The following is a 144,179-nucleotide window of genomic DNA, read 5'->3' on the forward strand; positions in this document are numbered from 1 at the left end:
CATGCTGTTTGAGGTTTTAGAGGCCTTTTACTTTTTTTTTCAGCATTCTTTGAAGAATAAAAATTTCAAAAGAACTAGAATATATATTTTTGTAACAAATGTACAGCAAAAGTGTCACTTTTGATCAATTTAATATACCTTTTCTGGAGAAAAGTATTAATTTCTTTAAAAACAAATCTTACTGACCTTAAACTTTTGATCGGTACTGTATACATATTATAACCAAAAGTATTCAGTGTTGCAGTTTGCACTTTAGATGAAAAACAGTACTTTAGCTAAAACTCATTTAACTTTCAATTAGCCTCTACCTATCAATTACTCGCACATTTTCTACATTTATAACCCAAAGTCAAAGGATGATTATTCTGTTTGGAAAAATTCAACAAACATATGCAAATTAAGACATTACATAAAGCATTTCAAAGAAGTAAAAAAAAAAAAAAAAAAAAAAAAAAAGATCATAAGAAAACTGTACAATGTGTTTGGATGACCCAAATGGTTCAATTATCATGAAGGTATATCACAGCACTCAGACAATGGCAAAATTGCATAAGTTATTTGGATATACCATAGGGTTAGGATTTACCATGAAATATGATTCTTTGACAAAAATCACACACTGTTTGATTGAGGGGGAGACGCTGACACATCTTACCCCTACTCTCCCCTACTGTAGCATTGGATGCATGTAACCTGGAAAAAAAGATAAAAAACAACAACAACAACAACAAAAAAAAACAACAGAAGCACAGAATGACATTTGACATGAGGCAAACTGCCCGTTATAGTCTACAAATATACAACATCTCCATTTCCAGTGACCGATGTCAGCAAGGACAAACAGAGTTGCAAGATTGACAGATTTTGCACCTTACAAATATCAAGGGCAGCAGCACCTCCTCTGAACTCTGTTCTGTGAGATACATAGACTCTCTTTCCCACCCCAAAGACAAAGTTTGATGAATGAGGTGCTCTGAAATTCTGTGCGGCCGATCTGTTTCAGAGGACAGTGGAAGCTCTGATCCAAAACCATGTCCTTTCAGGCGCAACGAATGCACTGCTTGTTTCTCCATTCAGTAATTCAACACTTTAAGTAATTCGTGACATTTACAACTTTAGAACATTTACAACATAAAATACCATAAAACATTGGTTCTTCACTACTACTTTTTTGCTTCTAGATGTGAGTGGTGACCAAACACTAAAAACGTTTGTTGTACAAAAAGTTAACACAAATGTCCTTGAAATTAATCATTGAGAACTATTTGAAAATGAATGGCATATAGGCTCAAAATAGCATGTACTGATTTTGCCGAGTTAGACGAGTTAGCATATTTTGTTGAACCTGGAACAACATTCCTGTCTGAATATTTTATCCTAACCCTACCCCTAAACCTAACCCTGCCCATAAGTTATCCTTAAAATCAGAGGGAAATGACACTGATGAAGAAGCACCTACTGTAACCCTGTTTGTAAGTCTAAACGTAATATAAACTGTAAACTCATCCCTCAAATCTGATTGGCTGATTGGAATGTTGTTCCAGGATCAACAAAGATGTTGATCCAGGAACATGTTGCACTTGGTGAAATCAGGTTCTGCCTGAAAATATGCAAAATTACAACATGAAGGGCTGAAAAGGTATATTCAACAATTTTTGTTTCTACATGTCGCTTAGCTTGAATTTCGATAATTGCATGCTTTTGGCAGAAAATAATTCACTATTTATATTGCATTTAATTCAACCTGCGACCCATTTTCAGTCACATCCCACCAAAACTCAACAAATGCAATGAAACAGTATAAAGACAGTAGTCTCAGTTGACCTAGCTGTGACTTTCTGTTGCTGCTTTTCAGTGATGTAGTCTTGTTATGAGACCTTGAAATAATGGCGTACCATTAAAGCGGCATTATATGACAACAACCTCAAGGAAATCGTAAAGCAATGCAAGTGTTCTATTCGACTCTCTTATTTGTAATTACTGACACAATGACAGATGGTGATGCTCCTAAGGCCTTGTGGTATTAGCATGCTGGCCTCGGGGTAGCCCATCACATTATCACGTTTCCAGAGCTATGCAATTGGGTCTTCACTGCAGCACTTGTCAACTGAAGAATTAACCACAGTGTCCAAATGGCAAAATACTCATTTATACGTACAACGTGAAATGAGCCAGCTAGAGGCGGAAGAAAATAGCTTCAAATCTCAACTTCTAGACACATGCATCATGTACTGGGTCACACTCGCATAATAATTCCCCAGTACACGAGTGATTTTTGAATTGTACACAGTGACACATTCATATAACAATAAATATAGATTTGGAACATTTAAAAACTAGTACCGGTCTATTACCAGTAGATTTCATATAAAACTTGCAAATATATTTGAAACAAAATTATAAATTATAGTTATAAACCGTTGCATATATATTAAACAGTAACATATTAAAGGGTTAGTTCACCCAAAAATGAAAAGCTTTACGAATATTTTGTTTCGAATCAGTGGTTCAGAGCATGTATCAAACTGCCAGAGTCACGTGAACCATTGAAATTTCGAAACACTTATGACAAAATGAAGACTTGTTTACCGAAATCACGTGACTTTGGCAGTTTGAGATCGTTTGATACACTCTCCGAACCACTGATTCGAAACAAAAGATTCGTAAAGCTTCGAAGCTTCATGAAGCAGTGTTTTGAAATCTCCCTCCACCATATATTGTTGAATAAAGTCGTTATTTTGTTTTTTTGGTGCACAAAAAGTATTCTCGTCGCTTCATAACATTAAGGTTGAGCCACTGCAGTCACATGAACTGTTTTAAATATGTCTTTAGTAGCTTTCTGGGCATTTGAAAGTGTAAATTAACTTGCTCTCAATGCAGGCCTCACTGAGCCATCGGATTTTATCAAAAATATCTTAATTTGTGTTCTGAAGATGAACGAAGGTCTTACGGGTGTGGAACGACATGAGCGTGAGTAATTAATGACAGAATTTTCATTTTTGGGTGAACTAACCCTTTAAAAACCATGCATTTAGTACCCTTTGCAATTTCCATATGCATGTTGATATCCAGAAATGTGATACTACCACATTGAACAGTACTAGAAACTAGGATATATAATATCACGCATATTATAGAGAGTAAATGTCTCTTAAATATATATATATATATATATATATTTTGTTACTACAGGCCAAATATCTGAACTCCATTAAAACAGTAAATTTTCCTAAGAATAAAATCTGCATTCAGAGAATGTGTCTTGAATATATGTGTATTATTTTCACCTCGATAGCAAATAGTTTACTTGTTTTAAGCAAAAATCTAATCTAAAATTATATTTTTCCTTTTCTGGAAACAAAAATACTGATTTTTTTTATTATTTTTTTTGCAGTGTAAAAACATTGATATCAGCAGATTGCTTAAATAACTTATGAAACGTATTAAAAATAAAACAGCAAAGTACACGCTTTCCATTTTTTCATTTTTTTTTTTTTTTTTTTATAATGTTGTGAAGACCACAGATGGGTTATAATTGTGATCGTGGTTAAGTGGGACATGCAACATATTTTTGAGCACAACGTGCTGCACATGACAAAAGAGTGCACCTGCATGGGGCTGTACAGTACTGAGTCATGACATCTATTTAGACAGCCAACAAGAAACGTTTCCATACACAGCTATGGTCCATTCAACCTCTGAACATGTGCAGCAGGGTCTGTCACTATAGTAAGTGTAGGGTAAAATAGCTGCCTGTAAATAAAACATGACAATTAAAACATATCATCGTCATAATACACTAAATCTGACATGGCAACTTTAGCTCTGTTTTACCCTAAGATAACAACTTCTCTTAATGAAAACAATCAACACCAGGTTACAAGTGTTAAATGAACACTCACTAATAATATGTTGGTCTGCACAAGGAAGCAAAATTCCACATGGACTATATCACACCAATTACTTTTTAACAGCGCAGTTTTTGCTCAACACTAAATTTAAGGCAATGCCTCATTAGGGGCCATTTTATCTCCCCACTGTCGTCCCTTTTTAACTTTAATGAAGACTGTCTGATTAGAGTGGAAACTATATATAAATGTGTTCGGACAATTAAGCCACACTTAAAAATGTCTGAATGTCATTACATTGACAAAATATCAAACCAAGTGGCATAAAAATGTGCTTTATGTGTAATGATGCTGTCTGGTCTACTGTGTCTCAGGTTATATATTGAGTGTTTATCCCTGAGGATGTTCTGTGCTTTATTCCTGCAGTGTTGTGTCCATGGATGGGAGGTCAGATCCTGTGTTCCTCTCTGCAGTCTTTATAACCTTTTGGAGAGCCTTCCTCTCTGTCTGGGTGGTGCTCCCAAACCAGACAATGAAGCCATTTGTGAGGATGCTCTCTATGAGTCCCGCGTAGGCCTGGGCGAGGTGATGGCGACTGAGTACGGCATTCCTTAACAGCCTGATGAAATAAAGCCACTGTTGGGCCTTCTTCACTGTGGCAACAACCAGTTCAGGTTTGATGACACATGTAGGCCTAGAAACTTGTGACTATCAGCCCTCTCCACCTCAGTACTCTTGATGATGAGAGGCTGCAGAGGGTAGGATTTCCTCCTGAAGTCCATGATTATTTCCTTGGTCTTGTCTATATTGAGGATGAGGTCATTGTCCTCTTCATAGGCAAGAATATTGTTGACCAGCTCCCTGTAACCAGACTCATCCCCACCTTTAATGAGGCATAGAAGAGTTGTGTCATCTGCGTACTTAATGATGGCAGTGTTGGCCTGGGTAGAGACACAGTCATAGGTATACAGGGTGTAGAGTTTGGGGATGAGACAACAGCCCTGTGGTGTTGTGCTAACTGAGAGCTCAGCAGAGACCCTGCCCATCATCCTCACCTTCTGTGGTCTATCAGTGAGAAAATCCAAAATCCAATTACAGGTGGGATTTGGGACCCCGAGGTCAGTCAGATTCCCAATTAGCTTTCCTGGTTGGATGGTATGGAAGGCAGAACTATAATCCAGGAAGAGCATCCTTACATATGTCCAGATGTTGGAGTGTATACTGCATCGTCCACTGATCTGTTGGGGTGGTAGGCAAACTGTAGGAGATCAGCAGTGTCTGGAACCACAGAGTTAATGTATGTGAGTACCAGTTTCTCTAGGAACTTCATGGCAACTGATGTTAGTGCCTAAAGTCATTCAGGGGTAGATGTGACTAGTTTCTTAAGCCCGGAACACACAAAGCCGACGGTCGGCCGACGGGCAGTTTTTGTTCGTCAGCCGACTAAGTTTTCTCAGTGTGTTCCGCACCGTCGGCTGAAGTTGGTCCTCGTCGGCTTTTTTTCGGCCGATTCGACATGTTAAATCGGCGTCGGAGCTTGTCGGTCAGTAGGGCCATCTGATCATTCTTATTGGCTGTTCAGCTACTATCACCTGCTGGTACGGAAAGACATTTCTTCTTACGCAGGCGCAGAACGGACGTGCTACTTGGCCGTCAGGTGTCAAGCATCGGTTTGGTGTGTCAGGGAACCTTTGGATCCAGACGCTGCCGACGTGAGCCAACCCCGCAGTCTGCTTTCGTCGCCACTAGTTCATCGGTGTCGGCTTGGTGTGTTCCGGGCTTTAGGGACCGGAATAATAATAGAGGACTTAAATAAATATGTTACTTCTTTTTGTGTAAGAGACAAGTTAAATATGTCTGTGTACACCCCTGCCAGTTGTTCAGCACAGACCTTCAGGTCTTTTGATGATACACCATCATGTCCCACTGCCTTGGGGGGTTTGCCTGTTTCAGAACCTTCAGAACCTGTGCGTGTGTCACCTGGAGTGTATTGTCCTCAGGGTTGAAGAAGAATTTTGAGGGAGTGTCTGTATTCAATCTGTCAAATCTAGTGTAGAAACTGTTGAGGCTGTCTGGTAAGGTGGTGTCTTGGGTCTCAGTCAAGTTTATGTTGCTTCTGTAGTTAATGACAGACTGGATTCCCTGCCACGTGTATTGTCTTTCAAGTTTTTGGGAATATGCCCTTTTTAAGTGAAGTCAGTGAGTGACGTGTAGCCAAGTATGGTGTCCCATACTCGGAATTTGTGCTCTGCATTTTACCCATCCAAATGCACACACACAGCAGTGAGTATTGAACACACACACACACACAAACACACAGAGCAAAAAAACGGGTAGCCATTTTTGCTGCAGTGCCCGGGGAGTGATTGGGGGTTCGGTACCTTGCTCAAGGGCACCTCAGTTGTGGGTAATGATAGTGGAAGTATTCATTCACTCCCCCCACCTACGTTTCCTGCCGGTACTGAGACTCGAACCTGCGACCTTCGTTACAAGTTACAAGTCCGACTCTCTAACCATTAGGCCACAACTGCCCCTAGAAGACACTTTCTGCATTGGCCAGGAATCAGGTCTCGCGCGTGGCATGCAAGAATTCTACCCCTGAACCACCACTGCTCAATCTGATGATCTTTTTGCAGATCTGATAGACTTTCATAACTTATATTGGGCCCGCTTGTATTCCTCTCTGTCCCCTGACTTGAAAGCTTCCCGTCTTTTCTTCATCTTCCCACTTAAACCAGGGCTTTTGATTTGGAAATCACAAATAGTTCTGGCAGGGACACAGATGGAAGTAGTTCAATTGATATAAACACAGACAGTTTCTGTGTAATCATGAATATTATCTGTAGCCTCCTTGAAGATGTTCATATCTGTAGCCTCTAAGTAGCCCTGCAGCTTTGTGCATCAGTCCATGTGTCAAAGGCTCTGATTGTGCCTGTATTATCCTTCAGCTGTTTGATGTAAGTAGGCTTTAGCAGGATTGCTAGGTGGTCAGATTTTCCGAAATGGGGTATGGGTTTTGCTGTATATATGCATTTCTGATGTCACTATAACAATGGTCCAGTGTATTGTTTCCTCTGGTGGGAAAAGTCAGAAACTGGTAGAGATTTGGGATGTTTTTTCCGAGATTACAGTGATTAAAATCTCCCAGGATATTGAGAGCAGCATTAGTATATGTTCTCACACAACACTCGGAATAATGCACTGCAGTTCTCTGGATAAATAAAACACTGCATTTTAAAGTTAAATATTCCACCTCCTCAGAACAAAACTGAGAAATAACCTTAGTGTCTGCGCACCAGGACTATTTGACGAAAATGGCTGTTCCTCCCACAAAAATAGGAAGCAGCACAACTGTTTTAAAAAATTGATAATAATAAGAAATGTTTTTTTTTTTTGAGCAGCAAATCAGCATATTAGAATTATTTCTGAAGGATCATACGACACTGAAGATTGGAGTAAAGATTCAGCTTTGCCATCACAGGAATAAATTTGAGTAAATTCAAATAGAACACAGTTTTTGTAATTGTGAAACTTTATGGTTGTCAGATGTTACTGGATCGTGTTCATAGTTGATGTGATAAATTACACCATGTGGATACTTTGCTAGGACACCTGTGTGACTTCATACATTCACAAAAATCATTACCCGTTGGTTAAAATTCACTGCAAATAAACCACTCAGAAAAGATGTAATGACATCAAGTTTGGCTTAAGTGTCCATATACTTTTTTGGGGTCACTGTACATCAAGTAAAATTGTTTTAATTTGCTTTTATGTACTGCCCAGTGTATGGAGGACAGGTGTGCATGCAGATGCTCGTGCTAATGCAGATCGCACCAAAAAAAGGGTCTTTAATGACTCCACGGCTGTGTGCGTTTGTTTTAAGATGTGTCTGTCGGATCTGAGAGGGCTCCCGTGAGAATGAAACAGTTCTGTGGTCTTTGTGCAAAAAGGGAATGCGACAGCTGTACTGTTCCCATGGTCCACAGCACATCTTTATATTCTCACACATATGCTGTGCGATATACACTCACGGAATGTCGATGCCATTTCCTATCCCGCGTCCTATTTATATCAGTCTCTATGGCCATCTGCACAGGGCACCATTATTCCTGGTCACTCTGCATTTGGGATGCTCGTTACTGTGGCGCTGGTTGGGGAGGGATGTTGCTAGGCAGTGGACCCCAGAGACTGCATTGTCCAGATGCTGCTGGCTTTCCCAGGCTGCCTCCTCTCCAACCAGAAGGAACATAACGCTCTCATTTCTGAAGTGTGTTACTGCATCTGGGGTGCTCGAAACAGCAGGGAACAGCTCACACGCATGTACATGAGCACACACACACACACGCTCACACACGAACCTGACAAAACTTTACTGTGGAGCACAACCAGTGCTGCATTCCAGCACTGTGGAAACTAGGATGGTCTGATTTTGTACAACTTGCAAATTTTCCAAAAGTTTGTTTGAAACTTTGGAAATATATGAGCCAATATTATTTGGGCCTTTTTTTTTTTTCCAGTGTTGTTGAGTTGTCATTCAGACTAAAACCGGTTATATTTTGTCACATATACACTTTGTTCAAAGCAAACTCAGTCTTTTTTCTCTATTCAGTGTATTATACTTCTAAATAGTAATAATAATAATTGTTAAAAAAAAAATTACATAATTTTGAAATTGAAATTATATTACTATCATAAATAGGGGTCCTATTATGTTATTACTTACACACACACACACACACACATATATATATATATATATATATATATATATATATATATATATATACACACTTTGCAGATCTTTTTCATGCTCAAACAGCAACATTACACACTAAAGAAAGTTGAAAAAAAATTATTGTGTAATGTCACTGTTTGAGCATGAAAAAGATCTACAAAGCACAAAGTCTCTCTTTAATGTAAACTCTAAATGTTTGTTTCAATGGAAGTGCCTTACATTGTTTATTGTTCCCTGTCTTATGTACATTAAGCAAGAAAAAAAAAAAAAAAAAAAAAAGATGGACTCACAATGAAACCTGAAAAAAAAAAAAGCACAAAGTCACTCCAAAGGGAGTTATTCTCTATATCAGTGCACACTGTTTTTGAACTCCTTTTTGATGGACATGTCACAATATTCCTCATTTAAATAATTCCCGCCCAAGGCATACACAAAAAAGGGGGCAGGGCCTGGTTTAGTTGCATTATGAAACTTGTAAGGGGCGTGACACTTCCAAAACATTCTCAAAGCAGTTGACCAATCACAACAAAACTGGTCCAGCCGACCAATCAAAGCACATTGCACATTTCAGAAGGAGGGGCTTCATAGAGACAGGAGCTAAACAGAGCGTTACTGACAGACTAGGAAGAGAGGTGCTGCAACAATGTCAAATATGTGAAAAATAATATTTTTTTGAACATTCAAGCATGAAAAGCTATTCTAGTAGACCCCAACAACAAATACAAGAACATAATATAGATATAAAATGACCTTTTTAAAGCATTAGACTAGAAAAATAAGAAGTGCAAAAGTTTGGTGCATTTATCCAGTCACAAAGAAGAAATAATTATTGCTCAATGATTTTTAAATGAAATATAATCAAAAACTCTGTTAGCTATTGAGTTTGGCTCAGATGTTTCTTCTAAAATTATTTAGGAGAAATAACAATAGACAAATTAATTGGTAATTATACAGTAGCTGTAAAGAAGATAATTTGGTCTTGAAAGCATTTGAAGAGAAATTCATATTGAGAACTCTGACTTTTTATTGCAGACGTTGGTATCTTGGTAAATTAGAGAACAATCTGAGACATTATTGAGAACACTTGTGTAACTCGAGAGGAGACGCACATGAGATTGGGGTCTTTTTCTCAGGAGAAAACCTGAGGAGCAGGAGGACCAGGGTTGTTACTTAAACTAAATCCATAATAATATAAAAAAAAAAAAAAAAAAACAGCTTTGTTACTTGAAATAAACGTAAACTGAAATAAAATATATAAAAAACTTAAACTTGTTTTATTTCAGCTGGTTGTTTTAGTTTAACTTGATGTACTAAAAAACTAAAACTGAAATAAAAATGAATAAAAACTATATCTACATTTTCAAAAAACTACAATAAATAATAAAACAAAATTGCTAAAACTTGATTTTTTTTTTTTTTAAATAACAAAACTATAATATTATCTCACTTATACTAAAATAGCACTGCAAGGGATTAACCAGTCACAACATGATGAACTGAAAAGTGTTTTTGACTCAGCTGTGACAAGACATTCTGTCAGTAGCACTGGGTGGCTCCGCCCACCAGGAAATGTAATTTGTCCAAAATCATGCTCCTCATAACTCTATATTAAACATCAGGTATGTTCTGATTTGCTGATTGTGTAACATCCTGAAGCAATCACTGGAAACTTTTGCATCGTGCCTGGTTATTCTCCATTTGCTCTGCATTTCATCTCATTGATGTGTAGGAGAAACAATTATGATATTAAATAAATGTTCTTATGGGACTGGCTTCAGTAAACATCAAAATAACCTTAAAACAGTTCCTTGTCAGCATTACTTTCGCTCTGTTCCAGAGATTAACGTTCAGCACGGCGGCCAGTAGTTACCTCCCGTCGAGTGTGCCAGAAACTGTCACCCCTGCTCTGTTAAGTCCAGAAATGTCTCAGGAAAGGAGAGAAGACAGCTGTCTACCTCACTTTCTGTCTCTCTGCTTCTTCTCTTTCTCCAAACACCTCTTATAAATATTCAGACCTTTCGGTTTGCGTGTGGCCTGCAGCATGCCACCCACTGTTACACCCACAGGTGAGCATACCCATACTGACAATCCTACACCTCTCTCTCAGATCTTCCTGTCCTTCTTCCATCTGTTTCCTGCTTTTCTGATGAAATTATTTGTAAGGTTTTGGGAAAAATCACCTCTGTCCTGCAATGAATGATACTGACTAAGGAAGAAAAAGTCATTTTGACTTTTCAAGGTCAATTTTTGTTTAACACTTATGTAGCATTCAGTATTGAGAAGTATCAATACAATAGTAAAACTGCCATAAAATCATATTAAACTCAAAATGTGTTTCTTGTTTCTAGACTCAGAATGATGGAGCAGGTCACATATGTAGCATTCAGCAGTGAACTATTACTTTTCAATCTAATTAAAAACTATTTCACTCAATATTTGTTTGTGCTGTGTATTTAGCTTAGCAACATGCTAATGGCAAACTGTATTGGAAACAATTGTGAGTCTAGTCACCTGTGTGGGGTGCTATTGTTGTTATGCTATTACCACTAGGTAGCAGACAGCACTGCAGCTCACTAGGTTTTGGAACAGAGCTGTAGTGAGGCGGAATGGAGGATGACAGGGGCTAACAGGGGTCCGACTTTGTGGTTGACTAGCTGGTTCTCTAGGCTATAAATCATGTCACACAATTGTTCATCTGGACGCTCCTGCTCAGCGAAAGCGCTCACCGACCAGCCACCAGCGACTGGAAGTAATTCTCTTTAATTCCCTTCATTTACATATCCCGCCCTCTCTACTCATCCTCTCGCACTTTGCATTCCCTTTCTGTCTGTTCTTCCCTTAATTTGTTTTTGTGTCTCTTTCACAGTTTAATGAGATGTGGACAGGATGAGACTGTGCATATTTTTCTGTTGTAGTCTAATGGGTTGTTTGCACTACTTCAGCTTATAAAAACTGTTAGATCTAAATCTCAACATTCACTGTCAATGCTACTTTGAAAAGAAAGTATTCAACACCTTCAGTTCTGTCATATTTTGTTTTCATTTCAACTCATCTTCAGCGTTTTCCCTCTAAACATCTTAAATTATTTGTGATCCATTGCTTTAGTTCTAACACATACTGTAGGGAAGAAAAATTATAAAGCAAATCTCTCTCAATTGCTAAACCGCAATGATATTAGACCACTGAGGTCTTCTACTTCTCAGATGTTTCTCCTAAGAAAAAGACCTCGGTAATCTCACCAGAGTTTCAGAAGAGACCTCAATTATGTCTCAAATTGAGCTTAGACTTGCCGATACCAAAGTCTGCAGTCAAAAGATTTCAATAAGAACTCAAAAATTTCCAGTCAAATCCTTCCAAAACCAAATGATCATCACTATACCATCCACATTCTTTTTTATAGATCTTAATTTTTACTACCATTTAAAAGTTTAGGGTTGGTAAAATAGCTGTTGTCTATTTTAATATATTAAATATATTTAACCCCAATCTTTTGTTGCTGACTATTGTTTGGAGAAACGTAATTTCTCCTGAAAGAAACCGTCTTAAAATGTAAAGGTCAAAACTCAAGATAACTGAAACTTGATTAAAGAGATCACACAAAACTGAAGATTCTATCATCATTTACTCACCCTAATGTTGTTCCAAACCTGTATGAGTTTCATTCTTCTTTTAAACACAAAAGATGATATTTTGAGGAATGTTGGTAATCAAACAGTTGCCAGTAGCCATTGACATCCATAGTATTTTTTTTCCTACTATGGAAGTCAATGGCTACCGTCAACTGTTTGATTACCATCATTCTTCTTTTGTGTTCAATAGAAGGAAGAAAATAATACAGGTTTAGAACAACTGTCCCTTTAAGTCTCATGAGCTATGAAAGAGAATGTAATAGTTTAAGAAGCAACCATTGAAAAACATATATTGGTCTAAGTCTGACATATTCAACATATTACTTCTGCCTTCACTATCACTTGAAACATGACCTTGTAAAAGGACTCTACTCTTTCAAACAAATGAAGAGATACAAAGTCAGTGTGTCTAGAAGTATAGATTTCTACAGTCTGTTCGCATGGAAAGTTCCCGCCAGTAAAGAATTATGTAATCTGAACCAAGGAGCCCAATGGCAGAGTTTTCTGAGCGTTGACTAAGATCACAGACAAAACTTCATTTGAAGAAAGCGATAAACATTTCCCGCCGCAGGCTGCGTTAGGTAGACGCACACTTGTGCAAAGTGACATATTACTACAAATTTTGACACTAAATCTCTTTCCTTTGGTTTTCTAACCAGGGGGAAGATTTTAATGAGGATAATTTTAATCTAAAATCACACATTGCCCTAAAATATTACAGCCCTCATATCTCCACAGAGACTCCCCTCCTGAAAACAGCCCGTAAACTGATGCATTTTATTTCGAAGTTCAGTCACTCATGAGATCCTAAACATATGGTGTAAACAAAACCGCTGAATGATGCCGCTTTACCATCTCACTTACCTCTGAAAGGCATTCTGATCTTTCTTAACCTACAAATCACAGCCATGCAATCGCCCCGAGGCTCAGCATATAAACATTAACATAGAACGCTCACATCTGTGTTCACGACCCGAGGGATGCATAGACTGGCACGGTTTGATTGTGAGGTCTCGGACAGGCAGCGCGGCGTCCCCTCTGCAGGCTGAGAGAGTGGGAGGACTACGGGCAGAGGAGTGACAGCAAACCGTAATGAAGCCCAACTCCAGTTCTCTCATTAGAGGCTGGAATACAGGCGTCCCTCGAGAACAACCATTATTACAGACCCCCACTAACCTCAGACACAAAGTAAAGAAGTTAAAAGAGTAGATGAGTCGTGGATGGAGAAAAAGAAAGAGGCAGGGAGGAAGATAAAGGATTTGTGTGTGAGAGAGAAGATGAGAATGAGAAAATAGCAATGCGCTGAAGGACAGAATGTGTCTGAAATATTGGTATAGTAATTAATGGCATTACTTTAATCACTATTAAATGAGCAATTTACCCCAAAATAGAAAACATAACTTTTTAGCTCACCTTCATGTCGTTCCAAGCCAGTATTACTTACTTTCTTCAGTAGGAAACAAAAAGAGGCACTTGGAATAATGCACACAGAATGGACTACATTTTATAGTGCTTTGTCCCATTTTTTAGTTGCAGCTGTCAAACAAAATAAAAAATAAATGATTAAATGATGACAGTTTTCATTCAGTTTAACATTTTAAAGTTTAGTCTTGTGTAAAGTGATGAAATCCTTCTAAACAAGCATCATTATTGTTAATGATACTACAAACACACACACACAATTTCCTGAATCAAACAAACTATTTTAGTCTCATATTGGGCCAAATCTCTCTCTCTCTCTCTCTCTCTCTCTCTCTCTCTCTATATATATATATATATACACACACACACACCAATCAGGCATAACATTAAGACCACCTTCCTAATGTTGCGTTGGTCCCCCTTTTGCTGCCAAAACAGCCCTGACCCGTCAAGGCATAGACTCCACTAGACCCCTGAAGGTGTGCTGTGGTATCTGGCACCAAGATGTTAGCAGCAGATCCTTTAAGTCCTGTAAGTTGCGAGGTGGGGCCTCCATGGATCGGACTTTGGACGTTTGTTCAGCACATCCCACAGATGCTCGACTGGATTGAGACCTGGGGAATTTGGAGGCCAAGTCAACACCTCAAACTCATTGTTGTGCTCCTCAAACCATTCCTGAACCATTTTTGCTTTGTAGCAGGGCGCATTATCCTGCTGAAAGAGGCCACAGCCACCAGGGAATACCATTTCCATGAAAGGGTGTATATGGTCTGCAACAATAAATGCTTAGGTATGTGGTACGTGTCAAGGTAACATCCACATGGATGGCAGGACCCAAGGTTTCCCAGCAGAACATTGCCCAAAGCATCACACCACCTCAGCTGACTTGCCTTCTTCCCATTGTGCATCCTGGTGCCATGTGTTCCCCAGGTAAGCGACACACACGCACCCGGCCATTCACGTGATGTAAAAGAAAACGTGATTCAACAGACCAGGCCATCTTCTTCCATTGCTCCGTGGTCCAGTTCTGATGCTCACGTGCCCACTGTTGGTGCTTTCGCCGGTGGACAGGGGTCAGCATGGGCACCCTGACTAGTCTGCGGCTATGCAGCCCCATACGCAACAAACTGCGACGCACTGTGTATTCTGACACCTTTCTATCAGAACCAGCATTAACTTCTTGAGCAATTTGAGCTACAGTAGCTCATCTGTTGGATCAGACCACATGGGCCAGCCTTCGCTCCCCACGTGCATCAATGAGCCTTGGCTGCCCATGACCCTGTCGCTGGTTCACCACTGTTCCTTCCTTGGACCACTTTTGATAGATACTGACCACTGCAGACCAGGAACACCCCACAAGAGCTGCAGTTTTAGAGATGCTCTGACCCAGTCATCTGACCCATCACAATTTGGCCCTTGTCAAACTCGCTCAAATCCTTACACTTGCCCATTTTTTTCTTCTCCTAACACATCAACTTTGAGGACAAAATGCTAACTTGCTGCCTATTATATCCCACCCGCTAACAGGTGCCATGATGAAGAGATAATCAGTGTTATTCACTTCACCTGTCAGTGCTCATAATGTTAAGCCTGATCGGTGTAAATCTCCATATATAACATGTTAGATAAATGAAGGCATTGTTAATGCCAGCGTAATGCCTGCAAGTATACATCAGAGGGTTTAATTAAAAAAAAAATTTAATTAAACCTTTTGCATCTCAGCATATATAGATTCTTTCTAGCTCAACGCCCAATTTTGTTTCCAAGGGGGCCTTCAGGATAAACGCCACTGTTGTGCAATTTGCTCAGCGATAGCAGTGACATTGTAGCACAGGGCTTAATTAAACACAGACCATTTTTGTCTCCTGGAGATGAGAACAGCATAACTGAAAGAATGCAGCTGAAGAATGACAACTAGAAAGACATGCATCACCTTTATCATGCTAAAGGTCTCATATTTCTCAGTTTCCGCCACCAAAGAATGTATGTTTTCCCTCCTCCTAATGGGATGACATCCGGTCCGAGCAGCTCGAGAATCCGATCAATGAGAAGAGCAGCACGCAGAGAGATTTGATCAGATCTCAATATCCCGGCTCCACAACGACTCTCTGAATCCAATTTGATTTTCTCGAGAGAAACAGAAGAGGCTCTTAGGATCAAATCCACCGTCTTATTGATTGTGTTGCTAACCTACGCCACTTACCAAAGAACATGCACAATGTCCTCATCCAGGGACGCTAACCAATGAATAAACAGTCCAAGAAAAAACACAGTCATTAACAGAAGGCCCGGGGGGAAGCTCCAGCTACATCCGACATCTTAACTGTGTGATCGATATGTGTCTTTGTACAGCTGTGTGCACTAGAGGTAATTGGCGTCCTGGTGTAGCCAGATTCGAGCTGACAGTATCTGATTCCTGTGGGACCACTCACTTTGAGTGGTGGCTTGTTGCGGAGTGCTAGAGATACTCTGTGATGGACATGTTCTTATACCAAAGTGGATTTTCATGCCACCTGATAGTAATATGGATGCACACTGCATAGAAAACACAGCTGAATGTTAAAATTACAGGCCTGTTGTATTTAATAAAACGGGAATTAAATTAGATAACATGGGAACTGTAGGAATGCCATGCTCTAGCAAAGCCACGGTCCTCATCTGGATGGAAAAACTGCATTTTACCTTTTTATACCATGCAGAAGTTTCTATTATGGTGATAGGGTGGTTGCCAGGGCGTTGCTATGCAGTTGCTAGGTGCTGCTTTGATCCTACCCTTAAGTCTCTACAACTGGTCTCTAGATATGATTCGAGTCTCTGTCCGTGTACTGTAAGTTTATGTGTTTGAAAACACAAGACCCTGCAAAAGATGAGAGAGCAACGGCCTGTCTAGCATGTTTACATAGAAAAACAATGGAAAAGCTGTGACAGAACGTTGCATTTAAAAACACAAGATGCTGCAAAAGATGAGAGAGCAACAGTCTATCTAGCATGTTTACATAGAAATACAATGGAAAAGCAGTGTAATGGAATGCAAAAACTCATGCAATGCAGCATTTTTAGTCGTTTTCACGGATCTGAAAAACCATATCTGAAATTGTTTCCTGAAGCCTTTCAAATATGGTTTTCATATCTAAAATACTGAAATGTCTGTATCTGTAAATGTCAATTGACAGTTCAAGGCAGAATGCTCAAAACAGAGTTTGAAGAAATGTCTGAAATCTAGCCTTGAAACTATATACACAACAGTCAAAAATTGTATCAGCTTATGAGAGCATTTGTGAATTATAATTTTAATACTTAAATAGTCATGTAATATGGATATTCCACTACTGTTCCATAACATTACTGAAAGAAAAAAAAAAAAAAACATGTCAAAAAGCATTACAATTTGGAAGGTACAAGTATTCAGAACATGGGTAATAGGTACCTAATGTTGTAAAGGGTATATTTGTAGTCCAGTCACAGCAAACAAATTATGGCAGTCCTCTTTTTATTTTTTATTTCCTGAATCATTTATCTTATAGATGTCTGCACAAGCATGAATGGTTTTCCTAGAGAATCAGAGAGCCACCTTAGTGCTTTCATAATAGATATATGCCAATAAAAATACATGCTTTTCTACAAGCGTTTTCAGGTGTCTGGGATATAAGTGAATTTTTGATTTCATAACATTTGGCTAAAACCACACCACCTATTTGAGCAGTCTGTTCTCCTCTGTCCTACTTACTGTAAGAAACATTTGTGCAAAGATAGAAGCAACACTTTCAGTACAAAGAGTTATGAAAAACTGTTCTATTAATCGCAATACCTTGACCCAAACTCCAACCCTAACTATAAACTAGAACATTCTCTTACTTAGTTGGCAACCATTAGAGTTTAAAAAGAACAAAAAAGAGCAAAATTAAAATAAAGAACATTCATGCCGTTAATCAGCCACATAATTAAAGTAATACTGAAATATCATTCAAGTCACAGAATTATTGTAGATGTCACAGAGACTTCAATAAATGCATCACTCCAAATCTGAATACAATAAAAATCTAAATGTTAACTGCAATATTCTCTATAGTGGCTGTACAGGAGAGATATATACATTCCTCTGTCATGCAGTCTTGCTTCTAGGCAACAAACACATTTAGGCAATTTCTCATTGCATACAAATAATTTATGTGAATGGCAATATGTGATGTAAATGTTTAAAAATGAAGTTTAATATCTAACAAATGCACATCTTATGATGAGTGAGCAAAAGAAAAGAAAAAAAAGGAGAAAAATTGCTTTTCTGAGGGCAGTTCTGAGAGTCAGAGATGTGCATCCTCCACATGGTCAGGAAAAACAACATTTTATTGATTTATTCAAAGCCGTCACTCCATTATTAACCCTTCATTGTTATCATGTGCTTGCAAAGTCAAGAAAATGAGGCAATGATGTGCAATTGTGTATTAGTCTATTTATAAGTCAAATAGGTACATATAACCTACATTTTATAAGAACATATTGAACTGGATGAGTCAAGTAAGGGTTAATCCACGGCTAGCTCTGCATTAAATGATCTTAAACTGCCCGACGCAAAGCAGATGATGGTTGCCTCTGCAGAGTGCATTCAAATAGTTTAATGCACAGCTAGCTATGGATTATCCCGCTTATACCATGGTGATTTACCAGCATTAACAACTTAAAGCTGTCATTGATGCTTGCAGCGCTAAATTTGACTGGAATGGTTAAAATTACGGTTATTTTCATCAGCTACCACTCATTAGATCTAGCATTCTGGCCACTTTAAATCAGACAAAGAGATAAGTATTGCAGTAAGGTTACATTTGTTTGAATTATAACATTTATTTGAATGAATTAGCCTATTGAGAGAGAGAGAGAGAGAGAGAGAGAGGTGTGAATTACCTACATCTCTGCAGCATCGCTCTACTAGCAATGAAGCTGTGAGTTTAATTACTTAAAAAACAGTGACGATACAATTAACCTCATTGCTGAGTAATATAATGTAGCGATTCAGTAGTGAAGTTAATTTATTAATAAAAGTTCCAGGGCAGCACTGACAACAAGTTTCTGTGCTCCTTTTTCTGTGTGTGTGTATACAGTAATTAAAGTACCTTTAACTCTGCTAAAATCCACCTTTGCCTATAAAATAATCAGGTACAAAATAACCACATTTCAGCCAATTAGCATCTACGTCCCCACAGCCCCTCTTAGCTACATCTTTTGCAGTCAGTGAGTGATTGCATGTTTAACCTAGCTAAATGCATGGGAATACAAGCATCATAAGTAATTAGATTGCACAAGATATTTTGGCAGTTCCTGTCAGGTTCCTGTTGCTTAAGGGGGGACTTGTGTCAGAAGTCAAGCACAGTGTTAAGGCTACACAGCTGCTGTTGGCCCACAACTAGAACCTTAATAATAGCACTGAGGAATATGTGTACCTAATTCTGATGATGTCGTTACCTCCTCGTACCCTTTCCTTGCCATGTAGAGTAAAATTCTGGAGAATGTCCCAAGCGTGATTTTTTTTTTTTTTTTTTTTTTTTAATGGAAAGCAACTTGTACTGACATATCTTAAATTATATCACTTCCATTGTTTTGTCTCAAGATGCACACCAGGAATGTTTTTTTCTAGGGCACGTTTATAAAAGCTACTTAAATGTTCTAATTGAACTAAGGCCTAATCCTAGCTTAGTCTAAGCCCTGTCTGTGAAACCGGGCCATAAAGTTTGCTGGTCTTAGCTAGTCATTTTTCCAGTCTGTTTTCTGGTTTAGACCAGCAAACCAGATTAGGCTGGTTTAGGCAGTTTTTTTTTTTTTTTTTCCCCAACAGAAGGCAGCAATATTTTTGTGACAGGAAGAAGAATTTTCTGAACTGCAACTCAAAAGAAAAAGGTCATGAATTCTCCAAAAGTTAATTGATAAATATAATAAATTATATGTGACCCGTGCTGGCAAAATGAGTCGGAATGTGCACTGGCTAATTTCGAGCTACAGGCAAAACAAGTGAAAAAATTTCAATTTTGGTAGAAATTGAGGTTTTCACAAAAATAAGTTCATTAAGCCCTCGTCTAACAATCCTAATGCTCCAAATAGCAATTAAACATCCAAAAGAATCTTTATTTGTATGTTTTCTGAGAGGAGTACCTTTCCTTTGCCCATGAAAAATGCCATTTTTCTCTGCTTGCTTCTGGGCGACTGGCACTTCCTCTCAGCACAAGTTTGGTATAGTTTTAAAGTGCAACATTCCAACTTTGTGAATATTCATAGCGAATTCTCAATGGTAGTCTGAACCAATTAAATTAATTTTCAAACTCACGCTGATGTAAACAAAAGGATCTCGCGCTGACTGACAGATCCGAAGTGTGAGCACAAAGACGCCTCAGACAGCGAGCGATCCTGATATACAAATATACACAGAATTACAGTATTTCAAAAAATCCGTCTTTGCGAGTATTCACACAAACATTATCTGTTATGTCTTAATTGAACATTTGGGGGAAAACATCTGATGTGTAACATATATTAGATCCGTGTGGTACAGTAGGTCTTAATAAATAGGCTGTCTGTTTCATTAATGTTAATCAAACAATTGTGGAATCACGGGGAAAAAAAGTCGAATATTTAAATTTTTTTTTATAGATATGGCTTTTGACTTGGTTTTGCCAAATGTGGTGATATTACCAGGGATTTTAAGGTATGGTTGCTAGGTGATTTTGTTTTGGAACCTTTAGAAAACTTTAACTCAATTTTTCTCAAACTTGACTTTACTGACTCCAGCGACTTGAAACTGATGTAGCTCAGCTCAATTTTTTGTCGGATTCCAACAAATCATACATCATTTTGAAGGCTTTTTAATAGAGAATGTAAAGAAAAAGATGTATAGAGAATAACAATTACTCATTTTTGAAAAATTGCTCATTGCGACTTATTTTGCCAGCACGGGTCACATATAAAAAACATATTAATTTTCAACTAGTTTTAATCCTGCTTTCATGCATTCAAATTGCAGTTCTGCATTCTGTTTGTACCTCATTTCAAGTTAGACTATTCAATTGGATGCATTCTCACTTCAATTCCAACTGGCACACAGCCCTATACAGCAAAGCAGAGCCTGAATATGTATTAACTGTCCAATTCTGATTGTTCCCTGAATGTTACTCAGAATGTGCCCTGGTCTCAGGCTTCTAAAATAACATCTAGTCTGACTGCATCAGGGAAAGGGAATAAAATTTCTCTAGTGCTTCAGGAAAACCAAGACTGTATCTTCTGCTCCACTCCAGGGCCAAAGCACTGTTTAATTATGCACTTCAATATCAACCGTTTGATGTTATTCTCTCTGTGCAGTCAACAAACTCCAATCTGGGTTTTGAAAAGTGATCATTAAGGAATAAGCTGTCTGCAGAAGGGACTTATAAAAAGAAAAGATTACTAAGAGGCGGGTGCCTTTGTGACTGTTATACTGTAATTAACAGTTTTAAATGTGAAGAGAGAGGCCTTTGCTCATAATTAAAGTCAGACATGATACACTAAACGCATCCTGAAGTCCCTCCGGGAGGAAGATAAGGGCTATTTCACTAACGAGCTATTGTAGTCTGATGAGCCAGTGAGGAGAGGGCAATGCAAGTGACTCTGCCAGCACAGAAGGTGGTATTTATTGCCCGGACATGAGATAAAGACCAATAAAATCTCTACGGAAATATTATTATGCTTTATGTAAAATTGGCCCCAAAAAAGGCTTATCAAGAGGGGTCAGACTGTTCTTACACACTCAGGTCATAATGTTGTTGAATAACACTTGCTAGCTTTAATTCAATACTCTACATTATGACACATGGAGACAGGCAGTGCATATTGGTATTAAAGCTGAAGGGTTAAAACACTATATTGCTACACCTCATGACATTTTGAGAGTGAATGAAGGGTATAACTTAAACAATCAGAGATTACAAACATGCTTGTTTTTGCAAGAAATAAGCATCTGCGACTGATTTGGAACACTACATTAACTACATACCACATATATCATAGTCCAATTTTAATTATATGAAACTATTTTATGCAGTTTTTTTATGCATTTCTCTTGCTTCTTATGCAGAGTTGGAGTAACGTATTACAAGAAACAAGTACGTAATCGGATTACTTTTTCAAGTAACTTGGCGAAAAAAGTTACTTTTTCAAATAAATAACGCAAATTATGTTGTTTTCCCATTATTGACTGACACCTCTCCCGTCCCCATGTTGAGAGAAATCTGGAGTAAGTGCAGATGTGTTGTGTACACTGTGTGTAAACATGATGGTTATTGAATGAAATGAAAACACTGAATAAAAAAAGTGAAATGCAATCTCAGAATATTACACAAACCTGCAGTAATTAAATGTTAACACAAATATACTTCATGTATTTAATCTCACTTTATTAACCCATGTCTTTGCTGCTGACCTTCGATTATACATCTGAACTATACTATTAATAACCAAAAATGACTTTAGATCAGGGGTGCCCAACCCTGTTCCTGGAGATACCTTCCTGCAGAGTTCAGCTCCAGCCCTGCTCAACACACCTGTCTGTATTCATCAAGTGCTCCTGAAGATGAGGGTTGGAGCTAAACTTTGCAGGTCGGTAGATTCAGGTTTCCCAAAGACTCCCCTGTCTGTCTTTGGTGAGACAAAAAAAAAAAAGTCCCACCCCCAATACTAATCATTGGTTGAGTCAGTGTTGCTCAAACATTGTTTTGATAGCACCTCAAAGTGTTTTCAGGGAAATCAACCAACAAATGGCTTAATTATAGTTGTCTCTGCATATTAAACTGGAGAAAATATTTTAGCATTGAAAAAATTACCCACATCAGCTTTCATCAAAATGTACATAATTTAAGGACACTTCAGAGCTGTAGTACTCTTCCCTTAAGTGAAGTCAAGTCAACGATTAAGCGGAAGGAAATATTAGATGCGTTTGACCACAGCAGGGGTGCAGTAATCTCATATTTATAGTGCACGTTAACTCATTTGTAACTGTCTTTATAAACCAGTAGATATCTTTGGTTGAATAATTTTGTGGCTTCTAAAACTAATTAAAACTGCACTAAATATGAAACTAATTAACTGTTGAGTGTTCAAAATCTGCAGAGTAAAAACATCAGCAGCCAAAACTCATTAGAATATCTCAGTTTCTATGCTTGGTATCAGAATTCCCCGTTCTCGGTTTTCCGAGATGCAGAAAGGAGGAATCAAGAACATGCTTTCATCCTCAGTTATCTCAGAGCAAGAATCATTCCTACTGGATATCTCTGTTTAAACCTTTAATTAAAGTAATCATATCATTGGCAAAAGGTCATTACCTTGATCTTTTGAAAGAAAAGAGTTTTACTACATACAATATTCAGAAGTCCAGTCCGAAAAGACAATTTATTGAAAAAGATGCAAAATGTTTATGAATACATTACATATCACCACCCACATTTAGTTACACATAAACTATTTGTTGACAACTTGGCGCAGCAACAGAAAAAGAGTCAGAGAGAGGGTTATTTGCTGCGTAAAACTTAAAAATCATAACTGTTTTAGCAAATAATAAAAAAAAAAAGAGTGGCAATTTGCATATGGAAATTATATGCAGATAAGATTGTGCATAATAAAAAATGGCTTCTTTCATGAGGAGAAGGGTGCATATGCACACACTTTTATGCTGGATATTGGATTTAGCATACAGTACGTACAGTTTTATAAACCTTTTGAGTAAAAACAAAATCTGACGTTCACATACTTTTAGGGTGAAATTCACGCAAAGTGCATGATGGCCCCAGATCATCTCATTATTACCTCTAGCACCAGATGCTTATCATTCTCAAGATGATAGACACTCATTTATTGTTTTCCATCTCTGTGCAATCCTACAGAGAGTGTGACAGCCACTGATGGAGAGGACCAATAATATCACAGCCAAGTTTTCACAATCCAATCAAAACTCCATAGATAAAATCAAGCCATTATTTCTCACTGAAAATTCTGTTGCAGTCAGAAATACATCACATTAAAGGTGAATGCCATATAACTGTGGATGCTTGCTATGTTGCAAAAATAATGAAAAAGTGCAAATTAACTTGTGGTGTAATTAAAAAGCCCCTATTATGCTATTTTAAAGGTTCGTAATTTTGTTTTGGAGGTCTCCTACAATAGGTTTACATGCATCCAAGGTCAAAAAACACTTTAAATTTCTTGTAATATACATCGCACGTCACCTTATTTTTCTCAAAATGCCTGAAAATGGTTCATTCGAAGATTCGGTCTCTCTAAACCCCACCTTTTTGTGAGCCTACTTTGCTCTGATTGTTTAGATCAGAGTCTACTGCTTACATTGCACGTCGGAAAAAAACTCCTATTACCATATCTGAATTTCAGCTCTTCCTCAGTGCTTGATAAACAGTAGGCCTGCCTCCTAATAGTCGACTAACCATTAGTCAATGAGAAGAGGCTTAATTTACCTAAAATTTTATTAGTTGCAGGAAAAAAAAATCCACAGGAAGTGGTGACGGACAGATCGTTAAGATTTGGTCTATGTGGTATTTACAGTACAACGGGCAGGGCATCCAAATGCTCACCTATCATTCACTGACCTCAAATATGGCTAATCATCTGAAACATGTAAGTAGTAGCAACTTTACATGGCTGCTCGCTTCAACATTAACCTAGAAAAATATGGGGTATTCAAGTGTTTGTGTGCAGTGTGAAAGCTGAATAGTAGCGCGTTTACTGCATGACAGCTAACATGGAGGCGCCGGTGCGATCACTTGCACTTAAATACTCCGTCACTTTTGGTCACACGGATAAGAGTAATACATCTTTTGAATCTGTGAAGAGTCTAAATTTATTTGTGTGCACTCACAATAACAACAAAACGTGCTTTTGTAAAATAATGAAAGCAAATTGGGTACGCCTTCTGCCGTCTCTCTGTGTACTTGAGTGTGCCGAAAAAAAAAAAGAAAGAACCGAAACATGTTAACTTGCCTCACAGACATGAAAAATATATCTATAAAAAGCAAAATGTCTACTTTTAAATGAACCAATTCAAATGGGAAAACAAATATCCTATTCTCAGTTTATGTAATCCATATGAAACGTACATATAGGCTCGTCCACTACTGCGGAGATGACGAGTCAGCGTTGTTGACTTCATCACTGCAGCTGAAAATACAGAAAACACTATTTTATCAATTAATTATTAAAATTGCGCTGTGGCAAGATTTATGCCTGCGCTTAAACGCTAATTAGGATATGTAGGCACCAAAAGCTCTTTATTATGATTTATATGGTTTATTATTAAATGTGCAATTAGTCGACTAGTCGCTTAAAAAAGCTAGTCGCCCTAATAAACAGTGATATAAACAGGTAACAATGGCGACGGTTTTACCTGTATGAATTCCAGTGCAAGTCCTCATCCTTTTGAAGTGGCACAGAAAACAGCTTCTTCTCAACATGTTGACATCATGAACCAAGCTCTTCCAGTCTCAGCTACAACTACAGTGTTTGAGGGCAGGTCAAAGTAGATGTTGTTTGCGGGCATCCAATGAAGACCATTCGGTTAAGTCTGACGTCATGCGGCAGCGCTTCCGGGTCCAAACGCTCTATCTCATACCACAAGAAAACAACAAACGGTGCTAATATACACACATGATGTGGTGTAATACTACCAAAAAATTATAACCTTTATCTCCATACCAAAATCCCAGATGGCCAGACAGTGATTCATCTTATAAATCGTTAAAATATTAGTGTCTGTGACGCTGTGAGCACGGAGACTGTTGTGTAGACTGTAAGTATTTTAAAAGTTTAACTTTTTAAAATGTTAAATGTTTATGATGAATAAATAGCACTCATAAACGGGCGTCGAGATGGGATTCTCAAGTGAAACGAACCGGGGCTTGGACCCAGAAATGGCGTTCCTTACGTCATGACTTAACAAGCGGATAGGCTTGCATTATGCAAATTTCTTACAAACCTACGTAGGTTTGTGCAAGAAGACAGACTGGAATTAACGACTCGTTTTGGCAGTTCTTTGATGCTACTTTGAAACAATGAGATTTACGATTTTTGCTTGACTTACATTAAAAGAGGGACAAATTCCTAGAGAAACTTTGAACACTTAGCAACCACTCAGAACAACCTAGCAACCATACAGCAATGTGATAACTACTCCGAAGTCATAGTGAAAACACTCTAGTATGTGTACTTTCTTTTCTTTCTTTACTCACTTTTGTGCTTTGTGAGTCTGTATTGATACTGGGTCAAACACTAAAAATAATTTTATTGTTGCCATCAGAGTCTCTCCAAACAGGAAAATAGAAATATATATTTCTGAAGCCAGCAAGGCAGATGTGCCGAGAGAAACTGTGCCCACTTACCCAACTGTAACAACCTCTGAGAGAAGAATCCTGGAATCACATCATGAACAGAATTCATCTCCAGATCCAGATCCAGGGCAGTGCCATCCGGACTCGACTTTCCTGTCACGAGGATTTGTTCTGTTCTTAGAATGTGTCTGGAAGAGAAATGACAGTATAAACAAGGTTATAGCGAGCTCCAGTTCAACAGCCTGGATTTCACAATCTACTTTCCCCTTTGTTGCATCTGCTTATAATGAATTCCCATAAATGTACAGCTCTCTGTATCTGGATATCTGCATATAATACCCTCCATAGCCCCATCTTGAGTTCTGCCAGGGATACTGTCAGTACTGTTGCAGGAGATAACTCAGAGACACAAAACAACTATTTTGCACAGGCATGACAAGATAAGCAGCCGTGATTAATAGGTATGAGATGCCAGCAACCACAAACGCCTGGCATTCAGAATGGAGTTTGCTTAAAAAGAGAGAACGGCAGGCTTTCTGAGAGAGGATGAGAAACAAATGAGACCTTTGTTGATCTGAACCCAGAGGAGACTTTTAATGACTTCATTTGAATTTCTTATCAAGACAGTCATCTTAAGTTAAACTAATGAAAAGTTGCAACACTGGACGTGACGTGCGTCCTTGCTTTGCCTCTGATAAAAATTCCTGTAAGACACTTTAGCTCGAATGATAGAAATTATGATTAAAAATGTCAATCTATCAATGTCCTTCATTACATTTATGCATTTGGTTGATGTTTTTTTGTGCAAAGCGACTTGCATTGCATTCAAGATATACATTTTATCACTCTGCTTTCCATAGGAATTGAACCTACAACCTTGGCATTGTTGGCTCATGCTTAACTGTTTGCATTATTGAAGTGTTCTAATATTGAAAACCTTGGTTTTGTGTAAATGCTAACGAAATCACTGCTGTTCAAAAGTTTGGAGGGTTGGGGGTTTCCAAACAAAAAAACAAAAAAGTCTATGTCTATCAGTGTTTATGAACAAACTGACTTGTTTTAGTATTCAACACCTTTGTTTTATCCTGGTCATACTGTAAGTGGAGATGACACTTGCTCTTCCTCCCTCCCCTCGATCACGTCTCTGTGTGTAACTCAGCAGCCTGTCTTTTGCGGAGGGCAGGCCGGTGCTAATTAACATCTGTGTCTGAGAACAGAGTCTAGTGCTCTTGATCATTAAAGGGCAGCGGAGAGCTTCAGGTCACAGCCTAACACAACCACAACGAGAGAAATTCCTCAGAGAAGCAGATAAACACTATCCACTCAAATAACCCTTGGGCTATTGCTAAAGTAAAGCCTGCTTTAGATGAGAGTGGCTTATTCCAATGTCCAACATGATAAATGCAAGCAGCTGACCTTGAAAAATGTGGCACAATGAAGAAAAATTACAAATAATTTGATTGGTTTGTGTTAAAAAGCCAGCATTTAAAAAAAAAATAATAAAAAAAAATAAAATAAAAAATCTGATTTTCTCTTAAAGGGATAGTTCTCCCAAAAATGAAAATTCTGCATTGGAGTCTCTACTAATGAGCTGATAAGGCGAGTGTACTGTTTGTGTCCCTCCAAGAACTGGGTTGGGAAACACTGGTTTACACTACCGTTCAAAAGTTTGGGGTCAGTCCAAATTTTCAGAAGATACACAATCGCTTTATATGATGATCAGATTGAATTTAGGCTTTTATCCACATATATCCACATATAAACATTGATCAGTGAATATAAACAAGCTTGCAAATGATGACAGAATTTTCATTTTTCAATGAACTAACCCTTTAACAATAGCTAATTAAACAATTAAGTAAACATATCGAAGACTAACAGATTCAATTCAGCCAAAAGCACTTTAAATGGGTCAGAACAGGCTGCAATAAGGACCAGACTTTTTGGTGCATATCAAAAGTTCAGTTACTTGATACTACAAGGTTCCTAAAAGGATGGCGTGAGCGAAGAGCTCATTGCCTTATGTTCTCTTTTGGCCTCTCTTACTAACCAAGGCTGGAATCAATTAGCCGTTAACACATCGACTACTTAACATTAATTGAATGGGTCTGAGATGGGCTGAGCGCTTCTTGATTAGTTTTTAAATGCTTGGATGATATTAGACCACGTTCCAGGGAATCATGCCGACTTAAACACGCAGTCATTACTTTGCCGTCTTTTCCCCAAATAAATACGATAAAATGATTAATTGGGGAACTTTTCTCACTGTGGTTGGTGTTGTGCAGGTAGAACACTTACACAAGGCAGACTGATTTTTCGTTGCCCGAGTGGAACCAAAGGGCAGTATTTCTAGCCAAATTCTTAAGACTTAAACGTGGTCGATCCATCAGTGTGAGCCAGCCTGCGTTTAACCTTGTTACAGTCCATGACCTCAGACAGCCTATAATTGAACACAAGCTAAAAAAGTTTGTCATCACAAATAAAATTTGACACAGAGCACCGCAGGTTGCGAAAACCACACTGTAACACCCAAAGCCTGAGATATGTACCTTTGGTGCCTCAAATGAGGTCAGCATGACCCAGGAACAAGACAAAATCATTTAGTAGATCCCTCTCAGAGGAGTACAGGTGGCACAGCACAGCAAACCAGACCTACTATATTTCAACGATATACACTCTTGGTCAAAAGTTTGGAATAATAAAGATAATTTTTTTAAGAAGTCTCTGCTCACCAAGGCTGCATTTCTTTGATCAAAAACACACTAAAACAGTAACATGATGAAATATTATTACAATTTAAAAGAACTGTTTTCTATTTTAATATATTTTAAAATGCAGTTTGGCAAAGCTGAATTTTGTTGCTCAGAAAACATTTCTTATTACCAGTGTTTAAATCATAAAATTTTACATTATTACAGTTTTTACTACATTTTAATCAAATAAATGCAGCAGTGAATATAGCGAGGTCTAAATGTCTTAAACCTGGAAATAGGATAATGATTGAAGCAAATAAGTTATGGCATAAAATGGAGAAGAAATGTTTTCCCCAAAAAACCTCTTTGGAACAGTCTCAAATAGTGCTGGATAAGGTTTTGCACAAACTTCATGCCAGCTCGACATGTCACCTATTTCATCAATGCCACATATAAACACACAAAATCAATAAACACATATTGTCAACAGTATGCTGAATGTGTGTGTATATACGGCAGGGCAGCCACAAAATAATTCAAATAAACTAGATGGGTCTAATCCTACTATTACCAGATCGGCAATGACCTTGTTCACAGATGGAGGCCTGTGTATTCTCTGTCTGTGCTTGTTCTCTTTCCAGGAAACAATCTGTTGTGACGTTGCCAACAGCCAGTGATAAAGTGGGCTATCAGGCCCAGTGGGCTTCTAGGCTCGTTTGGAAATATCTTTCTCTGTGTGCATTTCCCTTTCCGGGAGAGGAAGCAGATGCTTGGACACATAATGGTCATGCTACAACAAGCGTGTCTCTATAATGATGCAGGCCAGAAGAATGAGGATAGTGTCCTGTCTGTCTCTACAGCAAAATAGATATTTTTTAAATTCATGTATATCATACAATATATTACACATACCATTATTTACTCATTGTTGTGTCATTTCAAACCCCCAGTACTACATTTGGTGATTTCTTATCTTGTCAATTTTGAAGTGTCCGAAAACACACGATTTAAAAAACAAATACAAAAAAGCTACAAACAAATACAAAAACAAGCATGAAGGTCAACCCCGAAACCTAACCATCAGTGTGGCGTAAGTAGATTGTATGAAAGTGTATAAATGAGATCATAGAAATTTCTACTAATTTGCCAAAACATAAAATAGTTATGAATTGATGCCACAAACCATTGGCTCCTGTAAGTCACGTGACAGATTGCAACATGGCGAGTTTAAATATACAACTCTGCAAATGAGAATTGAGATCTACAACACAGGAGAAGATTATCAGTTATTGTATAATTTTAGAAGAATATAGTGCATGACTATACACTACCGACTTGGGATTTTCGTAATGTTTTTGAAAGAAATCTCTTTTGCTCAGTAAGGCTGCATTTATTTGATAAAAATACAGTAAAAACAATTTTATTGTGAAATCAAATAACTGTTTTCTATTTGAATATATACATTATATTAAAAACTAAATTTATCCCTGTGATGGCAAAGCTGAATTTTTAGCAGCCATTCTCCAGTAACATGATTCTTCAGAAATCATTTGAAAAGAAAAAGAACTCTTTTGCAACATTCTAAATGCCTTAACTGTCTTAGAAGCTTGTTTCCACTGTGGAATTGGATGATATAAACTTGCAACTCTGACTTTTTTTCACCTCAGGATTGCGAGTTTTTATCTTGCAATTCTGACTTTATAACATGCCGCAATTGTAAGTTATTCTTTTCTTTTTTCTTCTATTTTTTTTTTTTTTTTTTGTAGTCTTTCCCCCCCTCAGAATAGGACTAGCAATTGCAGTTTAAATCTCACAATTCTAAAAAAAAAAAAAGTCAGAATTGCGAGATATAAACTTACAATTGTGAGGAAAAAGTCAGAATTGCAAGATATAAACTCGCAATTGTGAGAAAAAAGTCAGAATGGCAAGATATTAACTTGCAATTGCGAGAAAAAGGTCAGAATTGTGAGATATTAACTTGCAATTGTGAGAGAAAAAAAATCAGAATGCAAGATATTAACTCGCAATTGCGAGAAAAAAGTCAGTATTGCGAGAAAAAAGTCAGAATTATGATATAAACTCACAATTGCGAGAGAAAAAAGTCAGAATTGCAAGATATTAACTCGCAGTTGCAAGAAAAAAAAAGTCACAATTATCTTTTACTCTTTTTTTTATTCCGTGGCAGAAACAAGCTTCCATACTTATCAATTTAATGCATCCCTGATGAATAAAAGTATAATTTTTTTATGAATTAAATAATGACAAAATGTTCATTTTTTTTCTCTGAACTATTTCTTTTAGTACAAATTGTATCCATAGAAATAAGGTTTGTAGGCGCACATCAGTATTGTGGACAGTTTCTAAATGGAAAACGGGACAAATAATGATTATTCAGAACAGAAACCATAATAGGTAGACTTCAATGATGGCATGATGCATACATATTAACTAACCCTCATGATCCTTTTTGTTAAAAACCCTCACAGCTGAATTGGTTAATTTGTTCACTATGGACAAAAAAATTCTAAAGGTTTATATAGTGTAATATTTTCGGTTCATTTCTCCTGCCTCCTGTAACCCATCTGATGTTAGTAATTGAGCAATTGACGAGGAGTTAGTGGACAGTTGCCATGGCAGGAGGAACCAAAAACAAAAAATAAACATGACCAACACAAAGCAAATAAGGCTTTCCCCTGCTCGTTTATCTATCCACAGGTCAATACAATAACGACACTAGGAAACATCACGGTCGACAATCACATCACTCACTCCAAACCTCAGAGAGAAATAGGACATTGAGAGATGCAATTACCCAGCACTCTGTCTCAATAGGACATCGCCACTTCACTGGACCACACTCCAAATAGAATAAACATTTGATTTGTTTGTTGAACATGACTCTAGTGGTCCTCGCTGTTAAATGGAGCAATCTGAACGACCTTTGAGACACTGCGGCCAATTTTCCCAGCCTTTGCCTTTAAATTGGACAACACATCGGTTTTCTCCTGATTGGTTGGGATTCAGAGAGAAGGAACCCTGGGTTTATTGGGCTGCATGCTGTGAATACACAGAACATATCAGACACAACATGTCACAAAAATAGATCGCCTATGCTGCCATTATTTACTCACCATCTTGTCATTCCAAACCTGTATGACGTTATATATTTCCTGTGGAAGTCAAAAGAATTTGTGAAGAATATTTGAGACAATGCTTTTCCAATGGCAACTCATAGTGACCACCATGTCTATCAAGCTCGATATGTCACATTAAAGGTGCAGTGTGTAAATTTTAGCGGCATCTAGCGGTGAGGTTGTGAATTGCAATATAGAGAAGCTACGGTGGCCAATACAGGACAAAGATGTCATCATCTGAGACAGAGAGAGTAGCCAGTCAAGCAAACGCGCTCTGTAGAGCAGTTTGTCCATTTAGGGCTACTGTAGAAACATGCTGGCGCAAAATGGTGACTTAACATGTAACCCGCGGTGTACGTCGATAGAAATGGCTCATTCTAAGGTAATAAAAACATAACGGTTCATTATGTAAGGTCTTTATACACCACTGATAACATAGTTATGTATATTATATTGCATTTCTGTCAATAGATCCTCCTAAAATTTACACATTGCAACTTTAAGCTTGATATGAAACCATTAAGAACATCCTAGCTACTGCCTAGCAATGCCCTGCTAAACACCCAGAACACTCCAGCAACAGCCCAAAAACCCTAGCAACTGCCTAGCAATGCTCTAACAATCACCCAGATCACCCTAGCAATGCCTTAGCAAATGCTGAGAACACCCTATAGCAGAGGACAGAAATTCCTTGCAGCCACATAGCAACACTCTAGCAACCACCCAGAATACAACGGCAACCAGAATTTTGAAGAATATTTAGTATGCTTTTCCAGTCCGGTTACCAGCCTGAACTTCAAACCATTTAAAATTTTCAGCCAACATAAAGTTGTCTTTTATACTTTTCAATCTAATTCTTATATATAAATATTTTGAAGCCATTCAATAGATTTATGTGAGTACTATTGAGTTGTCTCACCTGCATATCTGTTCTAGCTTATACTTTCCTAAGCAATTCCCCAACTTTGTATTGTGGCACTTCTCATTGTATATCTAAGATAGTTGTAGCATTTTGGATAAAAGTGTTTGAAAAATTAATACATATAAGGAGGAGACTGAAATATAAGTAATTATACACTGAACATTTTCTCCTCCATTGAGGCTCTCAAATGTAATTTTCCATTCCAAACATCTGAATTGGCATGTGAGAACCAATGGAATTTGGTGTCAGTAACATCACCGGCGATGTCAGTGGTGGCAAACCGAATTGGTTCACACGAGCCATGTGACATATCAAGTTTAATATATCAGATTTTCAATAAAGAATGACTTAAATTTCCTTCTTTTCCTCACACAAAGCTATAGGACTTCCAAGACTTGGAACGTAGCACCTGAGACACGTCTTTTTTGTTGTTCATTTCAGAGCTTGATAGAATTTGTCGTTGTATAAAAAGTGCTTTGTAAAGATTCCTAAATGTTAACATATAAACAGCATACATTCTAATGACAACAGGTGAGTAAATGATGACAGAATCTTCATTTTTGGGCGAACTATTCCTTTAAGTGTCTAGCATCCGAAAGAGTTCTGCACTAGTTAGCTCGACCCAGCCTCAAACTCTTCTGTATTCAGTGCTGGAGATATGGCTCACTGTACGAGACTTACTCGCTTGAGTAGCAGGCCATTTTTTTTTTTTTTTTTTTGGTGCCAATTAAAATGAAACAGTAGAGCTGGACAGTCCTCCACACTTGTGTTCCATCTCCCCTTCCACCTTTTTATTGTATGCCAGCACTCTCATTCATTGAGCAGATGAATAAATGGGGAAGGAAGAGTGACTTTCTGGTTTCTAATGTGCGAACGCCTCATTTGTGTAATTGTGTCATGCTTGCATTAGCATGGAGCTTCAGGTGCCTAATTGCTGTGCTTTAATACTGCAGCGAGCGCTCGTTTCCTCACAGTGCTGACCGCTAGTCCTACTGACTTACCTCCGGAATGAAGGAGAAACAGAAGGGCATTGAAAAAAGAAAGTTTCAAAGCCCAGGAGTACAAAGAGAGAGATATGACAAGTAGAGTCTTCAATTTGTCAACTTGGAGCTCTTGAGCATTAAGCATCTTTTTTTTTTTTGAGTGATACTTTACCCCCAAGACTGCAGCAAGACAACAATGCGACTCTCTATAAAGTACGTATCACTCTTATCAGTGCACAGCTGAGAGGATGTGGGCGATAAAGTCAAGGGAGGTTACGGTGGAGTGCAGACCAGCGCACTGAGGATTCATCAAAAGGCTTCGGCAGAAATGAGCTGCTGCCCGACTCTCTGAGAGCAAAATAAAGAAGCAGTCAAGTGTTTCCTCGAAAATTGAGTGCTGAGAGAGCAAGCATATATCAGTTTATCATAAGGCTAATGAAGCTAATACATACTCCATTATTCAGACATGACCAACGGGCTTTTGTAAAACAAACTGAGAAGACATGAACAAAGAGGATTAGAATAATTTACACGACCCAAATAACCTTCCTCAAAAACGCATGTCTACTCTCACTATTTGTCTGACACCTGTTGTCTAGTAAATGACTTTAAAATTTTCAGCAGATGTCTGGCAGAAAACATCACCACTCACTTTCTAATCCACGTTGATATTATCACTTTCATAAAGTAATCAGGGGCTGATAAATGCACAAAATCAAATAAATAATCAATTTTGCATCAACATAGCATCAAGTCAAAATCACCAAATAAAAACTTCATCAGCACTTCTTTATGAGTAACGTTAGGTTTTCATTCAGACTTATTCAATTAAATTTTTAGATACCCAGTTATACAAGTAATATGAAGAATGCAAATTATTTCATGAAAAATAAAATATTTGCCATATGCAATTCATATGTGTACATTTATTCTTTTGTTACATCGTATTGATATTCATACTGCCATAGTTTAATAGGTACATTAATTTATCACTGAGATAAATTCAACACACACGTGCGCACTATTAGGCTTTTATTTGAGCACTTAACATGAAACAGTATGGTGGCTGCTTCGTCCGACGAAGCTTCTTTCACAGGGTTTTGCCTGCTTTATTTTTTACTACACACCAGATGGCGCGGTTTTCGACATTCTCGACGCTTTGAATCTTTTCCTGAAACAATAAGGGAAAAGCCTCAGTGCTTCATGAGGCTTCATTTTCCCATCACTAAGGCCCTGTCCCAAATGGCACCCTAAACCCTCACGGTCTTCCTCTGAGTCCACACTTTCACGACGTAATGCCGCTTTGACTGCCGGGTAAAGTCCTCTGCGTAGCTCACAGTCTTGCGGGCTCAGCAGAAGTGCGCATCGAGGGTGCATAGCAGCCGCAAAGGGGGCGTTCACGAGCACCCTTCTTTAAGCTTAAATGACGAATGGGACACCCTACGGTCTTGTGGACTTAACGGACAACGCGCATGCAGCGGCCATTGTAAGTCCATAAGACCGAAAGTGCACATGAAATGTGCCATTTGGGACAGCGCCTAACTCTGAGCTCACGGATACAGCAGACTTGTCACCTGACACTTCACTGTCACGTGATATCATGCACTGCCATGTTAGAAGAATGGAGTGTAGGCAAGTTTGATTCAGCAACTTGATTTTCAGCTCAAGACATCCAAAATTGCAAGCATGTGTAGACTATTATACACACATGAATAACTGATGTTGTCATTAAAAAATTATGTATTTTATTGCTGATTTTGTCGTTAAAAGGGACCTGTTATGCAAAATTCACTTTTTCATGGTGTTTGGACATAAATGTGTGTTGGCAGTGTGTGTACACAACCACCCTATAGTGATAAAAATCCACCCACTCCTTTTTTTTAATCCCCATAAATCATAAGCAGTGTCTCCCAATGACCTGTTTTCAGCCATGGCGCTAATGTGACGTCACATTAGCCACAGGCCCCGCCCACGACCGCTGACTGACAGTCCTGCATTACCATAGTTTCCGCCCTCAGCGAGCTGTAAGCTGTCCGCCATTTTCTCCGCGCTCTAGCAGCTGTAGCGACAACAATGTCTGGTAAGTAATTGAGATGTTTTGTTGTTGGATGTAAGAGTGAACATAACAGTCTTCATTTACCTACATCTGAACGCAGTGGATTAGTTTTATTTTTGGAGGGAATGCGCCACAGATCTAATAGACACATACGATTTCTGTAAAGTTGCCTGCTATTTACGTTCACAGACATAACTGATTGTGTTTATGTGAACTGTGTGTGTTTTTGACAGAGAACCTTGTGAGTATTTGACAGTTTAAACAAAACAAAAAATGTGAAAGAGAAGTTAATCACGAGACTTGACGTATGACAGGCAGTGTGTGTGCGCTTCAGATATAAGTGCGCCCAGAAAAAGATCCATTAAGTTAGATGTTTAAACTAATATAGCTTTAAAACGCGTGGAAATAATAAACTTGATGAAAATAAACTTAATGATGAAAGAAGAACTATGCTATCCGTGAGAGTGATCGCGATATTGATGATAATCAAAACCAAACAGATGTCTTGTTAATATTTGGCAGATAATCCGATTGAGGCAGGAACTGTGATCGTGGAAAGGGGGCGGGACACAGCAGCTCATTTGCATTTAAAGGCACATGCACGAAAACAGCCTGTTCTTGACTGTAGTCAGAAATTGGTATTTACATTATGGATTTATAAATGATCTGTGAGGTATTTTAAGCTGAAACTTCACAGACACATTCTGGGGACACCTGAGACTTAAATTACATCTTGTAAAAATGGGCATAATAGGTCCCCTTTAATGAGTAAATGAGTACATCGGGTTAAGGGAGTAAAATAATAGGATCTTCATGGGACTCTTTTAGAAGAGAACATTTATAAAGGCACAATCAGATGAAATGTGAGATATGTCATTGTTATCTTATATTGCGCTGACTGATTGTTGTTTTTGGATTGCAGCCTTTCAAATTGTGGATTTGTAATATGATTTAGTAGTGTTTATATTATACACATAAAAAGGATTGGACTTAGTTTTTGCGACAATTAAAAGATAATTACAACTTTTTAGCACACAATTCTGATTTTTTTCCTCACAATTTTGAGTTTATATAGCCTAACGCAATTCTGATTTTATAACTCGCAGTTGCTAATCACAATTATATCACACTATTCTGAGAAAAAAAGTCAGAATTACGAGGAAAAAAAGTCAGAATTGCGAGAAAAAAAATTGTGAGATAAAAAGTTGCAATTACCTTTTTTATTTTTATTCAGTGGCAGAAACAAGCTTCCATAGATAACACTGAAATTGTTTAGAAATGAAACATTCTTCCTCATAACATTTGAGAGCATAGTGTCTCAGTGAAGATTTCTGTTTTCATGCAAAAACTTGCTTTTAATAAGGACATCATCACTGAAAGGAATTATAGTTTCCAGATCACTACACGAGTTATGCATTTATACAATAACTGCTACAACGTAGTTCATTCAGAGAAAGGGTTTGTCAGCCCGAGTCAAATAAGTACCTTGTGAGTCTTTTGATAATTCATAAGGGAATTTCACTCATAATAGTCTTTGATTCACTACAAATAAATGACTCATAGCTTTCTTGTGAATCAGACTAGATTAATTGGGTGCACTGATTCGCCAAAATGAACAAGTAATGTGACTTGTATAGGTGTTTATATATATATATATATATATATATATTATACTGTATATGTAGTACCTCTCAAAGTATTAAATTTTTTTTTGTTTTGTCAAGCGGCAAAAACTGCTTTCAACATTGATAATAATATTAGGAAATGTTTCTTGTGCAACAAATCAGCATATTAGAATAATTTTTGAAGGATCATGTGACACTGAAGACTGGAGTAATGGTGCTGAAAATTCAGCTTTGCATCACAGGAATAAATTACATAAAATAGAAAATAATTTTTAAAATAGTAATAATATGTCACAATATTACTGTCTTTTTGTATTTTTTTTTTTGTTTTGTTTTGTTTTTTGATGAAATAAATGCAGCCTTGGTGAGCATAAGAGACTTCTTTCAAAAACATAAAAAAATTTAATGTTTCCAAACTTTTAAACAGGTTCCCTCCGTTGCTCTGTTGGTCATTGGTCAGGCTGAAAGAGAGTGTGTTGTGTTGTTTCTTTTTCTCATTAGTAGGCCGAGTTGGGATTGTGACAGCACTGAGTCTAGCTGCAGGATGGAAGATTCACTCAGACAAAGACAAAAGGGTTTGCCAGTGTTTGATCTTATTGATTTATTTCACAAGGATCTCAGAGGTTCTGTATAATACAACACTGGCTGAATGTAAACACACACACACACACATACACTGGAATGCAGTGTGCAAAGAAACAAACAGAGCACACAGCAATGCATTGCTAAAGGAACATTTCATGTTATTTTCAAATGAATGTCTATGGACAGCATCTGTGGCATGTTGATTACAGACTCATTTCAGCCATGCTGTCTATGGTCATTTATTTAAAGGCTTTACAGGTGCATTCCTGATCTGTATTTGTATCTGTATCTGTTGCAATGCCCAAATTATCTATATCTGGATATGGACATGGCTTTAACCAGAAGTCACATTTTTAGACTATATTCCATTTATAGTTTCCGTAAAGCATAAAGAAGTTTCATTTATAAAATGCTGCCATGCATTTCACATCATGCACATTTTCATATATAAAGTCCACACTAGTCATATTGGCTTCACAGACAAACCATTGCATTGAAATAGATTAACTCATCAAAATGTTTATGTTCTCCCAGAATAAGAGTCAAGAAAGCAATAATCTTTCTTGGTCTATATTTCTTAGTTTTCATTTATAATGTGCTTAATTTGTCGTGCCAGTAATTGCACATTTGCATTGCCAAAGCATATGCAATAGTGCAAAACATGCTCATAAAGTGAGGAAAATATCCAAAGACAATATAGAAAGTAATTGAAAAACTGACTTTCTCTCTCAGTCACACACACACACACATACACAGTCCTCCGATCACAAATGATTTCATAATTGGCCTGAGAACTTCAAAATGCAAGCAAAAGACCAAAAGAGAGCTTAGAAAGATTTAACCATAACTAGAGCAAATTAAGACATCGATTGCCATAAAAAAAAAAAAGTCTGGCCATAGGAGTAACTTCTACATTCCAATTAAAATAAACTGCACAAGGAAGTAAAAGGTGATAGGTTCAGTAGCGAATAATATTCCTTTTAAAAGCAGTGAAATTCCTTCTGAATTCATTCAGATTTATCTTAGAAATGTGACTTGAGCAGATACTGATCTCTGTTTTTCTTGTTTTTCTTCGCCTGTTATGATGATAACAGAAGCACGCATGACGTCTCTGGGCCTCTTAGCCCTCAGGTGAAGTGACATGCTGGTAAACACCTGCGTCCTGGTGGGGCTGATGTGATCAGCGTGCGTGTGACGCTCGGCTCGTTGGCCTGCAGATAATGGGAATACGCAAAGGTGTAAATGAGCTCTGTGCTCGGCTGACAGGGTCTTTATGGATGGTCGCCTGCTATCGCACGCCTAAGAGGCAGATCCATTTCTGACGGCCATTAGAGTGTCGCCCCGGCACAGGCCCACTGACGCTTTGCGGAGATCCAATTTAACACGCCGCGCCCGTTCACGTCCCAATAACATCAGCTCTCATCCTGTGGGTGGCCGTCATAAGCAGAAATCATTGTGCTTATCAGGATGAGACAGGTCTAGAATATGTGAGGTGGATTTCTGTAGCTTTTGTTCAGTGATGGAGGCCCAGAAGGGATGAATTTTATTCATATTATGAATTTTATTCATATTATGCTACTGCTGATGATGGTGGTGCAATTTGGACAATTCAGAAGTTAAATTCAACGTGAAATCAAAATTGACTCTTATGGTACCCACTTTTCAAAATCCAGTCAAGTTCTACAGTACATTTTTTCTTATTGAATATCCTGTAAAAATGTCATATTACGATTTGTATAATGTTTTTTTTGTTTTGTTTTTTGTTTTTTTGCAAATGAATCCGTCATCATTCAGAGAGCTTCTTTCAGCTGGTAATAGGCCACCATCAGATTTTCAATCAGATCAGTGTCAGTAATATGATAAAGACGGCTCTGAGCTGTCATCTCCGCTGAGGGAGAGATGTCATTTAACTCTGGCAATCAAGTGTATGCCGGAAGGCCTGTGGATTTAGCGTGGACAGGAGAGCTTATGAGAGCAAACATTTTACATGTGGTGATTGGTGCAAGGCCGCATGGGAAAATATGGTCTTAGATTTCATCAGAAATGCAGATATTGCCTGTTTATCCATGTACAAATAGACTCTCTGCCTTTATTGTGAATCACTCTTGGTGCATTTTAATATTTTAGTGAATAAACATTTAAAATAACATGAAACATGATCACATTTGTTAAAGTAGCATAATCTGCTTTGTATCCACATGTACATTGAGAGTCTCTGATACATATCTGTGGTACCGACTTTAATTGAGCAAAGATCAGCATTCTTTGAACAATCATTTTTGGGTCCCGTCCACCCAGTCTATGAAAGCATCCTTTGCTATATTCTAAAATATCTCATATGTATATAATGAAATCTCTTTGGCTGCTTCCCATTAGAGGTCACCACAGCAGAATGATCCGCACAGCCATTTGGCATATATACAGTGCAGCATAGACTTTAGGTTACTTATGTTTTTTGTTTGTTTGTTTGTTTTTTTGCATAATGTTTGCATAAAAATTATTGAATCTAGTAACCAAAATACTTCTCAAAATAGTACTTAAAGAGGTACTTCACCACTGGCAAAAAGGGATTTCAATAAAACTTTGCTGCCTACAGTAGAAAGGCGAAAACATTTTTTGAAATCGGTGCTACCTGAATAAAGAAAAAAGGGAAAAAGGCTGCTGTCTTCCCTTTTGGCAAATAGGTAGGAAAACAACACCCATAATGCACTGGGTATATTGTCAGCCAAGGCTACTCCCACCAGTCTGCTATGGATACGCTTACCAGAGTCAAATACTGCCTTGCTTTAGTAGAAAATACTTCTTGGCAAACTTTTAGTCATAATGGTGTTAACTTGTATGGAAGCTTGTTTCTGCCACGGAATAAAATTTTTAAAGATAATTGTGACTTTTTATCTCACAATTCTGACTTTTTTTCCTCACAATTGCAAGTTTACTTCTTGCAAATCTGAATTGCAAGATATAAACTCGCAATTGCAAGTTATAAAGTCTGAATTGTGTGATATGAACTCGCAATTCAGACTTTTTTTTTCGCAATTATGAGTTTATATCACACAATTCTGTCATTTTTTTCCTCGCAATTCTGACTTTTTTCTTGCAATTGCGAGTTTATATCTTGTAATTCTGACTAATTTCGGATTCCAGTGAAGGATCCAGCGCATTTTTGGCAGCAACTAAAGGCTGCAAAAAATAGCAAATATGGAGAGAACGTCACGACAGAAAATATGAAAAACCTCCATGTTTGTGTTTTAGGCCAAAACAAACAAACAAAAAAACAAGAAACTGCCTTTTTCATGAAAGCCCTGGAGCTGTCAAAAGACTTTTGCTAACAAATAAACATGAATTTCTCGAGTAAACATTGTTTATTTACATATACTACCGACATTGTAACTGTACAAAGGTTGAAAATCGGCGAAGTTACACTTTAACAGTGAAATTAAATGTATTTTATGTTTTGTCTCCAGCTAGAGACAAATATATAGTTTGGCATTCATAATTTTGTTTCTAGCCTGGTACCATATGTAAAAAAAAAAATTATGCAAACATTATGCAAAAAAAACAACAACAACAATGTGTATGTATGTATGTATGTATGTATTATATAAATATAATATACTGTTGCTTCTGATGAAAAGTTTATTCTTTGACATGCAGTCAGTTTTGGCAGTGCTCATTGTGACATCAGAGCTTGTAACCGTGGTGACAGAGGAAGTGAGGGCCGACATGCTGTTCGGAGCATGCTCTGTGTTGAGCAGTGAATGTGGAAGAAGCACATGCATATTTTATAGATGTCAGCACTATTTAGGATCAGATTAAGAAGCGAAAGGCAGAGTGGTGGATGAGAACGGTAGGGAATGTTGAGCAGGAGACACTGGAAATGTTTTTATGTAACTAAAATGTTTTTAGTTACATTTTCTGAAGAAAATGTGAGTGGTGTTTGCCTGTTTAAAACTCGCCGTCATGATGCTAAGGTTTTTTGAGTGGTTGTTGGAGTGATGCTGTGCAGTTTCTAGGTTGTTTTGGATGGTCGCTATGTGGTTATTAACCAAAGTCAAAATAGCCCAAAGACTTTAATTTCCTAAGTATTAATTTAAAAAAAAAAAAATTAAAATAATAATAATAATAATAAAATAAAAGTCTAGATAGATGTGGGTGGAAAATTGATCAAATCCCCTCTAAAACCAGCCAAAAGACTAGGCTGGGAGACCAGCTAAGACCAACAAACTAGTTTATGCTGGTCTAGGATGTTAGCAGGGGTAGCGCAAACAACAGCTAACAACAATCATGGTATGTTAGAAGGTCTGAACGTATAAAAAGTGAAACAATGTCCTTTGTTTGTCCTTCATTGTCTTGTGATGGATCACTTCGCCTCTGTGGGTTTCTCTTCTCAGTCTTCAGTTCTGTGATAGTCAATCAAATGTGTGTAGGTAAATTTAATTTTCCCACATACCTCCTTCACTCGAATGAAATTTCTATCTGTGCCTTGATTCTGCGTTGTGCACTTCGGCACTGGATCTGTTGGGGGGTCCCTGCAATCTCTTTCTTTTATGGTCCTCCTTCTCCATCTTCTCTCTGTGTAGTGCTCCTATTGGTTTTCCTCGTTCTCTCTATCTCTGGAACTCTCTTGTCTTTTCCCAAACGGGATTATTTACTTCAGATTCCAGCTGAATTTCTCCATTCGCCGCAGGACTGCCTGGAGCCACATAACAATCAAAGCATGATCATCCTCTCCTCACAACCCCCAGAGAGATCCAGAGAGAATATGGAGAGATGGATGTAAGGTCATGGCTTTGCTGTACTTTAGCTGCAGGGGAATAAAGGTCACAAACGGACAATATTCAGGGTGTATAAAGACAATAGTATATAAAGACGTAATATATAAAGTATAACAAACAACCCCCAAGAACGTTTAAATATTGAGGTATTTTGTAGGCAGTAAATGAGCCTGCACAGCGACAGGAAATAAACAATAATGAATAAATAAAAAATAAACACTTTTGTCTTTCTGAATGGGTGCATGATGATGTTGTACTGAAGCGTCTAATGTAGTGTATTGCATTGCAATGCCCCATTCATTTTGATGTGTTCATGACCTGTTAAATCTTTGAAGGTCTAGGAGGCCGTTTACCAGCACCATTTTCAAATAAAAACTAAAAACCTTTTATGCTGTTTTGACCATTCATTTACATGACAATGGCATTTTGGGGGCATGAAAACACAAATTTGTGAAAATGGTGCGTTTTCATTCGCATGTGTATTACATGTTCGGTCTATTGGCGCATAGTGTTTCTATACGAAGTGACATTGCCAACTACTGGTCTGGCATGCATAATACAGCGTTTTTAGTCGTTTTCACAGATCCGTGTGAACGCGGAACGTTTTGACAATGTTAATTAAAATCTTCTCTGTTTTTAGTACATCATTGTTGTGTAAACATACCCTAAATTCAGCAAAATTTGGCTTGAACTTCTCTCTGTTTTTTTCCCCATGTAGCATGTCAGTCATGGTCCTGCACCAGCTAAACACCCCCTGGCTCCGCCTGCTACAGAAGCCACACCCCCAAACTCTCACTATCCGCTTGTTAAGTTGTGACGTAAGGAACGCCGTTTCTGGGTCCAAGCCTCAACTCGTTTCACTTGCAAATGCCATCGGCGGCCGTTTATGAGCGCTATTTATTCATATTAAACATCAAACATTTTAAAATGTTAAACATTTTAAATACTTACAGTCTACACAACAGTTCACAGCGTTACAGACATTAATATTTTAATGATCTATAAAAGATGAATCACTGTCTGGCCATCTGGAATTTTGGTATGGAGATAAAGGTTATGATTATAATTATTTTGTAGTATTACACCACATTGTGTGTATATTAGCACCGTTTGTTGTTTTTCTTGTGGTATGAGATAGAGCATTTGGACCCGGAAGCGCTGCCGCGTGACGTCAGACTTAACAACCGTATAGGTTGAGCTGGAAAGAGATTAAAGGAACACTCCACTTTTTTTGAAAATAGGCTCATTTTCCAACTCCCCTAGAGTTAAACAGTTGAGTTTTACCGTTTTCGAATCCATTCAGCTGATCTCCGGGAACTATACTCTCATTCCGGCGTAATAATCAAGGAACTTTGCTGCCGTACCATGGGTGCAGCAGGCGCAATGATATTGCGCAGCGCCTGTGACCCCCTGCTTCTTTTGTGTTCCATAGAAAAACATAACAGCATACGGTTGATGAGGGTCAGTAAATAATGATAGAATTTTTAATTTGGTAATACTTTGCAATAATACTAATACCAGAATTAATACTTAATTCAACATGAGCTAATGATTATTTATAGCTTGAACTAATTAAGAGCTATCCTTAACTAAGACTGGAGTCGTATGGATTCACGCATGAATAACGGCATGTCAGTGCATGTTTGATAGTCAATGCATTAATTAACATTTATGGCTAAACCTAATCAAACAGCCTCTTTAAAAAGAAATAAGAAGTACTCTGACTTTGAAACAACTTTAAATAATATTATTATAGTTTGAACTTTTGACTGCAGCTTTGTTATTATAAACGTTACTGGATGGTGGATGGCACAGGATTAGTTGATCCTCTTCATCAAACGTACAAAATATTAAATACACTAATAACTGATCTTAAAGGGTTCGTTCACCCAAAAAATTACTTACCCTCATGCCGTTCCACACTCGTAAGACCTTCGTTCATCTTCAAAACACAAATTAAGATATTTTTGATGAAATCTGAGAGCTCTCTGACCCCTCCATAGACATTACCACTATCAAGGGCCAGAAAGGTACTAAACACATCGTTAAAATAGTCCATGTGAATACAGTGGTTCAACCTTAATTTTATGAAGCAACAAGAATGCTTTTTGTGCGCAAAAACAAAACAAAAATAACGACTTTATTCATCAATTTCTTCTCTTCCCTGCCATTTTCCTGTGCTGTTTACATTGTAGACACAGTGCAGCACTTCCAGGTTCTACATAATAACGCCGACTCTGCATTGGCCGATGCTGTACATGTGAGCAGCACGACATGATGCTGACTCAGAAGCTGGCCAATAATAAGTCGGCATTCTGACATAGAACCTGGAACCACTGCATTTTGTCTACAATGTAAACAGCGTTTATATTTAAACTATATTATCATAATCTGCCATCTGCAGCATCATGACAAATAATTGGAATGGCACATGATTATTTTGACATTGATTACATAGATTCATCCGTCTAATCAAACGTGACTACTAACTACCACCAATTTGATCTCAACCATTTTCTGATTTTTTTTTTCCATTTATGTTTAGTCCTAACTACTTTTCTTCCTGGAACTACAGTATGTAGGGGTTGTTTCTGGTGGGACACTCATTAGCGGCACACTAGATGCTCGCTCGGCACATTAGTTCTGTTGCTACGGTAATGCTGGCATTTTAATCTAATTATTGTTGGCTGCTTTGGTAAACTGAATTGATAATTAAAGTCATGTTTGCATGTGTTTTCAGGAAGTTCTGCACATGTTTTGTTGTTTAATTGTATATGCTTCGATTGTCATTAGCTTATGGACGCGCCATGGTTTACTTGTGAACGTGCCTTATGTGTGTCTTTATGGGCATGTTTGGGCTTTCTTTTGAGTCCATATACAGTATGTTTAATGATGTAAATAAATGATAAAAGAACTACAAATAACCTTTATCTTTGTTTTTGACTCCAGTTGTAGTTAAGGATAGCTCTTAATTGGTTCATGATTAGTTCATGCCGTAAATAATCATTAGTTTGAATTGTTGAATTAAGTATTAATTCAGGTATTAGTACATGATTAATCATGTACCCTTATTGTAAAGTGTTACCTTTAATTTTTAGGTAAATTATACCTGATCTCTCAAAGATGAGTATCCTACTCCATGGACTTTTGCTCAGAATCTGCAGTCTTTAAAATGAAATGCGATTCAACACCTAATTGAGATTCACCTTACATTTGCTGTCACCTCATTTCAATTAGCATGTGGGGTGGTGTACTGAGTACACAAATAAATGTTTTATTCATCATTAACAAGTCAGTGTTATGTAAGTGGAATTAGGTTTCCATGAATGATTAATAAGCTGGAACATTTAGTCCATTTAAATACAGCTAATCAGCTAAGGATAGTATGAGCTGTTAAAGTGTTACAAGTAAGTTAACACTCTTTAACAGAAAATTGCTTCCCCTAAAAAGATTTAAAAGAGTCACTTATACTTGCCTGAGATTTTTGGCCAAAATAATGCAGGCACACTGCCGTTCAAAAGGTTGGGGTTGGTAAGATTTTTTTAATGTTTTATAAAGAAGTCTCTTATGATCACCAAGGTTGCATTTAGTTGATCAAAAACACATAAAGGCAGTAATACTGTGAAATATTATTACAATTTAAAATAACTGTTTTCAATTTTAATATATTTTAAAATGTAATTTATTCCTGTAATGGCAAACCTGAATTTTTAGCAACATTACTCTAGTCTTCAGTGTCACATGATCCTTCAGAAATCATTCTAATATGCAGATTTGCTGCTCAAGAAACATTTCTTATTATTATCATTGTTGAAAACAGTTGTGCTGTTTCATATACTTCAAAAAAGTGTGTGCAATGTATAACCATTCACACTTACCATGGCTGTTGAACCTGTTTTTTAGCGTGCTAGTTTAAAGGGTTAGTTCACCGAAAAATGAAAATTATCCCATGATTTACTCACCCTCAAGCCATCCTAGGTGTATATGACTTCTTTCAGACGAACACAATCGGAGTTATATGTAAAAATATCCAAGCTTTAGTAGTGTAGTGAATGGTGCTCACCATTTTCCCAAAAAGTGCATCCATCCATGATAAAAGATGTCCACATGGCTCCAGGGGGTTAATAAAGGCCTTCTGAAGTGAAGCGATGGGTTTTTGTAAGAAAAATATCCATATTTAAATCTTTTTAAACTAAAATAACTAGCTTCCAGCAGAAGGCCTACGCAAATCGACGAACTCCAAAAGAGTAATCTTTATCTGAAAGAAGTCATATACACCTAGGATGGCTTGAGGGTGAGTAAATCATGGGATAATTTTCATTTTTGGGTGAACTATCCCTTTAACGTTTTAAAATATTGTTATAGAAAAGACATTGTACCTAGTGATGTGTCGTCCACCAGAAAGTTGACAAACTTCTGTAACTTTACTCTCAACTAAAACACACTATAGTCACAGTCTTTGTTCGCTTGGGGTCAAAAGTTCTGCTTCTTTCATTATAAATTACCCTTAAGATGGTTTATAATTTCTTTGTAAAGTATAAAACATTTAATAATGGTAAAGGTTCTGCCCTAAAAAATTTTTTTTTGCTTAGCAATAGCAAAAATTAATGGTAACATTGACCCTTGATACCAGTGACCAATTATTTTCATTATGCTAATGCTTTTCACAATATAGCATTAGCTATATTTAAACCTTACAATTAGTGGGAGTCATGGCCTAGCAGTTGACATCCTAAACGTTGGGTTTATTATTACCCATATAAGTTTAATTTAGGAAACAAGCTGTATGCGCTGGCAGGAATGAATAGAATCTTCAGTGCAAAAAGGTCTTTATGGATATGTTGACCTTGAGAAAGGTTTTAGCATCAGATGCGAATAACTCAGTTAACCTCAGTGCTGATGTACTGAAGGCCAGGGATCTTTCACCTGTCAAAGCTGATGTGTCACAAAGCGCTGCGATTCACATGTGTGAATCACTCTGAAAGGGCAGACGAATCCTCACAGACACTCAGAGACAATGTTTCACAGAGAGAGATGGAGAGCGAGAGAGATTTCCTTGTGGATCTGGACAGAAAGAAAGAAAGAGAGGTTATATGAGAAACAGATTAGAGAGTGGGGGGAAAAAAGAGAAATGAATTAAAGATGACAGTGAATCATCTATGAGGATTTGAGGGTAGAGTCGTGTATGAGTAGAGTTGAGAGGAAAAGGCCTCTGTCAGTAAGTCTAATGTCCCTGAACAGCACAGTAATGTGTGAGTGCTCTCTCTCTCTCTCTCTCTCTCTCTCTCTCTCTCTCTCTCTAACACACACACACATTGGTTTCTCTATCTCACTATCTCTCATTCTGTTTCTTTCTGCCTGTGTGTCCTCTTGTTCTCAGTCTTGTGTAACAAGACTTCTGACTGTCTGTAGCTTATTCTGAACGACATGAAAAATTACCAACCAGTTTGTTTTCTTTTTCTTGATGTTTAAGGGTGGGTTGATCTAAGATATATATGACCACAAAAGGCCAATGCAGGAAAAACTTGGTGAAACTTGGCTGGAAAACACAAAAGAAATGGGCAGAAATAGTTTGGAGGTCAGTAAGATTTACAGTATTTCCGGTAAAATAAATGAAGCCTTGGTGAGCATAAGAGACTTTTTTTTAAAACTGACCCCAAACTTTTGAACAGAAGTGTACTTAACATCTGTTTTTTGCATCATAAACCTCAGTACTCAAAAGGGTGATAGAGTTACCATTAAAATGTATGCTTTCTTTTAATTGTATGTGTTATTTAAAGGGTTAGTTTACCCAAAAATGAAAATTCTGTCATTAATTACTCACCCTTTATGTCGTTCCACACCCGTAAGACCTTCGTTAATCTTCGGAACACAAATTAAGACATTTTGGATAAAATCCAATGGCTCAGTGAGGCCTGCATTGCCAGCAAGATAATTAACACTTTCAATGCCCAGAAAGCTACTGAAGACATATTTAAAACAGTTCATGTGACTACAGTGGTTCAACCTTAATGTTATGAAGCGACGAGAATACTTTTTGTGGGCCAAAAAAACAAAATAACGACTTTATTCAAGAATATCTAATGATGGGCGATTTCAAAACACTGCTTCATGAAGCTTTGAAGCTTTACAAATCTTTTGTTTCGAATCAGTGGTTCAGAGCGTGTATCAAACTGCCAAAGTCATGCCCCCCAGTGGTGAACCATTGAAATTTCGAAACACTTATAACGTAACGAAGCCTTGTTTACTGAAATCACGTGACTTTGGCAGTTTGATACACGCGCCGAACCACTGATTCGAAACAAAAGATTTGCAAAGCTGCGAAGCTTCATGAAGCAGTGTTTTGAAATCGCCCATCACTAGATATTCTTGAATAAAGTCGTTATTTTGTTTTTTTGGCGCACAAAAAGTATTCTTGTCACTTCATAACATTAAGGTTGAACCACTGTAGTCAAATGAACTGTTTTAAATATGTCTTTAGTAGCTTTCTGGGCATCTGAAAGTGTTAATTATCTTGCTGTCAATGCAGGCCTCACTGATCCATCGGATTTTATCAAAAAAATCTTAATTTGTGTTCCGAAGATGAACGAAGGTCTTACGGGTGTGGAGCGACATAAAGGGTGAGTAATTAATGACAGAATTTTGATTTTTGGGTGAACTAACCCTTTAATTAACTGGCTACAGTATAAATAACATGTCAACAGTTTGAATTGACTTGACAGTTTCAATATGAATTGACTTGCTTGTACAGATCCTCTTTTATCTGCTGTAATAGTAGTTAACCTCAAAAACAATTATTCTGGTTTGTGATTTCACTTAACAATTGTATTAATAATGATTAAGATATTCTGATTAGACAGATTAAAATGATTAACTCTTGAGTTTAAAACTGATACATGAGCTTTTCAACCGAAAAAGAACTGGCTAATTCATTCACTACTCTGGTTGCATTCGTTGCTTATTTTGTTGGATATTTAATTAAAAATAACAAAAATAAAATGTCTTTACTTATGAGTTATTAGGAAAATATCTGTAAATGTCCAGAAAAATTCCAGAATTTCTAGAAACTTTCCAGAAATTCTTTTTGGAAAATTTTGGAAAGTTTCTGGGAATTTACCAGAAAATTTCTGCCCCTTTGCATCCCTATTAGTTATGAATACAATTCTAATTTTGAATTTCCTTCAACCACATTTTATAACATGTGAGATCAGGCTTATGTAGCTGGAAGGTTTTGTGTTCACATACTTGCATTTTTGGTCTAAAATACTTGAGAAATCAGGCCAGGCAGACCTGTTTTGGATTGTATGTCAGTTTTGTGTGTATTCTTTGGCAGATAATGGAGTTTAAAAGTCTTTGCTGATCAGCTCTTCTCTCATAAAGTCTACAGCATTGAAGGCCAAGCGTTGTTGCTTTTTACAGTAATTTTTTACAGTCCAGCACAATGCCAGAACCGTGGCACTCCTTTCCTTTCAAAAACCTCAAACACGTTTCCACACCCTTTACTTTTTAAAGGGAGACTTTTATATGCTCAGTAAACTGAGTGGGATACTGATTGAAAAGCCTCTGTTACAGTGTAGTTATCTGTCCGTGCATGCTGATAAACTCTAATAGCACAAAGGCATGGTTGTGTGTGTGAGAGAGAGCTGAGCTTTGTGCTCCAGACAGAAACACAGGACAGTAAAGCATCCGTTAGGAGACAGAGGGATTCATGAGGCTGCAGTGGCCTATTTTCAGGATTTACAGCAATGAGCCCTTCAGCACTGCATGGGTAGATGAAGGTAACACGGGGACTCTGTTCCAAAATGTAGTAAAATGCCTTGCTGCTTGCTACGACAGCATCCTACGCTGAAAACAAATCTGGTGTAGGGTTTACTTTGAATCACTTTTCACTCAGAAATTGCTAGTACAGTTCACAAATAATTATAAAGAAACGGCAACTAACATACATGATTAAAGGGGTGGTATAATGCCACTTTTACAAGATGTAAAATAAGTCTCTGATGTCCCCAGAGTGTGTATGTGAAGTTTTAGCTCAAAATACCCCACAGATAATTTTTTATAGCATGTTAAATTTGTCACTTTTTGAGGGTGAGCAAAAACACTCCAGTTTTGTGTGTGTCCCTTTAAATGCAAATGAGCTGCTGCTCTCAAAAGGGGGTGGAGTTTCAGGAGCTCATGTTAGCACTTAGCAGCACCTCACATTACCTCACGCAGACTCACTGAAAATGTCAGGAACTGTTCAGCCTTTTATGTTCAAAACAGTCAGACAATGATGGAGAAACTCAAGAAGAAGTGACAACATTTTGAATGCAACAGGACGTTTCTGAATGGTTAGTTGATGAATTTATGTAGCTGATGTGGAGTTAACTATCTTAAAGTCATTGATTAGCATATTCTGTCATGATAATCTATAAATCGCTTGTGTGGGAACTGTTCTAAGATGCCTACAGAGCCAGAGAATATATGCTGCATGAAGATAGAACAGGTATAGTTTAGTTTAATTACGGTTATAACTTGTCATTTTGTCATCTTGCTTTAATGACATGCTATTGCATTTGTGTTACGTACTGTAATGCAGTAATATGGCCTCACCCACTTTGTTGCATGTTCTTGGGGGGAGGGTTTATGTAAATTCTAGGGTTAGTGATGTCACCAACCCTGGAAGAAGCTCGTTGTAGTCCCTACCAGCCGTTTGTTGTAGTCCTTAAACAGAGAATTATTTAAAAGAAAATATCTCCGTTTGCACTGAACCTTCAGCACTGTAACTTTGCAGATACTGTTTATGCTCAAGCAGCAACATTACACACCAACTAAAGTGAAATTGCAATGAACCACCCCTTTAAAGTAGAAAGACTGAAATAGTATTTTCTTGTAAAACACACTCCAATAATTGTATTCACAACTTCTTCTCAACCTTATTGATAATTTTAGCCATTGAATAGATTTTTGTGACCAATCAGGGCTGCGTTTCTCAAAATCATTGTAAGTCTAAGTAGATCATGGCACCAATGGTCCTGCAATTTACATGCAATGCTGGTTTGCCTACCCTGAAAACACTCTTTCATACAGTAGCACAACTTTAGTTGATGAACTGTTTCTTATTTTGAAGCTGCAGAGCTACTTATATGGACGATAAGTAATTTACATATCATATTTATTCATATGAATTTAACTTCTGACCATTACATCAAAGGCAGATTGTGATGTTCAGATATCTGACCTAATATAATTCATGTTTTATGTTAAAACATGTATACACAGTTAACATTATATAGCAGCATTATGTCATTTTGCTATTCTAAAACAGCAACAAAGTGAATCTGAATACCACTGTCTTTTTTATTTTATTTTTTTATTTTATTTTATTTTATTTCATTTTATTTTAGTCTGTGTTAAACCTGATGAGGAGAGGGGTAGTGTGTGTGTGTGTGTGTGCGCGTGTGTGCGTGCGTGCGCGTCTGCGTGTGTTTGCGTGTGTGTGCGTGTGTGTGTGTGTGTGTGTGTGTGTGCGCCCGTTTGACATTTAATTTCATCAAAATCAAATGACACTTTCTCACGCAACCTAGATAAGAATAATTGAACAAATTAGCAACTGTGTTTTTCAGCTAATAACACGTTTTCTAAGGAATCTAATCTCATCAAGATTATTATAAAGTACTCATTGCGCTGCATGATGCACCTTAATTGTGAATTTAGACATTTTTGCCAGCTTTCTGGTATTTGTTCTGACATTTGAGTCCAGGCTTCACAGAACAGCCACTGTAGGAGCAGCGTCAGGATCTTCACCTTAATTATGCGGTGTGACATCCCATCGGTCGCTTCCAGTGTAAACATGGTGTTTGTAGGCTGTGGTGGCCTATATTCAGGATTTACAGCTTGGGCTCTGCACGACTGGGCAGACTTCTTCTTTCCCACAATCCTTTCCCACCGACAGCACCCTCTTGTCTCCTTCCTCTCGGTTATCTTTTATTACTAAAGCACTTCACTGGTATGTCATTATACTTCCTTTAGTTCATTTCCTTCTACACCTTTTCCTTGCTCCACCTTTTCTCTCTCTCTCTCTTCCACCACCCCCCATCTCTCTAATTCCCATTTCAATCCCAGCATCCCTCTCCGCTCTACCACCTCCTCACCCGAGGGTCCCGTAAAGCAGACTGTGACACACTCTGATGATCTGGATAACAAATAACCTTGGCGAACCGGCTGGATGGGGAACACGGCTTACCAGCAGCCACGGACAGGTGTGACAATGGCCCAGCATGCAACAGGAGGAGCAGGGAGATATATTTAGTGTCTGATCTCTCCGGTGGCCAGAGTTTGGTGGTATTAGTGGCATAAAGTGTGGATTGGTCAGACCCCAGGATATGTGTCTCTGTCAGTCCTGACACTCTGTAAAAATGGAGAGTTATCTTTCATCGGGGCTTGGCTGATTTGGGGCCAGTCAGCAAGTTCATATTTTCATGGTGTTTGGACTGCAAATTATAACAGTTTTTATGCTCTATTACTTAAGCTCCATTACCCTAACAACATAAAAAAAGGAAAAAAAAAAAAAAAAACTTATCTCTCCATTTGTAAAAAAAAAAAAAAAAAAAAAAAAAATCTGGGAATGGAAGCCTATGGGGCAAGTGCATATGAGAAATTAAAAGTAGACATTTAAAGTTTTTTTTTTAATATTTTTTTTTTTCTTAAGATTGTTTCAGTTTTCAGTGTTATTTGAGTATTTTTCTATAGTATTTTATAATATTTTAAATGTGTTTTTATTTTTATATTTTTGGTTTTCACTTTATTTTGTAATTTTATGTGCTTTTGTCATTTTATATATATTTCTATTTAGTTTTGTATTTATTATAGTTTTAGTTTTATTGATTTTTTTTTTCTTCAGTTAGTTGCCAAGGGAACATTCATTTCTAATTTTTGTATAATTTTAAGTTTTTCATTAAATATTTATATTTATTATGATTTCACTATGGTCGTTGAATATGATTTCACTTTTTTAACTTTAGTTAGTGTGTAATGTTGCTGTTAGAGCATAAACAACATCTGCAAAGTTACGATGCTGAAAGTTCAATGTAAACTGAGATATTTTCTTTTACAGAAATCGCTTTTTAAGGACTACAACAAAAGGCTGGTAGGGACTACAACGGGCTTCTTCCCAGGTTATTGACATTACAAACCCCAAAATTTACTTAAACCCTGTCCCAGAGAACATGCAACAAAGAGGGTGAGGCCATGTTGGGCTGCTTTAGAGAAGAGGAAGAGTTGTTGTAGTAGAATGTTGTCACCATGCCGTCATTTTACGCCAGATTGCTTCACAAACAAGGGTCAATTCAACACTGGATTTGCACAAAAGATTAACATGACGGCACATGCTAGTCGATGAGTTGAATCAACTCCACAGCAACTACATAAATTTATCCATTAACCGTTCAGAAATGTCCAGTTGCATTTAAAAGTTGTAACTTCTTCCTGAGTCTCTCCATCAGTGTCTGACTCCGGTTTGAACAATGTAAGGCTGAACACCATTACGGACAATCGTCATTTTGGCTGCGTGAGATTCTCCAGCTTTGTTGTTGTTGAGCAACTGAAGCGTGAGCTGTTAAAGCTCCGCCCTTTTCTGGAAAGCAGGCAGGGTGCAGCAGCTCATTTGCATTTAAAGGGACACACACAAACAGCATGTTTTTGCTCACATCCAAATAGGGGCAAATTAATAAAATAAATGATTTGTGGGGTATTTTGAGCTGAAACTTCACAGACACATTCTGGGGACACCTGCAGAGACATATTACATCTTGTAAAAGGGGCATTATAGATCCCCTTTAAATGTTGTGTATTTAATACTATATTCAATACTCTATTAATATAAATTCAAAATACATATCATGCACAACTATTGGGTATTCGATTCAGTATTTGGTTAATTATCTGAGAATGTTTTTTTTTTTTTTCTCTTTTTTTTATCCATCTTTCACAGAGCTCATTGAAATGCATTGTGGGGTTGCACTTTCTGTGAGGAATGAATGCTATGCTGCCTTAGAATTTGACTAAAAGAAGATATTGCCTTGGTGTCACCTGTGACATTGGCATTTATGTAAGGTAATCGCTAGGTTTTGGAACAGAGCTACAGTCTATCATCTAATTCATGACCAGACAGACAAGATACTCATCTTTTTATTGCCTTCCTCTAGTCATCCATGCACCTGCTGATCAACTCATTCTATCATACAGAACCTCCTACAGCTCTGTCAGCTCTAGTTAAGGGCAAGAGGAAGTGCTTTAGACTGACAGGAAACCAGAGGCCACAAGAGGATCTAATTGCAAAGTGGGACAGAGTCAATAAGGAGAACAAATTAAAAATGGCGGCTTAATAGAAACAGGCTTCAACTGATTGCACAGAGGCGACAGAGACCAGACAGAAAGTTAGTGAGACATATAGAGATACAAGATGCAATAAATCTTTTTTATTTATTTTGGAAAAAGCTAAATAGTAGCAGGGTGTGTTCAGGGTGTGTTCAGACTTGTAGTTTGGTTGTCTTGGTTCGAACCAAAAAAGAAAATTATTCACACTATCATTTTTAACACCGAACCTAAGTATACGAAAACGAAAAAACAGCTTTTATGATGTATATTTTGCGACAGAACATCCAAAACAATGCTGGACTAAATGCGCTTGTTGTATGTGCGTACGTACAGTACAGCTTATAAAGTGTGTAAAGGTGTCAAAGTTACAAGATGAATTTGCAATTGTTTGTTGAGTTCAATAAATCTTAAATAAACTCTATCAGGTACAAGGATTGTAACACTTACATGCACATCTTTTTTGTATAAAAAGCACTCTGAGTGACCACACAAAACACTTGAGCTAAATATGAAACAAATTGAGAAAAATCCATAAATCCATATGCAACACGTATCCCTGTAAAATTGTGGAGTGTATGTCTTTTCATGTTTTGCCGTCTTCTGATTGGCCAACATCCACTTGAGATGACTGCTTGAGAGGAACAACAATAGTACCATTGCCGACAAGCTGGAATAGATTCATTTTACTAGGAATCATGGGATTGTTTTTACCCGTGGTTATTTTTTTTTATCAGAGTATTTTAAAAGATTCTGATAATGCAGTCTGTAAAAAGTTTGATATGGCCAATTCACAGTAATCACAGTAAAGGTTTTGATATTATTACATAAGATGTAATGAGTCACTTGTATTTGAGTGTGTTCTCTGAATTTAGCTTCATTATTATAGATTTTTATTGATTTTTTTTTTGTTTATATACATGTACGTTTTTTTAATCTAAAGTATGAAATTCCAGGGTGATGTCATAGTGTGTAAAAGGCATGCATAAATTATGAATAGTTGCATAGACTCTAAAACATAAATGATTAACATATTGACAATCTGAAACGAAAGCTCTTTTAAGCTCTTTTAGACGTACAGATCCTTATGAAGAAAATGTATGCATGTTAGAACCACACTTAACATGGCATGCAAATACTTATGAATACTAATGAACAAACTATTTTTGTAAGAAAGATATGGAAACTCTGGTGTGGAACATTTTTTTCTCTTGTGTTTTGATGTATTTCAGTGGTCCGAGCACTATGAGAGTGCTGTTCTCCCATGAGAACAAGTTGAGCTGAGAGCAGATGAATTACCAGAACTGCGAGTTGTTGAGATCGGACTGTTCTCATCTCTGAAGTGTCCATGATAAACTAGTAGCATTGTGAAACCATTGTGCCTTACCGTTTGCAATTCCTATTATATGAGTCCTTTCAGAATTGCCACTTTTCAAAGGGTTAGAGCCTGAATCAAGGTACAGTAATGGCCACTTCAGACTGGGCAGCACATCAGGGAACTCTTTCAGAACACCGTACAGTTACACGGGCCCATTAGTCTTGTGGCATGGCTTCAACACACCTTGCACCGAAATCGTCATACTCCACTTTTACCCATGCGTGAAAAGCACTGCCAGGCAGGAAGAAAGCATGAACATATGTGCTTAGAGCAGAAAGAAGTTCTATTGATTGCTTTGATATATTGCAGAAGGAAAACAATGACTCTTGGCTTCATGAAATTTTACTTTCTTGTTTTGCTCTCAGTGAATTTAAATTAGTTCAAGAACTGATGCACCATGATGACAGGTTCAGTCTCGTGTCATTCTGCATCACAACCGGTTTGACCTTTTCACTTTTTAAACGCTGAATGGCATTGTATTTTCAGAATGCCATACAGGTATCTGTTACATATATGAAATTGAGATTTGTACATTTTCTGAATGTGCTGTAAGTGGTGCATGTTCTTGCACTGTTAAAAGGGACCTATTATGCAAAATGCACTTTTACTTGGTGTTTGAACATAAATGTGTGTCGGCAGTGTGTGTACACAATCACCCTATAATGATAAAAATCCACCCACTTCTTTTTTTAAATCTCCATAAAACCTCAACAGTCTCATAGAACAAGCCATTTTCTGAGCAATCACATTGAGCAGGCCCCGCCCATGACTGCTGACTGACTCTGCCATATTAGCATAGTTTCCGCCCTCAGCGAATTGTACACTGTCCGCCATTATCTCTACGCCGGAGCAGCTGTAGCGACAAGAATTTGGTAAGCAATTGAGGTGTTTTGTGGTTGGATGTAAGAAAGTCTTCATTTACTCCTGACATCTGAGCCGCTGAAGACGCAGTGGATTAGTTTTATTTTTGAACGCAATGCACCACAGATATAATATAAACATGTGATTTCTGTCCCTGCTGTTTACATTCACAGACATAACCGACTGTGTTTATGTGAACTTTGTGTGTTTTTGACATAACCTTGTGTGTATTTGGCAGTGTAAACGCAATAAAACGTAAAAGAGAAGTTAGTTTAGTACTCACATGTGCCGTCTGACAGCCAGCTATCTGTGTGTGCGCTTCAGATGTGTGGGTTCAGAAAATGTTAAATTAGAAGTTTTAACTGATATAACTTTAAAACGCATGAAGATAATAAACTTTCACGATGAAGAAGAACTGCAATGCGTGATCACGATATAGATGATAATCAAAACCAAGCAGATGTCTTGTTAGTACCTGATACATGCAGGATCTGTGAATGAAGGAAGAACTATTCTGGATAGGGGGCAGGGACCACCATCTCATTTGCATTTAAAGATGCATGCACAAAAAAGCATGTTTTTGCTAGCACTCAAAAATGGGTATTTACAACTTTGTAAATGTTCACAGACATATTCTGGGGACACCTGAGATGTAATAGGTCCCCTTTAAGCCATGATGTTGTGGGTAGTTGCTCACTGGCCCTGGCTAAAAGAGCCCATAAGTTTCAATAGGGGCTTTCACACCAGAGGAACCTTTTCATAGTTCTTAGGACTATTGGCTGTGAGTGTACATTGATTGGTCAAACGCATGTCAAACAGCGGCACCCGGCATTTTTAAAAAGCCGTATAAACATATTTACTTCACGAGCATGGAAAACAGTGATAACGATATTTACTGCAGGTTGTGTTATTTTCTCCGCCTCAATGATATGTAATACTGAAAGTTGTCATAGTAGATTTGACAACTTTTTGCTCTTTCAGTCACGTAAATAATGTGTTTACATTCCATATCTGTTATCATGAAATCCACGACACACAACAAACACAGCTCCGATCACGGCATCCTCCATTCACTGGTTTTTAGCGTTTGTAAATGACGTGTTTAAAGACGCCGCTGTCGACCACTTCAGAGTTCCTATTGCCGGTGCCAACGCAACCAAGAACATGGCCCGGGGGAGAAATTAGTTCTCGAGGAACTATCCTAGCGGCTAGTTCCTAGAACTACCCAGTGCGAAAGCCCTTAATGATATTCTGCCGCCAGTTGCGTAAAACCCCTTAAGTTAAGAAAAACAAGAAACATATACACCCGGTTTCACAGACAAATCTTAAAGGGTTAGTTCACTCAAAAAAAAAAATGTCGTTCCACACCCGTAAGACCTTCGTTCATCTTCGGAACACAAATTAAGATATTTTTGATAAAATCCGATGGCTAGTGAGGCCTGCATTGACAGCAAGATAATTTAGACTTTCAAATGCCCAGAAAGCTACTATTCAAACATATTTAAAACAGTTCATGTGTCTTCAATGGTTCAACCTTAATGTTATGAAGCGACGAGAATACTTTTTTGTGCGACAAAAAACAAAAAAACAAAATAACGACTTTATTTAACAATATCTAGTGAAGGGTGATTTCAAAACACTGCTTCATGAAGCTTCAAAGCTTTACGAAACACTTATGACGTAACGGAGCCTCGTTTACTGAAATCACGTGACTTTTGAGATCATTTGATACACACTCCGAACCACTGATTCGGAATGAAAGATTCGTAAAGCTTTGAAGTTATATCATCCACCAGATAACTTGTCTGATCACTTAGAAAAGCATTAACACACCTCTCCTCCACTAGGCCCATGATTTGAGGTATCATACACACTCTTAAATATAAAGGTTCCAAAAGGGAATTTTTGCAGTGATGCCATTAAAGAACCATTTTTTGGTTCCCCATTGAATCTTTCATTGAACAGTTCTTAAAAGAATCATTTTTTCTTAGTGTGGAGTACTTTTTAATAAACTGAAGTACCTTTTTCCACTATAAAGAACCTTCTGTGCAATTGGAAGGTTCTGTGGATGATTAAGGTTCTTCATACAAGTAGATGCTAGTAAAGAACCTTTATTTTTAAGAGTGCATGTCTGTAACATAAACAGTGTGTGATGAGCTGGTCAAGTATGTTGGTGTGTGTTCAAACTGTATGAGCAATTATAATATTGATACTTAGTAAGCACCGCTAAATAATTTCCCTTTTTTTGTAATTGCTATTTAGCACAACAAAAAATAGAAATAATTAATAACAAGAAAAAAATCACTTACCTAACCAATAATCATCTCTTTCCACTCATGCTCTAAGCAATCTTTCTTACATTATTGAGAGGTCGGGGGCTAAATTGCCATAACTCTGAGAGCGCTTACTTCTCAACCTCTTCACTGTGTTTATCAGACACCACCAATTAACAATATCTCAAACCGCAAACACACTTCTAAATGTAATGCAATAAATCAGTATGGCAGCACGTCGGCCATGAAAGCCATTTTTCAGTGAGGGAGAGAGAGATGACAAACATTGGATTTGACATTATGAAATGGATTACATTTTAGACCAATTAAAATTAAATGGGCTGCAATGAGTGTTGACCCTGACCAAATTGGCCACTACTGATCTCATCAGCACTATATCTCCTATCGGCCAGACGGGGAGTCTGATTCCAGCGGTCGTCATGGTGAGAAAACGAGAGGGAAAGAGAGGACTGATCAGCATGACGACAGGCCTCTGGATTAGTATATGTGCATCTGTGTCACTTCGTTCATATCACAAATAATGTGGTAGGATACAGATTTAAATGCCTCATATTTTACATTGTGATGCATTTTATTTTATTTTTTATTCCCTGAACTGACATTGTCAGTCAATGGTTGCATCAAAAAAGACTCGTAGGATGTACTTTTAAACTATTTTCACTTAGAAATTACAAAGAAACAACTTATTGAATTAAGCCTGGGACACACCAAGCCGACGATCGGCCATCAGGCAACGTCGGACCGTTTTTAAACGTCGACTAAGTTTTCCTGGTGTGTTTTGCACCGTTGGCTCTAGTCGGACACTGCCGGGTTTTTTGGGGGGGGTTTCGATTCAACATGTAGAATCAACGTTGGGCCGTTGGGCAAGAGAGAGAACTTTGATTGGCTGTTCAGTTTAGTGAACGAGTCAAAGCGTGAAAATAATAGCAAAACTGTGAGCAAACAAGTCAAGTCAAATCAAGTCAGTGTTGTGCCGAATTCCTACCCCCCGCCAAATTATTACCCCCCTAGTATTGGTAGGTTTAGGATTAGGTGTGGGGGAGGGGTTAGGATTAGGGGTTGGGTTAGAATTATGCAATCAGATAGCGACTTCAAAGAGGGGGGTAATAATTTGGCAGGGAGTCGAAATTCGGCACAACACTGGTCTCCCTTTCTGAATTACGAATATATATATGAAAAAATAGACTCCTTACGTAGGCGCATAATGTGCGAGCTGGCTGACAGTCGGCTGTAGTTCTCTCGTTGTGTTCATGTGCAGTTTTTTGCCCCGACGCAGGCGATGGTCAGTCTGCTTTTATCAGTGCTAGTTCTTTGTCATTGGTTTGGTGTGTCCCTATCCTTAAACATAAAATCTTGATGTAGAAAGACTGGAATAGCATTTTTTTGTAAAACCTATTCAAATGATCTTTGTTCTATTTACAACTTTTTTACAGTGTAGTTTACATGACAATATATACAATATACAAGACAATACTTCCTGTGGGAAGGGATAGGATTGGGAAAGACCTAAGATGAATTAGATCTCAGGTCACCCCACACATACTATAAGTGCCACCGCACAACATGTCGGAACATGTGCACTACCTGCCAGGCAACTTGCAATCCTTGACCTATTTTCAGTTAAAAAAGTAAAGGTCCCTCCAATTATATTTGTGTTTTCAGCACATTTTTTTTTTTTTTTAGCATTAAATCGTTATAGCAAATATTAGCACCACTAGTCCTAACTGAATGACCTGTTTTTGCAGCTCACAGTAGTTTTAGATCAGTGTTTCTCAGCTATATAGGGTCACCAAAGCTCTCTTAAAGGATTAGTTCACTTTCATATAAAATTTTCCTGATAATTTACTTACCCCCATGTCATCCAAGATGTTCATGTCTTTCTTTCTTGAGTCGAAAAGAAATGAAGGTTTTTGATGAAAACATTCCAGGATTATTCTCCTTATAATGGACTTCAATGACCTTCAAACGGTTGAAGGTCAAAATTATAGTTTCAATGCAGCTTTAAAGGGCTTTAAACAATACCAGACGAGGAATAAGCAGTGCTTTCCACACATAGACTTTACCTGGCCGGGCCGCCCAGGTATATTAAAAGCCGCCCAAGTATATTTGGTGACACATTTTTGCTTTTGTTGTTTTTATCCACTTTTACTTTTTTATCCACCCGAGATAAAGAAACCATCCGCATTCGATTTAAAGGCCGTTCACGTCACATCAAAAAATGCATGGAAAACGCCAGCCGCGGAAAGAACGCAGTGCCAGTTACATTTTCTCCGTAAGTAGAATAGGGAAGGCGTAGGACATACAGCGTAAGCTTTTTGAAGAATACGAAAGTACGGTTTTGGCGGAAGCACTTGGAAGGCGATCATTTGTTTATATAAAGCATATACATTTACATTTTTTTTCGAAAAAATGACCGATCGTTTCGCTAGATAAGACCCTTATTCCTCGTCTGGTATCGTTTAAAGCCATTTGAAGCTGCACTGAAACTGTAATTTTGACCTTCAGCCATTTGGAGGCCATTGAAGTCCATTATAAGGAGAATAATCCTGGAATGTTTTCATCAAAAACCTTAATTTCTTTTCGACTGAAGAAAAAAAGACATGAACATCTTGGATGACATGGGGGTGAGTAAATTATCAGGAAAATTTTATATGAAAGTGAACTAATCCTTTAAGGATCTGTGTATCATACGCTGCTACTTTCTGTTGATTCAGCGTCTCATTAAAAGCACTTAATGTTTTAAAGACAGTTCAACTTTGAGATCCCTGCATTCTGTTTTTAAAAGTCTGTTTTTAAATTTGGTTTTATATGTACAATTTGCATACTTGAAGTATTTTCAAGAGCATGTTTAAAATTTTTCCTGTCTTTGTCTCTGAATGCGTGACAGAGTTGTACAGGAAGACCGAATACAGCATACGGGTGCATTTCCACACTTTGTCCATATCGGTCCCTCATTCTCTAAATTGTTTCCATCCTGAGAGGCACTTCAAAACCGCCTCGCTTACCCGCAACAATTAAACATCGCAGCGTGGCAGACGATGTTTTGATTGCTCATTAAGATGGAGAGGCAGAAGCCATTGCTGCAGATGCTCTTGTTATCATGTAGGATAATTAATGTGGAATGAACAGAGAGTAATGGAAAGAAAATCAAAGGTGGAGAAGACGGGAATGGTGATAACTGCACAGAGGCGAGCTGTCACCCCCCTTCGTTAAAGAGAAGAGACTCTGTTTAATGTCTCCATCAAGGCAAGATGACCTTAGAGTCAGAAGTATCAAGGGAACTGCTGTAATTGACATGGCAACCTATCAGAACAGCTTGTGAACTACCGTGCCGACCCCCATTCTCCTATGATATATTAGTAGAGTCTTTTTGCATAATCCTCTTTTTTCTTTTTATTCATGGGAAAAAAAATCTAAAAAAAGAAAAAAGAAGAAGTTGAATTCATTGTGCCATAAAGTCGTTTTTTAAGTAATGTTTGTCTTGATATAATATAATATAATATAATATAATATAATATAATATAATAACTATGAATATTATTTGAGTTTAAGATACAATTAATTGTACAATCAACATATTTTATATTAGTTTTATTTTTCTTGCATATAAAATTAAGGCACAATGAATTCAACTTCTGATATACACCGTTAATGCTGGTTCTGATAGAAAGGTGTCAGAATACACAGTGCATCGCAGTTTGTTGCGTATGGGGCTGCATAGCCGCAGACCAGTCAGGGTGCCCATGCTGACCCCTGTCCACTGCCAAAAGCACCAACAGTGGGCACGTGAGCATTAGAACTGGACCACGGAGCAATGGAAGAAGGTGGCCTGGTCTGATGAATCACGTTTTCTTTTACATCAATGGATGTTAGCAGGATCTGCTGCTAACATCTTGGTGCCAGATACCACAGCATACCTTCAGGGGTCTAGCGGAGATGGGTCGATGGGTTGATGGGTCAGGGCTGTTTTGGCAGAAAAAGTTGGACCAACACAATATTAGGAAGGTGGTCATAATGTTATGACTGATCAGTGTACATACACTATATTGCCAAAAGTTCTGGGACGCCTGCCTTTACGTGCACATGAACTTTAATGACATCCCATTCTTAATCCGTAGGGTTTAATATGGAGTTGGCCCACCCTTTGCAGCTATAACAGCTCCAACTCTTCTGGGAAGGCTTTCCACAAGGTTTAGGAGTGTGTTTATGGACCTTGCTTTGTGCACTGGTGCGCAGTCATGTTGGAACAGGAAGGGGCCATCCCCAAACTGTTCCTACAAAGTTGGGAGCATGAAATTGTCCAAAATGTCTTGGTATGCTGAAGCATTAAGAGTTCCTTTCACTGCAACTAAGGGGCCAAGCCCAAACCCTGAAAAACAACCCCAGACCATAATCCCCCCTTCACCAAACTTTACACTTGGCACAATGCAGTCAGGCAAGTACCGTTCTCCTGGCAACCACCAAACCCAGACAGAGAAGTGAGATTCGTCACTCCAGAGAACACGTCTCCACTGCTCTAGAGTCCAGTGGCGGCATGCTTTACACCATTGCATCTGATGCTTTGCGTTGCACTTGGTGATGTAAGGCTTGGATGCAGTTGCTCGGCCATGGAAACCCATTCCATGAAGCTCTCTACACACTGTTTTTGAGCTAATCTGAAGGCCACACGAAGTTTTGAGGTCTGTAGCTATTGACTCTGCAGAAAGTTGGCGACTTCTGCGCACTGTGCGCCTCAGCATGCGCTGACCCCGCTCTGTGATTTTATGTGGCCTACCACTTCGTGGCTGAGTTGCTGTTGTTCCCAATTGCTTCCACTTTGTTATGATACCACTAACAGGTGATCGTGGAATATTTAGTAGTGAGGAAATTTCACGAATGGACTTATTGCACAGGTGGCAACCTATCACGGTACCACGCTTGAATTCACTGAGCTCCTGAGAGCGAACCATTCTTTTACAAATGTTTGTAGAAGCAGTCTGCATGCCTAGGTGCTTGATTTTATACACCTGTGCCCATGGAAGTGATTGGAACACCTGAATTCAATGATTCGGAGGGGTGTTCCAATACTTTTGGCAATATAGTGTATATAATTGGATGGCCAAGGAGTGTGATCAGGGCAACATGGAGACACTCCTGACTATATATAATATATATATATATATATATATATACACATACAGTGGGTACGGAAAGTATTCAGACCCCCTTAAATTTTTCACTCTTTGTTATATTGCAGCCATTTGCTAAAATCATTTAAGTTCATTTTTTTTCCTCATTAATGTACACACAGCACCCCATATTGACAGAAAAACACAGAATTGTTGACATTTTTGCAGATTTATTAAAAAAGAAAAACTGAAATATCACATGGTCCTAAGTATTCAGACCCTTTGCTGTGACACTCATATATTTAACTCAGGTGCTGTCCATTTCTTCTGATCATCCTTGAGATGGTTCTACACCTTCATTTGAGTCCAGCTGTGTTTGATTATACTGATTGGACTTGATTAGGAAAGCCACACACCTGTCTATATAAGACCTTACAGCTCACAGTGCATGTCAGAGCAAATGAGAATCATGAGGTCAAAGGAACTGCCTGAAGAGCTCAGAGACAGAATTGTGGCAAGGCACAGATCTGGCCAAGGTTACAAAAAAATTTCTGCTGCACTTAAGGTTCCTAAAAGCACAGTGGCCTCCATAATCCTTAAATGGAAGACGTTTGGGACGACCAGAACCCTTCCTAGAGCTGGCCGTCCGGCCAAACTGAGCTATCGGGGGAGAAGAGCCTTGGTGAGAGAGGTAAAGAAGAACCCAAAGATCACTGTGGCTGAGCTCCAGAGATGCAGTCGGGAGATGGGAGAAAGTTGTAGAAAGTCAACCATCACTGCGGCCCTCCACCAGTCAGGGCTTTATGGCAGAGTGGCCCGACGGAAGCCTCTCCTCAGTGCAAGACACATGAAAGCCTGCATGGAGTTTGCTAAAGATGGTGAGAAATAAGAGTCTCTGGTCTGATGAGACCAAGATAGAACTTTTTGGCCTTAATTCTAAGCGGTATGTGTAGAGAAAACCAGGCACTGCTCATCACCTGTCCAATACAGTCCCGACAGTGAAGCATGGTGGTGGCAGCATCATGCTGTGGGGGTGTTTTTCAGCTGCAGGGACAGGACGACTGGTTGCAATCGAGGGAAAGATGAATGCGGCCAAGTACAGGGATATCCTGGACGAAAACCTTCTCCAGAGAGCTCAGGACCTCAGACTGGGCCGAAGGTTTACCTTCCAACAAGACAATGACCCTAAGCACACAGCTAAAATAACGAAGGAGTGGCTTCACAACAACTCCGTGACTGTTCTTGAATGGCCCAGCCAGAGCCCTGACTTAAACCCAATTGAGCATCTCTGGAGAGACCTAAAAATGGCTGTCCACCAACGTTTACCATCCAACCTGACAGAACTGGAGAGGATCTGCAAGGAGGAATGGCAGAGGATCCCCAAATCCAGGTGTGAAAAACTTGTTGCATCTTTCCCAAAAAGACTCATGGCTGTATTAGATCAAAAGGGTGCTTCTACTAAATACTGAGCAAAGGGTCTGAATACTTAGGACCATGTGATATTTCAGTTTTTCTTTTTTAATAAACCTGCAAAAATGTCAACAATTCTGTGTTTTTCTGTCAATATGGGGTGCTGTGTGTACATTAATGAGGAAAAAAAATGAACTTAAATGATTTTAGCAAATGGCTGCAATATAACAAAGAGTGAAAAATTTAAGGGGGTCTGAATACTTTCCGTACCCACTGTATATATATATATATATATATATATATATATATATATATAAAATATATATATATATACATGTATATATTATATATATATATATATATATATAATATATATATATATATATATATATATATATACATGTATATATTATATATATATATATATATATATATATATATATATATATACATACATGTATATATTATATATATATATATATATATATATATATATATATATATATATATATATATTGATGTTTTTGGATGCTGCATTAGAAGGATTCTAGGTTATGGAACAGAGCTAATATCGCAGGACACAATGACCTGAACTGCATCTCAACTGCATTAAATATGAATGGCTGCAGTGCAGAGTAGAAACATGTCTGGGAGACTTTTGTGTGTGTGTGTGTGTGTGTGTGTGTGTGTGTGTGTGTGTGTGTGTGTGTGTGTGTATGTGTGTGAGACAGAGAGAGAGAGGGTAAGTATTTGTTTGTGTGGGAGTGTGTCGGGCCTGGAGGCCAGTGTCTGCCCTTTAGAGGTGTTACTGTGCTAAACATGTACTGAACTCTGTTTTATCTCTAGTTTTTGCGCTTCATTGAGTTCTGTCTTCTCCTTTCTCTCTTTTTCTTTGCCTTATGCTCACTGTGTGAGGTACCCAAGAGGTGCAGACAAATTAATGAAGCACTCATGCAGTTAATGTAACATAGATCTTAATCACTGCAGTCTAACTCGTTTTCATGCAGTACTCAGCTCTATGGCATAGTTTCAGTTAAAGGTGCTAAAAGCATTTATGTTTTGGAATACCATGTATAAAATATTCATACCTGAAAGAAATCATTGAAAAAAGTTTCCCTGATGATTGTTTGATGTAATGAAAATACGTCCACAAATTTCCACTGGACAAAACATCATGGACCATTTTTATTTTTATTTTTTTTGTATGTGTTTGTGTGTGTGCGTGTGTGTGTGTGTGTGTGTGCGCGCACTGGAATTTTTTTTTAGATGCTCTCATTGCTTCTGAATTGTATCTGGTGGCATCTGATCTATCTAAGGTCTGTGGCTGCAGATTTGGGCATGATCATCAGCTAAAATCTGGATTTTCATTCAGAGTTCATTTTTTCAGAGGAACGATTGAATAAGCCCCTGAAAGTCAGATTTTACTTGTGAAATCCCCTGCTGTGATGTTCTAGAAGAGAAAAATTCTTCATAAACTTTCATATATAAATCCTCTTTATATAACCTGAGAACACCTTTCTACACTAATCCCAATTATTACACAGTTCTCTCGAATACTTGATTCTGATTGGTCAATTGCTGAAACATTAAATTATATAACTGTTAGTTTTAAATTATACGTCTCATATAACACTTTCTTCTCTCAGAAAGATATTTGTAACAAAATTAGCATCAAAAATTGAATCTCAAGGCTTAGACCTGACTTGTACAGTTTGTCAAGATTTATTACTTATGTATTAAATTTAAAAGAAGTATGTTAGTAAGTTAGGGTTTTCTGGTTGATGGGTTGTTAGGTTGGTTGGCTAGTTAGATTGTTAGTTAGTTATTTTGATCATTCATTGTTGCAAAATACATCACTTCAGACCTGCATCAAAGTCCTGAATATCATGTAGGGGTTTATTTTGCTATAATGACTGTCTGACTGTATATTATCCTTTACTTAACTTTCTCCAGCTGTTGTGGGGAGTATTCAGATTAATTCATATTTGTTAGTGTCTGTTTAAAAGTCACTTTGCATGAGGACTTGCTGTACTACTTGCTGTAATCACTGTTAATTCTAGTTTAGAAATGGATTTTTTTAATCATAATTAATGACATAAAACGACAGAGTTAGGCTGAAGGTAGCAAAATATGGTGGTTGTTTCTTAATGAAAGCTTTGGCTCATTTCCACGCTGGCTGGAGATGTCCTCAATTCCTCTTAGCATTTTATTAAGGGCCAAGGTGCCCTCATAAACTATTCTGATTGGACCATTTTAAATGGACATGCAGTTTAACCTTTTATTTTGAGGGAGGTGTCCGGAATGACCTCTTTAAGAAATTATACTGTAGACCGACCAGCTCTATAACTCTACGTGAACAGAAGCCAGACACAATAGGATCATGATCAACATGATCTTCTTCGTATCATGTTATATTTGCTGTGGGTTTTTTTTTTTTGTTGCTGTTAATGAGGTTTGAGAGCAGAACGTTAATGCGTGCGGTTATTTAAAGGCAGGGTAGGACATTTTTTTATAAACACTTTTTGTTATACTGGTCAAAACTCTCTTCACATCCTGATAGCAATTAATAATGGTCTAAATATTAAAATATGTACATATATCTTCTGTGGGAAGTCTCAGGAAAATGTTCATCCAATCATTGCATTCGGTCCGAAAAACAAACAGCAGCCACTTTTTACAGTTCCTCTTGAACCAAAACAACGAGCTTATGCTGCGTTCACACCATGTCATGTTACGAGATGGCAACCCGCGACGTTCTGCCCGGACCTGTTCACATCCTCAGACATGGATTTATGCATTTTATGTTTAACATTATCAGCGGTGAAATGAATCTGCAGCAGTCAGGTGGTACAATTAAAAGGTCTGTAAGTTGTTTGCATTCATTATTATTGTACTGTTATGTGCTCTGAGACATGAGGTAATTTAATGCCGTCTCTGTCTCATGACGCTTTGCAGACTGCTGTGTGCGTTCATGTGCTTTGGAGACAATCTGAAGGGAGGGTGGGATCTTATGCTTTCAAAGCTAGCTTGCTATTGCTAGCCTCTCCAAAATTGCTTACCCTAGCTTTAAAGGTGCAATGTGTAAATTTATGTTTTCAGTGGTGTATAAAGACCTTACATAATGAACTGTTATGTTTTTATTACCTTAGAATGAGCCATTTCTACCTACATACACCGTAGGTCCCCTTACATGTTTAGTCGCCATTTTGCGCCGGCATGTTTCTACAGTAGCCCTAAATGGGCAAACTGTTCTACAGAGTGCGTTTGCTTGACTGGCTACTCTCTGCTGTCTCAGACGGCGACATCTTTGTCCTGTGTTGGCCACCGTAGGTTCTCTATAGTTCAATTCGCAACCTCACCGCTAGATGGCGCTAAAATTTACACATTGCACCTTTAAGGATGAACAAAATTCCTGTCTCTTCTTTATTAAGAAGTCTCATCCCGCATATTGCAGTACATTTGTAATACAGAGAGAAAGGAGATTAAACGTTTTATGGGTTCCACACAATAAATGCTTTCAGAAATCATTCTAATATGCAGATTAAGTGCTCAAGAAACTTTTTTATTGTTATTTTCAGTGTTGAAAACAGTTGTGCTGCTTAATATTTTTGCAGAAACTGAAGGTCTTTACTGTCACTTTTGATCAATTTAATGCATCCATGAATTAAACATGCTACATAGTGAAGGCATGTGACAACAGTGTAGCATACTACTATTTATTTCATTGTTGCATAATGCAATCATTTTCACTTACTTCTTTTAATAGTTGGAAGTATGCAGTAAAACAGTACGGAAGTATTCCATTCTGAACATGACTATACTTACAAAACAGTGGTCAGAAATACATGAAGTGAAGCACAATGGTGTGTCAGACATGACAACGGTTCCTGTGTTTACTTCTAAATTTTTCCAAGTGTGCTAACGTGGCATTTTATGCTGATGTCAGCATGTACTGTGTCAGCTCAGCCTGTCTGGACTGCTTTTTTCTTGAGCGTCTCTTCACAGTTGACTGTGATTGCCTCTGAAGCAGCTCCTTGCCAGAGCATAAGCCAGGCTCTCTGAACAAGTCCTCTTCACCGTCATTCTGTCCAGAACTCACTGCAGTCTCCCATGAAGGTGCTGGTAATTTAGAAAGACGATTTGTGCTGCAGTTGAAATAAGCGAGAACAGGAAGTGCACGCAAATAGCAGCTGCAGGAATGAATTTATAGCTGCAGGTTTATGGTAGATAAAGAGTTGAATGGAATGAAATCTGCTATGGTATATTGGCATATTTGGTATATATATATATATATATATTATAAGCCAGTTACACTGCCAAGCTGCAAAAAGGACAAAAAGCACCATAAAAGTGTCATAGAATTACTGCATACCACTCATTCATTATTCCAAGTCTTCTGAAGTCATATGATGGCTTAATTCAAAGTAATCTCATTCACTCAAACTTGATCCAGGTATACTGTATTCAGTTAAAAATGAAGCTTTAAATTAAGTTTGATCTCATTGATGCAAAACATCACTGGCTATCTCCTATCGCCTGACTGATTGCAATTAAGTTCCTCATACAAAGCTATCAAAGACTTTAAAACTTGTGCATGTTTTGTTGGGGCTGTTTATACTATGGAAGTCAATGGGGCCCATCAACTGTTTGGTTACCCATATTCTTCAAAATATCTTCTTTTGTGTTCAGCAGAAGAAAAAAATTCATACACATTTGGAACAACTTGAGGGTAAGTAAATGAAGACAGAAATTTAATTTTTGGTGAACTATCCCTCATTTGAAAAATGCCACCTATTTTGCAAAACTCGAAAAACGTACCTTATACATACAATTCATAGTTTCCAGCTGAAATGAACACTATTGGCGGTAAAACACCAAAAATGTTTATTCTTTTCACACAAATTGAAATGACGAGATTGTTGATGTAATAAACAGTTATTTTTGCACGGTCCCTTGCACATTACTATGTTATGATCTTAAAACACTTTGACCATAGTGCATGATTTGTAAACTAATACATTGATTTTATTGTTTGCATCACATGACCAGCTCATGTATGGCTTTTCTGACATAGTAAATATGCTCAGTAGCTCACCTGGTACAGCTTTCAGTGCGCGATAAAAGATCTCATAGACCTGTTGAAGCAAGCTAAAATGGCTTCAGCAAATGTGTTTTTATCTCATGTTTGCTTTTAACACTATCTGTTCATTAGGTAGGGTTTAGTGTACATTATGTTCAAATGTTATAGAGCATTAACATTTTAGCACCACTCACCATGTCATCTCTGAACTGCCGCAATATGTGCAACAAACAACATAATAAAACGTTGCCAGATTCACTTCCATCTGTTTCAGATAAAACTGAACGCATACAAAGTTTTCCGTTTTTAGTTGAAGACGGTGTCATGTAAACGGCCCCTTAATGCTTCTCACTGGACATTTCACTTTGAAAGTTTTGTTAAATGTAATATTATTTTGCAGAAATGTTTCCATATGCACATTTTCCCAATGAGCCTGGGTTGTACTTTTTGGTCCTTTGGTCACCATCCATTTTCCTTGTATGGAAGAGAGAAGTTACAGTATATTCTGCTTAACATCTCATTTCACAGAAAAAAAGTGTAATTCGGAAGGCGAGTGAATGGTGAGAGAATGTTAATTTTTGGGTGAATTATTCCTTTACAATAGACTTAAATTATCTTTGAACACCGGTCTGCTAGTTTAACCACGTCTACTTGGAAAGAAATGTATTGTGGAAAAGAAGAGAGGATAAGAATTTAAAAAAAGAAACTCAACAAACCCTTTGAGCTATTTGGCCGCTCTCAACAGAAGTTCACATCCTGCTGGTCGTTCTCTATGGCTCTCTAGGTGAGTGGAGTCAAACAGATGGAAGTGGAAGCAGAATTGTATGACAGCTGTGCTGTGGCGTTCTGTTACCGGTGGGCTGAAGGCTCCATATTTAGGTGCTAAAGGTGAGCGAGTCGCAGACCTGCTGCTAAAACCCTTCCACCGCATTCACAGCTTCTAACTCCTAATTTATATTTTCCTATTCACACACGCTTCAGCACTCAAAACTGACCTTTAGCCAATCAGGAAGCCCCAGGCAGCCTGGCTTTCAACACTTGTTTGTGTGTGTGAGAGGAAAAGACAGGTAGACAGTATCTGCTTGTGTGTGTGCTTAATGTCTGCTGTACACATATGCTCTGAACTTAAACATGCTGGTTGGCTGCAGGGTTTAGACAGTTTTGAAGGTCCAGAAAGGTCCAGAGATGTCTTCGGGAACTGTGAGTATACAACTGAGCCTTAAAAGGGTTAGATCATGCATTTATTTAATAGTAAAATTTTCTCTGAGCTTCACTTATAATGCTAGTAAATATGTTTTCAGAAAACAGTAACAAATTAGCTTTAACAAGCAGTTTTCACTGCTTAAATCTTAAATGAGACCCTTTTTTGCTGCTGTGCCTTTGCGAATTTTGCTCATGTTACTACTGCTAATAATATCAGTTTTTATTTGAGTGTTAATTAATATACCTAAAAAACAAAAATGAATTGAATCATTTGGTCTCTGTTGTTCATTTTAAGGTTTAATATTATAGTAATGTAGTAATGTAAAGTTCCCTGTATATTTTACAGCATTAAGGTGCAGTCATATTAGTGAAATTTTGTGGGCAAAATGTCCTTTGTCCATTTCCCGCAAAAATTTCACGAAGCAAAGGTAAATATAACCGCAACTTTAGTTGAGAGAGATCTGAAAATTTGACATATCTACCTGATTATTATCAAAATGAATCAGTATAAGCATGTTCTAAGATGAGAAGCAGGAGGAAAGTGTTTCTCACAGATCAAGCCAACAGATCCACAGCTGTACAATTCACTAACAGTCAATAAGCATGACAGCACCACTGGGCATGAATCTCATGAATCGAGTATTGCCAATCAGGTCAGAAGCCATTTCCCATTACAAATGCCCTATAAATATTCACCAGGTCATCTATAAATTAGCTGGTGAATATTAATGCTCTGTAAAGGATCAATTAGCATATTGTATCACATCATCTGCTATGAGATTTTCAGCCTGTTTGCATCTCATTTCATAAATTTCTCACACTGTTTCTTTGCCTCTGTGCAAAAATCTCACTCTCCTGATCCCTTGCTAATGTCTTTAACTGTTCCAATCCAATCTGATGAATTATTAATGTCATCGCTCATTAATTAATGGCCCTTTACTCTGGACTAAGCGAGAGAGTCGCCTCACAAATTATGCAATGGAGACTGTCATCATAAAAGCCCTCCTATATATCTGAGGTGATTGACAGGTGGCTTATGCAATCACATGCATCCATCAGGGAGCTAGATGTGCCCATGAGGTTTGCTTGAGTTGGCGGAAAGTGAGGAAAGCGTGAGACTTCAGACTTCACTAAATGCTCCTGTCAACCATTCTGTCTTTATGACACATTGTGTCAAATCAAGGCCTGTGAGAGGTCAATTTATTAAATATCTGCCACAGCAATGTATGTGGCAATTTTTAGAGAGTCGGTTTGACAGCCAGTTGTCAGGCTATATATAAAACACATCTTCATGTAAACCTTTCATTTACATTTATGCATTTGGCAGATGCTTTTATCCAAAGGGACTTACTTTGCAACCTATCTCTCTGTCTGTCTGTCTGTTCGCTCATTCGCTCTGTTGTTTCTTCGTTCCTTCCTTTCGTTCCTTCCTTCAATCCATTATTTGGTTACCCTTTTATTTCAATGGTCCACTTTAGACATTCTACTAACTATAAGCAAAGACTATAGAATAACACAAGACGCGTCACTCGTATTGTTTTGAATGGGAGAAAGTGCAACGCACAATATGGCGGAATAAGTCCTGCCTTCTAAATAAGAGCCAATCGCAGATTGATAAAGTCATTGCGTCACTGCAGCGGCCGTTAGAAGCTTACCTTGTCATCAGCTAGCTGTAAGTGAGTGTGGTTTGTTGCTTAAAAAGCTTTATAAATTATCTTGATCTATAATGCGAGATTTTTTATTTTATTTATTTACAGTACCGGTCAAAAGTTTGGAAACATTACTATTTTTAATGTTTTTAAACAAAGTCTCTTATGCTCATTAAGGCTGCATTTATTTCATACTAATACAGAAAAAACAATAATATTGTGAAATATTATTACAATTTAAAATTATGTTGTTGTTTTTTTAAATTTTAATATACTTTAAAATATGATTTATTTCTGTGATGCAAAGCTGAATTTTCAGCATCATTACTCCAGTCTTCAGTGTCACATGATCCTTCAGAAATCATTCTAATATGCTGATTTGATACTCAGTTATTATCAATGTTGAAAACAGTTGTGTTGCTTAATATTTTTTTGGAACCTGTGATACTTTTTTCAGGATTCATTGATGAATAAAAGGTTAAAAAGAACAGCATTTATTCAAAATATAAATCTTTTCTAACAATATAAATCTTTACTATCACTTTTTATCAATTTAACACATCCGTGCCAAATAAAAGTATTAATTTCTTTCAAAAAAAAAGAAAGAAAAAAAATTACTGACTCCAAACTTTTGAACGGTAGTGTATATTGTTACAAAAGATTTCTATTTTAAATACATGCTGATATTTTTTTTTAACTTTTTATTCATCAAAGAATCTTGAAAAAGTATCACAGGTTATAAAATAATATTTTATAACTGTTTCCAACATTGATAATAAATCAGCATATTAGAATGATTTCTGAAGGATCATGTGACACTGAAGACTAGAGTAATGATGCTGACAATTCAGCTTTGCACCACAGAAATTGTAATGATGGGTCGAATGCGTGAGGATCCATTTGCAGCTTGTTTATTAAAAGTACTTACAGAGTAGACAGGGCAAAGGCAGAGACACAAACAGGGACAGGCAATGGTCGAGGCAGGCGGCAGACAAGCAGAGTAAAGTCACAGGCAATGGTCAGGGCAGGCGGCAAACAAACACAGTCCAATAAACAGTCCAATGGCAACAGAAATACAATCCACAAGAAAACGCTCAGAAGTGATCACCGGGGCAAATCAAGACTTCGCAAAGGGTGTGTGTGTGTGTGTGTCTTTTATAGTCCAGGTAATGATTTGCAGGTGTGTGTGGCACTTGGTGATTGGTGTGGAGTGTGCAGGTGATTGGAAGGGAGGATTATGGGAAATGGAGTCCAGGAACAGACAGTGATCGTGACAGAAATATATTATATTTCAAAGTATATTAAAATAGAAAACCATAATCTTAAATTGTAATAATATTTCACAACATTATTGTTTTTTCTGTATTTATTATGAAATAAATGCAGCCTTAATGAGCATAAGAAACTTCGTTCAGAAACATTAAAAATAGTAATGTTTCTAAACTTTTGACTGGTATAGTGTATTTATTTATTTATTTTGCGCGGCAGTTCAAAGAGTCCTGTCAGTCAGATTTACACAGCACGTGAATTCATCCATTTCTCATGAAATACATGTAAGTAAGTGGTCGATGAACTAGAGAATAGAGAAAGAATAGAGAAAACTTTATAGTTACTTACACTATGTGTATCTCATGAATAAAACACGTCGGCAAATTATATTTGAATTGATTGTTACTGCTGCTTCCATAGACATCAGTGTGTACTTTATAAACTCTAAATGTATTGTTTTACTTGTACTTATGTATATTTAAATGTTTGAAACCTAAAATTAACATTATGTGTTTGAAAACACTGCATAGTTGTGGTAAATAACAAGCGCGTCTGTCTCTGGCTCTGTACCAGCCAAAGCGCGAAAGCACAGTTTGAATCTGGCAGTTATGTGACGTCACTGAACATTTGGTAACACTTTACTTGAAGGGGTGTGCATAAGACTGACATGACACATGTCATGAATATGAAGGAGGTTTTAAGCATGTTTATGACAACTGTCATTAAGTGTCATTTGCTCAAGTATGTCAGTTTTAATGCAAAGATGACATTGTTTGAGATGTCTGGGTTATGACAACTTGACATAAACCAATACATCATAACCTGTCAGTGTCTTTGTCATAACTTGACTTTACCAAGACAACATAACCTGTCATAAACATGACATAGCAGATTAATTATCAAACTTAAGAAACTACTTAGCTTTATGGGTTAACATTACATTACATTATTTTGGTAACACTTTAGTATAGGAAACACATATAAACTATTAACTATGACTTTTCCCTCAATAAACTAATTTACTGCTTATTAATAGTTAATTGTTAAGTTTAGGTATTGGGTAGGATTAAGGAATGTAGAATAAGGTCATGCAGAATAAAGCATTAATATGTGCTTTTATAAGTACTAATAAATAGCCAATATTCTAGTAATATGCATGCTAATAGTAATACGTAACTAGTTAAAAGACCCTAAAATAAAGTTATTTTATAACAGTGTCATTTTTTTTTTAAGAAATTTGATATTGTCTATTATCTGACCTTCTGTTGGAGGAAACATTATTAAATGAAAACTATTCATGACGCTGTTATAAAATTATTTGACAGAGTATTAACACTTAATGACATTTTAATGACAAGTTCAATTTGTACCATGGAAAAAAATGGTCTGAAAAATATTCATGACATAATTATAATGGCCTCATGACAGCCAATGTCAAAACCAACCACATGACAGTTTAATGTAATGTTAACCCATAAAGCTAAATAATGTCAAGTTATGACAAAGACACTGACAGGTTATGATGTATTGGTTTATGTCAAGTTGTCATAACAAAGACATCTCAGACAATGTCATCTTTGCATTAAAACGGACATAATTGAGCTAATGACACTTAATGACAGTTGTCATAAACATGCATAAAACCTCCTTCATATTCATGTCATGATTATGAAGGGGTCATGTCAGACTTATGCACACCCCTTCAAGTAAAGTGTTACCGGACATTTTAATCTAAAGTGGACTATCAAAATAAAGTGTGACTCTGCTCTATCTATCCTATAAACATAATTTTCATTCATCATTCATCTAATGTTTCTTTATTCATTTATTTTTATTTCATAGTTACCAAGATGACAATTTTAAGGAAGCTGAGCCTCCTTTATTGGACTGATTCTAAAACTTTTTTTTTTTTTTTGCTTCCACAGAAGAGCCAAACTAGATCGGTTTCTTCACTCAAACACAAGAGTCCTCAGCTTAAAACTAATAACAAAGCAGTAGCGAAGTCTTCTCTCATTGTTATAACCTAACACGGTACCCACAACAATTCGTTTAAAACAATAAAGTCCTGGATACCATAAATGCACCGACACGGGTCCAGTGTATTACCTCCCTCGGTTGTCATCGACTGCCCTGATGGTGGATGATAAAAATTCTTTCATTTTCTGGGCTATTGTAGGCAAGGGGACAATTCTTACATTAATAACATCCAGGGCGGTTGTGTCCGGGCTGAATCTTGCACACGGGGTGAACTAAAACCATTTATGTCTGTGTTTTGGAGCCAAAGTGTCCTGGGCAGAAATTTATTATGAGGGTTTCCCTGGATAGCAGGCCAAATGGTTCATTCCGGTTATAAACGCAAGAATTGAGGCCTGCTTTTCCACTTTTAAGAGCGTATTTATAAGCACATTCCAATCAATTCCATTTCTGATATTGTGATTTTTATAGTTGAGTGTAAATCCTTTTGGTTTATTTAATTCAAAGTCATTGATTTTTTTTTTTTTTTTCTCCTCCATTTGTACATAATACAAGACACAAGTTGACAAACACAACACAGTCTAGCAGCCGTTAAAAAAGTTTCTGCTGATCAATGGATGGTCTAACCAACCAAAACAGTCTTGAAACTAACTGTATGTGTGGAATGTTTTCAGAAAATGTACAGTGACACTGTAAGCAGATGTAAGAGAAGGAATAAACACTCAGGAATGGGGATGCTCAAAGATGAAACTACACAGATGATGCAAGAACAATGTAAGACAGTAATACAGAGAACGAGAGGGAGTAAACACAAACACACTGAGATCTCTCACCATGTGACTGATAGTACAGCTTATTACTTTTGGCGTAAACTTTAGTGTAGCTTGCTGTGTTTGACTAGTCTCATAATAATTTGAATTTATCTTAAAAATCATAAGATACAAAATGAATTGGCTCATACAAAACATGCAACCATTACACCCATTGAGAGGGATATTGTTTAGTTCACTTGCTATTCTGTATTTGAAGAAAGGAAATGCTTGTCTACATCAGTAAACAATGCGCTCTATATTTATTTATGCAGCACAGGTTACAAATGTGTGATGTCTGTGGCAAAGTCATGGGTTTAATTGTCAGGGGATGCGTGAACCGATATGCATGTGAATACAGTACCTTCGATGCAAGATGTTTGGATAAAAGCATCTGCCAAATGTATAAATGCAAATGTTTTTCTCATAAGTGAATGAGGTCTGTGGCCATCAAGCTCCAACAGGACAATAAATACCATAAAATTTAGTAAAACTTGTATATACGAGTTGTCCAAATCAGTCTTAGTGCTTAAACTTAGTAATCTTTCTAATTTTGTATAAGTTTTTCATTTAATATTTATATTTTATTTTAGCTTTATTAAAAAAAAATGTTGCAGTTAATATAGTTACCATACGTTTTTGCTCATATTTGTAAGTTTTATGTAAATTTACAGTATGAATCTGCCACTCTCGCGTATGATTTTAGTTAATTTCTATGAGTGAAAAGTGAGAAGGTTGAAACGCCACAAATTAAGTTTATTTGTATCATTGTGCACATTTACCACGTCTTCAAACGTTTGTACGATAGTAAATATTCATGTTCTTCTACTCAATCCACTGCTTACACTGATGAGCAGATGTTTGCTCCCTGCGTCTGTCAATCACATGAACCCTGAGGGTAAATCTCCTGCAATCCGTGATCGTGATGTGAGAGTGACGTCTTTTTCACTTGTTATCACACTGGTTTGACGCTTTCTCAGTCTCTTTCTCCTTCCTTCTCGCTCAACTTCTTGACTAACATCTGCTGATCTGTTGCTCATCTACATATCAGATAAAATACACTCATACTTATGATTTCACATGATTAGACCACCTAACATTACCACAACCATGCTTCTGTCAGTCACACTTGTGTACTCATATAAGCAGTTGCCAAGCTTTGATTGGTCTGATCATATTTGCAGTACAAAGCAGATATCTTCACTTGTATTTCAAATTTGTAGTAGGTCATTTCATGAGTAATATTTTGGTATGTTTATCTTTTTCTAATGGCTAGTGCGGTGGAATGGTTATAACTCAAGTGCTTGTGAACGGATATTTGCTTTTTTATTCATTGTAAGAAGTAAGTTATTACTTTTGTACTCTTTAAATTTTGCTTCCATAATCTGACGTTCTTCAGAGTGAAACAGGATATTGAACAAGAGAAAAATGCTGAACAATTATTGAGTTTATCCATTGATCAATGTTTTTAATGTTTTTATTTTGTTTAAGTTTTTAAGTTTAATATACATGTCAGCATGTAATAATAATATAGGCCTAATGTTTTAATTTTACACTTGACTACACTAAAAAATAACTGTAAAAAAACGAAAGAAATTTACACAGTAAAATACTGTTTTCCATTGAAACAGTAATATACCGTAAAAACAATGCATTCTGGGTAATATTATTAGTCGTAACCTATAAGCTACTTTCTCAAAAATGAAAAATATTACCCAGAATGCATTGTTTTTCTAATCTCTACAAGGAGTTAATCACAGTGTAAAACATGTCATTTCCTGTTGCCTGCAAGTGGCGCTATGACTGTAACTGAATATTGGCATATAGATGTCTTCAGGCCAGGACTCTAGAACATGTGAAGTTTGGGGCAGATCGGACACTGGATGCCTGACTTACAACAACTTCCTGTTTCATGGCGAAACATGGAATTTTGTCAGGCCGCCACGGACACACCCTTCAGCGAAAACTCAAGATCTTCGCAATTTAACGTCACAAAGGCCTTTAGATTAGACTGACCAAATATGACATTTTTCTGATTAAAGCTCTAGGAGGAGTACAATGTCTGGAAATGGCAAAAACTGCAACAATTTTGCAGAGAAAATTCAAAATATCTCACTTCCTGTTGGGTTTACAGATTTTGCACCCAGGGACTTTTTTGTAGGTATTGGGCTGTTAGATGTGTCTACCGAATTTCATACCTGTATGTGAAACGTAGTGTGAAAGGCGCTTAATTGTAATTTTGTAGGTGGCGCTATCGAGCCATTTTGCCAAACCTAATTCTGAAACCCATATCAGACGTAAATGTTCACCACTTCTGAGGCGTGTGCAAAGTTTCATGAGTTTTCAAACATGTTTAGGCCCTCAAAAATGCAATTCATTTCGGAGAAGAAGAATAATTGACCGAGCAATTCCAATAGCCATCAGTGCTCGGGCCCTAAATATTTTTTGAGCAGCAAATCAGCATATTAGAATGAATGGAAGGATCAACACTGAAGACTGGTGTAATGATGCTGAAAATTCAGCTTTAACATCACAGGAGAAAATGACATTTTCAGTATATCTCTGACTTTTCAATGGTACTAAACCTTTTCAATGGTATCAGCAGCTGTAAGTTTTATATAATAAGCTTTATATTAATATGATTTGTTTCCAAGCTATGTCTGTGGTCTTTAACCTCCAAACTGCCTCTCATTTAGAGGTCTCTCTTCTTACTGTTCTCACCGTGGCCTTGCTGCGAGATGCTCGCCCACTGTCGTGTACACACTGTCTAAACTTTCATGCAGCGCTGGTCTTGGGCTAATGAATGTAATATGTCTTGCATTAATAATGCACCTCTGAGTTATTTTCAGCTGCTTGGGGTTAATTATCTGCTTGTTAAAGTTGCATAAGAGTTTGATTAAGCACAATAACAGATAAATAATCTTTCCCTCTCTCCATCCCCTCTCATTACTGATGTCACACGCTTGGCTTATTGCTTACTGAGCTTTCAGTTAACGTGCACAGACGTATGTGTGTGTGTGCATCATAATTACATGCACATACAGTATACTTGGTCTGATTGTTTAGTCCAGATCTGAGTGATTCCACCCTGCAGTTCATTTTTTACATTGTATTATTTGGCTGTATGCACAAGTCTATCTTCTCCTAAATGCTAATCTGAACAAATAACCACCTATTTGTATGTTTCATAATCAACTTCTGTGTCTAAATTTTGCACAAATGTTTGTTGTTTGATAAGTGTTGGTCTGCATCTTGTTGTAGGTCTCAGTTTCCATGTGCTGAGGGCATTATATTCAGTTGTGAAATTGAATCATTCAGATCACAATTCTGGTTTATCAGCATTGTGTCAACTTGCTCAAACCTCTGACTGTTCCAGTGGCACAGTCCTTGCAATTAGTGTATGCTAAAGCACTTTGAATGAATACTGCTTGTTAAATAGCAGGTAACTGTGTGGCAAATAACCAGGTGTAATCCAAGAAACAGCAATTTGAGGCTTAATTTGTGGGCTATTGTAGTTCTGTCCAGCCTCAGCAGGAGGATCTTGATTTACAAAAAATCTTTGGATGATCCCCTATCCTGTAAGCAATGAGCAATTTGTCTAATACAATTAGAAAATGTGTTTTTGTTGGCTAACATTAGATGACTAATAATAGCCATGTGCCCGTAGTGACCATCTTGTGCTGTTTAAGCCGAGGGCCTCTGAGTCCTTTTATCCAGTTCTAATGGATTGCAAACACTCATTGAAATTATTTATAATTATTATTATTAGCTTGTGGTAAGTTAACTAGTTGTTTTATTCAAAATTAAAAAACAAAAAAACAAAATCATGTCTATGCAGTATAATGTTTTCTTAATTCAAACACAGCATACTATAAACTGACAATTTATGTCCTTGAATTTTCATTTACACTGTCATTATAAGTCACTTTGTCATGAAAGTGTAAATGTAAATCAGTATACATTCTTCTTAGATTTGGTGGGATTAATTCATTTGATATATTTATTTGAATCTTTTAACCATTGCTTTTTTTTTTACTGCTGGTTCTGGAACTGGCATAGTTTGTTTGAGGGCCCTGTCATACACCCCGCGCAATGCGACGCTAGGCATGACACAAGTGTTTTTTGCTAGTTTCAGCCCGACGCAGTTATCATTTTCACGTCCAGCGCCCACGTTGTTTAAATAGCAAATGCACTCATGGCCATCTGTTTGCCCATGCGCGTGCTGGTCTGAAAACGAGGTGTGTTCAGGCGCATTGTTGGCGTGTTGCTATTTTGAGGCAACTGAAAATGACTGTGCCACTGACCAACAAAAACCTAGTCTAAAGTCAATGGTGCAGTATTTTTTTGTTATTTAAAGGGTGCGTTAGTAAAATGCTCCTATAGGCGAGTGCACAATGTGCATACACTCTGTTTGTTACACACACAGGGACGCACAGCAGCACAAAAACATGCCAAATATTAAAAATAAAAGGATTACAATGTAAAAGATTATTATTGTGTACGCATAAAGATAAATGCCTACATGTCATAATGGAAAGTCATTGCATGTTTCAGAATTACCTATTTGCAGTAATGATGAATGAAATTGGCAAATTATTTGACCAATCGTGGCAATGTACACATGTATTTAAACTGACTCGTCAGGTTGAGGGTGTCTATATTCCGCCATGTAAATAGCAATCCGCCATGGTGCAAGCGCACCTGGCTTTTAAAGGGAATGGGAGATGACACTCTGATTGGTTTATTGCACATTACACCCAAAACACACCCATGACTAATTAAGAGACTATAGGTACTTTAGGACCATGAGCCTGGCGCACCTACCATTTTTTTCCGTCGTTAAACTAGCAAAAGTGGATTCGTTTTTTCTTTTTAAAAAAACTGTATGTTTCTCTATGAATCACATAATATAAATTCATAGAAAATCACCATCTAAAAATACCTGAGATTCAGTTGGTGTTTCTTTGCTTTAGTATAGACCTTATGCACCAGAGAAACAAGCGCACCGCCATCTTTATAATATTGTCTTTGAACTTCAGTTTTTGCGGTAGCAAAACATACATTTCTATGGCATCACTGTCAAAGAATAATTAGCTGGTGAAGTGGATTTACTTGTTGTAGAGTTAATGAAAGTTATAGTGAGCATTGTAATGTTTAAAGCAGATGTCTTAACAAATGTCAGTAGACCCGGAAGATTTTAAAACAAACAGTTCATTCATAAATATGTAAGGTCATTGTGGAAATACAAACCGGAAGACAAAAGACAAAGGGCGGGGCTACATAAAGTCTATATGGTGTTGTTAAATGTTAAAATCAGTCATATACGCCAAATGTAAATGAGTTTAGCTATACTATAGATGATATTATGATATGTTATGATATTATGGAAAGGTGAAGTTTGTGTGGTGGAGGCATAGCAGAAAAAATGCTGTACAGGTCAGCAGCTGTTATTTATCATTTGCATTGTGACTGGTGGGATTTATGTCTTTTTTCACACTTTCACAACATGTTTTAGTTTGAACTTAAATTTAATAGTATGTTTTTGCACATTATATGTTGCTTGCAAGAACATTTATTTGGTTTGAACACATTTTTGGGGAGAAAGCATCTCTCAGCAGGGTCTGGACATGTTGGGTTGACACTGAACTATTTAGTGGACGCAAATAAACATGATCTATATTGTGCAGCAATACCTCTCAACACACCTGCTGAAGATTTATCAGTTTACACTGAACTAAAGCCTTCACTGATATGTTGTAGTATCTTCTATTCCTCACGCCCGTGTGACCTGCACTTCATTACTGTGAGAGTATTTTGCTCAATCACAGACTCCCTGCTCACTGACTCTCCTGGTAGCTGTCAAACACTTTATCTTCAAACAGGTTTAATCCCACTTTAATACTGACTGAGTCATGATAAAATAACTCTTATAGAGAGAAATCCTTTTAGCCAAAGGCAGCCCTTTATAGAGGGTGGGCTAAGTATTTAGGAGGGATCTCAGAAACAGTTCTAATCCTCAGATGACTTTAAAATCTGACCTCACCTTCATCTGCCTTCATCTGCCTTCATTGTGGGGCAGGGGGCTGAGGTGGGCGTCTTTTGTATCAGTAAAAATAACAACCATACTGTACATAACTGTGCATATATGTAGTGACACAGATTCCTTATAAACAAACAGAAGTATGCAGCCAGAGCAAATCAGGTACAGCAGTGAGGAAAAAATACACATAAAAATTCAATGAAGTAAATTAATAAATAAATATGTGCATATATTATTAATATTATTTAATTTCTATATAAATTCCATATAAACAAAAGTATTGTCACGATCACCAGGTGGAGTGCCCTTGACAGCCACCAGAATGCAGTCCACCCCAGACTATTGCCACTTAATCAAGGACTACATTTCCCATAATCCATTACCCGGACTCATCATGCCTGATTACATTCAGCTGTTGCTCATTAGCTTGTTAGTCTCTGCCTATATAAGCCTGGTTCATTCTGTCATTCATTGTGAAGTCTTGTATGAGTCAGCACTGCATTTCTGAGCTCTCATTTGGTTTCGACCCTGTTTGCCTGTCTCTTGTGCATTGTCCTGTCCCCTGTTAATGTTTGGACTGTTAAACCTGTGTTTTGACCTTTTGCCTGGCTTTTTGGATTACCCCTCAATAAACTGCACTTGGATCCTCAACTTTCATGTCTCAGAGCAGCTGCATGGCAAGTATGCAGTTAGAGCAAAAAAAATAATTAATTAAATACATTTAATATACAGGTAACACTGAAAACAAATTATTTTATTGCAATTCAGTTATTATAATGAGATGATTCTAATTATGTCAGTATTCTCCGCCCGTTTCCAGTGTTCACTGGGTGCTACACACCCTTGTGTCTGATGAATGGAATACTGCAGAAAATCCAAAAACGTATATTTTGCTCAAGCTTTCAAAAAATATACTGCATATTTTTGTTTGTCACTAACTTACGCCTTCTACTTCCAAAAAAACTCAGTTGTTTGTGCCAGGGAAGCAAACTAGGGGGAAACAAGGTAATATTTGTCTGCCAAAGGATCCAAAATAAAATGATAATTTAGCATAATACAGCAGATAAATACAAGAAGGCAAACATTCATTTGTTTGTATAAAGGTTGTTTGAATTTAGGCACTGTTGGACAGCTTGGCTCTTAAATGTTTAAACCAGCCTCTGCTTTGACGGGCTGTAATTATGTGCAGATGCTCGTGGGTGACAAAAACTGAACACCCAACAATTACCAATCAGTCTGCTGAATGCGAGAGCTCATGTGGATAATGACACAGAGCGGTGAACTTGGAAGGTGGGCACTCAGACACACTCTCTCTCTCACTCTCACTCTCTCGCTTTATCTCTCTCTCTCCTTTAATTCAACAATTCAGTTTAATTAAAATGAGCTTTATTGACATGACTTGTACAGTATTGCAAAAGCGTTGGCCATTACATAAGCAATGAACAAATAATCAATGAAATTACTAAATCAATAAGTAAATAAATACATGAAGACATTTTTTTACAAACAAGAAATAACAAGAAAATAATTAAAATTTCTGACTTTAGTTTTGTCTGCTGGCTGAATCTCTCTCTCTCTCTCTCTCTCTCTCTCTCTCTCTCTCAAACACATGCATCCTGTACCTGCCAGTTTCCTTGATGCTTCAGAACTTCATTTAACATTTGCTCTCTTTCTCTGTGTCCTCTGTATAATTTAGAACAATTTGGCTTTTATTGCACTTTTCAAGTACAACTTTCAAAATTATTCTGAAAAAACACCATGGTGATGTTTGAAATGGCACACTCATTCTATTTTTATTCACATGCATACTCCATACTATGGCTACATTCACTGCAGGCCTTAATGCTTAATTCTGATTGATTGATTGATTGATTGATTGATGATTGATTGAGGATTGATTGATTGATTAATTGATTGATGTTCACATTATCTTTTTAAATGTGACCAATATCAAATATAACACTTTAGTATAGGGAACACATATTCACTATTAACTATGAATTTTCCCTCAATTAACTCTTAATTTACTGCTAATTAATAGGATTAAGAATGTAGAATAAGGTCATGCAGAATTAGGCATTAATATGTGCTTAATAAGTACTAATAAACAGCCAATAGTCAAGTAATATGTAAGCTAATAGGCAACTAGTTAAAAGACCCTAAAATAAAGTGTTACCTTTTTTTGTGTGTTTTTTATTGCTGAAGTAAGAGCGTTGAACTTTCTTCTCCTGCATCCTATTTTTTCTGCAATCCAGCATGGCAGCTGAAACAGCTGAAAGGTTTTTTTAAGCTGCGCCCTCTACTGTACAGGCACAAATTTGCATCCAGCCCAAATGACAAAAAGAAATGTAACGCATTACTTTCCATAAACAGTAACTAAGTACCGCAAATAGATACTTTTTAGGGAGTAATGCAATATTGTAACACATTACTTTAAAAAATAACTTTCCCCAACACTGCCTACAATGCAATGCACTAGACTTGAGCTTCCATTACCAGTGTGACGAATAAACTGAATGCATTATCAACTGTGATTTTTAACATCTAGTTCTCGTTATTTTTTATCAGACTGCCAATAGATATTTATGTCCAAAATTGGATTAAAACGTGGGAGTACTACAGTATTTTTATTGGACGCTACTCACTGAATTGTAATGCAGTACTGGGACAACAATGTTGCAAACTACTGTTTGAAACATCATTGTGTACTGCATACTGTGTCATATACTATTTTTAAATTAAATAGTAAGCGATATACATTTATATACTGTGCATTATTGAGTATGCAGTGTGCAAGTACTTCATTCTGATCAAAGCCTTTAGACTGAAATTTGAAATATCATACTATGCGCTACTCATACTGTTTCTGCTGTATATGCACTGAGATATCACTTTACTACCATACGTTGTCATATTTGTAAATGGCAAGGTAAAACGACACAATTGAGGTCATATAGGTCACATGACATTCTCAACATTGTGGATGTTGGATGTAAATACATCAAAAGCAGTACATACTATTGAGGACACACTGAAGTCATTTGCCATTCATGTTGCATAATACTATTTGAGAATTTGAAATATTGCATATGATAGTATACAGTGTTCACAATGCATTGTCCTTGTCGTTTTGGCTCTTTCATTTAAGTGTCATCACTTTGTGTGTGTACATGTATTTATGGAAGTGTAATGTGCATATTGAAGTTCAAATATAATACTTCCTTTGTAGTCCACTTTAATAATGGTGCCTCCTATCAAGATGATGGTACAAAGCACCACTTACATTATCCCGACCTCAAACACTTGAAATGAAGAACAGGAAAACGATAAAACACATCCGTTAGAGAAATACGTAACCCACCTCCTGGATGATTATAAGCCATTTGAGGACAGGTGTAATCCTATTGTGCTACAGATAATCACAGATTTATATGGAGCAATCAGGTGTGAGGTTATGTGCTGTATTATGTATTTCTAGAGATCATAATCCCTGATTGAACAGTCTTTGATGTGTGTGCGGGAAATGAAGCCAGGTGCACCTGTACGGAGGAGGGTAATCCTTCTTCGGGAGTAAACCAAGAGCAAACCTTTTATGATTAATACTGGAAGCCAGAAAGGTGGACTCTGTGTGTGTGTGGGGTAGATTCCATCATGTCACACACCCCTTAAATCCTCCTCAATATCAGGGGTTACATCAGGTGAGGGGGGTTGTAGTGGAGCTAGAGATAGAGGGATGATGGGTGTCTCCTCTCAGCAAAGGTCGTCAGCAATTCCAGTCTCACTTCCTTTTACATACCTATATAACAATGTATCAAATTTGCATAATTCTAGCCTATGCTCTTCATTGGCTGCCCACAAATGATGTCTACCATGGTTCGTGTTGAGTTTGGTTCGTGTTGTCAACATGTTGAGAAGACACTGTTTTCTGTGCTGCAAATCCACTTTGCGCTGGAACTGATTGATATGGAAAACCCATTGTTCATATCATTCTGTGTATCAAGCGCTGAGGAAGCCTCCGGAGCTGAAATTCAGATATGTTTTTGAAGCACACTGTAAGCAGTAGACCAATCACAACAGACTGGGCCGTCTGACCAATCAGAGCAGAGTAGGCTCGCAGAAAGGAGGGGATTAGAGAGTCTGGTTCATGAAACGAACAGTTTTCAGACTCTTTGAGAAATGAGGTGATGTGTAATGTATATTATGAGAAAATTAAAGTGTTTTTTGACCTTGGATGCATGTAAACCTATTGTAGGAGACCTCCAAAAGTAAAGGAACATTTAAAATAGCATAATAGGGGCACTTTAATACTTGAAAAGTAGTTACGTTTTCTCATGAGATCAGGTTGATTTCCCCCCACCCCCATATTAGGACACATCTGTGACTGCATCAGACTGCATTTAAATACAAATTGAAAATGATTTCACATGCATCTTCACATATCTTGTTGTTGAATTGCTTTTATTCATTACTTGTTTTTTAGAATCTTTTATTTGATTTTCTCATAAAACAAAATTCAGTTTGACATCTTTTTTGCATTATTCGTTTGTGGTGGATCCTCATGTAGAGGGTTTAGTACATGTTAAGGTCTATTGACAGCATCTGTGGCACACTGTTGATTACCACAGACAGTAACTTCAACTCATATCTCAGTTTGTTAAAATACACAATAAACAAGTTCACAGAAATGAAAGCTTTAGCGTAGGTTCTACCAGGAAGACTCTAATGCCACTTCATTCATTCATACTCATAGGTCTGGCCAATCACTGCTTTACACCTGGAGTATATAAGCACTGAACTCTCTGTTTCGCGTTCACAGTTGATGACCCTGATGTTCCCCTCCATCCTCCCCACCACCACCAGGTTGGCCCTGCCCATCCATCGGGGGTAGGCTTCGCCCCTGCCTTCATCTTCAGGCAGGATCAGCCGAATCTGCATCCCCCAGGATTCGGAATAAGGACTGGGCCTACGCCAAAACACTAAACATGAATCATTTTCGCTCACTACCACCTGTTAATACATTGACAAATTTTTACATTTTTACAAACCAAACAATGAGTTTAAATTATTATTTGAGCATGCCACAGATGTTGTCCATAGAATGGGCATTGAATTTGGAACATTCAAACTCTAAAACAATCATGACCACGTTTTATGTGGAGAATGGCATTTCTCTCTATTGCTGTGACAAAGCATGTCTGTATTTCATTAGTAATTAATCAGAACTCATCTGTTCATTCTTAATCACATACAGCCTATTTTAGATGAATTACTAATTTTAATAAAAATAGGCTTTTTATTCCTCTAGTGAAATTTCTATTCAAAAGCCTGAATATGTATGACCACTTATCAATGCAGAAATAAAGTATTAGACATTTTAAATCAGAAAAGAGAGAGAAAATGTGCAGTAATCATACATATTTCTCTACCATGCATCTCATTAGTGGGGTCTGTGCCCTTTGACCTCAGAGGCTCTGTTCCAAAAGAGAATCAGAGAATCATACTCTCGTCTTTGCTGTTTGAATGATGCATGGAGTTGATGTCTATGTATAGTGTTTTAAATCAGTCACTTTTTTGGCTTCCATTTCAGTTTGGATGCTGCCTTAGAAAACCGCTTTCTGTGTAGACAGCAGATATATAGGAAGCTCAATAGGTTTTAGACTAGAGCCAGAAAGAGCAGTGAGAGTAGAAGGCTAATCATCCAGGGACGTCATCTGTGGAGACACCTGCACTTCCACCGCAGAAACACAGGACAAATGTCACACAGTGGCCAAATATAAAACCCCTAAAACCAGGTGGTCATTCAACAGAGCCAGGCCTGAAATGGTAGAGTAGTCTTCTGGGTAAAGACCTTCTATTGTAGGGGTCACAGATTCATTTGCAGTTTGGAACAACCTATGAACTGAAGAATACCTTTGAGCCAGACTTGTAATACCAGGTTACTCCCAAGGGATCAAGGTTTTTATAATTTTATAATTTAAAATTGTATTTATTCTTGTGATGGCAAAGCTGAATTTTCAGCATCATTCACTCTAAAATGGCTGGCTTAAAAACAACCAAATTGGCAACCCAGCGCTGGGTAAATACTGGACAGAACCCATGCTGGGTTAAAGTAAACGGAGATCCATATGGGTACATGTAAACTTCCGTCACCACAACAGAAGGCCCGCCTCTCCATTCATTCGATTTGACAAAGGGGAAAAAAACGCGAATGATGTCAGGCACTTTTCTGCTCAGAGTTGATTTTTTTTTTCAACTTGAGCCGCTCAGAGCGCTCCTATTATGACAAGCCATTTAGACTTTTATTCATTCTCAGGATATGAATTCTTGATATCAACAATTCAATTCTTGATAGCAGGAATTGCATTTCCACTAGTAACAATGACAATTTTTGATATCAGGAACTACATTTCCAATAGTAACAATGTTAATTCTTGATATCAACAATTCAATTCTTGATATCAGGAATTACATTTCCACTAGTAAAAACTAGAATTCTTGATATCTGTAATTTTATTTTCACAATGAAATGTCACCATAGGCTGCCATTCAAATTCAATTGTTGATATCAAGAATTGATTTCTTACTAGTTGAAATTCCAATTTCACATATCAGAAATACAATTCTTACTAGTAAAAATCATAATTTTTTTATCAGTAACTCCAAACTTTTGAACAGTAGTGTATAATTTGGAAATATCTAATTATAATAGATGTCATTTTTTCCCCCCCAAAAGCATGGTGTGGAATGAAAATGCTAATTTATAGCTTTCTAGGTATTATAGGCCTCATTGGTTGCTTCATAGAAAATGTGCATGCCATAAGTAAAACAGCAAATTTAACTATAATATATTTGGCTCATAATGTCTTAGAGGGTCCCTGCAGCCCCCGTGCATCAGTAGTGCTAACTGTAATTGCGGTAACTGTAATAATCATCATGGCGTTAACTATGGCAACATAGTGACACTGACTAGAGTGACAGTGATTGTACTGATATTGTGTCTTTTTATGCAGCACACAGTGGTGAGATATCAGAATAACCGTGATGTATAAGAGCCGTGACAGCAACCACGGAGGGAGGAATAGTTACAGTGATTTTGACAGCGTCTCAACATAATAACAGTACTAAAGATAACTGTGATGACAGCGACAAGAAGTGTGAAACAAACCAGCTTAACTCAAGAGCACTGGAGCATAGAACATGCAATCAGATATAATTATATATTAAAATCTTTCTCTCTTTCTCTCTCTTTCGGTGGCTTTGTTCCCAAATATGTAGGCAGCATTTTAAAGCTTCATAGTCGTGCTCCAGATGTGACGAATGTACCAAATAGGCACTATGATAATGCTGCCTTTAAGATACATTCTTTTGGCCAATAAATTTGATATTATTTGTTAAATTATACAGCTCTTGACTGTCTACCGATATTGATGTGATCAAGTTTTAGAGTTGCTGAGTGTGTGTTTTCAACAACACTCTGAGAATACAAAACAAATCTGACAACTAATAACCCATCAGAGGCCTTATAAAAAAAAATGAAAGAGGAATATGAGAAGTAGAGTGAGAAGAAAAATAATGGAGGTGCAGTGGAGGGAGAGATGCCATCCTGACATCTTTCTAACCTGTCTTAATGAATATCACTCTAATCAAATTTAAATATACAGAGTGCCAGGGGAAACAGTAATTAGCATACAAATACAATTGTTTTGATAATGAGGTTTGTAAGACGAGCAGAAGAAAAAAAAAACAATTTGCAAAATGAAATACATGACTGCTGTTCATTTGTTTGTGTAGTTTTGTTTGCATGAGTGTTTGAGGATGATGGAGTCTGAGCGCAATTCACTCTGAGTTGTTGTTTGTGTTTGAAGTTGTTCTGAGTGCTCTGTGACATTTAGCAAAATAACATTCAGACATAATTTGGTTATTTTGTGTAACAGAAATCATGTCTTGAAGTGACATTTAATTGGCCATATATGATACTAAATAAAATAAAAAAACAGAGCAGAATTTGTAGAATCCTTTTGCACGTTCAATCAATCATATCTTGTAAATAGAAACTAGTAATAAGCTTATATGGAGGGTTCAGAACTCACCGTTATATAGATCCGTGTGCATAATTATTAACCAAGTTGATTTTCTGATCATATTTTTTTTTCCCAAGCACATTTTAGCAATTCCAAACCCCATCAATCTTAATAACAATTATTAATTTTGTATTTAATCATTTATAAGTGATATGTAATTGTTCATGAAGGCTTGAAATTAAAAAACGCCTTATATTCAGGTGTGCATAATTATTAGGCAGATTTTCTTTTACAAGCAAAATGAGCCAAAAACAGAGATTTAACTCATACTGAAAAGTCAAATATTATTAACTTGCAAAGTTAAGGCATGACCAATGGACAGCAAAAGGCTAATTAAGTCAGCAGAGTCAGACGAAAACAGGGTGGAGAAGAAAAGACACATGTTATCTGCAAAAGAATTAAGAATTAAGTGTGAACCCATCAGGAACCCTTTAGTCTCCAGTGCCACCATTTTCCAGAACTGCAAGCTACCTGGAGTCTCTGTCAGGATCTCAGAGACTTAGGTTAGGTAAAGAATCCTAAAAAATGACCCCCATTTAATAAGAATCACATACTGATGTGTAGTAAAATACATGAATACTGGTAGGCTTTATAGACAGACAGATTGAGAGTGACTCTTGAAGGACCAGCACCACTTCCTCTTGTACCACTGTTTGAAGAATTTATCTTCCTGAATCTGGCAGTAAAGTGTGGGAGTTCATTTTTAGTCCATCTCCTATCCTGAAAAGGCCACCTTGCAGATATGGAATAAAAATGATCTTCCATACCTTACTGCCAGATTCTGGAAGATAAATTCTTCCACTCTCAATCTGTCTATCTATAAAGCCTACCAGTATTCATGTATTTTACTACACATCAGTATGTGATTCTTATTAAGTGGGGGTCATTTTTAGGATTCTTTACCTAACCTATGTCTCTGAGATTCTGACACCTTGCACTTCTGGAGACTCCAGGTAGCTAGGTTGCAGTTCTGGCAAATGGTGGCGCTGGAGACTAAATTGTTCCTGATGGGTTCACACTTAATTCTTCACCTTAATTCTTAATTTTTTTTGCAGTTAACATGTTACTTTTCTTCTCCACCTGTTTTTTTTTTTTTTTTTTGACTCTGCTGACCAGTGTTGCCAATTTAGCGAATTTGTTACTAGATTTAGTGACTTCCCCGCCCCTTTTGAGACTTTTTTTTTTTTTTTTCAAAAGTCCAGCAACTTCTTGGACAAACCTTATCTAGATTCTTATTTTGCCCACTGATCTATATTCATTTTTATATAGATCAATGAATTTGCCATTATAATGTCATCTAGTGACATTTAGCTACCAGTTTTTATCTACTTTTAATATTGAAAGCAGTTGGCAACACTGCTGCTGACCCAGTGAGCCTTTTGCTGTCCATTGGTCATGCCTTAACTTTGCAATTTCTAGTATTGCATTAGTATTGCATCCTTCTCATGAGCATTTAATAATTTTTGACTTTTCAGTCTGAGTTAAATCTCTTTTTTTTTTTTTTTTTTTTTTGGCTCATTTTGCCTGTAAAAGAAAACCTGCCTAATAATTATGCACACCTGAATATAAGGCGTTTTTCATTTCCAGGCTTCATGAACAATTATATATCACTTATAAATGATTAAATAAAAAATTTATAGTAGTTATTAAGATTGATGTGGTTTGGAATTGGTAAAATGTGCTTGGAAAAAAACATGATCAGAAAATCAACTTGCCTAATAATTCTGCACACGGTGTAATAGTCATATATCAGAGAATGTGTCTGGTACACTCATAGTGAAAATCATATTAGACCTGCATAATGCATAATGTGTGCTACCAGATTCAATTAAAGCTTTTTATTCAAGAGACAAAATAGATCTAATTGATGAATAATTGAGATGTTAAATTAAAGGCCATGACTGCTTTTCCAGTAGTCTATAATCAGCCACAAATTGTAAAAATGCAAGTTTTGCATTGTTTTGAAAATATCAGCCATTAGAGATGAGAGGCACCTTTTGTCCATGTTTTTTTATTTTTATTTATTTATTTTTTTCTAAATGAATAATGCATATTTCATTTACAGGCTGAAAAGTTATTCTGGTGGCTATACACTTATTCTTTCTTTTATTCTTTTTTTTTCCTTCCCATAATACATAAATACCACAAATAACATGGCATATTTTTATTATAATGACTTTAAAATGAATATTGTTGATATTTAGGCTAATTAACTATATTTTTGTTTTAATTTGACAATTTAATAATTGAACTATTTATTAAACATTAGCATCTTTTATTCTATTGCTTTTTATATAATTCCAATAAATAGCCACAAATTTAATCTTAATTTATTTTTGTTAACATAAACAATAACTTTGTTTTAAACAATAATCTAACAAGGAAGGATATAATCTTTTGTTATTGTTTTAAGTACATATTGTTGAAGTCAAGTACCAGGTTGGCAAACAGAAGTCATATGGTTAAAAAAATACATGTTGCATATTTAAAAAAAAAAAAAAAAAAATATATATATATATATATATATTTACTTTCAAAAGTTTCTTTACATTTTAATGCGTCTACAACTGATAATGTAAAAAATCTCTTTTTCATGTGTGTCAGCTAGCTTTATTAAAGCTATACTCAAGAAAGAAATTAAATTGAGCACATATCTACATCCATATGCACCATTTATAATCGCATGAAACCTATACAACACAGGCTGATTTATACACTAACACGGTTGCTTTTATGAAGCCAAATGAAGAATGTAAAACACATTATCCAGTCTTTTTACTGCCAACACAATTGACTTGTATCGCTGTCCCCCACAAAGTCACTCATAAGCCATTGTCAGCTGGTTTTGAAGGATTTCAAATGTGAGCTGTGATGGAGGGAAACATGTTTATTGAAAAATTTAAATCTCAGTTTGTTCCTTCTACGGCTTCAGAAAAGTTGAAATGTAGTGCACGGGCTGAATGGTTCATTTTTATACTTCGTAGTGCTTTTTTGATTAAATGATCATAATTGTTAGTTTATTTGTTGTGTTTCATAATGGTGTTCTGATCTGTGGTGAAAATGTTTTGGTTTTGCACGGATAAGACTGTTACTGCATTTAGGTCAGGCAAAGCTTGAGGTCTCTTTTTCCCTACTAACATGTTCCATGTTCAAACAAACACACACTCCAGACCTCATAACCACAGTATAATCCCTCCTCATATATGTGCTTCTGAAGTGAAGTGAGCAATTACAATGAGCCCATGACCTGAGAGATCATTAATCCCAACATGAATGACTCCATTATGAAGCTGGAGGGTTGAGTACAGAGCACAGGCCTTCAGTATCACACAGCATTAGTTATATTTGCAGAATTAACTTTAATTATTATTTTAAGAAAATTAAGTGTCATCCAGTCTAATCTTGAGAACCGTGGCCTTGTTTAGACAGTAAAGTTTTTTTTTTTTTCCCAATCTGACTATACTGTCAAAAGATAAAAGATAATGCTGTCAAAAATTAATTTCAGTTTAATGTGTTAAAAATACTTAATGCAATTAACACAGCATCTGTTTTTTCCTTTCATGGCTATAGCGTTATAGTATGTGATCATGCTATCAGGGTTCCTCTCACCAGCACCACAGTGTCTTTTGTTGTTTCTACATTAATTTGGAGATTCAGTGTGAAAAAATGTATTACAATATAAAAATACATGTATCAGATTTTAATGTTAGGTATGAATACATTTTTGATTTATTATTTATATATATATGTATATATATATATATAATATATGTGAACGTGTGTTTATATTTATATACAAATTCTTTATATAAGTAAAAACAGCTATAATGCAGCTATTAATCACAGAAACGATGATTCTACATTTATATAACTTAGTTTCTTTATAGAAAATCCATTAGACTTCAGATTCAGTATAACTCCAGGTATCTGCTCCTCATGTTTGTATGTGAGTATATACATCTGTATGTAAATGTATGTGTGTGTGAGTTCACAGGAACCTCCAGAACATGATTAATGGAATTCCCATGCAGCTCAGCTCCTGCCTACTGATTTAGGACTATAATAATGCTTCTCTATATTGGAGTGTGGTTTCCAGACCATTAAAATAACACGGCATGGGCCCCTTTAACACAAACACCTCATTTAAAACATATTGCTGCTGCACTCTGGGGAACTGAGTCATGGTGTCCTTTCCAAGTCTATAACAGAGGAACAGTAGAAACTTTTAATGTCTGTTCTTTCATACATCTTTCTGATGATGTGTGGCTTACTTTTACCATTACTGTTTTGACAGTACAGCGAGGACTCACCTGAGTGATGTTAAGGTTGGCTGTTGATCTCTTAAAGGAACAGGGAAAGTTTATCAATTAATAATGGCTTGAGTTTTGCTCGGTTACTTACACAAAGCTATCGGATGACTTTAAAAAAAAAAAAAACTTTAAATGTATGTTGTACTGTATGTGCTAGTTTGTTTCTACTTTTTGAAGTTTGGCAGCATAAATCACCATTTACTTTCCTTGGAAAAAAGACAATCTGCCCAACATCTCCTTAATTTCATGGAAGAAAGAATCTAATTCTGATTTAGAACAACATGAAGGTTTGTAAATGATTTAAAATATACATTTTGGACTTTTCCTTTAAGAAAATGAAATGATTGAGGATTCTTTCACAATCAGTCACTGGAACGCTTCTTGATGGATTGACTTTGTATTACATTTGGAATTATTGTTGCTCGAGCAGCTTTGTTAAGAACAAAAGACTCTGTAAATATTAAATTATTCCTTATAAATAGTGTAAATATTTCTTTATACCAGCTAAGGGAGGGGGAGGATATTCCTACTGGGAAAAAAGCTGCTTAAACCTGCTTAAGCTGATTTCCTAGTCTTGTTTTAGAGGGGTAAAGGACACTTTTCAGCTGGGAAACCAGCTGGCTGCCCAGCCATACCTGCTTGGCCAGTCTGAGACAAGTATAAAAGAGTTAAGACCAGCAAGCCAACTTAGGTTGGTTTAAGCAGGATTGTTTTTCATGGATTGTCTTTTTGATCATTGGCCAATACTGAGCCGCATTCACTGCATTCACTGTGTCAGATGAGTAGGAAAATGACAGGGTAGAGAGGAAATTGTTGAATAAAGTTGTTATTTTTGTTTTGTTTTTGTGCAGAAAAGTATTCTCTTCGCTTCATAACATTAAGGTTGAACCACTGTAGTCATGTTGATTGTTTTAGCGATGTCTTCACTACTTTTCTGGACCTTGAATATGGTCATTTTGTTGCTTTCTATGAGAGATAAAAAAAAAAACCTCTCGGATTTCATCAAAAATATCTTGATTTGTGTTCCGAAGATGAGCAAAGGTCTTACGGTTTGGGACGACATGAGGGTGAGTACTTAATTACAGAAATTTCATTTTTGGGTGAACTAACCCTTTAAATCAAATAATTGATATTTTTCTAGCTCAAATCTCTGATGTGTTGGGGAAAAAAAAAAAAAAAAAACATTTACTTAAAATGTTAGAAAAAAATTACAGAAAAAACAAAAGTTTCTTTGCGAAATGCGAACTCATTTACAAAACAAAATGCTCCGAACAAACATAATCCTCAGACGTGATCTGGGTTGCCATTGAAATAAACCATTTACTTGTTCCTGATGCTGGTATCATTATGAAGTCTGTACAGAGATGCAAATGAGCTGTTTAAACAGGACACGTCAAAGCGAACAGTCCTTTACACTTCTATTTACTCTTCCATTTGTCCTCCTGTCGGCAGGCTCAAGCATGTGGAAAATGTCAGAAACTGAATGCACATCTGTATACTGTATCTAGTGTAGACAGCATCACTGATTATAATGGGTTCTATATGCTTTTGACACAACGTTCACATCCAGTGTAGGCAAGTGTCAGCCATCCTATGGTACGATGACGTAAAACTATTCGTTGATGTCTTGCTCTGGAGGCAGTCATATGCAAATGTGTTTGCCCGTGTAATGTCACAGAACCTGCAATATCAAAATGATTAAATAAATAAAGACATCTCATGTCATGTAACTTTTGATCAATTTAATGTGGCCTTGAAGTTATTAAAATAAAACTTCTAAAAGGTAGTAAATGGTGAACAGAACATCTAACAACTTTAATCTTGAGTGTATATATAATAAAATTACGAATCTAATTCAGCACCTGTGAAGGACATATCTGTGCTAGTCTCAACTGTGTTCTCCTCAACTATGTACAGCATACTCATTTAAATGAGACACACTTCTCTCTGTCTAGCCTCGTCTGATGAAGAGACAGCCTATCAGGCGAGAGTCTCATCTTCATATAAGTCCCGGCTCCCACAGGGGTCCCCTCACTGAGAACGGGGAGGACGATCACCCTGTCAATCACACAGACACCGTAATTGAAGCTCTGCTGTTCAAGGCAGATTTTAAATTAGCTTCATAACATTCGCCATCACCTCTTTGTTTATTTGTGAAAGCTGCAGTGCGGAGGAACTCTACAATGTTGCAGTCACAATGTGGTCTGCATGCAGAATTTACAGCATGACGAACTGTGAAATGCTAAAAAAAAATGTTTTCAGTATTATCAGTATTTCAGTATTATCAGTATCAGTATCTTTCACTGTTAAGAGTCATGTTTGTTTTTAATTTAGCTCAGCATAAATGATTTTAAATTAACTAAATATTTTTTGCATATGTCCTTTTTTATATCCTAGTTCTTTTTTAAATATGGAATTTTCAAGACTGTTGAGAGAGAATTTTTAAGCAATATTTGTTATTTACTTTTTTTTTTTTTTTTAAATGGACGAACCCAGCGGTTGGGTTAAATGTTTGACCCAACCTGCTGGGTTGTTTTATTTAACTCAACCATTGTTTAAAAATTATTATATTGCTTCCTTAAAATGAACTCAAAATAGGTTGGAAATTAACATTTATTAATATGTTTAATAAATGAACATTTATTAGTAAGTTTAATAAATAATAATTAAATAATAAACATTTATTAATTTTCTTATTAATAAATGTGCACCTTTTGATTATTTATGTTGCCTCTATTAATTATGTGTCTGATTTATAATTTCCAACCTATTTTGGGTTCATTTTAAGTCAGCCATATAGTAATTTTTAAACAATAGATGAGTTAAATAAAACTGCCCAGCAGGTTGGTCAAACATTCAATAATTTTATTCCTCCTTAAAACTCATCTTTGATCACCAAAATTACATACAGCATAATGAATCAGCGTGTCGAATCATGATTCGGATCGCGTGTCAAACCGCCAAACTGCTGAAATCACGTGACTTTGCCGCTCCGAGCCACTGATTCGAGACGCTGATTCATAACGCTCCGAAGCTTCATGAAGCAGTGTTTTGAAATCGGCCATCACTATATAAGTCGTTATTTTGTTTTTTATGGCGCACCAAAAATATTCTCGTCGCTTTATAATATTAATATTGAACCACTGTACTCACATGAACTGATTTAAATATGTTTTTAGTACATTAATGGATCTTGAGAAAGGAAATGTCATTGCTGACTATGCAGGCCTCACTGAGCCATCGGATTTCAACAAAAATACCTTAATGAAGGTCTTACGGGTGTGGAACGGCATGAAGGTGAGTAATAAATGACATTATTTTCATTTTTGGGTGAACTAACCCTTTAATGCCTTAAAAAAGCTCGAACGTAACTCTACACCCTTGCCTCATTTAATATACACGCATCTATGAATATGATAATTAGCCCCGCCTCCACTTACTCACAAGAGCTCAGACGAGATTCACTCGGTCAACTACTGAGGTAAACGCTGCACAATGGTAACGCTCTTTACAACGTCGGATGCATAATGGTAATTAATATGATTAGCGTTTTACTTGACTACATTATCAAACAGCTAATAATGTGTTGCTAATGTTACACAAACCATGTTCCTGTTCGCGAGTCAGTCAGCTGCCTTCTAACAGTCAAGCCTTGTCCAAGTACCCACACTTGCGGTCTTTGCACTTGACCACTTGTCTACTTACATGACATATTTCCTGTATTTGGTTCATCATAACATCGTAATATGCATCATACACCCGCCATATTGCTATATCTGCCCAATTTTTCATATCAACAGAAAAATATACTGTGATAGGCCTAACCTTCTTTTGAGACTCCCTTGCGCGGTCAGTTAATGATATGCTTAAAATCTGCCGGCACGTTGACGTGATTGGTTACAAGGTAGTTTGTGACGGGTTTGAGACTGTCTTAGGTTTACTGCAGTTTGAAAGAGAAAATACTCAGCAATGGTGTTGACTTGTGAATTTGCGCATGGTTTGTCTTAAAGCATGTTAAAAACACCAGATAGACATATGAACATTAAAAACTTTTCACCATAGGGGGACTTTAAGGTGCCATTGAAATTAATTGTCCCTTTTTTTATTTTCTTGTATTTTCCAAATGAAATGTTGCCTCTGAATGACAAAACTGCAGACAGGTTTGTTCAAATTTTATCTGAACACAAAGTTTATAACATTTCAGAATGGGAAGCAACACATTTTTTCAATTTTTTTGAATTGGAAAGCATGCTTTGAGTCAAACAGGCATCCACAGTATTGCTTGTATGGAAAGGTCCTACAAGAAAAAGAGGCTGCAAATCCTCCTATATTGCTGGAGCTTTATATTCTTACACTCGCAGACATCCAAGCAAAGCTTTCTCTGAATCTCCCGTTGAAACTCAGCCAAGAGAGCTGTAAAGCTGGGGTCTGGGAATGTTTTAGAGAAGAGGCGCCCTTTACCCTCATGAACAGACAAGAGATTTCCACCAAAACAAACAAATGGATAAACAGGCTTAGGTTCCTCCTGGAATGAGAATCTAGTCGCTGTAACCTTAGCTCTGCAGAGGGAAGAGAGAGACCCGATATCCTCGCAGGATGCTGCGGCGGAGGGTCGATGCTGGATAGTGGAGATGGATCAATGGCCACAAACTGATGCCCATTACTGTCCCATGCTTCTCAATAGGCAATATAGCCCATTTATTTGTGTGTCTGGTTATAGCCTGAGCCTGCGTTTGGTCCCATCAGGAAAACAATTATGTAACCTGCAATGCAAGCAAAGGCTCTGTGAGTATGGATAGCACAGCAATAACTATCTGTATTTCTTCTGAAGGTGACATTGGTTTATAATGGTGACCAGGAAACCTTGTGGCGAAATTCAGAATTGATTTGCAGTTTGTTTTCTCTCTCTAAGATGCCTCGGAGAGCGTGCATTAGATACGGTTGTACGTATGTAGGCAGCCCAAGGTCATTTAGCATATAAGAGTGATATATTTTGACGTTAGGTCCCCGCGTTCAGAATGGGCAGATGCTCTGGCTCGGATGCTGGTTGCCAAGTGTCTTTATTAATAAGCTAAGGGGAGGTTTGAGAGCTGCTGGCAGCACAAGCAGGAAGCGCCTCCCCGGCCTGAAGCCGCGTCTTTGCTGCACGAACTCACCTGCTTCTGTCTTTGTTTGCGTCAAGGAACGGGAACATGCTCACCTACAGAACACTGTGGAGATTATTCACATTATATAAGTGCTCTTCTTTCTGACATCACTTCTCATCATCTCTGCAGTCTCGCAAAGGCACTTTAAGGTGTGCTGCTTATTCATCTGGGCAGTTTATTATATTTAAGCAAAGGAAGCTCTCCGCTGGACCTTTACATTTCTAGAAATATAATAAAAGGGAACATTTGCTCTTTGAAGTGTTTGAGAAAGTAAATGATGTCATGCGGTCTGGTTCTGGACCCGCCGAGTGAACGCACATTTGATACATTTGAATTTATCTGATGTAATTTATCTGGAAAATGTCTAAATATTAATTTAATATACTTTTATCTCAAAATGAGGTATAGTTTGTGTCTTTTAAAATGCAGTGCGGCTTTTAATACGCTTTTCTTGGCTGACATGTGGGAATCTTACATCAATCATGTAAGCTTTTCCAACCTTATGGTTGAGTTAAAGACTGAACCTCTGTCTCTTTGATTCTTTTGTATTTAACATTGATCATGTTGTCATACCTTCAGGAACATGTCATAAATGCTGAGTAAGCTTGGACAAATCTGCGCACTATGATTGTCAGCTCAGTCTTCAACTGTCCTCTGCACAAGTCGCTGGTGGCCGAGTTCCCTCTTTCTGTGCCTCAGATTGAATCTTTTTGAAGATGCATAAAAAAAGTGTGCTCTGTGTGTATATGTGGTTATTGGTCTGGGATTGTGTGTGTGTGTGTGTGTATGTATATACATATATATATATATATATATATATATAAAACAGTTAGTTCCTGTCCTTGATTCTGATTGGTCAATAGCTGTATTTTATTCATGATAAATCCCAGCTATGACCGCTTCACCCAACGGTTCTGTGTATCACTACATAACACCCTTAGCAACCACTCTTAGCAACGTAAACTGAATTGAAGCTTACAGTATTATGTAAAAGAGTATTGTGAGAAAAAGATCAAGTGAGCGAGTTTATTACCTGCATTCAGATTTAACATTTTCCTTCAGGTCAGTCCTATGTTCATTATAAAAAACCTGTTTAAATGTCAGATGTATTATCTTGTCCTTTTAACAGTTAAGGGGTTTTCCCATGACTGACGGCACTAGTCAAAGCATTTGTCAGTTGCGTCTTGTTCCGTGTTCACAACAGTTGAGTCTTTTCAATGTAAAAGTCTTCGCTACTGACTGACTCACTCATAAAGACCCCATCTGATGGTGTAATAATGTAACTTTTGTTGCTGTTCATGGTCAGGGACTATTTATATATATATATATATGAAAATTAAATATAATTTATTTTAATTTATGTATATAATTAATTTTGGGCTGTTTCTTGACATTCAAATTGATTTCTGTATTTGTATTTATTAAATATTTGTTTATATATATATATATATATATATATATATATATATATATATGTAAGTTTATTTATTTATGCAAAATAAAATTTCTTTTTTTAACTTTTGATTTCGGGCTGAAATATGATCATTTCTTAACAGTTTCCACAAGATTCAAACTAATGTCTAAATAAATAATAATAATAATAACAATAATATATATATATATATATATATATATATAGTATTTTTTAAGTATTAAGTATTTTTTAAGCAAAATATTTTCATAGTTTTCTCTAAAATCATTCACCTATTTGTATTGTGATGCTAATGTTTGTAATTCCCCAGAGCTTGAAATTCCAGACTGTTACGTAATTCCAGCATTTTTTAATATTTAACCAAAATGTTGATGCTTTCAAATGTCACAATTAATTCAATTGCAGGGTAAACATATACATGATATGAAACATCGACATAAAGGAGTCATGTAGTATCATACGATGATGGTAACACATTTGAATATTGGCAAAATATTGGCATGAGAAGGTGTCCCTTTGTTTATAAAGCAGGTTGATTTAAACAACAGAGAACAATGTGTAAGGCTATCAGGCAACATGTTCCACAACCAACTCATGTGACATTGAGATAATAATCTCTTATTATGTAAAATTAATTACATCTGCAGCGTGTCTCTGTGTTCAGCATGTCGTCAGTGGGAGGGAATGTGTGTGTGGGTCAGGAGGAAGCTAAGCCGACACCTTTATCCACTTGCCTTGATTGTAAATTCCCCTCGTCTGTTCAGTATCTTGGCACATTTTCAGTGCTTTTGAATCACAATGACCATGGGATTTCCTTAGGTGTCAGACAACGATAAGAGCTTTTCTGTAAATATGTTTGCTAATGCATTCCCACATATAATGCATGCCACACATAAACACACAAACACAGACAAAGACGCGCACACACTCACAAGACACTAAAAATCAGATAACAGACTAAACCGACTAAATCGATGAACACTGCAGAAATACACACATGCGCACACGTTTTCATATTTTATGGGAAAATTCCATAGACATAATATTTTTTATAATGTACAAAGTGTATATTCTATCACCCCCACCCTAAACTTACCCATCACAGAAAATTTCTGCATTTTTACATTTTCAAAAAACATCACTTAAAATGATTTATAAGAGCTGTTTTATAAAAAAGACACACCTCATGTCTTTTCAATGTATTGAACTTATCTTTTTTTTCTTGTTGGGCCCCTTAATTGTTAGTAAAATGGTATTCTGTATTTTTAAAGTAATATATAAAGATGACCCAGCATTTTTAGAGAATTAGTTTTAGATAATGCTAGTATATTTAAGTAACATTTCTACAAAAATATATGATTTTTAGAAAAAAAAGTAAGTACCCCTCAATCTAACCATCATACAAATTAGCCACCAATTCATGAAAACACAAAAGTAGTTACTTAGTCAATACTGTATGGAAAAATAAGCATATTATAATCAACATTGTCAGCTATGTTTTGGAACAGTGCATATGTCAACTCATGCATACTCGCAAGCAACATTATTATAGATTAGAGATTATAGATCTAACTCCCAGTGCCATTGACAAGTTTTTGCTGATGCTGTAAATCCTTCATCACTCATTCTATACTCGCAAGGTGTTTTTGCAGGTTGATTATATGAGGGTTAATTTCCGCTGTCCCCAGGTCACCCTGTCCCAGAACTGCACTCCTGAAACCTTTTATTATCAGCTTTGCCCTGCTGACTAATTACTGACACATGCACCTCTTCCTCTCTTCTCTTTCTCCAGGCGATCATGACCCAAAGAGTCAGACACTCACAAGCAGCAGTATACTCAGACACATCCTCATCCCTTGAAAATCTCATTTCCTTCATTCCTTTCTGCTCAACTCACATACAGATGGACATACAGACAAAAACAAGGCACATCTGGCCAGAAAATAAGTTTGCGGTTTCAAAGTAAATCATCTCACAGGCTCTGCTTCAAAACGAGCTGCTCACATAGGCATTATTCCAAGGCATCCCAGGTTTTCAACCTTTTTGACACAATTTTCATATGATAAGATATTTCCTCCAGTATTTTTTGTATAATTTTGACAAAGCTGCTAGTTTATTCTTTGTATTTAAAAGTCCCAGCTAGTAGGCTATATCATGTAAGGATGCTGCAGGTGGCAGATCATTTATAGCCTTTTCTCACAGCAGCTGGAATAATTAAACTTATTTTGATGGAGGATTGTATGGTATGACAGATGGACAATTAGAGATTAGACCGTACAGAAATTGAAATCTACAGGTAACGCTAATACACACTAAATACACATAGTCACACAATGCTGATGTTGTTAACATTAACAATTTGAGAACAAAGTATAACAATTTTCACAGTTTGATGTGATATGAGCTAAGTGATCGTTAGATTTAATCACCATTGGCAGTGCGATTTATTGTAATGCTTTTTTTTTTAAGTGGGTCAGAACAAAAGTGGCAGATTTGTTACTTACCTGTTCAGATGACATTTCCCAGTGAAAATTCTTACTTTGGTCATACTTCCAAGACTACAATCTGTGATTCCGAAGTACCATCCACCGGTGCGGTGACTGACAGCCAAACATTCTCCTCAAAACATTAGATTCATCCACCCTGAGGAGCCGTGCCAATGCACAACCCACGTAAAGATAATTCCACAAATAATTGCAATTGCAGGTTTCGAACAGAGATGGTGACAAAGAGGCAAAACTTACTGACTGCAGCTTTAAATATTGAGTAAGTAACATGGAAAAACCAAATTGTCTTGTTCATTGCATGAGGAACACTATTCGTATATAAAACCCAGATTTACTGCCTATGTAGAGCTTTGCAGATAGATTACATGTGAGATCACATTTGAGTCCAATTTCAGAGTCTATTTATATAGCACCATTTATACAGCAGCAGCTGACCAACATGCTTTACAACACACAGTAAAAGACATCAATCAAAATACCATAAAAATAAAACTGAGACAGGCAGACAGACAAATGAAATAATATCAACAATGAAAGACATAAATTAAGAGTCATAATCATAAAAGTTTATAATGATAAGAATGTATAGAGGCCCACTGACAGAAATTACAGTCAGAAACCACATAGCTGGTTTACATCAAGAATGTATTGCCTTAAAGAGCAACTATTATATAGGCTGTAAAAAGCAAGGCAGCACACTAGTTTCTGGAACAGAGCCACTAACTGACCTTGGGTCAGTCTTATCTCGAATTGAACATGCTGATTTTTTTACCTGCAGACCTGTAATGTAGCCATTTACTCACATGCATATCTAGATTTTTGAAAGGCAAATTGTTATTCAGTTTACTTCCTGCATGGGCATATGTGCCAATATTTGGCAGTTGTGGTGAATTTGGATGACGGCAATTCACCTTTCGGCTCAAAAGACAAAAACTTCTTAAGTCATTAAGAAGAGAGTGTTTGAATGACTTCATGCACTTAAGTTATTGTGTTTTGACATATTGTGCCATCCCTCCATCAGCTCATGTGGTGATGTCAGGTCATACAGTGTTACATAGAACTAAAGCGCTCTGGTTTTATGATAGCTTCATCTAACCATCCTCCGTTCCATCTGTCACACGGCATCCATCCACGCCCATCTTCCAACCTACGGTCTATTTCTGTAAACAGATACCCGTCAAAAGGTCAATAGCTCTCTGTGGCTTTTTTCCAAAACCTAGATTTTCATTAAATTGACATTTTTACATGTATTTTTTTTCTCTAAAGTCAATTGTTTATATTTGCATTATTTGCATAAGTTTGCACAATCTGTACATTTTTTAAAAATTTTTTACACAGTATAAATTGGGCTAGATATACAGTAGATATATAGTACTATACTATACATATAGGCCTAATACATAGAGCTGCATTTAATGTTTAGCTGCATCAAAAAAGTTTGAAAAACCACTATCTTTTGGAGCAGCTTGTGTTACTCCACCTTAATCATTGTTAGATGAAAGTGTATTATTGTATCATTTGTTCTTGGCTCAGTTGTTTGTGATTCTTTAAGTAGGTCTGCGTATCGCTTTCTGCACATTTAAGTGTTGTGTTTAGCGAGTTGTATGAGGGTGTGACCTCTAGTGTTGTGTGTTTGTTTGACTCTAATCTACTAAACACCCTGACTAGAACACGTGTATTGTTTCAGACATTATGTTGACACATATGCTGAGGCGTGGTGACAGGGTGAAAATATGTGCTGCGGCCAAGGAACCGTCTCTCTAGAGCTGCTTTAGGCCATGGTGAATTATGGCTGGCGTGAAAGTGCATCTCTCTCTCTCTCACACTCTCTCTCTCTCTCTCTCTCACTTCAGTGATGATGTGAGAAAAGTAGAAATAAACAACAACCTTGCATCCTCCAAAGTCACAGTTGCAGGACTTCAAACACTTGATTGTTTTGAAAGTCATTGGCTGAGGATTTGATCTGAATTATAAGGAAGCAAAAATACTACAATAATAATTGGTCTTAAAGTGCCCCTATTAAAGGGTTAGTTCACCCAAAAATGAAAATAATGTCATTTATTACTCACCCTCATGTCGTTCTACACCCCTAAAACCTTCGTTCATCTTCGGAACACAAATTAAGATATTTTTGATGAAATCTAATGACTCAGTGAGGCCTCTATTGCCAGCAATGTCACAATCACCTCTCAAGCTCCATAAAGGTACTAAAAACATATTTAAAACAGTTCATGTGAGTACAGTGGTTCTAGCATATTATTATAAAGCGACGAAAATACTTTTTTGTGTGGCCAAAAAAACAAAATAACGACTTTTCAACAATATCTAGTGATGGCCGATTTTAAAACACTGCTTCGGAGGTTTACAAATCTTTTGATTCGAATCAGTGTAGTTGTAGTTGTAGCTGAGGCCTGGAAAAGTTCTTGTTGTCGACATGTCGAGAAGTCGCTGTTTTCTGCGCTTCGAATGCCACATTGGATGCACTTTCAAATGATGAGGACTCGCGCTGGAATTGATACAGCAAAACGGACTCCATTGTTTGTATCACTGTTTATCAAGTGCTGAAATTCAGATAGGGTAATGGACGTTTCGTTTCCAACACGTGCTGTAAGCAGTAGATCAATGACAACAGACTAGGCCATCTGACAAATCAGAGCAGAGCAGGCTCTCGGACAGGAGTGGTTTAGAGAGACTGAATCCATAATTGAACCGTTTCAGACACTGAGAAAATCGGTGATGCTGCAATGTATATTGATGTATGGACAGGTGCATCTCAATAAATTAGAATATCATGAAAAAGTTTTTTTTTTTTTTCTGTAATTTAATTCAAAAAGTAAAACTTGAATATATTCTAGATTTATTAGACATAAAGTAAAATATTTCCAGACTTTTTTGTTTTCATTTTGATGATTACAGCTTGCTGCTCATCAAAATAAAAAAAATCAGTATCTCAAATTATTAGAATATTTAATTTCAAGTTCTATTATTTACCATTCTCAGGGTATAAATACTGCGTTTAGGTCAGTAATCCCGACAGCAGTCATGGGGAAGTCTGCTGACTTGACAGTTGTCCAGAAGACGATCATCAAGACCCTCTACAATGAGGGTAAGCCACAGAGGATCATTGCTGAAAGAGCTGGCTGTTCGCAGAGTGCTGTGCCAAAGCATATTCATGGAAAGTTGACTGGAAGGAAAAAGTGTGGTAGAAAAAGGTGTACAAGTGAAAGAAATGACCACAGGCTTGAGAAGATTGTCAGGCGAAGCTGATTTAAGAACTTAGGAGAGCTTCAAAAGGAGTGGACTGAAGCTGGAGTCAGTACATCAAGAGCCACCGCACACAGACGTCTTCAGGAAATGGGCTACAACTGTCACATTCCACGTACCAAGCCACTTCTGAACCAAAGACAACGTCAGAAGCATCTTACCTGGGCTAAGGAGAAAAAGAACTGGACTGTTGCTCAGTGGTCCAAAGTCCTCTTTTCAGATGAAAGTAAATTTTGCATTTCATTTGGAAATCAAGGTCCCAGAGTCTGAAGGAAGAGTGGAGAGGCACAGAAATCATGTTGCTTGAAGTCCAGTGTGAAGTTTCCATAGTCAGTGATGATTTGGGCTGCCATGTCATCTGCTGGTGTTGGTCCACTGTGTTTTCTGAAGTCCACAGTCAGCGCAGCCATCTACCAGGAAATTTTAGAGCACTTCATGCTTCCTTCTGCTGACAAGCTTTATGGAGATGCTGATTTCATTTTCCAGCAGGATTTGGCACCTGCCCACACTGCCAAAGGTACCAAAAGCTGGTTCAATGACCATGGTGTTACTGTGCTTGATTGGCCAGCAAACTCGCCTGACCTGAACCCCATAGAGAATCTATGGGGTATTGTCAAGAGGAAGATGAGAGACACCAGACCCAACAATGCAGATGACCTGAAGGCCACTATCAAAGCAACCTGGGCTTCCATTACACCTGAGCGGTGCCACAGGCTGATTGCCTCCATGCCACGCCGCATTGATGCAGTAATTCATGCAAAAGGAGGCCCAACCAAGTATTGAGTGCATAGAAATGAACATACTTTTCAGAAGCCTGACATTTCTGTTTAAAATATCCTTTTTTTTTATTGATCTTATGAAGTATTTTAATTTATTGAGATAGTGAATTGATGGGTTTTTGTTAAATGTGAGCCAAAATCATCACAAAGCCAAAAAGAACCAAAGACTTAAAGCACTTCAGTCTGTGTGCATTAAATTTATTTAATATACGAGTTCCACAATTTGAGTTGAATTACTGAAATAAATGAACTTTTCCACGACATTCTAATTTATTGAGATGCACCTGTATATAGGCGAAAATTAAAGAGTTTTTTGGTCTTGGATGCATGTAAACCTATTGTAGGCAACTCCAAAACAATTATAGGAACCTTTAAAATAGCATAATGGGGCACTTTCACTATATAATACAGGTACTGAACTGCTCCAATTTCAGTCCAGTGATTGAGTTGTTAAACCGATTCAGACAGGATACACATAATGAGTCTTTTTGACAAATTCTTTACAAAGAACAGGCTCAAAGGAGTCATTTCATTGTGAATCAGACTACACTGGTCATGCTGTTGTGTGCTTATAAAGATGTGTCGTCCAATGCTGTTTGGTAAACATCAGAACTTTAAGAACTTTCCATCTAGAGAAGTATGTGAGGTTGCAAGTTCAGTTCCTGCTTACAAATGGATTCTTCTCTCATGATCACATTTCATCCTTTCACTCTCCTTTTCTGACTGATATCTGCTCGACATGCACATTCTTCACATCAGACTGGATTAATGGTTGGAACATGCTATGATTTGTGTTTAGCTTATATCACTGGCGCTTAGAAATGGGTCACCTGCAATGAAAGTCTGCATGTGTATGTGCTGTTTTTTTATCTGCTGTGGCGGTGAGGGGCCACGTTCATGCCCTGCTCTCAATAACAGCTGAGTTATTGGAGAAATCAGGAAGACACCACTGTGTCATCCACAAACAGTCCAACCAATATTATTACGGCTCTGTTCTGAGCTGGGGAAGTTTTGACTTTGGGCTCTCAAACCACACACACATTTATTCTACAAATCAGATCTGGCCACGTACACACTGTGAGTTTCAGGAGTGACAAATGCAGGAGTGAATCCCCGTTTATTATCGTACGGAACACGACTCACTCGGCTCATAAAGAGACTGGGTTTATGGAGTTATTAAAGTGAGCAGACACGAGTCGCGATATTTTGTTCTTATTTTCAGTATAAAGCATTTGGATTTTGGTTTATTATGGGCTTGTTCTTATTCGCTGATTTTTCTAGCAAGTTCTGGCAACACGAATGAGTAAAGGCTCATGTTTTTCCTGTGATTCACTGCACATAGAAAAGAGAGACACATCTCCAATGCACATTTAAAAATGTCATTAACAACTAGTTGTTCAGTTTGGTTCCGTACACACTGCGTGGAATTTCTGTAAATGCGGTTGTCACTACCTGTATTTTTCGGGAGTTAATACGGTTGTAGAATGCGGTTGTCACTCCTGTATTTTACTGAATTGTGTGTGTGTATAGAACACGATTAAGCACTAAAAGGTGAACTGACAACAGAATTTAGCTGCAGTGTGTACGAGAGTCTTAGCTATGTATTGACTAGTGATCCTTTTTTTAAGTTTTATTTAAAAAAACAAAAAAACAAAAAAAAACATTTCAACAATGAGTTCAATGATGATTTTTTTTTTCTTTCTCAGACATTCTACTGACTACCAGTAACTTTGCAACTGCGCTCTAAAAAGTAATTCAGGGAACATGTTATCACAACCTAAATAAAATGCATGGTTTCTAATTTATTGTTTTAATTAAACCTTTTAAGTTGTAAACATTATTTTGTTAAGTTCTGTTGACATAATAATGTTGATCATTACATCAACTTAATATTGTGTGTAATTTAAACTCAAATTTCTGTGTTAATTGATTTTTTTAAGTTACATTTAGCATGTATGATAGCTGTGGATTTGAACGGAAATAGATAAGATTGATTGGTTCCATAGCTACAAGTAATTGGAGTGACTTAATTTTTTTAAATAATCAACTTAAAAATTTGTGTTTATGCCACAAACTATTAAGTTCCTCTAACTCAATGTAGCTTGTTGATTGAATGTAATTTCATTCGAAGTTGTCATAACTCAACATAACATAACAACATGTTTTGTTTTTTTTGAGCCAACACATTATTTTTTAGAGTGTACATGTCAGCTTATTCTACTAACCCTAATTCTAACAGTCTACAGTCTACTAATACTCTGAGTTAGTTGACTTGTAGTTGCATATTAATGAGAGTTAGTTGACATGTAGTTGCAAAGTTACTTACAGTATAGTTAGTTAACTTTAGACATTCTATACTATCGAAATAAATAACTTGTTTAGAATATTAGTCTTTTTAAATGAAATATTTTCTTGATAATTCACTGATTTAAATGTCTTTTAAATTAAATGAACATTTTTCTCTTTTTATTAGAGAAAAAACACATTTCTAATGCCATATGATAGATACCATCGTAGCTCTAAAAATAGTTCTCAGTTCCTCTGAGCTGAGGCATTATGTAATGTAATCAGTTCTCTCAGCATTGAGCGAGAGTATTGATCCAGAGGCTCTTGTTCTTGTGCTCTGACACAGAAAAGGTGAGAGGAAATCCTCTGGCCTGAAAAGAGCAGACAAATAAAATGTTATACAGTCAGCCAGTGAGTAAGACAATTTCAAGAGCTTCTCTAGCGTTTAACAGACACATGTAAGTTCTGGAATCTCTCTGCGTTTGGGTTCATTCAGAAAGACTGGAGGAACTTATTCAAACAGAGACTGGTTTGTTCCATAGAAGATATACAGAGGCAATGAATGTCAAAGAATGTTAAAAAGAAAGGTTTTATTGATATTGTAGAGAGCGATTAGTTTGATTTGTGTGTGAGGATGTGGGTTGATCTATTCTCTGCTAAAGACTTCCAGTCAATGAACTGTCCCAGAAGCACATCCTAATGATGAATTTCTAAAATATCATATTTTTTGTCTGTTGTTCTAAGGATCAAAGCTGTCCAGTGGCAGCAATTTGTCCCCCCCCCCCCCCCCCCCCCCCCTTTAGTAATGAACAGAAGTACCTGTTACTTTACTGTACTTTAACATTTTTGTTTAGACTCATTTTAAGCAGCACAACTGTTTTTAACATTAATAATAATAAATGTTTCTTGAGCACCAAATCAGCATATTAGGATGATTTCTGAAGGATCATGTGACACTGAACACTGGAGTAATGATGCTTTGCCATCACAGGAATAAATTACATTTTAAAATATATTCAAATAGAAAACAGTTATTTTAAAATGCAATAATATTTCGCAATATTACTGATATTTTTGATCAAATAAATGCGGCTTTGTTGAGCATAAGATTTCTAAAACATTTTAAAAATCTTTCTGACCCCAAACTTTGAATGGTAATGTATTCCTGAGTGAAATACAATAAAATGCAGAGCATGGCCAGTAACAAATATTAAGAAATATATAAGAGGAGGTTAATTTTGGTTTCATGTTGAAGTCTTAACGATTTGGCTAAAAGACAATTTAGGTTGCATGAGACAAACAAGGTTGTACCTTCAAAGCGTCCTAGAAATTTGTCCCTGAAAGTCATTGTATATTGAGCATTGTATGTGCTCAGTGATTGAGTATGCACTTCATTTTGCATGTTACATTGTAGATGCTACTGTTATTTCTGTGTCTTTTCAGTGCAGTAGCTGCCGAGATAATGGATACAGGGACAACACTCATTTGTGCTTGTATAGCTCTCAGTGCCCTTTCTATCACTCAGCTTTTCTTTACTCTAGTTCGCTTGTTTTACAAGGTTGTCTGATCCGACAACTGAATCTGCTACAGTATCTTCAGCCCATCGCGACGCCCCACTGATACACAATATTTGTTTTTCACCATCTTTTGTTTCTCCACTCTTGGAAGGAATCTGGCAAGGCAGCTCATTTTCATTTCAAACAGTTTGCTGGGTGCTCAGATGCTAACGTGCTGCTGCGGACACTGTGTTCAAATCTTCATAAGAAAAACAATTCTATGAATTTCTACAGATTGATCACTGGCTCAGGAGGGACGATAACATTCGAGGGAGGTGGGAGAGTGTGTGTGCGTGAGTTCAGTTAGGTTTGGGCTTGAACACTTAGATTACAAATTCATTGTGATGCAGTATAATTTGGTGTGCCACTAATCTAAGGTACAATCAAATAAGTCAATGCCATTAAATACAAAATAATGTGTATACCAAATATTAATAATTATTTATGCAAGCTTTCAGAAAAAGGTGATTTTCAGTAAATAACTACTTTGTTAAAAGTCTTTTCCTCTGAAAAAGATATCATATGGCTTTAGAGTACCTGAAATATAGTGCAGTTATGGACTGTTTTTAAGGTGTTTTGTTCTTTTTGGAGCTTGACAGATGTGATCACTATTGAAAACTGTTGGAAAAGTGTTTTTATAGAGCCAGTTTTGATACAAGTGTTTGATATAGAAGTAGTTCAACATCTTCAGTCCAGGAAACAGGTAAAGAGATGAATGATTTATTTATGTCTCTATAAGATTTCACTTTCACATTGAAAGCAGAATTGTGAGAATACAATGTCCAGTTTACTCTATTGTGACAAGCCTCAAAAAAAAAAAAAAAAAAAAAGTAAGTTGTATCATTATTTCCCACACTGTAAAAAAAATCCAACTTCTATTTTGTTTGACACTCTATTTTAAAGTTTTCTATTATCCAACTTCAACTCTATTTTAAAGGTGAATTTGTTTCTTGAAGTTAGAATAGTAGTTTATTCAACCTCTTATTTAACTGTTAACAAAAATACTGAATGTACTTGCAGAGGAAGGTTGGTTTAACTTAAAATTTTAGTTTTCGTGAAAAACCAGTATAACTTTCAAAAATGAGTTGGCACAACTACAACTACTGAAGTTGAGAAAAATCAAAAATGCTCTGCAGCTGGTTGTATTTTTTTTTCTAACTTTGTAAAATATTAAAAGTTATAATCGCTCAGCTCTTTATATAAAGTTGGATATTGTCACCAATGGTTGCAGCAAAGGAAGAAAAATAGCAGGACCTAATCGCAGTGTTTATTTAACAACAAACTAAAAAAGACAAAATACTCGAACAAAACACGAACAAAACAACTATCGTACACGGACGAGAACAGAACAAAAACTAACAGAAAAAAGTCTCAATATATCGTGTGTTTACACAACACTGTTTTCAACTAAAAATGGAACATTTTTTATACGCTTTGGCTATTCATTTATGCGACAACAACGTTTGGGGGCCCGAAAACTCAAGCTTTTGAAAACGGGTTTCAAACTGCAAGTTTTTGAAAACTATACAGGTATTGTCTCCGTGTAAACAACAAAACATAAATGTGTGAAAACACATGTGCATGCGCATTACGTGTTCAGTCTATAGGTGCGTAGTGTTTCTTTACAAAGTGACATCGCCAACTACTGGCCTGGCAGCATAATACAGCGTGTTTAGTCGTTTTCGCCGATCCATGTGAACGGGGATTGTTTTGGCAGCGTCTGTACGCGAAAACACAAAGGAAAAATGTTTCCTTTTTTAGTACATTGTTCTCATGTCAACGTATCCTAAAACCAATTAAATAAATCTGAAACAGGTGCGGTGCATAATCAAACAATGATAAACCATGGAAACAATTGCAACATATGAAACAGAACAGGAAACATTGCAAAACCAACTAAGAATACAACTCAAACAAAACTGCCTACAGTTTATTGATGTATAGGGCAATATATAGCCTATATATAGCATTTTTTAATTACAAAATATAATTCAGTAAATGCGACTATAAGGCAGAGAAGATATTAAGATATTATAAACATTAACATCATGATTTTCTGTAAGGCTGCTTTGAAAAGTGCTATAGATAATTTATAAATAAATTTGACTTGACTTGAACACCTCCTGATGGTGTGGTGTCACCACACAGGCAGCTAATGAGTGTTTCACTGATGAAGCCACAGGAGTAAACAGCTTCAAAGAGAGGTGTCAGTATCGCCACTGTTCAAGATGCAGAGGAAAATGACCAGCAAAATCCATGTCATATTCAGAGCAGAGCAGGTAGCTTTACTGAACTGCCTTTGCTTCACTAAGACTGCTTTGTAGCCATTTTTTTTTTACAGTTTATACATCAAGCATTACTGTAAAACTGATTAAAAACATAAACTGTTGACATAAAAGGCAATATCTTCCAAATATTATGTTAATAATTTGCCATGATTTGAATAATCATTTTACTGTTGATGAATAAACACTAATTATTTTGTATTGGAAAAAATATTTATTATTATATTCATAATTATATTCATATTTTTTTTATCTAATGCTGTACACATGTTTTGTTTTGTTTTTTTGTTTTTTTTAATTCATAGCTGGCTTTATATTTTAGGACTTTATATTTTCAGCCCTTTGCATAGAAAAATCATATTTGGTAATGTCTTTCCTCAAACCACCTCACATTGTTTATAGTTCAGCTGTGTTTCTCTAGCTTACAGAGAAGTTAGTGCAAAGGTATTTATTAAAGATAAGACAGCTGGATTTGGGCAAACAAGACACTGCTGAAGGCATGGCTGAGGTGAAACTCCTGTGTACATTGCTTTATTCAGCTACTTCATTGAGAGACATTGTGCTTTGTGACTTTGCTGAGGGATATATCTGTTTACATTCTATCCTTTTGTATAAAAATTGAATAAGATTACGACCGGGACACTTTATATTCAACAATATTATTGATCTGCCTGCATTGACACCAATGTATGAAAACTGAACTGAGATGGACGATGCCATCACTGTTTTACACTGTATAGATAAAGTAACTAAGTTAATACATTTTTACAACGGAAATGAATCAACACTGTACTTACTTAAGCTGGACAGAGACACTATTTCTTCTAGAGCTGCTGTACAGCCAAAACTCTGTTGCGTTATTTTCCTGTTATCACTGTAAAGCTGCTTTGAAACAATCTGTATTTAAAAAGCACTATATAAATAAAGGTGACTTGACTTGACTGGGGCTAGTTGTCACAAGGGCTGTATCTCGGTAATTATAAGGTTTTGAGTCAAAATCTTTATCCAATATCACCTTTGTTATATATAATATCAATTGGATAAACAAGTAAGGAGCACCATAATGACACATTCAGGTAAGAATCAACTGGGCGGGACCATTTCAGGTTGAAGTAAGTTGTCACGTTTTGTGTATGTTGTTATTATATTTCTGATGGGGAAAAAATAGATTGATACTTTTCTGTGACCTTTCACTTGCTGTTTAATTCATGTTTTTTTAATTGTTTTACTGTTTAAATTTGTCTGAAAAGACTGTTTAATGGAAGGTTTTCAATATCACAACTTACCATAGTCCTGAAAAGTCAATCCTGTGTATCCTTATTTAGGATGTGCCTTTATAGAAATTGACTAAAGACAAAGTGTAAGAACTAGCCCTGGTCTCCCCACCAGAGCTAAAATGTGTGAAATTCTGAATACCTTTCTTTTAAAATCTCTTCCAGGAACCACTCAAAAGCTTGTGCTGTGTTTTCCAGTGTTCTGCAGCGGTCTGAGGGTGCTGAATGGAAACTTTGTGGAGTTGGAGTTGATCAGTGTAGAACTAATTAAAGTGCAGAATGGCTCACGCATTTACAGAAAAGATGAACACCAACTGTGAATGCTGTGGAACGGCAGACCTGAAAGCAGGCCTGACCATATGACACTCTCCCGGGGGGGCGCGAGTAGGCTACAGGATGGGAGGGAAAAAAACCTGAAAAAAAAAATTTGCAAATTTTTATTATCACTAAACTACTGTCATAAAAAGTTATAGTTTTGTATATACATAACTCCTGAATAAAATTAAAATGTGTTTGGACTGATTTAAAAAAAAAGTTTTGAACAGATTTGATTGGTTTGTCGATAGTGAGCGCAAATGCAGGTGATAAGCGATTTTATTAAGCGAGTCATTGAGTCGTTCATTCACGATTCGTTCAAACGGCCGATTCATCAAGAATGAGACAGATGTTTGTGAATGGGTCATTGAGTCTTTGACTCAAACGATTTGTTCAAAACACTGAATCATTCAAAACACGATTGAGTGTTGCTGTGAGATGCGCTATGTTGTGATCTTTGTTTGGATTCATCGGATCTATTTTCGCTGCTAAAATAGACCAAAACAGTCATTATTTCGTCTAAAATGTAAGTGACTTAATATTATATCAGTGTCACATTTTCAATCGCGAGGTGATGGTAAATTAAGTGATGGTCAATTGTCAGCTCTCTTGGTCGTCAGGTCATGTGATGTATGTTGCTGAACTGTATTCAAATGTTATAAATATAAAAACACCACATTTTGAAATTTAACTTAAGTATGTCAATTTAGTTTATTTGTGTGTGCTGCGCTCATAGACTTTAGAAAACGGCGCTCATTTGTTTGATTTCTCCTCGAGAAGCTGCGCAAGCCTCAAAAGTTTAAGGTCCTTGCACCCTGACTTGCACTGGGGCCCCAACTGCAATGAACCAGCTTTGGGGGGGCCCAGCTTGCAAAAGGTTGAGAACCCCTGCTTTAGTATCTTTAAAATCTGCATTATCTGCAAAATTTATTCATCTGCATTATATTTTTGCTTGTTCTGATTTGGATTCTGATAAAATATAAATAATTATTTTAATAATAACAACAATAATAATAATTATACATTTTCAACAGCAATATCTTTTCTATTATTATTATTATTGCTATTTGTTTGGTATATTGTCTGATGATCTGATATTATATTTTATTATTAATTTTGTATATTAATAAATTTGCATATGATAGCCTAGTGTGAGTAATTTAGCTTCTAATTCATAGAAAATGTTCCCCTCTATTGCAGCTTTCTGAATATTGAGTATGTTTTATATTCTCAAACCAAACATATAATTGTGTCATTTAAAAAAAAAAAAAAAGTGGTTTTATTCAGACAGGCACTTTGATCCTCATGTGGTGGTTTGACGTATTTGTAGCTTTTCGTCTTCATTCACATTCCAACATGAGGCCATCCTATCAATCACAAGAACAATGGCCATCTCTTTCAAATGCTCTTGAATGGCAAATTGGAGCTGGAACAAGACACTGGTCAGAGAGTTATTTCCCAGTGCTGTCATAAGATCCTTGCACAAGAGACAGAGAGAGAGTTGACAAAACTATTAAACTAGACTCATTCAATAACCATGCGTATGATTCCTCAATAACTTTTGTTCTAAATTTGCTTCTAAATTTGTGAGAAAATGTAGGAACAGCTAAAACCACATACACAAAAATCACACACTTTGGGTGCTTTTATAAATGTGCTAAGATTACATTTTATACATACAAATTTTGTCTTATGTTATCTTAACATTATATACACACATACATTTACTGTATATATATATATATATATATATATATATATATACACACACATATATACTGTGCAGTATACAGTAAAAGATTAAGAAAAGGGGCATTATAGCTGCGACTTTCCTCTGCATAAAGATGCAGATACATGTATGTATAGCTGCTAATCAGAGGTCTGTAATTTGGGTCTGTATTAAAAGTGTTTATTGTGTTTGAACTTGTTGGAGGATAGCACACTTGGCACTGGTTGAGGATTTTGCTGCGCATGCTCTCAGGCAAGAGCGCCTCCTAGAGAGTGTCATGTTTGCTGAGAGCGGAAAGCCCTTATATGGAAATGGTTTGGCCGTATTTTATGCAAATTTCTATCCTCGGGCACGTGGTCGCTCATTTAGAATACTCCAAATTCATTAATGTAAGAACAATGTTGAGAACAAATCCATGTGTGTACGCACATGTTCTGAATTAGGCAAGATTTTTCATGAGAAGTTCTCCTGTGCATATAAATATGAATAATCCACACAATTATTATTGAATGACCCATTGTGTTTTGTTGAAACAAGAAAAACATAGAACTTCATTGCTTGTTTTTAAAGGATTAGTTCACTTTCAAATGAAAATTAGCCCAAGCTTTACTCACCCTCAAGCCATCCTAGGTGTATATGACTTTCTTCTTTCTGATGAACATAATCGGAGAAATATTAATAAATATCCTGACGCATCCGAGCTTTATAATGGTAGTGAACATTTACATTTACATTTACATTTACTCATTTGGCAGACGCTTTTATCCAAAGCGACTTACAAGTGAGGAATACAACAAGCGAGTCGTCATGACGAGGCAAATAGACACAAAAAGTGCTCACAATACAAGTCTTAGGTAATGCTCAGAGTATCATAAGCTACAATAGAGAGGGGTTAGAGGAAGTGAAAGGATAGGTATACATTTTTTTTATTTTTTTTATTTTTATATTAAGATGAGGTTAAGTGCTCACGAAAGAGATGAGTTTTCAGCTGTCTTTTGAATATTGCCAGGGATTCTGCATTCCGGATAAAGGCAGGAAGATCGTTCCACCAGCAAGGAACAGTGAACGAGAATGTCCTGGAGAGTGATTTCGTGCCTCTCTGTGATGGTACCACAAGCCTTCACTCCTTTAATGAGCGTAGGCTTCTGGTAGGAGTGTAGACTCGTAAGAGTGAGTGGAAGTAGGAGGGTGCAGAGCCTGTGGCAGATCTGTAAGCAAGCGTCAACGCCTTGAATTTGATGCGAGCAGCAATTGGTAGCCAGTGAAGAGAGATGAAGAGAGGCGTGACATGAGCTCTTTTGGGCTCATTGAAGACGAGACGTACTGCAGCGTTCTGAATCATTTGTAGAGGCCTGATTGTGCATGATGGCAGTCCAGCCAGAAGAGCATTGCAGTAATCAACAGGACCAATGCTGAAGAAAGTGTCTCCATCCACATCCGTCCATCATAAATGTGTACTCCACACGGCTCCGGAGTGTTAATAAAGGCCTTCTAAAGTGAAGTGATGTGCTTGTGTAAAAAAAATATCCATTTTTAAACAAGTTATGAAGTAAAATATCTAGCTTCCGTCAGACCGCCTTCCGTATTCAACGTACAGGGGCGCGGGAAGACGTTTTAGGTTGGGGGTGCTGTTTTTCTTTTTTTGCTTGTTTTTTTTTGGGGGGGGGTGTCACCACATTGCCACGGCGAGATGAAAATATCTCAACTTTTCAGAATGCGACAAGAACCAACCTTCAGAACGATCACCTTCGTGCTTTCCGTAACAACGTCGAAAGCTCAGCTGATCAGCTGATCATAGCTGTACAGGGCGATTTTTATTTCTCATCTCCATAAATATAGACCTTATGTAGCTCCGCAGTTCACAAAGCTTACGCTACATACGCCTTCCCTATTCAGCTTATGGAAAAAGTGTAACTGGCGTGACGCCAGTTTACACTTTCTTCGTGTATACGGAAGATGGTCTGGCGGAAGCTAGATATTTTACTTTATAACTTGTTAAATATGGATACACAAATGCATCACTTCACTTTAGAAGGCCTTTATTAACCCCTGGAGCCATGTGGAGTACACATTTATGATGGACGGATGTGGATGGAGACACTTTCTTCAGCATTGGTCCTGTTCACTGCCATTATAAAGCTCGGATGCGTCAGGATATTTATTAATATTTTCCGATTATCATCAGAAAGAAGAAAGTCATATACACCTAGGATGGCTTAAGGGTGAGTAAAGCTTGGGCTAATTTTCATTTGAAAGTGAACTAATCCTTTAATAACTAGTGTTCCCCTTTTTTTTTTACTTTATATTGAACAGCAATTATATATTTTATAATATATTTATTATGAATTTTCTGCAAATCAAACTACCCTGCTGAAGATCATTAAACAACTACTGTAATATAAATTTTACTAAGCAAGTATCATAATTGTAAGATGTCCAGCACTGACAGATTTAACAGATGTGTGTGTGAGGATGATGAGGGCAGAAATGACTGTGCTTGTACAGAGTGAAATGTCTGATGTCCAGACACCACTATTTGTGGTTATATAGATCTCATTCCTCTGGGCCGGCCAGTGTTTTGGGTCAGTTGTTTAAGTACAGTGCTATCAGAGAGCCCACATAAGTGCAGCTATTTTCTGCACAGCTGAGAAGTGGTGGAAAAAAAAGCAGAAAGTGGTCATTACCTTTGGGAAAAAAAGTGTGCTGTAATAATTTTAAAGGGAAAAGGAAATCAAAAGGAAGCCAACATGACAATAGAACATTTAGTTAAATGGCTATAAGTAATGTAGAGAAAAGTATGGAGGGGAAGAGATGGAGGGATAAAATGGATGCTGATTGTTGTTTGAGAATGTTTTTTTTTTTTTTTTTTTAATTAAAATTTAACTTATTTATATAAATACAGTACCTGTCAGAAGTTTGGAAACATTACAATTTTTTAATGTTTTTGAAAGAAGTCTCTTCAGCTCACCAAGGCTGCATTTTTTTTTTTTTTTTTTTACTCAAAAATACAGTACAACAGTAATATTGCAAAATATTATTACAAATTAAAAGAACTGTTTTTTATTTGAATATATTTTAAATTGTAATTTGTGTACTTTTGGTAAACCCTACATTATGGGGACGAAATATCCCCACAAGGATGGCAATACCAGAAATCTTTGATCTTGTGGACGTTTTTTGGTCCCCAAACGCAAAACAGTTTATAATCATATTTACTGTTTTTTTTTTTTTTTTTTTTGGAAAAAATTAAAATGCAGAAAGTTTTTTGTCATGGGTAGGTTTAGGGGTAGGGTTAGGGGACAGAATATGTAGTTTGTACAGTATAAAAATCTTTTCTTTTTCTTTTTTTTTTCTGCTTGATTGGCTTGCTGTCCCAGAGATACTTCAAGACTGTAGAGCTGCTTATTTAAGAAACCACTAAAAAATTATTAGGCCAATTATAGAAATTTCTTAAATTATCTTCATTATTATTTCACTCTAATGCTAAAACATTCTAAGACAATTACTAAAAATTAACAAAATATTCAAATGCTTTTTAAAAAAAATATATATAGCTTAGTACTGTATGTAACCTACCAGAAATTATTTATTATCATTCTACATCCAGATAATATTTGACCAATTTAGCAGCTAATACAAATGCAAACTGAGCTTGTAAAAAAGGCCTAAGCCTGGCTTTTGTGTGTGTGTGTGTACAGGGGGAAAGCACAGTGTGTAGAGAGTTACAGGGTCTGAAAAGACACACACTGAATCGCCTCTGATGCCAAAACTAATCCGTTAACACCTAAACGTCCCATAATGGATCAAACATGGCTTATCTGCTGCTGTGTGTCAATGACATGAAAGTGCAACTGTGTGTTTGAGATTCGAAATGTGATAATGATTAATTAGCTAAACTGTAGACAACAGTTAAACCGTGAGTCTCAAGTAAGAGCATTACAGTTAGAAATCTATCAGATCTGTTTATATAAGTTAAGCATGTTCTGTCATTTGATATGCAATTTCATCATATTTTCTTGTGCATCGTTATATATTTTTGTTCACTGGCCACTTTAATTAAAAATGCAGGCTGCATAGTGTGTTTTCTTCTTCATGCAGAACATTGTTCATTAGAAGCAGAGCAGCAAAGCTACTCATGTAAACATTTACTGCACAGACTCATAAACGTGTATGTACATGCTACATTGTATACTTGTTCAATCGATGCTGATTTTTTCAAACCATAATGAAGACTCTGGAGAATCTCATGCCTGGCCTACCAAACTGACAGCCGATGACCAGTGGATAAAGTTAAATGTGAAAATACAGTCCTTGAGTCTTATAATGGAAGGATGGATATAATTGCATGCTTATGTATGTGTGTGTTTAAGACAGAAAGAGAAAGAACAAGTGTGTGTTTGTGTGTGTGCGTGTGTGTGTGTGCCGTTTTGCGTGCTTCCAGGCATTTCACAGTGTAAGGGAGCCATTTTATTGGCAATCACACAAATCTGCCACTTGCTCAATATTTAATGAGCTGAGCAAATGAAGCACAGAAAGGGATCTATGGAGTCTCTGTATCAGCAGTGCCGCCTAAGAGGCCCAACTTCATACCCAACATACACATTACTGCCAATACTCCCCTCTTCTGCCATTTTTTTTTTTTTCATATAATTTTTTTTAAATAATATATCTAAAACGCCCTATTATTAAAAAAAAAAAAAAGCTGTTGGTGTAAAACAGGGGTTCTCAACCTTTTGCAAGCTGGGCCCCGCCAAAGCTGGTTCATTGCAGTTGGGGCCCCAGTGCCCCCAACATATATATATATATATATATATATATATATATATATACATACATACGAATATATACGTTTGCAGCCTCTGAAACTTCCGTCCGTCCGTCCGTCATAAAAATTAATTCGGATGTTTCGATTTTCTGCATTTTTCGCATCCGTAGCAAATATTTTGAGGGGTGTTTTTGACAGCTGAGAGCCACCAAATGACGAATATGAAAAAACGAATACGACAGTTTCGGACTCAGTCAAGGTGCAAGGACCTTAAACTTTTGAGGCTTGCGCAGCTTCTCGAGGAGAAATCAAACAAATGAGCGCCGTTTTCTAAAGTCTATGAGCGCAGCACACACAAATAAACTAAACTGACATACTGCAGTTAAATTTCAAAATGTGGTGTTTTTATATTTATAACATTTGAATACAGTTCAGCAACATACATCACACGACCTGACGACCAAGAGAGCTGACAACTGACCATCACTTAATTTACCATCACCTCGCGATTGAAAATGTGACACTGATATGACAGTTCAACAAACAAGTTAATAATATTAAGTCACTTACATTTTAGACGAAATAATGACTGTTTTGGTCTATTTTAGCAGAGAAAATAGATCCGATGAATCCAAACAAAGATCAGAACATAGCGCATCTCACAGCAACACTCAATCGTGTTTTGAATGATTCAGTGTTTTGAACAAATCGTTTGAGTCAAAGATTCAATGACCCATTCACAAACATCTGTCTCATTCTTGATGAATCGGCCGTTTGAACGAATCGTGAATGAACGACTCAATGACTCGCTTAATAAAACCGCTTATCACCTGCGTTTGCGCTCACTATCGACAAACCAATCAAATTTGTTCAAAACTTTTTTTTTTAAAATCAGTCCAAACACATTTTAATTTTATTCAGAAGTTATGTATATACAAAACTATAACTTTTTATGACAGTAGTTTAGTGATAAAAAAAATTTGCTAATTTTTTTTTTCAGGTTTTTTTTTCTCCCATCCTGTAGCCTACTCGCGCCCCCCCGGTTAAGAACCACTGGTGTAAAATACCAGTTTGTTATTGCTGATTTTAATTCACTGTATGGTTTATTAGGAACAATAGTGAGAACTTGCAGTACTCAGGACCTTATCTATGAGTATGAGAATAACTTCATGAATATCAGATTGGTGCATCGTCGCTCTAAAAAATGCTGGGTTAAAAACAATCCAGTTGCTGGGTTTGTCCATTTTCAACCCAACTTGGGTTGTTTTTAACCCAGCATTTTTTATAGTGATCGACTGAGTAAAATGCATAGAAAAAATAGTTTGACGGCTATATTTAATGTATTACATTTTATACTGGTTAACTTGCTAATATCATTTATTTATTTATTTTTATAATTTTATTTATTTATTTTTTTTAAATGGATAAATAGTAGAGTCATGATCCTTCATATGGCAATATGGAATAAATAATACATAATATATCTATTTAATGAATTAATTAATTCATAAATAAATTATTATAATATGATATTTTAAATAATAGGGACATTATATGTTATATGGCAGTTTGGAATAAATTATTAAAAAAAATATATTTTTTCATTCTAACTCTTTTATAATTTTGGTAGAATTAATTGTAATTAATCTTAATTGATTAATATTAATATTTTTATATATTCTTTAAATGGTAAGGTCTGTTTCATCATGGCATGGCTATGCGCACACTACGCTGTTGTAACGGAGGCCAGCTTGTAAGAGCTGTTTGAGTAAACCTCACTCCCTGCCCTCAAGAGGCTCCCTGGTGACTGACAAGAGGCTGCAGTCTTTAGCATGTTAGCACGACCGCCTCCCGTGCCAGAAACACTGGTTCGAATCCTGCTCAGAGCGGTGTGAGTAGAACAGAAGGGGTTATACTGTAAGATAAAAAATATGCAAAAATGCTACCTTTAGCTTATCAATTGGGCAGTACCCCAAAGGTACACCTTTATCTTATCTATGTACACCTTATCTACCCTTAAAGAGAACCTATTAATATCTTAAGATACTAAGTACCCTTAAGGAAATAACAAGCACCCTTTACGGGTGGGTAAGGTGTACATGTGTCCTTTTGATGCCACTGGCCCAGTGAAAAGCTGTTGTACACCTACTGTAAAGATTCCTAAAGTTTTTTTTTTTTTTTTTTTTTTTTCTGTACAAAACTTTGTAATAGTTTTTTTGTTACATGCTAACTGTCTAGGTGTAAACACTTCTGCATCTTAGTAAACTATGAGCATGTCTGTGATCTCTCTCCTAGACCTTGTCTCTTCCTTGTCCCAGTATCTGATGGTATTATTGAGCTCAGAGCTGTGATTTGCATCTGAGCTTCTGTTCAGAAGTAAATGGGCCATTTACTGTAGTTCAGTCTTCTCTGATGGTTTAAGGTGGCATTAGGCACAGATCACTTCAATCAGTCACTGATTGGTTGCGGCACAGTCTAGAGATGAATGACCTGTCTTACCTGCTCTCTGCTTCACCCAGGCTGCATCTGCATTGTTTTACTAGGCGCTGGAAGAATTAACTGCTGATGAGTGAGTCTTGACTAGCCAACTAGCCATGAAACAGTCCCAAACCCTTCACTAGCGACTATACTGAGCTGTGACGTCAAAAGGTTTTAATTGAAAATTCATTTTATATTTTTAAGAGCTGTACAGTAAGGAAGTGAATTGAAATTAACTGAATTCAAAGAGATACATATGACTATAATTTTATCTAAAAAAAAGAAAATTTGAATGCTTGAAGCTTTGAATGTTTGTTTTTACAAAAGCTTGTTTGAAAGATTTGAGAAAAAAAAAGTTGACAAGGTTTGAAGGTTTATACACCTTACACAGAAAAATATTCAGCAAGAATGCATTAAATTGATGTGAATACATTGATAATATTGCAATAGATTTCTATTTCTATTAGAAAGATTTCATAAAGGATCATGTGACACTGAAGACTGGAGTAATTGGCTGAAAAATTCAGCTTTGCCCTTACAGGAATAAATTACATTTGAAAATATATTAAAATAGAAAACAGCTATTTTAAATTGTAATCTTTTTATGTAATAATTTGATTATTTAATAATCTTAATATTTTATATTAAATTTGTATTTAATATAATTTTAGATATTTTGGGTATTTTAGATAGTAGAAAGAAGATGTTGAATGAATGATTGAAATAATATTTCACAATATTACTGTTTTGTACTGTATTTTTGATCAAATAGGTGCAGCCTTGTCAGTGTTTGAAGGCAGGAAGAGTCTTCAATGAAGGTAACATATGTCATTGCATGAAAGTTAATGAGAATGAGTCATTCACAAGAAAAACACCACTAATATGTTAAAGAACACTGCAGGGCAGGCAGAGCGTGTCTCCAGATCTACACAGGCAAATCATTGAAATTCAATAGTACCACTGTGTGTATGTGCATGTTTCGGGAGCTGGGCCATGAAGGATCATGCTGTCAAAATACTATATCCTCATCTAAACAGCAGCTCCATTTCTCCGGGTGTCCTAATCCCTGCAGTCACCCAACTACAGCTAATTCACATCACTGACGCCCCTCGTTCACACTCCTCCCTCATTCTCAGGGACTGCTTTTCTTCTGCCGCTCTCTGACTCACGCCCTCCGTCCCTTAGCCCTTTATCCACTCCATCACGTTCATCACTTTGTATTCCTTCAATGCATGTTTTTGAGGTGACTCTCTCACCTAGAGGCTCAGGGATCTGGTATCGTTTCCTTATTCTGTTGGGATATTCTCAGGAGACTGAACATATTCTCCATTTTATTCCAACCCCCCCTCCACCCTCTTATTTTCTCGCTCATTTCATTTTCTGTCTACTCGTCCTCATTCTTATTCTCATATTGTATATGTTCTCTCTCAGTATTCCCTCTTTCTCTACGCCTCCCCAAATCTCTTGGCAGTCTCTGCAACTTGCAGTCCAGTCCATCTGTTTTCATTCATTAGGACAGATCTGCTTCTCTGGCTATCTGACACCTTTTCACGTTGTACTGCACAATGTAATTAAGAAAAGCTGGGGAATCATGTGACCAGGCGCTTCTCAGCCCTTTTCTCCTCTCCTCTTCACCTCTTACTTGCCTTTCTCCTGCGTTCACAGATCTCTGCTGCGGGTGAAATGAAAATTCTATCATTATTTACTCACCCTCATGTCGTGCTTGCCAAACCCGTGTGCTGTTGTTTTATCAGTAGAACACAAAAGCAGAGATTTTGGAGAATATCTATAGTTCCATATTTGTCAAGCCACCCTAAAAACCACCATAAAAGTAACCTATACAATTTTATGCTACGTCTGCTGAAACAATAGCTTTTTGTGTAGCAAAGACTTAAATTTAGGTTGTTTTTAACAAGAAATCTTCTCAGTTGCAGGTTTAAATCAAATATGGTACCATTTTATGTCCATATTTGATTTGTACTATCCTAAAAATGGTCTTTATTGGAATCAATAGTTTCACGAAGAGTCTTTAACATCCATGGAACATTTTCATTGTGTTGTATGTTCAAGTGTAGTGTAAAAATTCTTCTCCTTTTGTGTCCCAATATAAAATAATGACATGAGGGTGAGTAAATATCGACAGACTATTCCTTTAGGTGGACTATCCCTTTAAGGTGACTCTGTTCTGGCTCTTTGCTCTAGTTGTTCTGCCAGACTCAAGGGTGGCTCTTTTTATGATGGGCAGCAGATGGTCACAAATGTGAAACTATCAACAACTGACATCAACAGTTGACATCGATTCAATCATCAGGTGCTAAACCAACAATGCAACATGTTCTACTACACTATCATTCAAACGCTTGGGTTTGGTAGGAATTTTAAATGTTTTTGAAAGAAGTCTCACCAAGGTTGCATTCATTTGATCAAAATACAGTAAAAACAGTAATGTAATATTGTTAAAAAAAAAAACTAATTACATCCTAAAATAGTGGTTTTCGATTTGAATATATTTTAAAATGTAATATTCCTGTGATGCAAAGCTGAATTTTCAGAAGCCTTTACTCCAGTCTTCAGTGTCACATGATCCTTCAGAAGTCATTCTAATATGCTGATTTGATGCTCAAGAAACATTTCGGTAACACTTTAGATTATTGTTTCATCATTAATGAATAACTACACAGAAACAAATGAGTAACGCACTATTAACATTCTAGTAACTATTATTAACTAACAAGAAACTCTGATTAACGAATTAGTAAGTAATAGTGCTTAGTTGAAGGTGATAGTTCACTATTAGCTATCAATAACTACTCTTTTTTTCATACCTCTCAGAGGACTAAGAACTACTATATACAGGTTCATAATTAATGTGAATAATGCATAATGTGTAATTAATTCTAAAGTGAAGAAGGAATTACTAATTATTTGAATGTCTTCCTTCAGAAGGAATTATGAATTATTTGAATCAGTAAGTGAAATGCATGATAACTCCTTAATATTAACTGAAGTCATTGTAAAGTTTTGAGGTTTTTGTAAGGTTTTGGATAGTAATGACTCAAGTGTTACTACATCCTTCTAAAGGAATTACTAATCCGCTCGTTAAGTCGTGACGTAAGGAATGCCGGTTTTGGGTCCAAACCCCGGCTCGTTTCACTTGAGAATGCCATCTCGACGGCCGTTTATGAGTGCTATTTATTCATATTAAACATTTAACATTTTAAAAAGTTAAACTTTTAAAATACTTACAGTCTACACAACAGTCTCCCTGCTCACAGCGTCACAGACATTAATATTTTAATGATTTATAAGATGAATCACTGTCTGGCCATCTGGGATTTTGGTATGGAGATAAAGGTTATAATTTTTTTGGTAGTATTAAACCACATCATGTGTGTATATTAGCACCGTTTGTTGTTTTCTTGTGGTATGAGATAGAGCGTTTGGACCCGGAAGCGCTGTCGCGTGACATCAGACTTAACAACCGAATTATCTGGATCAGTATTTCTTTTTTGCTTTTTGCTTTCAACAAATAATCTCATTTCATTCCCGGATCAGTATTTTAAAGTGAAGTTCATGGTAACCCGCACTAGTAATGACTCAAGTATTACCAAATCCATCGGAACAAATTACTATCCAAAACCTTGCAAAAACCTCAAAAGCTTACAATGATTTGAGTCATTATATGGAGTTATCATGCTTTTCACTTTAGAATACTGATCCAAATAATTTGTAGTTCATTCTGAAGGATGTAGGATTCTGAAGTATTTTATTGCATTCTTTCCAAATCCTGTTTCCCCCTTTCTCCTTTTCTCACTATCTCTATTATAACATTATTTTCGAGGTTAAAGGTGCTATAAGTGATTCCAGCTGTTTTGCTGATGATATGTCTCCTCCAAAGACATATCATCCAACCTGATGTCAGCAAGAATAAATGTGCAAAACGGTTTTCTGATCGGCTATACACATTTACTTTAAAACATACACATTTTATCTGACATTAGTCATACATCTTAAGAGGAGCAGAATGATGTAACATGCTAGCAATGCTTTTGAAGTACCTATATTTGTTTGGTTAGCATATCTTTTTCATTTGTACCATTATTTTGTGCATTCTCAAAGTTTCTGAAGTCTTTGCCTTCTGACATTGACCGAATATTGACTCCTGCACCTGTTCTTCAGCACCTTCCCATATGTCCATGAATGCACATTCTACACAAGTAAAACTCGAACTGTCCCACCCATTACTCAGCTGTTGGGGTCGTCCCACTACTGTGTGTTAGCTTAGCTGTCTAGGAGGGAACCAGATTTTGCTGAAAATTAACCATATTTCTAATCAGGCACCCAACTGAGGTGCCCATCCGCTGCTGAACAGACCGGGCTCAGTGTGTCTCTGTGGCAGGCAGCTTGTGTCAGCATGTGTCTCCTCCACACAGCACCTCCAGTGGATAGAGGACAGGCATTTACCCCTCGCCTTTCATCTCCTCTGCAACAAAAATAAAGTAAAAGTAAAAAACGAAGAGTTGTTGGCCTGCATCTGCCTTAGTTTTTGTAGATGATCAAACACAAAACCTCATATGTGACCAATTTGGAACACTCTACAAAGGCTTGCTGTCTTTGTAGAACATTCCAAATCAGTCACTTCTGAAGCTCCATTTCAGTTAGGAATTGGATGCTGCCTTAGAAGGAAGTGTCCTATGTAGGCAACAGACAGCAAGGCAGCTCACCAGGTTTTAGCTTGTTTAATCATTTAGCAGCTTTTTACATTTCTATAGGGCTTTTCACACTTAAAGTAATTAACCCTGGGTCATTGTAAACCCCGGGTAAATGGAATCCTGGGTTATCATGCTTCACGTTTCACACTGTTCATAATTTACCCGGGGTTAACAATTAATCCTGTGTATTCATAAACTGACATTTCACACTGAAAATTCCTAAACCCTGGGTTACCATTCTTATTTTGCATATTTGCAGTGTCGGTGTCATTGATTGGATAAACGCAGCACGCAACCTATTTACATAGCTTTAGCATTGTGCATCCTTGTATTGCTGTCTGTACTATCGAGTTTATACTGAATGGACATTTCAGACTATAAAGGTAGATTGAAACTGTCTCTTCTTCACTCAAATTTTCTGTCAGCATTTGACATTTTTCCTCTCAAACACCAAATTTAAGGCCCCGATATACTTATGGCGAAGTTCTTTTTTGTTCTTCGTTTAGGGGTAAAATGAAGTTCGAAATACGTGAGCAGCGATATACTGTTATCGAACATCTGACGCCACCCACACTGCTGAAAGCGGCGTTTAGATGAATATGTAAATATGTGCTGCACGCTTTCCTCTCAGTAACCAAATAAACACAACAAAACAGTATGTTTTATAGAAAGAATAAGAAAAGCATCTGATCATAATAAAATGGGTATGTTAGCATGAGCTCTGCAAATTAGCACTCCAGTAAAGTCACGTCACGTTTATTTACATGGCATTTTATTCAATAGATTGCCTAAAAGCAAGCAGCTTTACAGTATCAAACATGAAAAACAGTGTCAGTGCCTCTGACATCAGAAGCACAACTTCATTTTCTACTATAAAGTGGCTAACTTGTGTGTTCATGTTTTCACCCTGCGGAGATCTTACCTCAATGAACTCAGAAGATGAACTAAGAAGAGTTCCACGTGAAAGAGGGCGGAGCCTCAACGTACACCTCCTCCCAGACAGCAACATAGTGTGGCCCAGATCCGGTCCACATCTGATACATGTGAATTACATGCGGACCAGATGTGGGCCGGATCGGGCCGACACTATATTGCTGTCAGGGCTATTATATTATCGTCATGGACCAATAGTACGAAGGTGCTTTGCAGCTGGAGCAAACTTTTCCTGAGAGTTCGCTTTGGCAAGCCGTTTCGAACTCCAAAAACAAACAGAAAATGAACTTCGTTTTGGCCTGATTTTGTTATAAATGACGTTACATTAGTTCGTTCTTCGATGTCGTTTGAAGTATATCGGGGCCTACTGTTTATATACAATGCACAGTGTTTCTGTGACTGTCCAAAGCACGTGAATATGATGCACGCTATTGGTTAGCTGTTGCTAAGAATCTAGTCATAACATTCTAACACCGCATCATTTCACACTGCTCAAGTTTGGCACCGCATTACGGGGTTAACACTGCAAAAACCTGCTCCGGAGCAGGGTTTCATAACCCCGGGTAAAAAGTGGTGCTAACCCCGTTTCTGAATTACAAGTGTGAAACGTTCCTTTACCCGGAGGTTTAAAGCAAAGTTTAGAACGACGATAACCCTGAGTTAAGCGCACTGTGCATCGAAATTGCTCACAGTTGATTCCAATAGACTTTGTCACTAACATGTCTCTAAGCTAACGATGTGATTTACTAATAAGCATAAAAACCACACAACTTTAAAAAATCAAACTTATAGGCCTGGTTTCATAGACAGGGCTTAGATTAAGCCAGGATTAGGCCTTAGTTCAATTAGGACATTTAAGTAGCTTTTATAAACGTGCCTTAGAAGAAAGAAAAAAAACATTACCTGTGTGCATCTTGAGACAAAACAATAGCAGTGACATATTTTAAGATATAACAGTTCAAGTTGCTTTCAGTTAAAACAGCTCAAACATGCTTTTTAGTCTGGGACTAGCTTAAGCCTTGTCTGTGAAAAAACTTACCTGTATGTAAGAAGTAAAAAAATGTAGAATTAAGCTACATTTTAAATTTTTTGCTCATGGGTAAAAAATGAGTTAATATTTTTAACTGCTAATATTTGATTCATACTGTATGCATGGCCCTGAAACTCCCCTTTTCAACTCACCCCATCTTCTGTACTGTCTTATTCTCATCACACAGAATAATAGTTCACATAGGCTACGGCTCTGCAAATTAGTCTCTATATTAAGCACTTTTCTTCAGAACATTTGGCTATATTTTCATCTTAAACACACCATGGCAGTGAAAAGCAGATCTGAATTTGGCATATATAAATATTTGGGTAACACTTTACAATAAGGTTCATTAGGTAAACATTAGTTAATGTATTAACTAACATGAACTAACCATGAGTGATACATTTATTACTGCATTTACTAATTGACGTGAACGTTAGTTAATGAAAATACAGTTGTTCATTGTTTGTTCATGTTTGTTCACAGTGCATTAACTAATGTTAACAAGATTTTAAGAATTATTAATAAATGTTGAAAACATTAACAAAGATTAATAAATGCAGTATAAGTGCAGTTCATTGTTAGTTCATGTTAACTAATGTAGTTAACTAATGTTAACTAATGAAACTTATTGTAAAGTGTTACCTATATTTGTCTGTGCACATGGGAATAAATTTGACAGTAGGTAAATAAACTTTCGATTAGAACCTTACACAGTCTAATGGAAAATCATTTTTGAATCAATAAAGAACCATATAGCTGCTAACCAAACTTTCACATACTCTTCAGTCCTGGTCATTTAAAATAAACTCAATCATAGCCAGTCGTCTCTTCTTTGTTAGCTTGAGCCCGTTCTCTTTATTTGCAGTGAGTGTGATTGACACAACCTGCTCTGGACAAACAGCCTCGGTGGTGAGACGATGTACCTCTGACCGTATCTCACACTGTGACTGTGTCCAGGGCTGCCCGAGAGTAAACAGCACATAGATGAATTGAGCGCTACTACAAATAAACCTGAACTGTGACCTTGGCTGATGACACAAAGAATAAGACAGACTTTTTGTCCCTTCGGGCGATCCCCATGTCAGCCATTGCACTGACTGGAATTGTAAACGGATCTTCTAAGTTTAGAACTCATCCCTGGAAATCTCAAGGATAGAGCTCTCACTCCATGAGCGGATGCTTAGAATTCCGTAAGGAGTACCAACCTACTTCTGTTATATATGAATATATTTTTGAGAGAAGACCAGAACAATGGTCTCCAGACCTGATTTGCAGGTGGAATTTGTCAATGTCAACAGAACTGAAGAGGAGAGCATCATTTTTGTGAGGAAGCACCATCTGCCATCTACACTCATGTTGAAATGGAAGGTCTTCATAATGATGTGAACGTATATCTAATACATTCACTCCCAGCAGACAGCTGTGTCAAATCCACTAACTTTAACAAGAGGCAAGTTCTCAGCAGACTCAGTGCTATACATGATTTCAGCCATTTTGATATTTTGCTAACTTAAACCACACGGCCTCTCTCCAAAAACTTCCATCCAAAAATCTGTCAGCAAACTTGAATGTGCAAAATGATGGCTGCTCTCCAGAAGCTTTTTTACTGTTTACAGCAAATTTTAAGGTTTGATTTATTAGCATCGTCCAATTAGCACCTGCTGGCAGATGCTGTAACTACACCATTCTGGTTCTCCATTTCCATTGATGGCCATTCAAATGTTGTTGAGTTTTTGAAAGAATGAAATAATTTCATTATTTTGTAATAGGTTATTTTTGCCAGTGTTCAATTGTTTCTTTGTATTTTTTGTGTGTATGTATGTATTTTTATTTATTAATTTACTTTTTGAAGGCTCTTAAAGGGGTGGTTGATTATGATTTCACTTTTTTAACTTTAGTTAGTGTGTAACGTTGCTGTTTGAGCATAAACTACGTCTGCAAAGTTACGTTTGTTAAATGCAAAGGGAGATATTTTCTTTTAAACAATTCTCTTTTTAAGGACTACAACAAATGGCTGGTTGGGACTACAACGAGCTTCTTTCCAGGTTAGTGACATCACTAACCCTAAAATTTACATAAACCTTGCCCCGAGAACACGCAGCAAAGGGGACGAGGCTGTGTTGTAGTAGAATGCTGTTACCATGCCGTCATATTAACGCCGGACTTGTTAGTTGATGAGTTGAATCAACTCCACAGCAACTACATAAATTTATCCACTAACCATTCAGAAACGTCCAGTTGCATTCTAAAAGTTGTAACTTCTTCCTGAGTCTCTCCATCAGCATCCGACTCCGGTTTGAACAATGTAAGGCTGAACACTGTTACTAACAACTGCATTTTGGCTGCGTGAGATTCTCCAGCTTTGTTGTTGATGAGCAACCAAAGCGTGAGCTGTTAAAGCTCCGCCCTCTTCTGGAAAGCGGGCGGGGGCAGCAGCTCATTTGCATTTAAAGGGACACACACAAAAACGGCGTGTTTTTGCTCACACCCAAATAGGGGCAAATTTGACAAGCTATAATAAATGATCTGTGGGGTATTTTGAGCTGAAACTTCACAGACACATTCTGCAGAGACTAATATTACATCTTGTAAAAGGTGGTCCCATTTAAAACATAAAATGGACTTACAATGCTTTCAATTCATGTTGAAATGATATTGTTTTTGAGATGAACTCATGTGAGTGACAGGTGCATGTGGCGCTATGATGTCATAGTTACCAGTGAACTCACATCTGGCTTTTACTTTTTTGACTTGGAAGTGTGTCAGTTGATGTCAAGAATGGTGGCAGAAGCAAATTGTTGTTGATCATAATACAAAAGTACAGTTTAGTTTGTACACATTTTGTGTTGTTTATGAAGAATAGTGATGTAATATGCTGGAAAATACTACTTATTTAGCTGGTGTATAAGTAGATAGACTTTCCCCCATCATTCTCTGTGGTAGCAAATATGTGAATACATTGATAAAACAACCACAACTTGCAGCATTTTTTTTTTCAGACTAAAATCACTTGAATGCACATCATTCCCAATTGCAATTTCCATATTTCTAACCAGGAACTTTCCAGTTTTTCCCTGTGTGCTGCCTTTGAGTCTAGTGTTATATCTTACGCAGGAAGGAAAACAATTCACTTACATGACCTTTAAATTAAATGTAAGTCTCAGACTAATATGCTTTAGTAAAACAGCTTCAGCTGGCGTGTTGCTGTTTAAACACTTCCTGTTTCAGAGATTTCTCCTTATGTTTCAAAATATGTCCTACACGTTACATCACCCCAGAAAACACCCACAGGCTGAGCTCGGTCCTGCCATTAAAACAGTTATTGCAGCCTATTATGATTTACTTTAAAGGGATCTCAGTCAGTCACTCTGTGTGCCCGTCTCTTAACTGTCCTGCTTAGTGCTGACATGATGGAGCCGTGTTCATTTGCAGATCTGTCCACAGCTCTTGTAATAAGGCATTGATTTACAGAGCAGTTCTGGACAGAAAATCTGGTATTTTGCATTTGCATGACGTGTTTGTGTAGGATAATAATGTTTAATGAAGTGTTATTCCTGTTGATTATGCACAGGCAAGTGCTGTGTGCTTTATTAAAAAAAAATTGTGTAGGAAACAATCTGGCCAATTGACAACATGACAGGAAAAAGTCAGGAGAGAAAGAGTTTGTGTGAGAGAGGGAAAGCTAATTTTTTAATGCAAACTTTTTTCCATAAAACAACAGTTTCTAATTACTATTTGTCATGCTTAAAAGACAAAAGTTGGTATAAAGCACTATATTCTGAGTCATCATTTGATAATTATTGACTCCTCCAAAGAATCAAATATATATAAACAACCATGAAGCAACATGGGTCTCAAATAATATATACTTTTATTTTTATATTTTCAGTTTTAATTTTTTTGGTATTTTGTATATGTGCTTTTGTCATTTGTATTAATTTTTTGTTCTTTTTTTAAATATTACCATTTAACTTTAATTTGATTTTATTTCAGTTTTATTTCAGTTTTATTTGCTTCCAGTATAGTGCTTCAACTTATTTTTGGCTTAACTATTGCTTTAATGCACCATTCAATGTTCCAGAGATTTATGAATATTAAATAACAGGTTGCATCATGTTCATGTGTGCAAGACTGGAGAGAAACTAAGAGAAATAAACAACAGAAAATTAAGGAGAGATGCCTTTAGAACAGGCTGGAGTGACGACACTCTTGGCTTACTTTCAAATATTTTATTTTCAACATTTCTGCTACAACAACAACTTTCTGCTGTATTTTGGGCCTAATTAGTACATTTTCTTAAGGATAAGAGGATATTTTAGTATGTACAAAGTGCATAATTAATATACCCAGAAAGTTAAATGTCCTCTGGGTGTTAAGTGTTAATTGCCTTGGCAAATTAACATACCCGCCCTAGCACCTCACTTCCTGAAAATTGCTGAAATACACACCATGTCTATTCAGAGACAGGGGAAGAAAGTGAGAGAGGCAGAGTAGCCTTGCTGCCCAGTCAGTCAATCAGTCTGTCAGTCAGTCAGTGCTTGTGTCTGGAAAAATGCTGCTTTCATTAGAAGTATACAGAGCTAGGAAGGCATCAAGGCACATCCAAATCCAATGTTAACAATCGTGTCTACCAAGACATCTTCATCTGGTCGAATGGACCCTTTCCACAGACTGAGATAACGTATTTTCACAGTTAACAACATTGCAAATCTAGTAAAGTTTTTGTTCATATTTTCATTAAAAAAAAAAAAAAAAATGTAATACACGTTTATATTTGAAAAGTCATGGAGACTTTTTCACAGATTTTTTCTTTTGCTATTGGAGCAAATGGAGTCTGCAGTCTCTCGTTTACCGCTATAAACGTTTACCCAACTATGATTTCTGCTTCTGAGAACCCTGGAAATGTGAAAAGAGTCCATTTTGAAGGTAACATGTTTTTCTTGCTTTATAATAAACCAAGTAAATATATATTTTATGGAGTATTTTATTTAATTGGTACATATTTAAACATAAGGTGAATAATATAATATTTTAATCTAATAATTTTTAAGTTTAGGGTTTTCAAAGAAGCTGTATGCTCACCATGGCTGCAATTATTTAATCAAAAATACAGTAATATTGTGAAATAATATTACAATTTAAAATAACTGTTTTGTTTGAATATATGTAATTTATTCATGTGATGTCAAAGCTGAATTTTCAGCAAATCATTCTAATATGCTGAAATTGCTGCTCAAGAATCTTTTCTAATATATATAAAGACAGTTGTGCTGCTTAATATTTTTGTGGAAAATGTAATTTTCCAATATTTATCTACTATCTCTCTCTATCCTACATGCTGACTGTCACAATGGGTGATATGAACACATCTCATGTACAGTATGATGATATCTCTCTGGTCTTGGCATCAAAAATACAGTCATCTTCCTACTGTTTTATGTTATTTACAAAAATGACAAAACTTTCAAAGTAAAACTTTGAAGAATGAAATGTGTTGAAGTGAAGTTAACATTAAAAGGATTACCCAAAAATGAACATTTCTCATCATCATTTACTCACTCTCATGTCTTTCCAAACCCATATGACTTGCTTTCTTCTTTGAAGCACAAAAGGGGAAATTGTGAATATTGTACTACTCGCTCTTTCCATGAAGTTAAAATGCTTTCAAAGCTTTCAAATCCTTAAAAATTATGCAAAACACCTTAAAATTGACATGAAAATATCATAAAAGTAGCCTCAACTTGTTATATTCCAAGTCTTTTGAAGTCATACAATATCTTCCTGATGAACAGAATTGGCAGTTTTTTTTTTTTTTTTCCTTTTCTTTTTTTTCTGGTAATAGCAGGTGGTCAAGGTTAGGCCAAAGCATTTCTATCACCCTCTGGTGGCTGGCTGCAGTATTAACTCATGTAAGTCATAAACCCCATAAACCCCTCCCTCTCCATGTAATCAAATGGGACATGAGCCAAACTAAAAAATTCCAATTACATTTAAAAAAAATTTTTTTTACAAAGAAGCATGTTTCTGTGCTAACAGACATTCAAAGGTAGCCATGTGTTCTAATGAAATAAATGAATTCTAAAACACAGGGTAAATTCGGAATAGCATACCCCGCTGCTCCTGCTATTTCTGCCATATCTTTATATAATATGCATAGTATGCTGTTTGGAATTCAACCAGATCAATCACATTGCATTTATGGCTCATTTGATTGGCTGTTCTCTGATATGAGAAGAAAAATACAGTTATAGCCAATCACCTGAGTCATAAATGCCATGTGATTGATCACTCTTGTTGAATTCACCATAGTGTACTATGAATATGATAAGATATGGAAGAAATAGTAGAACTGGTGTGGTAGTATGCTATTTTCAGTTTACTCATCAGACAGTGATTGATCAATCTGATTGAATTAGGAGTCATGTACTATTCATACTGATATGGGAAAAAGAAGATAAAAAGATTAAGCAAAAGCAGTGTATTATTTTTTATTTATTTTTATTTTTTTCTGGGATTCATATTTATGGACCTTTCTTGGTCACATTTTCTTTAAGGCAGTAGTTTATCTTGAAACTGTGACTGTAGACACTTGCTGTGTTTACTGCAGCAAACCTCTAGAGCTCTTTTTAACCTGTTACCCGTTATGTGTGTGTGTGTGTGTGTGTGTGAGAGTGAATTCATATGTGTGGGTTAGTCTGAAGGACTGAAATGGACATGTTGAGGCTCAGTCAACCAGATGACTCGTCAGTCAGTCAGCCACACACACACACACACATACGCGGTTCCATCTGCTCCAGGCTCAGTCCGGCTCCAGCTCTCAGTAGCCGTGCCGGAGACAGCAGCTCATACATGGGGAAGCTGCAGGCTGCAGGCGCTGTGAGGTGATAACAAGGTGGTAACAAGGTGTAAGGTTTGTGAGGGTCCACTCCAGCACTGGTTGTGAGGTGACACCTCACATCATTTTTAATCAAGAATTGTGGCATAAACTAGAGAGTGCAGACATTTTGTTTTCTGGATTCTGACACTTGTGGGGGCTGAGGGTGTCATTGTGGTGGGTTTATTAAGGGCTACGGTCCACATCCACTGCTAAATTTGCAGTGTTTGGGGAAGTGCTATTGAGGTATGAGTAATGTCTCCTCTAATTGTGGTTTCTACTGAGCAAAACCTATTTCTATAGGTCAAACCCTCGACCACCAGAGCAGAAATACCCTATGTGCCAGCCCATGTACCGTTCTTTACAAAGAAAGATTAGAAAAAAAGAAAAGCCTTCAGATTTAATTCCAATTTGTACATTAGTTGAACAATATGATGAACAATATAATAAACTATTGTTATTCAGTCTTTCATAAAGATGAGTAAACAATGTTATGTGACTCTCAAAGATGCTCAACAAAGCTGAATGCCACCCCTTTTATGATTTTTAATTTATTTATTTATTGGTCTTATGTTGTGATCAGAATATCCTGACAAAATGAGAAAAAGTTGTTTTCTCCAAATTCTTTTGTTTTGTTTTTAGGTCTGATGATAAAACTCATTTGTGAAAGGCCTCTGGGAATGATGATTAAATGGTTTTTACCTTTTTCAGTTCAAATTTACAGCTCAAATTGTTATGATTGTGGTATTTCTTAAAAGTTTGTGCTTAATAAGATTTTTTTATTAAAGGATTAGTTCACTTTCAAATGAAAATTAGCCCAAGCTTTACTCACCCTCAAGCCATCCTAGGTGTATATGACTTACTTTTATATTAATAAATATTCTGACACATCCGAGCTTTATAATGGCAGTGAGCATGACCAACGAGTATGAAGCTGAAGAAAGTGCCTCCATCCGCATCCATCCATCATAAACATGTACTCCACATGGCTCTGGGGGTTTAATAAAGACCTTCTGAAGCGAAGCGATGTGTTTGTGTAAAAAAAAAAAAATCTATATTTAACAAGTTACGAAGTGAAATATCTAGCTTCCTTCAGAATGCCTTCTGTATTCAAGTTACGAAGAAAGTATAAACTGTCTTTTTTGGTAAGTTGAATAGGGAAGGCGTAGGATGTAGTGTAAGCTTTTTGAACTGCAAGAGTTCTACACTTTCTTCATATGTTCGTACGGAAGGCAGTCTGGCGGAAGCTAGATATTTTACTTCATAACTTGTTAAATATGTTTTTTTTTTACACAAACGCATCGCTTTGCTTCAGAAGGCCTTTATTAACACTCTGGAGCCGTGTGGAGTACACGTTTATGGTGGATGTGGATGGAAGCACTTTCTTCAGCTCATACTCATTGGTCCACTCTCTGCTACTATAAAGCATGAATGCGTCAGGATATTTATTAATATTTCTCAGATTGTGTTCATCAGAAAGAAGAAAGTCCTATACACCTAGGATGGCTTGAGGATGAGTAAAGCTTGGACTAATTTTCATTTGAAAGTGAACTAATCCTTTAATATTTTTTCAGGAAAAGAGGCAATAAATTGGTCAAAACTGAGTAAAGACATTTATGTTGTTACAAAAAATTTATATATTTCAAATTCAATATTTCATATATATTTCAAATTATTTCAAACTTTGAAGAATGCTAAAAAAAAATGCTTTCTGCAAAAAATAAATAAATAAAAAATTAAGCAGCACAACTGTTTTCAACATTGATAATAATCAGAAATGTTCCTTGAGCAGCAAATCAGCATATTAGAATGATTTCTGAAGGATCATGTGACACTGAAGACTGGAGTGAGGAATAAATTACATTTTTAAACAGTTATTTTAAATGATAATATTTCGCAATATTACTGTTTTTACTGTATTTTTGAACAAACAAATGCAGCCTTTCTGAGCATAAGAGACTTCTTTTAAAAACCTACTGACCCCAAACTTTTGAATGGCAGTGTAATGAAATATTGTATTAAAATAGAAAAATGCAGAATAGAAGCATTTTCATGAATGGTCTCAGACTTTTGGCCCCCCTGTAAGCTATATACAGTCCAAATAATTATACTAGACAACTTAGTATTCTACCTGCTGAGACGTTCTCTTTGAGGTTCTGGGGAACATGAGCCGTGGCTCAAGTGTATTCTCATGTGGAAACTACTAATAGTTTGTGATCCATTAATAGATGCATTGATTCTGGAACATTCCTCAGCCCTATTAGAAGAGTTGACCCTAAAGCTAGGGTAGGCAATTTTGGAGAGGCTAGCAATAGCAATCTAGCTTTGAAACCTCCCTTCAGAGCGTCTCCAAAGCCACGCTTCCTTCAAAACACAAATGAATGCACACAGCAGAGACTGCAAAGCGTCACAAGATGAGAAACAGCTTTAAATTACCTTGTCTCAAAGCACAATGTAAACAACTTACAGAGCTCTACTTTTACCACCTGACTGCTGCAGATTCATCTCAGCGTTGATAGTGTTGCCATAGAAATGCATAAATCGGCTCAGAGTAGAACGTCACGGGTTGCCACCCAATGCAGTGATTGGACGATTGTTCTGAGACTTCCACAGAGGATATTTATTTATATATTTATTTATTTATTTTTTCAATATTTAGACCAATTCTATTATTGATTGCTATCAGGATGTGAAGAGAGTTTCAACCAGTATAACAAAAAGTGTTTATGAAAAACATTCCCTAGCTTTAATAAGTCAGCTGTCAATGAAAATATATTCATGACATGCAAAAGAAGAATACGCAGAAAAGACGGAGAAAATGAGATGTATCTACATAGGAGGGCTGGGTGTATATGACTTCTCGTTAGAGAAGGAAACACAAGGGGCCACTCCTCTCCACGGCATGTCGTCTGATTGTCAGGCAGAGCAGAGGGCGACTCTCAGCTCTCGATTGCATATAAAAACAGGCTCGGTTAGAGCTTTGGGGAAATGGGCTGCACACTCTTGAGAAAAGCAATGTTTTTCTCCTCTTACATGAGTTGTGTTGCAGCTCACCGTCGCTGGTGTGATAGGAGCTCGTCTTGTGATTGTCTGTCTGGTGGCAACGCCTCAGAACCCCAGACAGAAAGTGTGAGGATTTCGGGATGAATCATGAACCATAACTAATCTGTCCCTCACAGCGCAACTTCAGAGAGGAGATCTCACTATCAGATCTCAAATGAGCAGTTGGGTTTAGTGAAGGAAACATCAAGATCTATTAGACTGAATGATTGAAGCCTGTAATGGAGGTCGTCATGAAACAAGCACAAATAGAAAGTAAACGACTGTTGAACAACCTGATCTTTTTAGAAGGAACATGTCGCTCTCTGTGACTATTCTGCAAGTTTAAAATCATTAACCTAACATTAAAGCTGCATGAAAGGTCATTCAGCAGTACGGTAACCAAGCTAATTATTCTGCTCAATAGCTGGATTTTTGTTTTTAAATAAAGCAGCTCTTGCTTATTAAAAGGTGAAAAGGTGAAACTTTTGTGTTCTTCATAATTTTCAGAATACTTTAAAAAGAATTAGAGGCTACAATGTTTTGTACTTTCTTTTCCAGGAATTGAAAAGACTGCTCTTAATGTGCCGTTTTCAAAAGTATGGAGAACATCTTGTTCTATATTCTATGACATTCAGATCCAAAAAGTCTGATTATCATAATAATTGGGAATTCTGATGCATATGTTCAAATACATCATACTAAGGGGGTTTTAAGAACCTCAGATCATATTTTGGCCCATTTTTGATCTTAGTCAATTGTCCACTCAGTATATATATAAGGTGCACACTGTAAAACATTTTCAGCTGGATAAACTTAGAAATATAAGTTCACCTGCTGCCTTAAAAATGTGAGTTAACGCAACTTGAAAATAAGCTTTGTTTCAACTCAAAAATAGTCAAGACAACGTATTACTTTAAGTTAAAATTTAAACTTAAAATAATGCATTGTCTTGACTATTTGTGAGTTGAAACAAAGATTATCTTCAAGTTGAGTTAACTTATGTTTAGTTGAGTTAACTCACATTTTTAAGGCAGCAGGTGAACTTTCATTTCTAAGCTTAACAGCTGAAAATGTTTTACAGTGCAGTAACTCAGTAAGCGATTTCTGAGAAACACTGTTGATATTTGAAATCAACCCAAACAAACACACCTCTCCTTTCATTGCTCCGCCCCCAAAATGCATGAACATGGA

This window comes from Ctenopharyngodon idella, chromosome 13 (assembly GCF_019924925.1).
Source record: "Ctenopharyngodon idella isolate HZGC_01 chromosome 13, HZGC01, whole genome shotgun sequence".
NCBI lineage: Eukaryota > Metazoa > Chordata > Actinopteri > Cypriniformes > Xenocyprididae > Ctenopharyngodon > Ctenopharyngodon idella.